Genomic DNA, 121,896 nt, shown 5'->3' on the forward strand with positions numbered 1-121,896 from the left:
TACATTGAAAGTAACAAATTGATACTTCATACGAAGCGTAGGTGACATTCTGATGTTATGTTAAGTACGGACTCTTGTCTCTACTTGCAGTTTGAGGACAGATTCTCATAGACAAAATCTACAGGGTTTGTCACCGGAACTTACGACCCGGTGGTAGATTCTGCGAAGCACTGTTCTTGCTAGGGCCAATGTAAGCATGCTCTCTCTGGTTGAACCCGTGAACACACGTAACAGCCAGAGCTTAGCTGGAATAGCCCTTTAGGCTACCCCCAAATAGGTAGAGAAAAAAAGAAGGCTGGTAAAACGTCACTTGGTCATTTGAGAAATTTCGTATTTAATACTGCTCTCTACTACTCCACACCTCGCAAACCTTGCAAAAACATCATATATTTTTCAAATTCAGTTGCCAAGTATGACGCAAAGTATGTTGATAATATATTTAGTTAATACAAATTTAAATGCATGTAGAGAACACGAAGTAAGATAATGATTTGATTAACTGAACGTTCGTGTTATTCTAGAGATATCTTTTTTATTTCCAAATTTCGAACAATCACTTTAAAGTATTGTATTTTTTATTAAGTTTAAATTAAAGTTCATAAAATGAAGATCGGGTCAACAGCTTCGGTAGTTTAACTGACAGATATAATAAAAAGATTTTTTGACTAGTCTTTACATATTTAAAAACATTTATAGAGTTTAATCTCTTGTTTATTATTTTTATGTTTTGTGTGATGCTTGGAATATATTGCAGTTCTCTTTAAGATATTTATATTAGATAGATCTTTAAGACATTTATATAAGATATTATTAAAATTTGTCTATGGTGGAAATGGCCCTCAGAGTTGTTTTTTTTTTATTACTTAGATGTGTGGACGAGCTCACAGCCCACCTGGTGTTAAGTGGTTACTGGAGCCCATAGACGTCTTTTTTTTATTATTGCTTAGATGGGTGGACGAGCTCACAGTTCACCTGGTGTTAAGTGGTTACCGGAGCCCATAGATATCTACAACGTAAATGCGCCACACACCTTGAGATATAAGTTTTAAGGGCTCAGTATAGTTACAACGGCTGCCCCACTCTTCAAACCGAAACGCATTACCGCTTCACGGTAGAAATAGGCAGGGTGGTGGTACCTACCCGTGCGGACTCACGAGAGGTCCTACTACCATTAACCACTGTATAGATAGACTATAAATATATCCTATAAATAATAGACTTTTTTTTCTATAATTAATTTGAAATTAAGCCGTAAAAGTTAAAACTTAATTAAAAAAATATTTTTATGACTACCGAAAACCGTATAAAATAAAATATTTTTTACATTTTTATTTTGATGTAAAAGGTGTTAATAACGCTATTTTTTTATCTATATCTCGTACGTCTCTTTAATACATTTGTATCCAAAAGCCGTTGTTACTTGATATAAATCTAATTACAATTCAATGTATACTGTATTGAACGAATGATAAGGTTACACTCTCATTGCGTGAATGCGTGCACATGTCCTTCATTACTTTGTATAAAGAGTGAGGCGGGCTTCCACAGAACATCATTCAACTCTGAACTAGTCCACTGACAATCAACAAAATGTTCAAACTGGTGAGCCTTAATCAGTTTCATAATTATTTTATCTACTTCTATCAATATGAAATCGCTTCGATTTTTGAAGTTGAACTACATGTGAACGATATGGACCCATTGCACGTCTACTAGGAGAGTTTTTGTGGATCTACATATTTACTAGTGGTAGGACCTCTTGTGAGTCCGCACGGGTAGGTACCACCGCCCTGCCTATTTCTGCTGTGAAGCAGTAATGCGTTTCGGTTTGAAGGGTGGAGCAGTCGTTGTAACTATACTGAGACCTTAGAACTTATATCTCAAGGTGGGTGGCGCATTTACGTTGTAGATGTCTATGGGCTCCAGTAACCACTTAACACCAGGTGGGCTTTGAGCTCGACCACCCATCAAAGCAATAAAAAAAATATTATAATATTATATAGTTCTTGTGAAACAATGCGTGTATAACGATGTCTTAATTCAGTTCTAAACAATATTTCTATATATGAAAATTATCAAATCATTTCCAGTTCATCTTCGCTTGCTTCCTGGCCTTCGCGGCGGCTAAGCCCAGCGTCCTTCTCAGCTCGTACACGGCTCCCGTCGCATACACCGCGCCCGTCGCGGCTGCCTACACCGCTCCGCTGGCCTACTCAGCCTACACCGCGCCAGTAGCAGCCTACTCCGCCTACACATACGCCTCACCCTACGCCGCTTACTACCTCCGACGTTAAATAATTTTATGTAGAACTATGTATCCACTCTATCTGCCGAAATAAATAAACCGATATACTTGCTACCTGAATAATGGAAACTCTCATTTCTTAATGTTCCTATCTATTATGTGTCATGTCATTTTTTTTAATGCCATTTATAGAGATTCAGAAAATAAGACCACATTTTTTAAATTATCGTGATAATTGAACGAATGAAAAAATGGACATATAATAGTTTAATAAATTAACTATTGTACCCATATATTATGTGAACTACTCTCTCTCTCTCCTACAAGCATACGGTACAAACTTCACATGGAACCAGAGTCCCTTGTCCCAGAGATTCCAAACAACCGTCCAAGAAGTACATGTAGAAGATGCTTAGCTTTAGCTTAATCGTGGACGTGCATACAACACATTTCTAATTCATCTATAGCTATAACTTATTTCTCTTAGCTTAATATGAACGTAGCTTAGCTCTGTATGTGTAACAGTCTTTGCTGCAAAAGGAATTTTAATTAGCTAAAACGCTATAATTTTCAAGTTCAGGATTTTGTGGTACATACATAAATTGTATTGATTACATAGTAATTAACTATATAATTGTGCTAGATGGATTAACGAACTCGTGGTCCTTCCTGTGTGAAGTAGTCACAGGAGTTCACTGACACAACCACCTATCTTCGGACACCAGTTCGAAGTCTTAATTACGAAAAACAAAGAAAATTCAAATATTGCAATATGCACAATACGCTAATTGAAATAGAATTCTGCCACTTGAATACAATCGTCACTTTAAAACATGAAGCGTCAATCAAAGTCTCAGTCCCGTGTATTTCTGACATATAGCTGACCTACCTATCAGACTATCACTTGCAAAAGTTTTTATACAGTTTTAAAGTATTATTTAAAATAACATCTTAATATATTACTCTCTACGAGTAGATAAACCGTGAATAAAGAAATTATCGCTCAAAGTGATGAATTTATTTTAAAGATTTATTCATTTTAACGGCTAAAATTCAAACACTCTTGTAAATAATCTGTGACAATAACTGATTTCATTTTCACTATTAAACTTACACACCTGACTCGGACGACACGACGGGGCAGCCGCCGCCGCGCCGTCGTCCTAAACGAGTTATTTCGAATCCTTCCATCTCGGAGTTTTTAGGTATTACCAGCATAACCTTTACACCTTTCTTCTCGAATTCATCGAATAAAGAGATCGAAGCGCAATTTTATCCACAAACACAACCCATTGAGTTTCTCGCCGGGTTTTAGCCAGATTCGGATCCGTTGGTAGATCCAGCGTAGGACTGCTCTTGATAGGACATATTCTAATAAATCCTATCGGGCCGAGTCCTGTGAACTTATCTACTACCCAAGGCGAATAACCCTTTGAGGCTACCGGCAGCTAAGTAGCAAAAAATGATTTCAGAAAGAAATATTACGATGTTTTTATTAAAACGTTGAATCGAAATTAACAAAAAAAAACGCTCTTAATAAATAAATTATTCTTCTTGCAAATAAAAGAAGCATTTATGAAATTTCGGAGCCATCATAGGCTCCACAGTTCCTTCATTTACGAAATAAATTATAACAAAAACTTATTGAAAACTTAGTAAAAAAATCCATAAAAGTCACACACAAATACTTCCACTCTCTAATAACATTGTCTTTAGACGCGTGCAGCTCTAGCATCACCACCCAAACTCAGCGCGCTAATATTTGGGACATTAGCCCGCTGAGCTTCTTGCCGGACCTTCTCGGAGGGTCGCGATTCCGATCCAGTAGTAGATGCGGTCGCCCAACAACTGCCTACGGCTGTTAGGTTTCCTTCAAATGTTCTCAAGCAACTGTTAGCAAATTCCATCTCTCTTGGCTTAGCCAATCTGTCCTGGTGAAACAAGAAAGGACTCCGCGCAAGTCAAACTAACCAGGTTAAAGAAACATTTAAAACGATTACTTCCAGATGAACTTAATATAACTTATTGACGTAGATAGGCCGATCATGTATTTTGTGATGTCTTATATCAAGTAAAATGTTGCCGATCCCATAGTGACCACAACGTCAGTGTAACTTAATACATAAAAAAGGCTTAGTAGCTGAGCTTAAAAATTAAAAAAGTAAGCGATAGCTCTACAGATTTCGCCATCTTATCTCAAGAGATGTTAGATCGATCGTTAACTTCATGATGGTCAGCTCACTCGATCGACGGGCTATACGGAACCTGGACGGTACCTGACATACAAATTGATTAATAATAAATATTAACTAATCTATACTAATATTATAAAGAGGAAAGATTTGTTTGTTTGTTTGTTTCGAATAGGCTCCGAAACTACTGGACCGATTTGAAACATTCTTTTTCCATTAGAAGCCGACATTGTCCCTGATGAACATAGGCTACTTTTTTTAAACTTTTTTTTATTTTATTTTTTCGGTTTCATGTGTGTTTTAATGTTTCCGAAGCGAAGCGAGGGCGGGTCGCTAGTTTATCTATACTTCACTCGTAGCTTTCTTACACTTTTACACAAAGTCGCTTTCTCTGTCCCTATATCCATATGTATAATAATATACTTAAATCTTTAAAACTACGCAACGAAATTTGATGCAATTTTTTTAATAGATAAAGTGATTGAAGAGGAAGGTTTATATGTATAATAACATTAATTAAATAGTGGAGAAATCAGTAATAAATTACAGTTTCCCAAGGCGAAGCGAGGGCGGGTCGCTAGTAATATTATAAAGCTGAAGAGTTTGTTTGTTGGAACGCGCTAATCTCAGAAACTACTGATCCGATTTCAAAAAAAATATTTTAGTGTTAGATAGCCCATTTATCGAGGAACGCTATAAGGCCATATAATATCACGCTAAGACCAATACAAGCGGAATACCAATAAAGAATGTTTCAAAATCGGGGTTATTTTTACCTTTTGAGAGCTTCCGCTTCGTGCGTTGCAGAAACGGTTAAAGTTTCGCTAAAATAATGAATAACAGAATTGTTCTCCTTTAAAAGATCCAAAAAAAAGTCCGCGACACTATTGACTCACTATAGAATGCTATAAATGTTTTATGTTAACCAAATTTGCTCTAACATAAAGCATTATTTGTGAACTACTCGTATTCCACACGGACGAAGTCGCGGGCAAAAGCTAGTATTAAATAAATCTACATATTCCACGATCTGTAACCTAGTTGCTATACAGCCAAAATATGTCGGTGGTACCAAGCCGTGCGGGTACTCAACTATTATTCTCCTCCTCCTCCTCCTCCTGCTTGCGTCGATAATCCTCAATGCTGAGGGTATTGGCTTTAATAACTTTCTCCTGCATTATCCTGTTTTTTTTAATAACTTTCTCCTGCATTATCCTGTTTTTTTATTGCTTTGATAGGTGGACGAGCTCACGGCCCACCTGATATTAAGTGGTTACTGGAGCCCATAGACATCTACAAAGTAAATACGCCACCCACCTTGAGATCTAAGTTCTAAGGTCTCAGTATAGCTACAACGGCTGCCCCACCCTTCAAACCGAAACGCATTACTGCTTCACGGCAGAAATAGGCGGGGTGGTGGTGCCTATCCGTGCGGACTCACAAGAGGTCCTACCACCAGTAAATTATTATTAAAATTATTATTGAAGTGAAACTTCCTTATCGGCTTTGGAAAAAAATTTACCGTCACGTTTTTCGGTTACGCGTCACATTTTTCCGTTACGCGCCATCTGTTTTGTATTCATGTCTATGATAATAAAATCCTTTTGTTTAAACTTTATCTAATTTAACTTTTTTGTATTCATGTCTATGATAATAAAATCCTTTTGTTTAAACTTTATCTAATTTAACTTTATTTAACCAATTTCTAGAAAGTTGCATGTAGATCATTTTTCGAAAAATAAGGCCATAAATAAGTTTCACTTCTTACGTGTGTACACTAATACACGCACACATTTTTTTGTATGTAAAAAAACATTTTGAATGCATTCAAATAAGTCGAGACGTTTTTTTTATATTTAATTCTGATTTAAATGGTAACTGCTCTGCTTATTATTCAACGCATGGAAGCAAGCAACGAATCCGTGAATTCTCGCGTTGCGTGAATGCGTGCACTTGTCCTTCATTACTTTGTATAAAGAGTGAGGCAGGCTTCCACAGAACATCATTCAACTCTGAAGTAGTCCACTGACAATCAACAAAATGTTCAAACTGGTGAGCCTTATTTTGACTCTCACTTTTTTTCTTCTACATTCAATTCACAATAATTCAAACAGCTCGATTGATGAAAATTAACTGTTTTAACGATTGTTTAAAATATGTTTTTTCGACATTCTCAATAATATATAATAGCATTTAATAATAATATTTATATTTTAACCCCGAGACGTTAGCTGATCATTTTAGTGATGAAATTTGTACATCACTTTCCATCAATTTGATCGCATTTACGTGTGCAATTACGTGTATAGAAATGGCATTTATAATTTCAAATTTCAAAAAACTTTGAACCATTGCCTTTTAATGTGCCATCAATATAGTAATAGTGATGTACTCATATCAACATGATATAATGATTAAAATAGCAACAGTCACAACCAAGCTTATGACAGTTTAAAGGTTCAGAGTTAGGACAAAAAATCTCAAATATGTCAAAATTACAATTGTTGGGATAACGTTTTAAAGTTTATTTTGTTTTTATTTTTAGTTCATCTTCGCTTGCTTCCTGGCCTTCGCGGCGGCTAAGCCCAGCGTCCTTCTCAGCTCGTACACGGCTCCCGTCGCATACACCGCGCCCGTCGCGGCTGCCTACACCGCTCCGCTGGCCTACTCAGCGTACACCGCACCAGTAGCAGCTTACTCCGCCTACACATACGCCTCACCCTACGCCGCTTACTACCTCCGACGTTAAATACTCCAGATGCAACAGTTACCCAAACATGATACAAAAATAAAAATTGATGTTATTGGAATTTATTATTTTTATTTTTATGTGGGATATTTATGTGGGATTCTCTATTCGGTTTGAGCCAATGAAAAAGTTAATAGCTGCTCCCAAACTCGATTTTAATTCCGTCTATCTTATTATAAGTAAATAAAATATAAACGTCTTCCGTCTTCCGAGTTACACTGCGTCTATTCACTGCTGTGTCCGGTATTCCTCCTCTCGCTTAAAAATAAAACTTTGCTTCCAACATTGATTCGCCGTCTTTCTTAAATTCTAACGCGACATATCTCTCTCACTCAGTCATGCTCCATATCTGTTATTCATTCACAAATTTCGTTCCCACATGTATATATTTTCTTTTTGAAGTGAAACAAACTTCTTTAAGCGAGCTGTGAGTAAAATTTAACTCGCGACAGATTCGTTACGGCTAAAGAGAAAAGATACAATTTAGGAAGAGTGCGAGTGAGAAAATAGACAGAGCGTCTTGCGAATCACTCGACCGCGGAGAAAGGGAAAGGACAAAATGAGCTAGATTGTTTCTCTTATACCAAGAAATTATACTTAAGAAAACCAAAATACTACATACCGCAAACGAAGTTTTACTATTATTTTTTTCACGTGCACCAAGTTGCACGCGCACCATTTTTTATCTAAATTTCTGCTGCGGTGTATATATATAGACTGTAGCAATAAGGTACTACTCTAAATTAAGTTAAAAATAATGGCTTAGGGCGAATTGTTTTGAACATTTGCGACTATTTATGTTACACCCAATTTTGTTGAAAACATACACTACAGTCTACCCCTGATCGCGTGATTGTTGCAACAATGCCGAAATATTGGGAAGTAATTAAATGTCAAAATCGTAGTGAGAAGCCGTTTAATAGTGTGTGAAATTACTTATTAGTTTTTGGCGGACTTCCTCCCTTTCACTTAATGATTCTCGTGGTATTTAATTATAGTACACTTTCTTCGCTTGTGTGAACTTTACTATAACATCCCATGTTCGAAGACCCATGCTCAATAGTGGTATGAAAGGGAGCCGATACCTTAGAATTCATACTAATTTTGTACTGAATTTCATTAAAATCGATTCAGTGGTTTAGGCATTCAAACGCAATAATCAGATAGATAGGGTCACATTCAGATTAAGCTTATTATTTGTACTAAAATTTCTAATTGCAAACAGCATAAAAGTCTATAAATAAAGCAAGATAATACTCTTAATCTAATTTTAATGTAACAAATCCTTTTCATTCTGTTCCATATTAATAGTTCTCTACCTGTTCTCAAACTGTTCTCTACATATCTCTACATTACTGGTAACTATTCCGGAATCGTAAAAAAATTCCATAATTATATAAAACTAGCGACCCGCCCTCGCTTCGCTTCGGAAACATTAAAATACACATGAAACAAACAAAAAAATTAAAAAAAAATTAAAAAATGTAGCCTATGTTCATCAGGGACAATGTCGGCTTCTAATGGAAAAAGATTTTTTCAAATCGGTCCAGTAGTTTCGGAGCCTATTCGAAACAAACAAACAAACAAATCTTTCCTCTTTATAATATTATTATAGTATTATATATATTATAGTAATATTATAGTATAGATAATTTAAAAAACCCTATGGTTGATTTTTAATACTGTGGCTTATTTAATAAAACCGTTTTCAATCTAGGCACAACGGATTCTACTATTTTATTATATTTATTGATTGATGATGATTTCAAATAAAATAATATTTTGGAATCCTGAGGTTTATAAATTACCATGTCGTGTGTATTGAGTAATACATCCCGTCTCTCTCGTTTCGAGAATATATGAGTTGCTTGTTGTTAAACTATATAATTATAAAGTAAGTAACGCTGTAAAGCCGAACGTTATCATGATTTGTCTTAAGTTCAGAACAGTTTATTACAATACTTGCCGTTGTTAGATTTAAGTTATAGGGTATTTGCAAAAAAAAAACCCTTACAAAAGGGTAATCTTTAACCCGAGGGACCTGGGCGGGCCCCCCGGCGCGCACTCTGCGTGGCCGGGGGCTCCGTCTGTGGGGGAGTTTTGCTGGACTTCCACCGGGCGCGTCCGTAGGTGGCGGATAACGGGATCCTCTGGGAACAGTCCCACTCCCAGGGGTATCGTCCGATCTTTTTCGTTGCAAGGATTCTTAGGTGTTAGGGAGGTAGGTTAGATGTAGGAGTAGGGTAGCCTAGTTAGGCCTTGCAACGAAAGAGATCGGATGACGCGGACCAAAACCAGCAGGGGGAGTTGCGGGCTCTCCACGCCCTTCACTCGCTGAAGGGTGTTCCTCCTGGAGACGCTCGGGCTCCCTCTCTTTTCCCCTTTCTTCCCCCTTTTTTGTTTTTCTTCGGGTCACGTCCGACCCGTTTCGGACGTAACCCATGGGAGATGGTGGGCCACTTTTGGCCTGCCTTTTCGATGGAGAAGTGAGCCGGCGTTGCTTACGCATCTTCCGGCCGCTGGTCGCCATGTCCCCGGCTTCGGCTACAGGGGCACGCCCTCCAGAGGGGGGTACCGGTATACCGGCGTGGCTTCGTCGTTGCTGCTCTTTTGAGCGTCGGGCGGTGGTCTGCCGTGTTGCTCGTTGCACTCGGCGGGCCGCCGGCCAACCCGTAATCCTCACCGCGTGGGGGACGGGGGCCGCTGCCGCGAGGCACGGGGCCGCGAGGACGTAAACCTCTTTAAAAAATGCCCCAATCCTAAGCTCTGGTGCCCGGCGATGGGATGAATGGCTGGAGGGAGTCCAGTCCCAAGGGTACCAACCAGACCCCAGGGGACCGACCCCTGGTTAATAAAAAAGGAAAAAATGTATAATGGCATCTGTTGAAAAGTTATTACCCCAGGAGGGTACCTCCCGCTCCGCGGGGGGAGAATCCCTCCGTGCGGTCGAGCGATCGGCCGCACGCTGCCCCACCGTTTCTGGGGGGGGCAAACACTGCCACGAGGATGGGGGCGACAATACGGGTCGCGTAAGGGACAGAGTCCCAACCGTAGTAATTGAGCGCTGCGAGAGCTTAATCTCGCTGTACTCGGCGCGGAGCTCCGCAAGGGGCGACGCGTCTAGTGGGCGGGAGACGCCAGCGCTGTTTGCCGATTGCGATCGGCAGCGGACTCGGCGGAAGCGGAAGTCGGCTCGTCGGCCGGCGTCCTCCGCTCCGTCCGATTCATCGGAAGGAGAGCCTGCCAGCGCCAAGTACATGGCGTTGGCGGAAGGGCCGGCGGCTGCTGCGGCGCCGCCCGCCACTGATTTTGAGAAGCCGTCGTCTTGCGGACTGGACGCTGCCTCCTCGGCGCAGTTCAGAGCCGCCTGCCGTGAGGCGAAAAATAAAAATAGGAAAATAGAAGAGGTTGAGCGCCTACAGCGATCCCTGACGGAGGTGGGTCCCTCTGACCCCCTCCGAGCTTGTAAAATAGTCGGGAAGATAGTCGCGACCATTGCGGCTAAATCCACTGGAGGCCTCAAGGGCTCAGAAGTGTCGGCCATGAAATCGGCGGCCGCCACACTCGAGGAACGGCTGCAGGACGTTGTGGACCGCACCACAACCACGGAAACGGCAGGCCTGCGGCAGGAAATAGCCCTGCAGCACGCCCGCCTTGAGCAACTGGCGGAGGAAAATGGCCGACTTCGGGCGGAGAACGGACAGTTCCGCGTCGACATGGCCGAGCTGCGAACAATGGTTGCCGATCTCATCGAGCGGCAACGCAGCTCGGCCCCTGTCCTTCCTCCGCCCGAAGCAGAAGGCCTCACTGAGGTCGAGGAGCTGAGGCGGCAGCTCCTCATACAGGAAGCACGCAGCTCCAGGGTGGAGCGTGCGAGGCCGCCCCTCGCCCATGAGGCGAAAGGCAGTGCGCCCTTGCCAGCGCCCCGGAAAATAGTGGCCGTCAGAACTTATGGCGGCCCTACAAAGGGCGCGACACCTGCGGCACGCCCGGTCGCCTCGGCTGCTGTTCCGGCCAAGCCTGGACCAACGGACCCGCGGAACCAACAAAATACGGGGGCACCAAAACCCGCCCCCTCAGGAGCACCAGTCACCGGCCAGCGGAAGACTAAGAAGAATGCTCCTGCCCCGTCCCAGCCTGCGAAGGCGGGGCCCGGCAGGAGCCGAAATAAGAAGAAGGGGGGCGTCAACGCCGCCAAACCGGCCCCGACCCCCCAGCCCCGCCCACTGCCCCCTGCCCCGGCCAATATGGAAGAGGCCTGGACGACGGTAGTGCGGCGTGGGCCTAGGAAAGTGGCGGCGCCTGCTGCGCCGCGTCCCAAGCCCGCCCCTGCGGCCACCGCTCCCCGCCAAGAGGGTCGAGCGGAGCCGAGGGGCCAAAAAGGAAGGAGAGGAGCACGCAGAAAGCCGCGGGCCCCGCGGTCGGCTGCAGTGGTATTGGAGCTGCTGCCGGCCGCCAAAGAAAAGGGCATCACATACCACGACGTGATGACCCAGGCGCGCGGCGGCGTAAATGTGGACGCCCTCGGCGTGGAGGGTGGCGTCAAGGTCCGGCAGACGGCCAACGGGGCTCGTCTTTTGGAGTGCCCCGGCGAAAACACGAACGCCGCGGCCGAAAAACTGGCGGCCCGGCTTCGAGAAATTCTGCCGGACCCCGAGATGGTGCGCATCGCGCGGCCCTTGAAGATGGGAGAAGTTAAAATCACGGGCCTCGACGAGTGCGCCACAAAGGAGGAGGTCGCCGCAGCCATTGCGTCGCAGGGCAACTGCGCCCTCGCCGACGTCAAAGTCGGAGAGCTCCGGGTGACATATTCCGGAACCCGGACGGCGTGGGCGCGTTGCCCGATTGCAACGGCGACCCTCCTGGCCACCCCTCCACAGGGGCGGCCTTCCGACAGCCCCGGAAGGCTGCGCGTGGGCTGGGTAGTGGCCCACGTGCAGCTGCAGGATGCCAGGCCGTGGCGTTGTCTTCGGTGCTTCGGCACCGGCCACGGCCTCGCCAAGTGCCCCTCGACCGTGGACCGCAGCGGCTTGTGTTTCCGCTGCGGCCAACCGGGGCACAAGGCAGCCTCCTGCACCACAGCCGCGCCGCACTGCGTCTTGTGCGACGCGGCCAAAAGGAAGGCCGACCACCGGGCCGGGGGCCCGGCGTGTAAATCCGCCCCCTCCTCTACAAAAACGAGGAGGGGCGGAAAGAAAAAGAAGCCGGCTGCAAAAAGGGCAGCCGGTGAGTCAGCTCCCGCCGCGGCACCAGAGCAGCCGCAGGGCGGGACAGACGAGGGAGCGATGGACGTAGCCCCGTAATGGGTTGCGTCCACCGCTTCCTCCAGTGCAATTTGAACCACTCCGCCAGGGCACAGGATCTCCTCGTCCACACCATGGCGGAGTGGTCAATCGACGTCGCTGTCGCTGCGGAGCCGTACTTCGTCCCCACCGACCAGGACTGCTGGATCGGGGACGTCGACGGCTCCGTGGCCATCGTACTGAGACAGTCCGCGGCGTTACCCCCCTTGGATATGGTGGCCAGGGGACCCGGGTACGTCGCGGCTAGGATCGACGGGACCGTCGTGATCGGGGCGTACTTTTCTCCGAACAGGAGCCTCGCCGAATTCGAACGGTTTCTGGGCGGGCTCGAGGCGCTTTTACACCGCCTCGGGTCCCGCCCTGTCATCGTCGCGGGGGACTTCAATGCCAAGTGCACGGCTTGGGGTTCCCCCCGCACGGATGCGCGAGGCGAGGCCCTTTCGGAGTGGGCGATCGCGACCGGCCTCTGTCTCCTAAACAGAGGCACGGTCGCGACTTGCGTGCGGTGGAACGGGCAATCTCACGTGGACGTGACGTTCGCGTCCCCGTCCGCCGTGCGCCGCACCCGCGGCTGGCGCGTACTCGAGGGGGCGGAGACGCTCTCGGACCACAGATACGTCCGATTCGAGCTCTCCGCCTCCTCCTTGTCTTCGTCGTCAGCCGCGGGCGCCCGCGGTGAGGAGGAGCTCCCGCAAGGTGCGCCCCGTTCGTTCCCCAGGTGGGCCTTGAAAAGGATGAACAAGGAGTTGCTGATGGAGGCGGCCGCTGTTGCTGCGTGGGCGCCAAAACCCGCGCGGCTCGCGGACGTGGATGCGGAGGTCGACTGGTTCCGGGGCACCATGGCAAACATTTGTGATGCCGCCATGCCCCGGGTCGGCCCCCGAGCACCACGTGGGGGTGCATTCTGGTGGTCGCCCGAGATCGCAAGACTCCGAGAGGAGTGCGTGAGGGCGCGCCGCCGGAGCGCACGCCACCGCCGCCGCCGTAGTCGCGACGCAACGTTCGCGGAGACGGCGGCCCGGCTGCACGCTGACTGTCGTCAAAAGCAGACGGCGTTGCAGCTGGCCATCGGCGAGGCCAAGAAGCAGAGCATGAAGACTCTCCTGGAGTCGCTCGACGAAGATCCCTGGGGGCGCCCATACAAGATGGTTCGCAGGAAACTGCAGCCGTGGGCGCTCCCGGTGACCGAGCGGCTCCAGCCTCGGCAGCTGCGGGAAATAGTTTCTGCGCTTTTCCCGCCAGCAGCGGGGGGAGACTTTGAGCCCCCCCAGATGGACGCCACGTGGGGCACGCCTCCGCGTCGCCCCAGCGTTCCCACTGCCGAGGAGCCCCCTCCCCCTATCACGGGGGCGGAGATCCATGCGGCCGTGTCCAAAATGAGAGCGAAGGACACGGCCCCCGGCCCTGACGGCGTTCACGGCCGGGTCTGGAGCTTGGCCTTCGAGGCCCTAGGGGACCGGCTCGGGGGGCTTTTCGAAGCGTGCCTCGAGTCGGGACGGTTCCCGTCGAAATGGAAGACGGGCAGACTGGTCCTTCTGCGGAAGGACGGGCGCCCCGCGGACTCACCCGCGGGCTATCGCCCCATCGTGTTGCTGGACGAAGCGGGCAAGATGCTCGAGAGGATCGTCGCGGCCCGCATCGTCCGGCACCTGACCGAGACGGGTCCCGATCTTTCGGCGGAGCAATACGGCTTCAGAGAGGGCCGCTCGACTATCGACGCAATTCTGCGCGTGCGGGCCCTCTCCGATGAAGCCGTATCCCGGGGCGGGGTGGCGATGGCGTTATCCTTAGATGTAAGGAACGCCTTCAACACCCTGCCCTGGTCGGTGATCGCGGGGGCGCTGGAGTATCACGGCGTCCCCGCATACCTCCGCCGACTGATCGGCTCCTACCTCGAGGGCAGGTCGATCCAGTGCATCGGACACGGTGGGGCGATGTACCGCTTCCCCGTCGAGCGCGGTGTTCCGCAGGGGTCCGTCCTGGGCCCCCTGCTGTGGAACATCGGCTACGACTGGGTCCTGCGGGGCGTCATACGGGGTCCCCTCCCCGGGCTGAGCGTCATTTGCTACGCTGACGACACTCTGGTCGTGGCTCCGGGGAGGGACTACCGGGAGTCTGCTCGTCTGGCGTGCGCAGGCGTGGCACACGTCGTCACAAGGATCCGACGGCTGGGACTCGAGGTGGCGCTCGACAAAACCCAGGCCCTGTTGTTTCACGGGCCGGGACGAGCGCCGCCTCTGGGTGCCCACCTCGTGATCGGAGGCGTCCGCGTCGGGGTCGGGGTGACCGGTCTTCGGTACCTCGGCCTTGAACTGGATGGTCGGTGGAACTTCCGCGCTCACTTCGCGAAGTTGGGCCCTCGACTGATGGCGACGGCCGGCTCTTTGAGCCGGCTGCTTCCAAACGTCGGGGGTCCCGATCAGGTGGCGCGCCGCCTCTACATGGGGGTGGTGCGGTCGATGGCACTATACGGCGCGCCCGTATGGTGCCACGCCCTGACCCGCCAGAACGTCGCCGCGCTGCGACGTCCGCAGCGCGCGATCGCGGTCAGGGCGATCCGAGGATACCGCACCGTCTCCTTCGAGGCGGCGTGCTTGCTCGCTGGGGCGCCACCCTGGGACCTGGAGGCGGAGGCGCTCGCTGCCGATTACCGGTGGCGTAGCGACCTCCGCTCTAGGGGGGAAGGGCGCCCCGGCGAAGGAGTAGTTCGAGCGCGGAGGCTCCAATCTCGGCGGTCCGTGCTGGAGGCGTGGTCTCGCCGCTTGGCGGACCCGTCGGCCGGCCTCCGTACCGTCGAGGCGGTCCGCCCGGTTCTCGCGGACTGGGTGGGCCGCGACCGCGGATGCCTCACCTTCCGGCTGACGCAAATGTTGACCGGCCATGGTTGTTTTGGCCGGTACTTGCACAAGATAGCCGGAAGGGAACCGACGGCGCAGTGCCATCACTGCGCGGACCGCGACGAGGATGACACAGCGGAACACACGCTGGCGCGTTGCTCTGGATTCGACGAGCAGCGCGCCGCCCTCGTCGCGGTCATTGGAGAGGACCTCTCGCTGCCGCGCGTCGTGGCTACGATGCTCGGCAGCGATGCGTCCTGGAAGGCGATGCTCGACTTCTGCGAGTCCACCATCTCGCAGAAGGAGGCGGCGGAGCGAGAGAGGGAGAGCTCTTCCCTTTCCGCACCGATCCGTCGCCGTCGAGCCGGGGGCCGGAGGCGGGAATACGCCCGTACGTCCCGGCCCCTGTAGGTGGCGGTCTCCCCCCGGTGAAGGTCAAGGGGCGACCTGAGGGGGTGAGGCCGCGCGGCGCGCTACCAGCACTCTAGCGCGCTGCCGTGGAGTGAATAGAGCGACCGGTCGACGGTGTATCGCGTCCCGACCCGGCAGGCTGGTTCTGGTCCAGCGGGGTATTCCGGGACACCAGCGGCACCGTCTGGGCGGCCCGACGGGCTGCCGTACCGAGACGGCCGACGTTTCAGAGCCTCGATTCGCCTCGAAGGCTCCGTCGGCTGGGCGTCCTTGGGGTGAGCCGCGCCGTCTGGTTGTAGTGTTGACCGCGGTAGCCCCCCTACCTCATCCGGGTTCTGACCTCGGAGGGGATCGGACGTCGGGTGTAAGAGTGCAGAGGAGTCGTTTAGTGGGTGGGCTCTAAAATCCTTGGGCCCGCGGTCTGCTCACAACACCATGCAGATCGTTGAGTCTCACATACCCCGCGCGCCCCTTTTGCGCGGGGACCTCGTAGGAGGTTCGGCCCTCTACCCGAAAAAAAAAAAAAAAAAAAAAAAGGGTAATCTTTAAGCAAAATCAATTGACGAGACTATTTATGTCACAGAGATGCCATCTATTAAACGTCATTACGAAGTCACCCAAAATAAATTGTGCAGGAGGAGAATTTAGACGTAAAATTTTTTTACGGCTACACGAGCATTTTTTGTATTTATTGCTTAGATGGGTGGACGAGCTCACAGCCCACCTGGTGTCTAATGGTTACTGGAGCCCATAAACATCTACAATGTAAATGCCACCACCCACCTTGAGATATGAGTCTTAAGATCTCAGTATAATTAGAACGGCTGCCCCAGCCTTCAAACTGAAACACTTTACTGCTTCACGGCAGAAATAGGCGGAAAAGACTATGACCATGGGGTATTAGCTCCTTATTAGGTCTTGGTGAAAAACTTTTACTTTGAATTTTTATGATGTAACTTACACGTTTTCTTAATTGCCTTGCAGGCAAAAGAGCATACAATCCGCCTAATTGTAAGTGGTTATCGTTGCTCCTGGACGACAGCAATGCGATGGGCGTAGACAAGCTGCTGCTTACTTAAGACCTCTCCAGAAGTCGCGTTTGAAAAAACGCATGTCATAACGCTCAGTGTAGCGTAGTAGCTTACTACAGTGTACAGGAGTTCATTCTAGAGCCGGATGGTAAATGGCAAAATAGATCTATGATAGAAACGTACGATACGATCTATGATAGATGTATACAGCATTACATTAATTTGTCACCATTTAAGCTTCTTAGTCATAATCGGTTTATGTAACCAGCTTTTTCCCGCGACTTCGTCCGCGTGGAATAGTTACTTGAGCATAACGCTAAATTTTATCTGCTACTTCATTTACGTAGAAAGAAAAAAAAATCCAATTCTGAAACATTCTTTATTGGTGCTCCGTTTATATTAGTCTTAGCGTGACGTTATATAGTTTATAGCCTTTCTAAATAAATAGGCTATCTAACACTGAAAGAATTTTTCAAATCGGACTAGTAGTTACCGAGATTAGCTCGTTCAAACAAACAAACTCTTCAGCTTTATAATATTAGTATAGATATTTAAAAACAAAATTTTAATAATCACCACAGAAATTTGTAATTTAATACAATAATATTACTATAGGTTATATGAACAGACTAAGCTTTTCATTTCGTGTAGTTACATAATTATTAGTTTCATTTTAAATTTTTACAAACGAAAACCTGGGTTCGAAATAGTCACCAGTATGCTATATAATTATGGATTGAAAAGAATGAAAGAACATAAATCGTTGATGAAAATTTGGCATTCAATGAAATTGTTAATAAAAAAACGAGTGTTTTGATCAGGTAGCAACAAAATCCATTTATTTGGTCAGCCGAACATAGTTCTGAATCGAAAAAAATTTACAGATAGCGTTAACGTCGAAGGTAGTAAGCGGCGTAGGGTGATGCGTATGTGTAGGCGGAGTAGGCTGCTACTGGTGCGGTGTAGGCTGAGTAGGCCAGCGGAGCGGTGTAGGCAGCCGCGACGGGCGCGGTGTATGCGACGGGAGCCGTGTACGAGCTGAGAAGGACGCTGGGCTTAGCCGCGGCGAAGGCCAGGAAGCAAGCGAAGATGAACTGTAATAAAAATACATTTGATTAGCGATGAATTGAATTCTTATTATAATTAAGAGGTTAACGACAAAAGGAAGATCTTACAACGAGCGAGTGAAATTGCTTGATTAGACCTATAGTTCTTATTTGATTCTTTTGAACTTGTTTATATGCAAACTTGTCTTGATAAAATCGTTAGCGCGATTCAGGAATTTATTAAATTTCTTCTTTTCAATGATTTAACGCTACAATACTCGTAATTTCGGATGGAATTTAACTATTCGTTACAGAAAAAGTGTCGAGGTTACAATTAATTTATAAGACAAATAAATAAATTCTTAACTCACCAATTTGAACATTTTGACTGGAGTCGTACACTGAGCTACTGCTGAGCTGAATGATGTTCAATTACCGTGTAGCCCGAACTTTATACTAAACATTGAAGGACAAGCGCACGTACTGTGTCAGAACTGGGGCCGATGGTAACGTTCTTCGCATAAAGATGAGGTCGGCGTGTTGATGACACGTTCAATTCTTATTAACACAATAAGCGGTATATCTGATACTAGGCGGCAAGTGGAGCTTGAAGACAGCACAACCTTCGGTTCAGTCGAGCCTCATTCAACACTAGAATAAGACGTCATTGCCCGGTCACCGTCCTCGCCGAACCCGTCGCTTGCGACTAAGGGCTCGACCAGTAAATTAACCCATAGACACAGCCCACTGTGTTTCTCGCCGTATCTTCTCAGTGAGTCGCGTTTTCGATCCGTTGGTAGTTTTTTTTTATTGCTTAGATCATTAGCATTATAATATCGAAGGGTGAAAGGCTATTTTGGTTTTAGCGACATTTCGCTTATTACGCGAAATTTATCTTTGTAACTTAAGATGCGTTTTATTCGGTACTAGCGACCCGCCCTCGGTTCGCTTCAGAAACTGTAATTTATTATTGATTTCTCCACTATTTAATGGATGTTATTATACATATAAACCTTCCTCTTCAATCACTCTATCTATTAAAAAAAAACCGCATCAAAATCCGTTGCGTAGTTTTAAAGATTTAAGCATACATAGGGACAGACAGATATAGGGACAGAGAAAGCGACTTTGTTTTATACTATGTAGTGATTAGCGTGAGAACAGTTCGATGTTTTTAATTGACCTTCAATTAAGTTTAATTTATTTAAATAACTAAAAAAAATATTTGTTACGAGATTTTTCCAAATTTTTTACTTTAAATAGCTCTCCTGTAAAGTTACAGAAATGTCGCTTAAACCAAATAGCCTTTCACTCCTCGATATGTAACCCGGTCTTCGTTGGTTTCAGAAAGTAATAGATATCACCAAGTGAATGCTGTAATGTAAGGTCGAAATCGATATATATACTTAGTCTGGCCATAAATACTGTTACAATTAAAAATAAACAACATATTACATTTGAAGTTGGAATCTGTCATTTTTATATGATTGCTCATTGAGTTTTCTCATTTTGGCGCCAATACATTGTACAATATTTTGCGATATTAAAATGGAGTGGGGTGATAAAGAGAACCGAATCGCTGTGATTGCATTACACATAGTAGGTATGGAGCAATTTTTAAAACTCTCCATACGCTTGGTATTAGTAAAATGCTTGTGTACCGGGCTATTAAAACTATTAATTGCACCTAGCAATGAGACCTCCTCTGTTTGTGACAGAAAAAGATCTGGCCGTCCACGTAGTGTTCGTACGAAAAAGGTGGTCAAAGCAGTAAGGGAAGGAATTCGAAGAAATCCTGTCCGAAAGCAAAAAAATTTATCTCGGGAGATGAAGATAGCACCTAGAACCATGTCGCGTATTTTAATAGATTACTTAGGACTTGCAGCCTGTAAGAGACGTACTGGTCATTTCTTAACTGATAATTTAAAAGAGAATAGGGTGGTAAAATCGAAACAACTACTGAAGCGGTACGTACGCAAAGGGAACAAACTTTTGTTTACGGATGAGAAAATTTTTACAATTGAGCAACATTTTAACAAACAAAATGACCGTATTTATGCTCAAAGCTCCAAGGAAGCTTACCAATTAGTCGATAAAGTGCAACGTGGGCACTATCTGGATTATGATTTATGGTCAGTTTTAGAGAGTACGGCTTGCTCTAAACGCCATGATAATTTGAGAGTCCCTAAAACAATCCGTACGATTGGCAGTGAAAATTTTTCCCATGGAAAGAGTGCGTGCGTCTATTGATAACTGGCCTCAACGTTTAAAGGACTGTATTGCAGCCAATGGAAAACACTTGGAATAAGCTTTTTATAATTTAAATTGTTTTATATTTATGTATTAAACTAACACACGGTAAAATAATAAATGTTATTTGCAATAGAATTTTTTTTTCTTTTGCCTCAGTATTTATGGCAAGACTAGGTATATATACGATTGAAATATACATACATATCGACGCTTGAAAGGCAAACGTAACTAAGCGACAATGACTGCTTTGTACATAAATGATAGGCAATAACCATATTCGATGCGCAAAAAAATATATTTCTAGGTCTATTAAAATCATTTCAATCTTACAACTAGATTCTTTAAAATATAATTTTTTTCAGGTATTTCAACTTTAAATTAGTCTACTGTAAAGTTCACGCATTGTCGCTTAGTCACGTTTGCCTTTCAAGCGTCGATATATATATACAATATGTATGTACGTAGGACAATTGTTATATTTCAATGTTATTAAATTTTATAATTTAAATTCTGTTCCTGACAACACCGTATTACGAAACAACAACATCACGGTATTGTAAAAAACAATATTATTAAATAAAAGACTTAAGCGCAAAAATCGTATAATTCCTGCTTAATGATAAAAAAAATACTAGAACAATGAAAAGACAAATTCGAACTGATCTGTTCTAATTTGTTGGCCCGATCCTACAAATGTGTAGTTCTATGACCCAAACCCAATCACAAAGTACAAGATGACCTACAAACAGCTATAGACTTTGGCAATAACTTGGACAAGATTAATTCGGATCAGATCAAGTAAATTCGAACATCGTTAACATAAGAAAACGGAAGTGGTACAAAATCAAATAATAAATAATAATAAATATTTTACTAACAATCACGCCACGTTAACAGGTCCCGTGGTAAGTTCGTAAAGAACTTGTGTTACAGGTACCAGATAACGGAAATAAATGTAATATTTTTATTATACACATACATATATTTAATATACATCCATAACCCTGGAAAATACATTTATATTTATCATACAAATATCTCTTCCCTTGGCGGGATTCGAAGCCGCGACCCCCTTGTGTAGTGACCATGTCACTTACCACTACACCAGACGGCCGTTTAATCAAAAGTTCAAATCTATGGATTAAATTGAAAAGAGTTGTAAATACAGATCCCTCTCGTCACGTTTATCGAAAAAGTTTTAATGAAACGTTAATTAATAAAGAGTACGTCAAGTCAGAGCACGCGACTCAATTTAAAAAATAATATCCAAAGATTGTTTTACGTTTTGCGTAAATAGTATTACGTAACGTCTTATTTTTATTTTGAATCGTAAGCTCTAAATGATAGCAGCTCACGAAAATGATGAAGATATAAGTGCATTGAAATTAGTAGGACCACTTGTAAGTCCACACTGGTAGGTACCACCACCCTGCCTATTTCTGCCGTGAAGCAGTAATGCGTTTCGGTTTGAAATGTATATTGTAACTATACCGAAACCTTAGAACTGATATCTGAAGTTGGGTGGTGGTATTCACGTTGTAGATGTCTATGGGCTTCGGTAACCACTTAACACCAGGTGGGCTGTGAGCTCGTCCATCCCTCTACGCAATAACAAAAAATTTAAAAAAGAGTTAAAAAGAACGGGTAACGTTCTTAACTACGTATCATGCATTTCGTGAAAAGTTTATTTTGTCTATGACTTTTTATTCCCACATCAAGGCGACTTTAGGAAATACGGCCCAAAGCGTATTCAGTAGGTACCGGAGCCTATAACGTGAATGTCATCACACATTTTACGACATTGCGTTGAACCCTCCAAAACATTGCATAAAGGTTGTGCCATCCATCAAACTGGATCTAATGAATGCTTCGCCGTAGAAATGGGCAAGATGGTTCGCTTGGGGGCTCCAAGCGAGCATCTGCACTTTAAGGTTAATAAAATAAAATTAGTATTATACGCCATTAATATCTGATTCACGTTTTTGTGGTATGATCCATGAATGAGAAAGCTCACAACATTATACACTAATGCGACACAGTCACCCCTTTGCATAGGCGCTGACTACAACTCAGATAATCACCGTCGCCGCAAGTGTAGTCACGTTGTGATCGATCCACTCGATCCCCTCTCGATGCCGTAGGACGTTACTAGTTCTAAATCCAGCTACAGTCGAAGCTTAGGGCAGAGTATTCGTCAAACTCGACCTGCGAACCCCGCTGAGATAGTCACTGAATTTTCTTGTAAATTGCAAAAAAATATCGTTCATCTCCAATACGCGTAAACATTGTGACTGTCAGTCTATTATAATTAATGTTTATTTTTGTATTTCATTCCCTGATTTTATCATAAATAATTCAGTGTAGGTCGTAGAAGGAGCGTATCTGAATCGCCTACGATAACAAACAGACGTATAAACACAAATCATAGAGCGCTTTTGAACTATGTGAATTATAAATAGAACCTGAAATTTGATGTTAAAATTTCTGTTCAATCTCAATTCGTTAAATCTCATTTGAAATTGACTTAGAAATCCTTTATATATAAACTACGGTATTACGAAGGGATGCTTACATTAAGTGGTGGCAGAACGTCTTGAGAGATGGGCAGACTTTTCATGATGCGCATGCAGTGTGACATCACGCCACGCGCTTATTCACAAACACTACACAAGCGCAACGTGTGAATGTGTTAAACGCGAGCTACATGGTAGGCGGAGTGAGGGGTGTAAGGTTTTTTTCGTTACGGAATTTCATGAATTCGGTCGCCACGCTCAAGGCCTGCGATAAAGGCTATGCAATACCTTAAAAGAAGTTGTAAATGTATCTGGGCTCCAGTAACCACTTAAGATCAGGTGGGCCGTGAGCTCGTTCACCCATCTATGCAATAAAACAAACAAAAAAAAGAAGTTGTAAATGTATCTGGGCTCCAGTAACCACTTAACATCAGGTGGGCCGTGAGCTCGTCCACCCATCTATGCAATAAAACAAACAAAATGCAGTTTTTTTTATGATTGAAGGATTACTGGTGGCCCGGAGGCTTTTCCAGTTTCACCAGGACAGGTGGGCGAGCAAAGGCTCAGCCAGGAGGGGTGGGATTTGCTAACAGCTACCCGAGCGCCTCCGAAGGAGACCTAACAGCTCAAGAGTAGCTGCTTCGCGAATGAATCTACTACCGGATCGGAATCGCGACCTGCTGAGAAGATCCGGCAAGAAACTCAGCGAACTGATACATGGGTTAGATTGCACGTCGTACTCTTTCTTGAGTTCGGCGAGTACGGTTACCGGGGTCCCTAAGCCTGCTCCTAGTGTTAGAGCTGAAGGCGTATAAGGCAAAGGTTGTTGGATCTGAGGGATCCGTAAGGACGTGTCTAGGGTAGAAATTTGCCTCTGGATGTATTTGAACGCCCGTGACCTATCATAATCAACTAAGCTAATAAAACTAATTTCAGGCACACATTTTCAAAAAACATTTTTTGAAGGGTGGGGTAGCCGTCGTTACTATACTTGAGACCTTAGAACTTGTATCTCAAAGTGGGTGGCGCATTTACGTTGTGGATGTCTATGGGCTCCAGTAACCACTTAACACCAGGTGGGGTGTGAGCTCGTCCACCCATCTAAGCAATAAAAAATAAATAAATAAAAGTGAAACATTTGTTGATTAAGCCAAATTGGTGAACACCTGGACTCCTGAACAGTGAACACCTAGCACCAGGTGGCACAACTGGCCATATATCGTTTCAGAAATGACTATATCAAATGAAGTAATGTATTAGTATTGTGTTATTTATATCATTCAAAATTAATATAGTTTGATAATTGAATTTTTAGATAACGATTTGCGCTTCAAAGAACTTTTTGATTTATCTTCAATTTTATAAAACCACAGTGGTAGCTCAGCTGCTGGTAGTACCAAAAATTCTAGACACCGTCCACAAATCCTCTCCAGTGTTACTAACGATGTTTAAGGGTTCCTTTAGAATTAGCGGAGTAGCTTTTCCAGGCTCTTGCAACCACCGATATAAAATATCCAGCCAGCATTCACGCTGAATTCACTTCGTATCGCTGTAAACGCCATTCCTCCCAATCCACTAACGGTGCTTCTAGGTACTTCAAGCACCGGTCACCGTTCTCGTCGAACCCGTCGCTTGCGACGAAGGGCTCGACGAGTAAATTAACTCTCAGACACAGCCCACTGAGTTTCTCGCCGGATTTTCTCAGTGGATCGCGTTTCCGATCCGGTGGTAGATTCTGCGAAGCACGGCTCTTGCTAGGGTTCGTGTTAGCATCGTCGTCAGGTTTGAGCCCCGTGAGCTCACCTACTAATTACGGTTACGCTGGAATAACCTCTCTAGGCTACCAGCTTAGGTAGGTAATTAAAAAAAAAAGCTGTAAACGAAAAATTACTGAAGTAGTGGTAATTTCTATGTAAATAACCTACAAATCGTCCTAATAGTTTTTTTCCAAAAACACTATATATCCCATGAAAATACACAGGGATATAAATATTTTTGGGTGTATTTAATAATTTATAATTTTGCAATAAGCCATTACATGTTTTTATGCTACTACATCAAGTCATACAAATATCAGTTGGTTCAATGTTCAAATTTCGATCGTTTTGAACAAAAGTATGAATCTTATTACAATTTAAAAAATATATTTTTACTTTATATTCTTACATCGCGCACGTGAAGTGAGCAATCTATAAGGCTTTATTCGTTGAACTGATTAATTTACGATAAAAATGTGACGCAGTAGGTATGACACGATTTTGTGGAGGCGGAAAAAATATTCTCTGAAGCGTAGTGTTTATCGGAGGGTTGTTTTGATCCTGTTTCGTTTGACGTTCGGTCGAAAATATTATTGTTACTACAAAATATTTACTTACACATCTTTGACACACACTCGATACTTGAAGGACAAGGGAATTTTCGAAGGACCAGGTTAATAGAAAAGGCTCTTTGTTGAAGAATACATGAATTCTTTAGAGATTAGCGAATATTTTGATACGCATGTGTTTAATGTTCATAAGATTTACAAGATTAACATGATTTTCGGCTTTTTGTTTAATATTAACGACGGAGGTAGTAAGCTGCGTAGGGCGAGGCGTACGGGTAGGCTGAGTAGGCAGCTACTGGTGCAGTATACGCGGAATAGGCTGAATAGGCAAGAGGAGCAGTGTATGCCGCAGCTATAGGAGCGGTATAGGCAGCGGCTACCGGTGCGACGTCACTGACCAAATAACCTGGCTTGGCTGCAGCGAAGGCAAGGACACAGGTGAAGATAAACTGTAAAAATGATACGGTTATAGCTCTTTCTTTGTAAGAAAAATCTAAATGTCCACAAATTTTACTGGTGGTAGGACCTCTTCTGAGTCCGCACGGGTAGGTACCACCACCCCGCCTATTTCTGTCGTGAAGCAATAATGCGTTTCGGTTTGAAGGGTGGGGCAGCCGTTGTAACTATACTGAGACCTTGGAACTGATATCTCAAGGTGGGTGGCGCATTTACGTCGTAGATGTCTATGGGCTCCAGTAACCACTTAACACCAGGTAGGCTGTGATCTCGTTCACTCATCTAAACAATAAATAAAAAAATTATATACAATTAAACGGTAGTCGTAGAAGTGATCACGAAAACTGTAAAGTATTCTTAAAGTCGGAAATAAAATAAAAACACTAAACGCGTGATTGTTCCAGAAAATTCGGTTTATTTATATCTGCAATTCGACTGAAGGAAATTAAATTGATTTCGCAAAAATTGATTTCGAAAAAAAATTTGATTTCGCATATCAATTACTAGTGGCAGATGAAAGTGTAAAATTAGGATGCCTACATTGAAGTCTACGTTGGGTCACCGAGCCAGAGGAGTTAGCTGACTCCGAATTACTTAAGGTTCTAATTTAAAATTCTTTAAACTTTAAAAAAATCGTGCCATTGAATGTTGTTAATTTCGCCCACAGAACCTGATAAGCTTAATTAAATGAACAAATAAAGATATATTAATCCATTAAATACGTCACTTACCAGCTTAAACATTTTGTTTATGTTTTAATTTATGGGAGCTAAAGTTAATAGTGGAACAGAATTCTGACGTCTGATGCCCTTTAGTAAAATTCAATTCGTTTTATACGTTTGCTTTTGTTTCAAGATACTAGTGATGAAACAACCTTCCCGTGCCTGGTTAGAATACTAAGCCATTTGGGCGTTGAAATTCAAATATTTGTCACACTGCACTAGAACAGAGAATAAGGTATTGGCCAGCAGCGGACATCAAGGGCGTATCGATAACCTAATCGATATAATCTAACTCGATAATCTAATATGCAAATGAATTTATTAAATTTAATAACCTGATTGACATAGTACACATATATTAAGCTACAAAATTGTTTTGAGGTCGAAATTTAGCATAGAATCTAACCCTAGTGAACACTAAAAACTGTATTTATTTATGTGTAGTAGTTATGGGAATAGTGGCGAGTAAGAGTAGTTATGGTAAATAATAGCTAAACAATAGCTTCTAATATTAAGTAAATGGATGAGGTTCCGCCTTCTAATCAATAAAACTAGTTAATTAATAAATATAATAGTATATTAGTTTATTCGTAATTTTTCCGTCACCCAATTCCAGTATTTGGCGGAAATCCTATATCAACGTTAGTTGACACATAAATTATGTGACAAAACGCAAACAGAGCAATCAAACATCCATAATTAATTAATACCAAACATCAAATTCGCGAGAAATCTTGTTAATGAACATGTCCATTTAATAACCAAAAAACTGGTACTATTGAGACCCTTATCGGAAAATAGCTGTTTTTCATATTGAGTTGCTTTGGAAATTATTTAAATGTTTTCATAATTATTATATGTTTAGTTATTATCTATCTATAACTTTTATAATACTGTTAATTGTGATCTAGTTCATAAAATGTGTAAATAATATTTTTACTACCATATGTGAGTAGACACAATCTGGGCCCAAATAGGCCGGTCAGAACTAGCGGTGAGACTACCAGCATTATGCCCACATCCAAAACTTAACATAGGTGATGGTGGGGTCCAGGATTACGGAATAGGGAATCTAACTATCGAATGATAATTTAATGGAATTATTGGTAAACCTCATGTTAGGTACATATTTACGAAGAACAATACACCAGCGCTAGAGTCCGAACCAATGCACAATCGAAATACCTTATAAAATACACCGGATGTCTTACCTTTCCAACTACAGACGGTTTTGTAACTATCATTGACTTTGACATTCACACGTTGAACTGCTACTTATTTATTTTATACTTGTACACATAAGGAATGAAAGACAATTATAACAATGCCAATAGTCCAATACCAATATCCGATATAGGCATAACAAGGTCGGATCTGCTTTTTTTTAAATAACGTTTAAGCGATGGGTATAATTTTTAAGCTTATAATATCTCTTTAGACCTTTATTTTAGAGACGAGTCGTATAGGTACAATCTGGATGTTGTTTACCATCTCTTTTATATAGGCGACTCAAACATGAACCTTCAAAAATAAAACAACAGGCGAACAGAAAATACTTCATAAGTTTTTCTAAACACGTTACTGGTTTTTTGAGTGACATAATGTAAATTTTATTTTTAGTAAAAAATGCAAAAGAACCGGATACGAATCCTTGATCTAGTAAGTAATATTTTTAGTAGTGTGCCCTGAATGAGAAGGCCGCGCGTGACTATAATGCTAAACAGGCTAGAGGAGGATATCGGACTGCTTATCCGGGTGAGTAACCTTATTCTATCCAGAGATATACAACAGATGCTTGAATATATAAACAGGCGCGAGTCAATTGTTGATCATTGTGCATCGGCATTTTGAGAATAATACTTGGTCATACGAGTCCACTTTAATCAACATGTTCAAATATGTGAGTACCTTTATGGTTTCTACTATTATTAAATATTGAAAACGATTTCAATTCGACTCCTTGGATAGCTCGTAGACAATTAATTAATACTAATTTTCCCTAACACACGAATAATATTCATTATTTGGACTCTAATTTATTTGTTGCCACTGCAAATAGACAAGCGTAGAGTCCTTATATGCTTACGCCAGGTTCATAGCCAAGTCGCTGCCTACTGACTAATATATTTTATTGTATTGATGAGTGGACGAGCTCACGGCCAACTTGGTGTTTAGTGGTTAGCGGAGCCCATTAACATCTACAACGCAAATGCCGCCACCCACCTTGAGATATGAGTTTTAAGGTGTCAGTATAGTTACAACGACTACCCCGCCCTTCAAGCCGAAACGCATTATTGCTTCACGGCAGAAATAGGCAGGGTGGTGGTACCAGTAGGAATATAATACATTCTGTTTTTTTCAGCTGTTGTTCGCTGCTATTCTTGCGTTTGCTGCCGCAAAGCCTTTGGTGTATGAGTACCCAGTTGCCTACACCGCCCCAGTTGCCGCTGCGTATACTTCACCTGTTGCGTACTCTGCATATTCCGCCTACTCACCTCTTGGCTATTCTGCCTACACCTACTCGGCCCCATACACTTACTACGTTCGCTGATTGACAACCAAAAGGCTATTTTGAATGCGATTGAATTTCGATTATGTGATACAGTTACTAATTATATACAATTAAAATGTGATAGTAATTGTTGTTTTCATTTACTAACGTCTCGTGGTGTTCATTTTTATTAAAGATCGTATCTTAAAAAATATATTTTTACTAGTGGTCCCCGATTGTCAATATTCGACTATAATTAATTGAAATTATAAGTTTATTACACTATTATGATTCTGTTGTCAAAAATTATTATACTTGTTTAATCTCAGCTTCTTCTTTATAAAAATAATTATGGTTCTATTGTCAAACACTATTAGACTTCTTTAATATAATCACAGATTTCGCCTACACCATAGATAAATAGTATTAAAGACAAACAATATTAATTTATTCTCAATTTGACCACAGACTTTCAACAATAACAAAAGTTTGACAATAAACGCAGAGTATATGTGTGTGTATATGTGTTGTGTCAAATACATGGTAGTGTGTGTAATGTTTTTTTTATTGATTTAATGTATTTTTTATGCATAATTTAAAAGCATATTAGCATTCTGCACTCCTTCTCTATATTCTCTAAGTGCGGAAAATTTCATACTCCTCCGTCCGCGCAATTTTCGTAAAAAGGGGTACAAAGTTTTTGGTTTACGTATTAATAGTAACTAGAGGTCCCGCAGTAGTCGAAATTCGACTATAATTAATTGAAATTGTAAGTTTGTACACTATTATGATTGTATTTTATACTTCCATAATCACAAATTTCGCCAAGGCTACACTATAAAAAAATATCAATAAAGACAAACAATGTTTAATCTATTCTCAATTTGACCACAGACGCCAAGAACAAAAGTTTGACAATAAATAGTATGCATGCGTGTGTGCGTCAAATACATGGTATGTAGTGTGTGTAATGTTTTCTTTATTGATTTAATGTATCTTTTATGCATTATTTTAAAAAAATATTAGCATTGTGCACTCCTTCTCTATATTCTCTAAGTGCGGAAAATTTCATACTCCTCCGTCCGCGCAATTTTCGTAAAAAGGGGTACGCGAGTTTTTGGTTTATGTATTAATATATAGATATGTAGATTATAATTTATTCACGTCTTCGCTTCACAGTTTTGAGTCGAATATTATTTCTCTTGATATGAGAAAAAGTCGACAATTTCATTTCAATACAATGCCCCCGTCGTCGGGTCAATGTAGGTATTATCACAAAATAATATGTAATTGTTTGCACTCCGGTAACTTTTCAGCTACATAATAGCATAATATGGTGTAACACAATATAATTATTGTAATAATTCACGTTGTGACTTCATTTAACCTTTTGTAGAGTCAATAGTCCGTTTGTAAGTACAACAATAGTGAGCCTAATAGTGGATTTAAATTTCGAGAAAACGAAAACGGACCACTGTGGGTTGCGACCATTGGGTTAAAGGGTAAATGAATTCTCGTAAAACGTACGTTGCCAGTCATACAATTTGTAAAGTACGATGTATTTATAAGATGTCTTTGAAATTTTCGTATTATGCCATTATTATAAACGTTCGCATAATAATGCCTACTAGAGTTCAATGGAGCTTTAATCGATATGCGTAATTATTATTCCTATATTAAGCGTCATAGTCGAAGCTGCGAGAAGTCCGTGTTTATAGAGGCTATTCTCAAATCTAGTCACCCTCGATTGGCTTTTTCACATTGATTGAAATTAATGTTCAGTCTTTCAAAATTATTTATTTATTAATAATAATAATAAAGCAGTTATCCTCGATACTGCACGCATTGTGAGGAGGTTTCTCACTCTGGAGTCCTAACCACTGGTGGCTTGTGTCGTAAACACCGCCATCAGCGGCAATCTATTTTTATATAGAGTTTTTTAAGAATTCTACTTTTAATATCTTTTTAAAAAAAAAATTGTGTAAATAATAAAATTTTAAATAAATATAAATAAATAACAATAATAATAAATGAATAAAGTTTTCATGTCATAAAACATATTTATGTTTGTTGCATGTTATGTTATGCATGTTATAAAACACGAAAACTTATACAACAATGCATAGTGATAACAAAGAATATCAAGTCTAAATGATTTTTTTTTTTTTTTTTTTATGATTGAAAGTTTACTGGTGGCCCGAAGGCCTTTCCAGTTTCACCAGGACAGGTGGGCGAGCAAAGGCTCAGCCAAAAGGGGTGGGATTTGCTAACAACTGCCCGAGCGCCTCCGAAGGAGACCTAACAACTGAAGAGCAATTGTTTCGCGAATGAATCTACTACCGGATCGGAATCGCGACCCGCTGAGAAGATCCGGCGAGAAACTCAGCGGGCTGATGCATGGGTTAGGTTGCACGTCGACCTCTTTGTCGAGTTCGACGAGTACGGTTACCGGGGTCCCTAAGCCTGCCCCTAGTATTAGAGCTGAAGGCATCTAATGCAAAGGTTATTGGATCTGATGGATCCGTAAGGACGTGTCTAGGGCGTCGACGGTGACTGGCTCCTGCATGATCAGGATTCGGGGAGTAGTCAGCGGCGGCAACGATAAGGCGATTATCATGACGCATAGCCTTATCGAAGTATCGTTCCGACGCTGACTTCATGTATTTCCGAATTGATTCGAGGCCCAGGTCGTCGTGTAGGTCAACGTTCCTCACGAACCACGGAGCCCTGACAGCTAACCTGCAAAAGCGGGATTGTAGGGATTGGAGGGTGTCTATGTGTGTGCGGGCCGCGTGAGCGAACACCACACTCGCGTAAGTCATGACGGGCCTTATGCAAGTTTTGTAAAGTGTCACCTTGTTCCGAAGGGACATTTTACTCCGCTTACAGATCATGGGGTAGAGTCTACCGAGAATAAACGCGGCACGGTCACGGACTGATTTTATATGTGGGCGGAATGTCATCGATGCATCCAGGGTAACGCCCAGGTACTTGACCTTCCTGGCCCAGGGTATGGGTTGTCTAAAGAGAGTAATCGGGGGTGTGAGATTCCTCCTCCTAATCCGGGAGGAAATCCGTGTGGAGCTTCCCCTCTGAAATAGCACCGCAGTACTTTTCGCTGGGTTGATGTCTATGCGCCATTTTCGGAACCACTGTCCTAGGGCTAGGGCTGCGCTCTGAAGCTTCTTCGCGATTAGGGACTTATTTCTACTAGAATAGTAAACAGTCGTGTCGTCGGCGAATAAAGCTAAATGGGTCGGCGGCGACCGGGGAATATCGTTGACGAATAAGCTAAATAGGAGGGGTGAGAGGACAGAGCCTTGCGGGACTCCAGCTGTGAGAGGTCGTGGGGAGGAGCGGGTTCCCTCGACTCGATATCGAAAAGAGCGGTTCGACAAGAAGTCCCGTATGATGAGCACGAGACTATCCGGCACGCCCATGTTGAATAGTTTGAAAATCAAACCATTGTGCCAGACTTTGTCGAACGCTTTTGCGACGTCGAAGAAGAGAGCTCCCGTGTATAACGGTTTTGGTCGATTAAGCCCCACAAGAATGTGCTCCGTGAGGCGGTGCACCTGTTGAACGCATGAGTGATTTGTACGGAATCCGAATTGTTCATCGATAAGAATGCCCTTGGATGAGACGAAGTCTCTGAGGCGTTTGTAGAGCAGACGCTCATACAGTTTGCCTAGAGACATGAGGAGGCTAATCGGGCGGTAGCTCGTCGGATGATTTTTTGGTTTACCGGGTTTATGTATGCCGATAACGTCCGCTTCTTTCCACACCGCGGGAAAGATACAGTTCGCCATAGCGGCATTGAAAATAGATGCCAACATCACGATGAGTTGGACGGGTAGAAGTTTAATAACGCGGTTGGATATACCGTCGGAACCGGGAGCCTTGCGAGGACGTAGGTCTTTGATCAAGTCTTTAACTTCCATCGGGGTGACGGGTGGTAACGCATCAGAGGGTGGCAAGGAGGCTCTGCGTTCTACCTCACTGTCTACTAATTCTACATGAACAGGGTCCACGGATTGAGTGCTGGGCGTGCACTGGGTTTGCAATGTATCGGCCAGCAGCTCTGCTTTTTCGTCATCATCGAACGCCGCGAGTCGGCCTGAGGAGCCTACGAGGGGGGGCATAGTTACTACCGTATCCGATTTGAGAGTACGAGCTAAGCGGTAGTAAGACCTTTGAGAGGGCGCGAGTCCTTCTAAGAAATCAGACCATCTGGCATCTCGGACTTCGGTGATGCGAGACTTTACGTCGCGTTGTAGGGCACGCATTCGAATACGATTTTCCGCGGTAGGATACCTATCGTACGCACGGATCGAGGCGTTCTTAGCTCTAAGGAGTTCCCTAATATCGTCGGGCAATTTGAAGCGGTGAAGGAAGTCCTCCGCTACAACTTGCTTCGATGACCTATCTAATGTCGAGGTGATGTGTGACGTTACGATGTCTATGGCTTCAGCGGTATCCTGAGGAGACGGGATAGACTAAACGGAAGCGATGGTGGATCAGATTCAGCCAGGCTGATGCCCAGCGTGTGCCAATCCACCACAGTCCTCGTGACGGGAACGGAATCGGGAGCGCGACCGAGCTTCATAACGACGGGACGGTGGTCTGAATCTAACTCTGAAACTACTTCGATCGAGTGTAAGCGCAGAGTTACGTTTTTTAATAACGCTATGTCGAGTATATCCGGGCGATGCGCGATATTTAGCGGGTAGTGAGTCGGGGTTAGCGGAGCGACGATATCGAAGGCGAGATCATCGACTAACGCGTCAAGCCGCCTGCCATTCGGGGTTGTGGTGTGTGAGTTCCACCTGATGTGTTTACAATTTAGGTCGCCCGCCAGAATGACAGAGCTCCCCATACCGAGCAGCGCCTCGATATCACTGCTTAGAACGATCTTATCCGGTGGAAGATAAACGGACGCGATAACGATCGGCGCGTGTCCCGTCAGTGAGATTCGGCACACTGATGCTTCGATATTAGCGAGCGCGGGAGGATCGAGCGGGACGCAATGCAGGGCTCTTCTATAGTAAATGACGGTACCACCACCACGGGCAGAGAGCCTGTCGTTCCTGACCATGTTATAGTTCGCGATTTTAGGGTCACGGCGCGCGGGCTTAAGTAGGGTCTCCTGCACTAAAAAGATATCAATTTGGTGGTCACGCAAAAAGTCAGAAACCTGATCACGTTGATTTGCGAGACCGTAAGCGTTAAAAAATCCTATCGTTACGGATAGGGGCTTTATTCTACTTATATACGCCATTGATTACCGGCCGAGTGAGGGGAGGACGTACGTATTTAATGACGCGTATACGTCGGCGTATTCCTGCACAACGGCGATAAAGTGTTGTGCAGTGGAGGCAGCGCGAATGGCGTCGCCCAAAGCGTTAACGCGCTCAAAGTTGATCGACTGAAAGAAGTCGATCGCTAAAGCGAGATTGTCGGACGCGGTCGGAGGGCAAGTCGCGGGAGGGGGACGAGTCGCAGGGGCGGGACGAATCGCGGAGGAGGGAGTTGTAGCCGTGTTCGTGTACGGCAGCGGTTTTGCCCAGGCCGAGACACTGGGCACCGCCGCCGGAACGAACGCTGGCTTAGCCTGCGACGCAGAGGGTGCCGAGGCTTTGATGTCTGGGCCGGAAGCTCGGAGGCGGTTTTGGCGGGCGACGCGGCGATTTATTTTAGGGGCTCGGGGGCAACCACGGTAATTCGCGGGGTGACCCTGTGTTCGACACAGGACGCAGCTAGGCGGTTCCGTCGCGGTTTTTTGGTCGCGAGCGCAGAGGGCCGTGGCGTGATCGCCCAAACACTTAACACATCGGGGGCGCGCGTGACAGTTACGGGAAGAGTGCCCGTACAATTGACAGTTATGGCACTGGCTAGGAGTGCCTTTTTTATGGGGGGCTTCGACAGCGATACCAGAGAGCCTACAGACGGTCTGTGTGTTAAAGATTTTCTTACCCTCGGGGGTAGGCTGGAGAGCGACTAGAACCATATTATATGGCTCCCTACCGCGACCGGTGTGCATACGGTGCACAGAATTCACTGGTAGGCCTTGTTCTAACAGGTCGGCTTTTACGAGCTCTACATCTAACTCTTTAGGGATTCCGCGTATTACAACGCGGAGTTCGCGCTCCTCCTGGAGCGTATACGTATGGAAACTTATACGCTCCTTACGGAGGTAAGAAGAGAGGGCCCTATGGTCGTCGGGTGTTTGAACCTTAATTTGAATGCCGTTCGCGAGGTTACGGGCATTCGTGAAATTTATATTTTTGGCCTTAAGGGCCAGGCAAACTCGATCCCAAGCTGCCTTCTCCTGAAGGATAACCGGGGGAGGGGTCTGGGTTTTATTTTGTGCCACCGGACGCGGCGACGGAGTGGCACGGGCTGGGGGCGCAACGGGAGTCTGAGGGCGGGGGCGCGACGCGTTCACGGCTTTGCTAATTTTAGCGGCCGCGGGAGCTCGAGACTCCGCGGCACGCTTCTTACCCTTCTGTACCAGGGTGAATCCATCCGTCGATGAGGCGGGGGCGAGGTCGACCTCCATGTCCGAGTCAGAGTCGGAGCACGAGGAGGTGGGTGCAGGCGACCTACGAGCAAGTGTAGGTGTTTTAGAGGGCGCGACGGAGGCCGCGGATGATCGCTCAGCTGAAACGATGGTCACGGCGGACGACGCAGCAGCTTTTCTCGCCAGTATAGGCGACACGGGAGCGGCAGGCACGACAGAGGCTGCGGTGCTCAATGCAGAAGCTCTGCACGCAGGTACAGGCGACGCAGGAGCAGCGAGCGCGGCGGAGTCCTCGAGAGGGCTCGCAGTGTGATTGGCCTTGAAGGCCAAAAACTCCGAGGCGAGCTGTGGGTGGCGAAGTCGGAGGAATTCCGCGAATACAGCGTCCATGATCGCTGAGTACCCAGGTGGGGCGGCCCCGGGTCTTGAAAACACTCGCCTTGCGGCGAGGCCCCAACTTCTCGGACCTGAGCGGTTCTATTGAACACAGGTGGCAATGCGGCGCGATTACTACAGGACAAAGAAAAAGCACAACAAAACAGAAATTACGAAAAGAAACAAAACAAATAAATACTTGCAGGAAACCACTTTGTCGGCAGATGTACCACGAACACAGAAACAACAAAAGGAAACAAAACAAATAAAAACTTCCAGAAAGAGCACTTAGTCGGCAGATGTACCACAAACACAGGCCGCGCGAACAATGGCCGGGCTAACAAAAGCCGGGCGAACAAAGACCGGGCGATCGAGTGGACGATGAGCACGTCCGCACGTGACGGGTGCCTCTATCGGAATGTGTCTAAATGATTTAAGAACTACTCAATTGTAAGTGTGTAACAATAATTTTGCAGAAACGTAGATTTAAATATAATAGGTATTAAAAATTTAAATTACCATCATCTACAAAATATCAAATATGTATTAGACATTTAAAAGCTTATTGCACATAGTATAAATCGAAATACAAAATCGTTCGATGTTCGAATAACCCCCTCCTGATATAATAGAGTGTTTACGTTGCCAATGAGAAAGGTTACCAGCACGTGACGGCACGTTTTGTGCATTGTCTCAAATCGCTAATCAATTTGTTTGAGTCACGGGAACGCGTATAAAGAGGTTTGCAACGCAACGAAATTTGCGTCAGATAACATATTGTGAGACATGAGTGATATATCTGAATACCTTATATTTCGGCTTAGCTACATTTTTTTACAATTCCTGCATATTTAAATTAAATTTTCTTGCGGTAGAAATTACAGTTTCACATGCTTATGATATAAAATATAAATTAAAAAAATAATATATAAAAATATTAATAAAAGTATTCGCAAAAATAAAAGGGGGGCAGATTATGAATATGTATGAGACAAAGTCTAAATTCGTTAAATACTCTTAAATTAATTTTATCTAAAACTAAAATATGTATACCTTCATAATTTAATATAAATAAACATAAACATAACATCGTCATAAAAAATATGCAATATTACTGCTCGCTATGTATATTAACAATTATTAATTAAAATAACATATTCGTCGTGTCAAATGACATGATCAGATTTGCTCTGTTAATGTGAAAGTGTTTGAATTTGATTTTTTTATGATATTTTGCTTCAATTTTATGGTTGGCTCTTAATTAGAAGAATACCTTTACATGTTTATTTCTAAAAAAAATCGACTTTCTTTACAAGCCTCATAAATAGTCGAAAAAAGAGAAGGGATTTTTATTTATTTTAAATATAGGGTCTACTATTCGATTCATTTTTAAATCGATTATGATTGGAATAATTATTAAAAAACATTATCACATTGTTTCAGTCATCGGAGAAAATAAAGGACGTATTTATTTTGACTATTTTCAAAATAGTAAACAATAGTAAACAAAATAGTAATTATTTTATTTAAATGTACACAAAATTCTCGATTGATTTAATTGGTAAATTCCTTAGATCGAGCGACCACTAAGTATCGGTCACCAATATTTATTTTTGACTTACAAGAATTGTGTGCTTCGACTTAAAGACCGTCAATGCAAAAAAAGCTTCCGTGATGCATGTGTCGTTATTTTCTTCATCATCGACAAACACGTATATCATCGTTCCTCTCCTTCGAGGCGGCGTGTGTACTGGCTGGGACGCTACCTTGGGTCCTGGAGGCGGAGGCGCTTGCCGCTGACTATCAGTGGCGTGCTGACCTTCGTGCCCAGGCGTAACGCGTCCCAGCCTCAGCGTGGCCAGAGCTCGGAGGACCCGATTTCGAAAGACGTGCTCTGCATTAAACGCTTCACTTTCCCCCTTTGACTTTTCATGAGTTCTGTCTCATGCGAGGATCGGACGTGAGTTGCTGAGCGACAGGAGGTTTTTAGTCGGTTCAACTCCGACATCCCCCGCTCGCTATCCCTAGTGGAGAGCGGAAGCCCGAATTCCTAATAACAAAAAAAAGTCATTGTTACAACATGCCTAGTTAAGGTAAACTTCGAATTTCGTTTTGACCATATAAATAATTTACGCCTGTATTCTTTGAACAATGACACCAGATTAAACATTCCTATTTCGTTATGTTTCTTTCATAAATGATTACGCATTATAAGTATTAATATTGAAAATTTTTCGCCGTTCTCAAATATCCGAAACATTATATCATCTTCTCGCATTAAAACTGTATAAACTCAAAACTTACTAATTTTACAGGAGAGTGATTTAAAGGCTTAATATGTATTATTTTTAAAATCAATCTTAATTGCAACATTTATTTTTGATTTTTTACCAGTTACATTATCTGTCTTTTAAAGTAAGATAAAATTATGTATTAATCATAGGTAAACTAAAGAAACTAAATAACGTCTTTTGACAGTATTGATGAGAAAAATACCGGTGATACCAAATGTTTACGCATATTAACTCAATTTCGAACATTTTTGGAAACTGTACACTTTTAATGCGAAAAGACGATACATGCTTTTATTTTATTTGTCATAATTAGTTCTGTTTCAGTTAAGAAAACGATAGAACACAAAACGTTGAGCTTCAATCACTATATTAGATGAGGAGTGAGCCAGCAGACAGCATCAGCACTCTTTAGCCACACTGAGATTTGAACCTCAATGAAACGGTAATTACATTAAAAAGAGACAAATAATGAATAAAGGATTTCGTCTTCGAAAGAATGATATGGAATACTTCTAAAGATTTTATTTGTACCACGTGTGAATTGTCGAAAATTTAAATAAACTAGAGGTCCCGCAGTAGTCAAAATTCGACTATAATTAATTGGAATTGTAAATTTGTACACTATTATGATTGTATTTTATACTTCTATAATCACAAATTTCGCCATGACTACACTATAAAAAATATTAACAAAGACAAACAATATATAATCTATTTTCAATTTGACAACAGACGTCAAAAACAAAAGTTTGACAATAAATAGTATGCATGCGTGTGTGCGTCAAATACATGGTATGTAGTGTGTGTAATGTTTTCTTTATTGATTTAATGTATCTATTATGCATTATTTAAAAAAAATATTAGCATTGTGCACTTCTTCTCTATATTCTCTATAAGTGTGGAAAATTTCATACACCTCCGTCCGCGCAATTTTCGAAAAAGGGATACAAAGTTTTTGCTTCACGTGTTAATATATAGATAAGTATTTACTAAAAATTACCAAAACCACGTTTAGCAGAAATAAAATGATGATACCTGTGTAAGCTTATAATACACTGATCACCAGTAAAATATGTATAATTTCAATATAATCGGATAAGCAGTACGAGAATGCATAAAAGATAATTCAGTTTTATATGCATGGATAAAATCTAATTTCCAACACGCGTTTGACGACCAACTTTCGATCACGTGAGATCAAAACAAATTAGATGCGGGATTTCCTATTGTGCCGCCCGATACAATAGGAAATTATTAAGGCTCTACATGTTTATCCTAAAATTCGGAAAAAACAACGAAACACCTTGTGTTACTAAACATAGAAAAGCAAAGAGGATGTAACCTTTTTTATATTAAAGAAAATATCTGAAATACTAATACAAGCCTTTTTTTATTAAATAAAATAGCTGCAATACTATAGTACTCCTGTTATTAGTCTAGTCGCATTTGAAACTACTTTAATAATTTCATTTAAAATAAAAATATATGCACATGACGTCATTGAACCCTTTTAAAAAGTTTAATTAGTACGCTAGAACAGAAATTTCGGTGGTTTTTTGAAGTGAAACTTCTTTATCGGCGTTGGAAAAAAATTTACCGTCACATTTTTCGGTTACGCGTCACATTTTTCCGTTACGCGCCATCTTTTTCTTCACCATTCATTGTTGCCGTACACAAGTGAAGGTGCCTCTTTACTCGGTAACAATAATTATAAAATACCGATGATTTTAAGTGGAGATTTTAATGTAAATTTTGCATCGGAAAATTCTTTGAAGCTAGTTGAATTTCTGAAAGATAAATTGAATTTATCCATGAAAAACAGTCCTCAAACGTCAACAACAAGATCTGGCACTACAATTGATGGAGTTTTTACTCGGTCACTAAATTTCGTGGAATGTAAACCATATATTTCATATTTCAGTTACCATAAGCCATTAATTACAAAAATATATAATGACAATGACAATGATAGTAATAATTCTATTACAATTAATGAAATGCTGTAATAATCTTAGTAGCAAAAAGGTAAAGTGAAATAATTGTATTATTTGTATTCATGTCTATGATAATAAAATCCTTTTGTTTAAACTTTATCTAATTTAACTTTATTTAACCAATTTCTAGAAAGTTGCATGTAGATCATTTTTCGAAAAATAAGGCCATAAACAAGTTTCACTTCTTACGTGTGTACACTAGTACACGCACACATTTTTTTTTTTCAAAGAAGTTCATTCGCAGTGGTATTTACTGTTAGGTATACTATAGTGGAATCAACATATAGACACCTCAAGTGTAACAGCAATTGGGATTTTTAAATATTATGTTAATGACGTACACATTTATTATGTGAGAGACATTCCGTATGTGATTATTGTCTCAGTAAAATTAATTTATGAGACCGAGATACAGTAGTAATTTAATATTTCAATCGCAATTATAAAAATAGGAATGTAAATAGGGAAACGCTCCAAATCAAATTTATACCAATCATTAGCATACAAATTTGAAAGTCAAATAAATTGAAAAGTAATAGTGTAGTGAATCATTATTATTGTTAATAGAATTAGTTTATGTGTAACTATTTATACGTAGTACTGAAATTGTAGAATAATTCTGAAATTATTAATGACTCGGTACAAGTTAATGTTTTGTTTAACGAATAGGCTCATGAAAGTTTTGTTAGCACGCGTCTCCTTGGGGTTACTGAGGCCTACTGCGTCAATGTTTTGTTAAAATGGCCCCAATAACATATACCGCGTAGAACTTTCTAGCGATAGAAAAGCTATTGAAGGTTAAAGCGTTAATAATGAATACGTGAAATTTACAGATAATTTGATAATATGTTCAACGAAATTTCACAGAGCGAAGTACTAAAAGGCAGAAAAAAATTTTTGTGACGTCATCCGTGCTACGTCACCAATATCGTCGACAAGGTGGATTAGAAAAAAAACTCCATACTGAAAAGTAAACTAGTCTATCTTGTTACGGAGTCACTATAATAAGAGTGAAAATACAGTCCAATTTGTGATATTTGCCTCCATTCCATTAGAGGCAATAACCGTATATTTGTATTGCATCATATTTGAAGGATATCGTTGACAACACCTTTTTTTGTTTTTTGATTTTGGTCAGTAGGAAATCACCGGACTTCCGCCCTTCCACTGGGGATGGAGGGCGGGGCATGTCAGAGTCGAACTGACTAAAACCTCCTGTCGCTCAACAACCTACGTTCGGACCTAGCAAGAAACAGAACTCATGAAAACGCAAAGGGGGGAAGTGAAGCGCTTAGTGCGGAGCTCATCTCTCCCATCACCCTCCCCCTCGGAGCGTCGGACCGGCAGTCGTCGGCGCCACGACCACCAGCCCTCTCCGTCGGCAGGCTATCCGAAGCCCGCCTAGATGGCGCCGATTACAATGGTCTATCCGACGGAATACCCAGGGTCAGAACCAGCGTGGGTCGAGGATAACCGGCCTTAGGTCACCCGGATGTTCTTGCGTAAAACGCGTGCAGAGCAGCTTGCACGTCGTCTTCTTAGGACCCCCTCACCGGTCCCCAGACCGACGTGTGAGACACACCATCCTGTCTATGTTTGCACCGAAACAGTAATGCGTTCCGATGTGAAATATGAAACAGCTGTTATAGAATGCAATTGAGATTCTACCCTCAAAATGTGTGACTATATTCACTTAATGATATCTAGGGCGTCCGAAAAATTTTTCAAAACAGCTACACTCACATACGCAAAATAAAATATAATATTAATAGTGTAGTAGCTCTAAACCCAATAATTTATATTTGATGTGCGCGATTTATCTGAATATTAAGCTTATACGTAACATGAAACATGTGAGTCATTGCGAAAACTATCCACGTGGCACGTTTAATTTGAAAGTAATTTAGGCAGGTGAGGAACAGTGTGAAACTTTCTGAATGTTGTCCCTTTTTAGAGAGGAAGCAAACAAATGAAGCACTTAACAAAATAAAAGTCATTAAACTAATTTCTTGATATTAACTTCTTTTATAAGTTGATAATGTCTCAAACTACTATAAAATATTATATTATAACGTTACTTTGATAAACGCAATGCGTCATAATAATCACCTTATCGTTGCCGCCGGTGACTACTTCCCGAATCCTAATCACGCAGGAGCCAGTCACCGTTCAGCTCTAACACTAGGAGCAGGCTTAGGGACCCCGGTAACCGTATTCGTCGAACTCGGCAAAAAGTTTGACGTGCAACGTAACCTATGCATCAGCCCGCTGAGTTTCTCGCCGGATCTTCTTAGTGGGTCGGGATTCCGATCCGGTAGCAGATTCATTCGCGAAGCAGCTGCCCTTGAGTTGTTAGGTCTACTTTTGAGGCGCTCGAGCAGCTGTTAGCAAATCCCACCCCTCCTGGCTGAGCCTTAGTTCTGTCCTGGTGACACTGGAGAGGCCTCCGAGCTACCAATATCTATATATAAAAACGAATTCCTGTTCGTTAGTCTCGCTAAAACTCGAGAACGGCTGGACCGATTTGGCTAATTTTGGTCTTGAATTATTTTTGAAAGTCCAGAGAAGGTTTAAAAGGTAAATATGAAAATGCGGGGAATTAAAAATTCTGGATTCCTTTTGTTTGTTTTAAGTTTATTTTATACAAAAGCTTAGGTCTTTTATTTATCGATCGAGGCACTACAAAGTCTACCGGGTCAGCTAGTCCCTCATAAAAAAAAAGAAAAGATCTCTTTATATTCGTCAAATTTCCGAAAATGACACTTTCAGTTACTACAAAGCCTACGATTTGTACGTGGGAGCTCTTTGTTGTGTAATTGTGTAACGAGTATCGCAGTATACAGACGCAGAGAAACGGTCGTCATCGTGTGCCTGACAACTTCAATTGTCGCCTGCTTATCCAGTCTGGACGTCGAATAAACACGTTCTAAAATTATATAACAATGCACATCTACTGTTAAAGCGCTCACTTGAAATTGACAGATTCGAATTCGAACAACCTAACTCAAACTAGCTTTGATTAGATTAAAACTGAAAGTAGATTGTTCGAAATTATCATAAAACTTCTGTTATATTCTTATAACTGTATCTAATGTCATCAAATGCGAGTTTTGAGCGTAGTAATTAAAAACCGATATTTTACTAAATTTCCTAGAAGATAGCTTTTACGATAAATATATATTTTAGTCTATTACTACAAATAAAAATACGTACCTATTGTATTGCCACTGGATAGGTCTCTCTACTTTGGGGAATCACAAGTAATTTCATATTAGTTTGAAACTTAATTCTCAATAAAAAAAAATATGACTATGTAGCATTTCAAGAATTCCTTCCTAATTATCTATCTTGTAAATACTATGAGTACTGCGAAGCAAGCTAAGCCAAGAACGCTATTCGTAGCAGTAAATTAAATTCAAAGTATACTCTTTGATCGAGCTCTCTACCGCATTCCTGTAAAATATTTTAGTTCATCAGAATGCGGAACGTTCTTAATTAATTATTATCAACAAATTATCAAATATTCCATTCAGTTAGTAGCAAAATAACATACACAAAATCACGGTGTGGATATCCTATTCCTGTTCTATAAATATAAAAACTATGTAGTCTTAACAAGATAATAATCTATCTATATATTAATACGTGTAGCAAAAACTTTTAAACCCTTTTTACTAAAATTGCGCGGACGGAGGAGTATGAAATTTTCCACACTTATAGAGAATATAGAGAAGAAGTGCACAATGCTAATATTATTTTTAAAATAATGCATAAAAGATACATTAAATCAATAAAGAAAACATTACACACACTACATACCATGTATTTGACGCACACACGCATGCATACTATTTATTGTCAAACTTTTGTTCTTCACGTCTGTTGTCAACTTGAAAATAGATTAAATATTATTTGTTTTTATTCATATTTTTTTATAGTGTAGCCTTGGCGAAATTTGTGATTATAGAAGTATAAAATACAATCATAATAGTGTACAAACTTACAATACCAATTAATTATAGTCGAATTTCGACTACTGCGGGACCTCTAGTATATATAAAAATGAATTGCTGTTCGTTAGTCTCGCTAAAACAAGAGAACCGCTGGACCGATTTGGCTAATTTTGGTCTTGAATTATTTGTAGAAGTCCAGGGAAGGTTTAAAAGGTTTAAAAAAATATGAAAATGCTTGGAATAAAAAAAAAAAACCATTTTGTTTTTCCTGTGATGTGTCCTCCGTCGGACGGATTCCATTTGTTTGTTTTAAGATTATTTTATACAAAAGTTTAGGTCTCTTATTTATCGATTCAGGCACTACTAAGTCTGCCAGGTCAGCTAGTTTTTAATAAAAAAATAACAAAACTGCTTAAAATGGCCTTGAAGCAGTGAGTTTATTGCGTCCGTCAATAACAAACACATCATATGTCATTTTATAACTACAAATTTTACATCTTCATTCTAGACTTACATTAACTGTTTTGAGTTCTAGTTACTCTAATGATTTTTCTCGAACTGTTGGTTTCGGTACAGAGTAAGGGTAGCCCGCTCTCTCCCATGTCAAATTTCACCTGGAGTCTCACAAGACTTCGCTTATTACTATTTAGTTTGCATTTTAATGATTTACCCCGGTCGCCGGCGTAGCCCTGTATACCGATGATACAGCTAACTACTACTCGAATAGGAAAACGTCATTTATCCATCGGAAACTTCAGACCACAGGGACCAACACGGGATAATGGTACCGGAAGTGGAGTATCGACATCAACCACACAAAAAATCCTGCCATACTCTTCAAAATGGGTCACCCTCCCGATATCACTTGGAGTATCCTACACCATTTTAGGTGCGGTAATGACATTCGCCGTCATCCCCTTTGGCCAGGCTATACCTTGAAGGCGCGAAAGCTAAATATCTAGAGGTCAACATCAACAGAGGGATAACATACCGTCCCCTCATTAAAATAATCCATATCCCTTGATCTGTAAGCGAAGTAACTTGTTCCTTCGCACTAAGATGACTCTACAAAACTTGCAGCGGCCGACGCCCTAAGCGACTCATTTTGAATCCATTCGATCCACTCTCGGTGCTTTTAAGCATTCAAGCATCGGCCACGATTGGGTCGTAGATTCTGTGAAGCACTGCTCTTGCTAGGGTAGATGTTATCAAACTCTCAAAAGGCTGAGCCCCGCGAGCTCATCTACATACCGAGTGAAGCTAAAATAATTCCTCGAAGGTACTGGCTGGCTAAATAGATAGCTGAAGAATAAAAGAAAATACTGCAATGGCGGTCAACATAATATTATTACTTGGTCACTGGAATCCTTACCGAGACATATAATATATACCTTCGTACTTATTATTTTGTTATTCAGATCAGAGAAAAACCATAAAACTTAACATTTTACTTCTGTATTTTTGCTTAATTATCTTAACTCAGCTTATACTTAGCTTAACTCATAACTAACACGTAGTTTTTATCTATTTATTGCTTAGATGGGCGAACGAGCTCACGGCCCACCTTGTGTAAAGTGGTTACCGGTGCCCATAGAGATCAGCCTCGTAAATCTCGCTATTGTTATCGAGCAACACTTCCGGCCTCTCCTGAGGATCCGTTTATACTATACACCTTGAGAAGAGTTCTAAGGCTCTGCACAACGGCCGCCCCGCCCTTTAAACTAAAACTTATTACTGCTTCACGGTAGGAATTGGCAGAGGTGTGCTGGTACCTATCCGTGCGGGCATTCAAGATGCCTGATCATCAGTAATATATAATTTATTTAGTCGACTATTTTAAGCTTATATTGCAACAGCCGCTTTATTACAATAAACTTTGTTTACGTCATTCCTTATTCAATAGTCTACTTATAGATTTCCGAATTAATAGTACCGTAATATGAATCAGCTTACACCATTGCTTCACTGGTTCTTATGAATTCGTTGTATGACCAATTTTAGGAAATTTGTGATATGAATACTCGTTTTAGGTTCAATAATTCGACCTTTCGAATATTCCGCTGCTTTCTTGAGCGCGCTAAGTGTTCAATGATTGGTCTATTCCTTGAAAATCGTAATTTAATTATAGAAAAACGCTAACAAAAGTCCATGTTGCTAGAGTACATTAATTTCATGTTACTAATACGCAAACTTTAAAAGTTTAGGGTTTTTTTTTTAAATAATAGGTTACGATATCCAAGTTCAATAGTATATTTTTCAAGGTAGCATATTTAAAAACTATAATTAAATATATTAAAATGAATGCCACAGTGGAGCACATGGCCTACCACGTTTCCGAAAATGTAATCGCTTACCAAACCCATTGTCCCTTTGGATTGACCATTGTGTCTCATTGAAATATTTACCGCCACAATTGTACCTCAATAAGCAAAGGCTTTTATTCTATTGTTATCATAAGGATTGAAACTTTACAGATCGTTCAGACTAAAGAACATGTGGGTGAGTACATTATTGTGTTTCGAATTACAATTAAATATAATAATGTAATTGCGTAAGATTACTAACATTAATAAAGACCCCAAAATTTCGCAAGTATTCCTATTAAATCTTTGTTTACGAAATTACTCAATCGTCTATTTTATTATAAAACCCTATATATAATTTTCAAAAAATAATTATAAAATAATATAATAAAATAATAATTAAAAAATAATGTAAGAAAACAGGGCTCAGAATTAAGCCATTTATAAGTAAGGATTTATTAAAAAAAAATACAAAAGTACGTGATATCTTAAATTAAAATATATCAGGAAACTAATTAAATTTTTAAATGAATCTTTGTATTTTCGCGTGCCGTTGAGATAAATTTCGTAAAGATCATACTTACATCGTTTCAGTCGCGTGAAAATATTAATTTATATATTAAATATAATTTAGTTAATATACCAATTTTTTTAAAGTTGAAAATCGCTAAGTATTGCATTCTTTGCACACTATACCTTCTCAATATTTTGATTGTCTCAATAAGAATATTAATATTATATATATACTAGGTGTCACGGCAAACATTGTTTTGCCATATATAAGATTTCTAGGGAATTTCTAGTGTAGAAACAAAAACTAACTTATTGTAAGTGTGTAAGGATGTGGTAAATGAGTGAAAGAGGCATGTAGCGCTGTGAACGTTGAGGGAATATATAATAAAAATAACAAAACCTCATTCAACCACATAATACCTCATTATAACAAAAAAAAAAGTCCAAATAAAAAAAAATGTTAGGGGGGACAACCCTAATCACTTAGGAGTATGAAAAATAGATAGTAGCCGATTCTCAGGCTTACTGAATATGCATAAAAAATTTCATGAGAATCGGTCAAGCGGTTTCGGAGGAGTATGGGAACGAACATTGTGACACGAGAATTTTATATATTAGATATATCTCATCTAATCGAAATTTGTTGAAGTAATAATAATAGCAGACCATGATAATATAGTCATTGGAATAATAAACGAATTGATCCAAATTCTTAAAAAAATATATTTTTATTATTCTTGAAGTAAACAGCGAAATAACTGTAAGGAGTTAAAGACGTTCACGTGCACGATCACGTTAATTTTTTTCCTTTTTTTCTGAAACTCGCATCTCACGTAATGGAATATGAATTCACGTGGCTGAACTACGTGACATTTTCTTTTTCTTATTGTTTTCTAGTTTTCAATTAAATTACTTATGTATAGTAAGGTTCTTGGCGTTTATTAAACATTAAAAGTGAATCAGTTATATCGCAATCGTGATATTAAGCTATTTTAGATTTTAATGATATCTAAGTATATATTAATACGTGAAGCAAAAACTTTGTATCCCTTTTTACGAAAATTGCGCGGACGGAGGAGTATGAAATTTTCTACACTTATAAAGAATATAGAGAAGAAGTGCACAAAGTTAATATTTTTTTTAAATAATGCCTAAAAGATACATTAAATCAATAAAGAAAACATTATACACACACTACATACCATGTATTTGACGCACACACGCATGCATACTATTTATTATCAAACTTTGGTTCTTGACGTCTGTTGTCAAATTGAGAATAGATTAAATATTATTTGTCTTTATGAATATTTTTATAGTGTAGCCTTGGCGAAATTTGTAATTATAGAAGTATAAAATGCAATCATAATAGTGTACAAACTTACAATTCCAATTAATTATAGTCGAATTTCGACTACTGCGGGACCTCTAGTTAATAATTAATTGATTGAATTGGAAGAGGCCGAAGGTGAAGTGTATTTCGGTACGCATAGCCGGATCAAGGAGTTACACGGTAGGTTCTACCGGGCTCTCAGAGGGCCTGATGTAGACCAATTAGCTCACGTGGCCTGGTTACGATTCAGTTACCTCTTTAGGGAAACTGAAGGTTTTATTTTTGCAATTATAGACGAAGTTATCATGACGAATAACTACTGGAAATATATACTAAAGGACGGGACAGTCGACATTTGTCGGGCATGTCACCGTCCGGGAGAGTCTGTTAGACATATTTTTTTTGGCTGTCCTCGTTTTGCTAACGGCGAGTACTTGCATAGACATAACCAATTGACTAGGATTATCGATCAACAACTTGCTCTGAAATATGGTTTTCTTGATTCTGCTATTCCTTGTTACAAATACCAACCTCAACCAGTTCTTGGTCATGTTACGCTCTACTGAGACCGATCTATTATCACGGTTAGATACATTGTTGCTAATAAGCCTAATATTGTGATAATAATCTGGTCTGCGCGTCAAGCAGTGTTGGTTGATGTCACAAGTTCTCACGACTAAAACCTCGTGAAGGCAGAAAAGTATAAATAAAAAATATATTTAGATCTGCCTCTCGAGACTACCGCCATGTGGCATGTTGATTCAACCAGCATTGTTCCTATAGTTATATCGATACATGGTTTGATAGCAAAAAGTTTCGATCAACACCTTAAGAAACTTTCGTTATCCAGCTGGGTTAGGGGCCTGATACCATGACCTGATAATATTACCATCTAACGTAGTGATCCGTTTTCGTATCGAGGACTCCATACATTTACATTACGAATTCGATAGATTTTCGTGCTTGAGGTACTGTATACACTGTATATTGTGTTGGAACTGGAATGTCCCAAAATTGAAAAGATACTTAGCATAGTATAGCATAGTAGCATAGCTTAGCATAGCATTATACTTAGATACGCAAACGGATTCGTTTTATCGACCGGTAATTTGTTTCACATACCCGACCAATATTGGTCATTTGCCAATCAAGTCTAATTACGAATTCGTAGGAGAGAGCTCACGAAATATGGTTGCATGCTTAAAAGGTACCAATTGATTCAAGTCACGTGTAAACCAATGCCAGAGACGCGCCGCGAGGGCTGCTATTGCGCCACGGACGTTTGTCTTCTCCTATATAATGCTCACAACAGCCGACCAAAAGCATTCCTGATTCATCACAATCAGCTCTAACAAAATGATGAAAATTGTGAGTACTTTTATAAAAGTTTCTTGTACTTTTTTCTAGAACAATTAATGTTAAAACATCTTCATCGTGTTTCACGTTATGTGCAACTTTGGCAATATAAAATCGATTACGGTACATATGACTGACAGTGCCACTGGGCTATAAGCACTTCTGAATTTAATTTAAGTTTTATTATATTTTTCGAATCATTGATCCAAATTATTGCTCTTTTATTATAGGCAAAATATTAAAAAGTTAAGTACCAGTTAAGTATCAGTTAAGTACCAATTAAGTACCAGTTAAGGACCAGTTAATCAGTTTTCCGTTATTTTCTCTCTCAGATCTTAGTCATCTCTGCGCTGGTCGCCATCGCCGCGGCCAAGCCGACACTTTTAAGCGCACCATTGGTGGCGGCACCTGCAGTGGTAACCGCAACAAGCTCTCAGTACTACCATCGCATCAACAACGGATTAGCTGCATACGTTGCTGCCCCTGCCGCTTATGTCGCACCGGCGGTCGCTTCAGCTGCCTATGTCGCTCCATCTGCCCCTTTGGTAGCTTCGGCCCCCTATCTCGCTGCCCCTGCCGGCTATGTTGCCGTTTAATACCAGACCGCAAAATCCTGTTTAAGTGACAACCTGAATAAAATGTTTCTTACCGATTGATATACTTAACGACTTTTATTGCGGACTTGTTCTTTATGGTTATTGAGAGTTGTTCTATGTAAATACCAGTAATAAAACAAAACAACTCTATTAATAGTTGAACCGGTTCAAATATGTAGTCCATCAACATTGCAATGGAAATGGTACTTAGCAATTATTTTTTATTATTTATAAACGATCTAAGGAATAAAAAAAAATGTGTGCGTGTACTAGTGTACACACGTAAGAAGTGAAACTTATTTATGGCCTTATTTTTCGAAAAATGATCTACATGCAACTTTCTAGAAATTGGTTAAATAAAGTTAAATTAGATAAAGTTTAAACAAAAGGATTTTATTATCATAGACATGAATACAAAAAAGTTAAATTAGATAAAGTTTAAACAAAAGGATTTTATTATCATAGACATGAATACAAAACAGATGGCGCGTAACGGAAAAAAGTGACGCGTAACCGAAAAATGTGACGGTAAATTTTTTTCCAACGCCGATAAGGAAGTTTCACTTCAAAAATTACAACTTAGCAACATATACTTATGTAATCGTAATCAAATCGAGCAGACTCAATCAGTAGCTGAAGACAGCATCGAAACGCTTCTTCGTGTCCTTAACGTGATAAGCCCCTTATTTTAGCTGCCGCTGACTAAAAGTCAGAACGCCCCGACCTAACTCTAACCAACCACTATTGTCGCCTTAGACCCATCTCAACGGATCCATCAAATCTGATCTCGGTTCTATTGGTCGTTAGTGATTGATAGGTTGCAGGTTTGGGCGGCTAATCCTAAAATTATCAAATACAGATCACCGTACTCAATCGAACTCGTTGAAGAGTCCGACCTAACACTTAACCCATAACATCAGAATGTTGAGTTTCCCGCCAGATCTTAGCGGTTCAAGATTCCGATAGATTAGTCAATGCACTTGCGAAACATTTACTCTTGAGCAGTAAAGTTTGCCCCAAATGCGCTCGACTAGCAAACTTCTCTCTAGTGGGTGCCCTCAAGCTCGAGCTCAGCCTCTTACCAAGGAAAGGAAGCGGCCCTTACAGCAACCCCACCTTCAAAAAAAGCTCAAATTCCCACACATAAGGAAAATGGTAAACATGTACGCCTGCTTAGAATATTAAAGGGCTATAAATGCGTAATACACATGGCGTTAGAACATATTAAAGGTCATGGTTTCGTCATAAAATGTTATAGTTCACATTTACTGTGAATAGCTTAAATGAGCACTTAATATGAACCGACTTACCGGGAGGTTCCTTGAAAGCGTAATGTAGGTAGCGGTATACGGCTACCAAAATTATTAATGTACTTCGTATTCTTTTAATGGCATAGATTGGTGCACTAGCTTACGGACTACCTAGCGCTATGGGGCTGTAAGGGTCCATAGATATCACAATGTGAATGTCGCCGTCGACTTTGGCACGTGAAGTCTGTATCGAAGTTTCAATGGTTTTTTTGGAACGAACGTTCCTTATGGGACGATGTGGAGGGATACCGTAACCGGGAAAAAACGTCCATATCGTAAGATTTTTATTTGTAATGCACACAGTGTACGACTTAACTTTGTAATAACGAACAAATTAGTAATGCACACAGTGTACGACTTAGCTTTGTAATAACGTACAAAAAATGACATATTTTTTTATCATTAATTGACCACGATCTCAGAGCGTACGTTTGCGCAATACACTAATTTTTATGCGAACAACCGTAAATGAAGTGTACCACAATAAGTTCGCACTTCACCGAATGACCGTGGGTTGTTGCGAAACCTCCAGTTTTATTTTCTTTATACCTCGAATAGAACTTAAGTTCTATTCGAGGTATAAAGTTCTATTCTAATTAATATTTTTATAATAAGGAACTTCGTTCCTATCCGGTGTCCCATGACACCACACATCTTTTTATTGCTTAGATGGGTAGATGATCTCAGAGCCCACCTGTTGTTAAGGTTACCGGAGCCTACATTAACAACGTAAATGATGCCACCCACCCTTCGAATTGAAACGCATCACTGCAAATGCCATGGAAGTCAATCGTAAACATTTGTTAATTACGCAGTTTAATAGATAATTTCATACTTGCCTGCGGGATTTCAATACCGACACAGTTGCATCGCTTGATACGAATGCATCGGACGTCCTTTAGGCCATAATCACTACATTATATGGTATAGGTAATACCACCCAAACCACGCCGGTTATACTATAATGTAACATGACTACTTCACGGCAATAATGCGAAGTATAGTGTTACATATCCGTGCAAGCTTATAGTATGCCGTGCGATAAGTAATAAAGCAATTATAAGTTTTTATTAAACCATATTATATCATCGCCTCTATAGACTATATATATTATCCAGATTCATGAAGCTAAATGTTACTCTATGAAAAGTGAATGATTCTGTTAGTTCCTTTTCGTTATTTGTTAATTGTTACATTAATTAAAGGATATTACATTTTCTTCGCCCTAAAAACGTCAATACGGATCCTCCCGATCCATTAACGGTGCTTTTAGGTACCTCAAGCACCGGTCACCGTCCTCGCCGAACCCGCCGCTTGCGACGAAGGGCTCGGCGAGTAAATTAATCCATAGACACAGCCCACTGAGTTTCTCACCGGATCTTCTCAGTGGGTCGCGTTTCTGATCCGGTGGTAGATTTTGCGAAGCACTGCTCTTGCTAGGGCCAGTGCTAGCGACACTTCCGGCTCGAGCCCGGAGAGCTCACCTACACGCTAGGGTAAAGCTGAAATAGCCTCTCAAGGCTATCAGCATCGGTAGGAAAAAAAGAAAAAGGTTTTCTCTACTATTAATTATTTGATTAATGATCCAGCCTACGTTCCTAAAGTCTAATATCAACACTATGCGGTTGTGCTTGAGATATTCTATTTTGTTGGCGTTGTAGAAAGACGATGCATAAGCAGCCGCTGTCTATATTATGAAGTGAATTAAAATCAGCCTTAATGTAATTTACTTTAATGTAGTGGTTACTTTAGGTGGATGTAATTCGTCTTGGTTTTTTATCAACTTTTCATTTCATTTTACTAATAAATGCTTAAAGACGTGCAATGAAAAAAAATGAGCTTTATTAATTGCATTGCATGTAACTATACTTGAGACCTTAGAACTCATATCTCAATTTACAGCGCATTTACGTTGTAGATGTCTATGGGCTCCGGTAACCACTTAACACCAGGTGGGCTGTGAGTTAGTTCATCCATCTAAGTAATAAAAAATAAAAAAGTATTTTTTATTTAAATACCTTATTGAATTTAATAGCAAAACGTTATTATAACAAATAGTCGTCAGTGGTATCTCAAAGCAACATGTTAAACGTAAATATATCTTATTTTAGTTATCAGCAAAATAAAATAAAAAGGAAAACCTTTAAAGCATTTTAATTCAATTGAGAAGTGCTCTGAGGAATTGTTCGAGATGATACCGGCATCTCGTTTTTACCATCGCACCGCCCGCCACCGGAGTAGAGTTCATCCATACTACCTGGAGCCACTGCGGTCATCCACAGTGCGTTTCCAGAGGTCTTTTTTGCCACGTACCATCCAGCTATGGAATGAGCTTCCCCTCCACGGTGTTTCCCGAGCGCTATGACATGTCCTTCTTCAAACGAGGCTTGTGGAGAGTATTAAACGGTAGGAAGCGGCTTGGCTCTGCCCCTGGCATTGCTGAAGTCCATGGGCGACGGTAACCACTCACCATCAGGAGGGCCGTATACTCGTCTGCCTACAAGGGCAATAAAAAAAAAAAAAAGAAGATTAACAGATAATGTTTTTTTACACAAAGTACTTTTTTATTTAAAAAGTCTTAAATATTTATGTATTGGTATTTCGAGGGATAAAAGGAGAGCCTTATAAAATTTTAAATTTAGAAAAAATATCGTTACACAAAAGCATTCTTCAGTTATTTGCATGAAGTTAAACTTAATTGAAATTCAATAAAAAACATGCAACTGGTGATGATAATATCAAATAAATTAATTACAAAGATGAGGATATTAAGCGAAATTTCACATAAACTAACTACTAGTAGTAGGACCTCTTGTGAGCCCGCACGGGTAGGTACCACCACCCCGCTTATTTCTGACGTGAAGCAGTAATGCGTTTCGGTTTGAAGGGTGGGGCAGCCGTTGTAACTATACTGAAACCTTAGAGCTTATATCTCAAGGTGGGTGGCGCATTTACGTCGTAGATGCCTATAGGCTCCAGTAACCACTTAAAATCAGGTGGGCTGTGAACTCGTCCACCCATCTAAGGAATAAAAAAAATAATCTAAATAGCATTTCACCCTTCGATATGTATTTATTTTAAATTGTACTTAATTATCTAACCGTCTACCCTTACCCGTTTCTGCGGTGAAGTATTCTGAAGAACACGAGAACCGTATTACAAATCTTTTTTTTTACGATTGAAGGCTTACTGGCGGCCCGGAGGCCTTTCCAGTTTCACCAGGACAGGAGGGCGAGCAAAGGCTCAGCCAGAAGGGGTGGGATTTGCTAACAGCGCCCGAGCGCCTCCGAAGGAGACCTAAGAACTCAAGAGCAGCTGCTTCACGAATGAATTACAAATCTGTTGAGATTTCTCCTTCACGTTTTCCGAGGACGGTGTCAATGCCGTTGTCCTTCTGGTTATGTTCATGGGCACTTATTACCGGGTGCTTTTCTGATACAAAAACAGACTGCTGTACTGTAAACATATATTTAATCCAAACGACGAAATTTCGAAAAACCAGAAAACAAAACGGGTTACTTTCTTTTTAAATACTACTTAGACAAGTTTGTTGAAAACTCGCGCTGGTTGCAACGATCGTATTACCTGTTGCCGCAAACCAATATTGCATTGTGTTTTTAAGTAGGCGAATAGATAATTGGTATGAATCGCAGTCTATCCGCCTGCTTAGTTTCTCGCCAGATCTTCTCAGCGGGTCGCGATTCCGATCCGGTATTAAATACATTCGCGAAGCAGCTACTCTTGAGTTCTTAGGCCTCCTTTGGAGGCGCTCGGGTAGCTGTTAGCAAATTCCACCCCTCCTGGCTGAGCCTTTGCTCACCCACCTGCCCTGGTAAAACTGGAAAGTCCTCAAGTAATCTCTCAAACATAAAAAAGTATATCCGCTTATTACCTTCGCGAAGCAGACATGCATTCTGGTTTGAATGAACGATTGGATAGGCCGTGAGCTCGTTCGTACTCGTACATCAAAGCAATAAAAAATAGAGAGGTAATGAAAATCTAATAATAAACCTGTTGTTCAAATTCCGACCTTGTGCAACGATGTTGGCTGTGCCGTTCAAAATATGGGGTCTATAGATTTGGATCACTGCTAGGCTTGGGCACATCTGCTTATTAGAGCAAAAATAATTGCTTAATAAGTAAATAACCAAAATTTCTTGTTTACCAATTTAAAATTTCATTCCGGAATCTGTTTACCAATTTCCATTTATTTATTTGTCTACCAAACCAATCTTATAATACCGGCGCAAAAACGCGCTTAAAACGCATAGCATTGATCGCGTAAAGCTTTTGAACGACAATTCCATTAGGCGCTTAAAAATTTATGCTTTCCTGTATTATTTATTATCTTTGTTTATCGGCATTGGTACCGGCTATACAAAAAAAAAACTTTTTGTTGATACTACTCATACGTCACGCGTTGAGTTTATAATATAGTTAGTCAACCAAGTTCAAATCAATCGAATAAGCAACGTTCGAACGTAGGTATAAATAACATACACAAAAAACACAATTATACTATTTTTCATTCATCTGCCTCTAATATAGTGCATAATAAATAATACTTAAAGGAATAAAAAAATATAAATTCGTACAAATTTTAACCCACCTAACTTTTTTTTAAAACTATCTGAGAATTAATTTAAAATCCTCAGCCACATTTCACTTTACTAGTGACCAACCTCTTATTCGCATGTATGTTTTAATTAAAGGAATTAGATTCTAGCTTCCTAATGTTTTTAAATAGTTTTTGGCTAACGCTTGTAAAGAAGAATGGGATAAAATACAGTAGTTATACCAAGAGCACAGTTAATACATCTCTTACAAACTCTAATGGTGAGCACACACTTCACATTACGTACATAATATGAACTGAAGAAAACGAACTGAACTGAAAAGGGCGCCATTTGTCGAATTTCGAATTTAGTAAATCCCGCAAACAATTTTAAACATGCATTTCGACTCACAATTTAAATATAAACCAAAATACGCATTAATTTTTATTTAAACTCGCAATTCGAAACAACATAATATTACATACTTAAATACCTTGCAACATTACAAAGGATATAATTACCAATATATAAATACTATGAACAACAGATCTTTAAAAGTCGTTAATTACATTAATTAGCTTATCCAGCTTATTAAAACTAATTTATACTAAAGTACACGAAAATTTCACTGTCTATTCTATTACCGACTATTAAGTGCTATGGGCGTACCTTATTGTAACAATCTGAGCACGTACAGTGTTTCAAGAGCAGCCAATGTTTGCGTCTTCAAGCATTAGTTAGTCAGACACGAGGAAGATTAGACCAATACGCTTGAGAGATGCTCTTTTTCGTCGATTTATCTGATAGGAAATAATATTGCAATTAACAAAATCGTTATAGCCATTGCCAACACATACAACGGTACTTTCCCAATGGGCTACCGAGTATTATTATTCGTTGGGCGTTTTCAATACGATTTTTGTAGCCATCAAGGTTCGCGTCCTTACATATTGTACCATTAAGTATTCCGCGACACCCGCCACGTTGCCACACCACGATGCAAAATTTGTTACACCTATATATAAACGAGGAGTCCATTTTCTAGCACCGGCATTATAATTTTCATAGTGGTCATGCGAGGCGACCTCACGATGCTGCACCAGGTAATGACGATATTTAATAATTTACCGTAAATCATCAGCGTAATTTTGACAAAAACGAGTCAAGTAATGAATTTACATTAAACTTATTTTAATAACTGTTTATTTTTCAGGTAATAATAGCCCTAGCTGTCTTTACATACGTGGACGGTTCTGGTATCGGTCATGCTCCGGCAACGGGACCGGTCGTAACGTCTGCAAGCTCACAGTACTTTGAGAGGACGTTTAATCGCTTAGTAGCAGCACCTCCTCAGGTACTGGTCCCCGCTCCTGCACCACCACCTCCAGCTGTCGTCCCGGTGCCACAACCAAACCAAGTCTTTATTCCAGCGCCTGCGCCACCTCCTGTAGTATTACAAGCTCAACCACCACCCGTGTTAGCATCGCCACCACAACAATTTATACATGTGCCACCACAGCAACCTGTTTTTACACCACAACATGCTGTTTTTGTGTCTCCAGTACCGAATAATACTCCAGCACCAGCAAATCCCGTTCAACCAACACCTGATGCCACGCAACAACCTAACGTTGCTATAGCAGTTGCGACAGCTCATGCTGCTGCACCAGTGGCAACGATTTTATTACCTCCTTATCCGTTCGGATTCCCACCTGGTTTTGGGTACATACAACCAGAGCAACCTGTTAATGTTCCTGAAGAGAAACCGAAAGAAACGACAACTCCTGTACCAACAACACGAATAACGGAAGCCACCACGACTGTGAGGGATTCGGAAACGACGCCTGTTCCGTCGAACAGTGACAATAGTTTTGTACAAGCTTTACCTTCGAACGAAAATGTCAATTTTAAGCAATACGGACTGCCTTTACCACAACCTCAACTTCCGCAGTTCCAAGGATGTAAGCGTTGTAACGGAGTTTTACCACAACGACAACCTTTGCCACAAGCAGAAGCAACAGGACAATCGTCGAGTACTACTACCCCTGTACGACCCTGGCCACAACAACCAAAGACACAAGGCTGGTCGCAACACGTGCATTACCCTATCAAGGATGCACCCCAGAAACTTAAGACGTCAGTCGAAGTGGTACCCATCCCTCTGGCATACATAGCGCCACCACCGGCTACAAGACAACAGCCACACCGTCACATTAAAATAATAAAACACATATACGGCTTCGCAGCGGAGCCTAGTTCGAAAGTCATAATAAGAGAAGTTCCAACGTCTTTGAGGATACGTCAAGTCAAGAGACCGGCACACACGTACGGGCACAAAGCTGCCATCGCCACGAGAAGTGTTCTTTCACAAAACCAAAAACCTTTGAACAAGAATGCCGAACCGACTACTTTTAGACCGCTATCGGGAACACATCAAAAACCACCAAAGGTTTAGTCCATTTTACTTTTAGAGCAATTGTTATCACCTGTTAACTATAAGCACAATGTACATAATAGTTCAGCTAAGTTTAAGTAATGTATTAGAATAAAAAAAAGAAAACATGATAATTGTTTGTGTTTATGTAAATAAATTACTTAACAAAAATCTAAATCTGTATCGTGTGGGTTTTGCTTTTGCGTCAAGACTAATTTATTGTTAAGCAGAAACGAGACAAAATCTGGGTAGCTAATAGGTATAATGTATAGGTACTGTGTCGTAACCCACGCCTTTATTATACAATGCCTACGAGCTGAGTCAATTGCGCGTTATAGGACACATTATCTAAAACGGAACGTATAAGCACTGCTTAAATATTTTCGTTGTGGTAAATATCACGGAGTGGTGCCTTTAAGGCTAGAACTACATGAAGAGAAACAATTTTAAATGTGAAATCAGTGAAAAGTACTTAAAGATTTCAGATAAAAATCATAAAATTACAAACGTACTTAAAAATGATTCATTTCAATAGTCCGTGTTAGTATTTCACTAATTAGCAGCTAATTGTAATTTGAGGGTACTCACCCCATCTTAAATGTTTCATGATAGGTTTGTTTGTATTAATTTGTTCCGACTTGAAGAGTTCTCACTTATGTAATTGAGACTTTGACATCAAGATGAGCGAGGAAATTCATGTTATTATTTCAATGAGTTCGCCTAACTACTCAAAACTAATTTGGTTGTGAGCTCTTACACCCATTTAATGTGATTTTTTTCTTCTAATAGTACCTTTAGTACTTATTTCTGCTTCGAGTGAAACTTGTCATGTATAAACACGATGACGTGTGGTCATTTTTGGGCGGAAAGAAATCTCTGATGAGCATTGTAGCCAAGTTGCTCTGCTATTTTTTGGGACGACTTTGCCGGCTCCGTACATGCAGACGCCACCGCAGTGAGGGTATGTTCCGTACCCACGTCGAATACACAGAAAATGTTTTATAGTGTGAAACTTGATTTTAGGAATCGTTATATTTTAGATTACATTAAAATACTGGTGGTAGAAGGTCTTGTGAGTCCGAAAGGCTAGGTACCTAGGCCTAATTCCACCCTGCCTAATTCTAAAATCTTCAATTGTATTTACCTTTGTACTAAAATATCGAACTTTACATTTCTGAAACGTTATTCAAGCTGAATTTGACACATACTACTCGTAGTATAATCTCAGTTAGGTGTCATTTAAATGTATTATTAAACTAGCGACCCGCCTTCGCTTCGCTTCGGAAACATTAAATTTTATTATTAATAGCTGAGTCCCGCGATGTTCACCCGCGGTTATTGTCGTACCGCGGGTGAAGCCGCGGGGCGAAGCTAATCTAAAAAAAGTAGCCTAAGGTACTCCTTATATAATCAACTACCTATCAGTGAAAGTCCCGTCAAAATCCCAGCCGTTCCAGAGATTAGCCGGAACAAACAGACAGACAAAAATTGTAAAAAATGTTATTTTGGTGTATGTACCGTCTATATATTCATAATGCATGTAGTAAAAAGAGGCTATTTCAATATTACAAACAGACACTCCAATCTTATTTATATGTATAGATGAAACCTTCACAGCGATTACAACGGTCAGTCTGCAAAATAAGACACGTTTCACGTAGATTTTGTGTCCGCCGGCATAAATGATGGAGCATTGTAATGCTAATATAACAATATACCCACTGGCATTCTTGCTGAATAAAATTTGAATTTTTTATTTCTACCGGTTTCAGTTTTTGCAAAAAGTCTCTAAAGCTATAAATTGAAAAATAAAGCAAGAGAAGTGCTTCGCAGAATCTACCACCGGATCGGAATCGCGACCCACTAAAAATATCCAGCGAGAAACTCAGTGGGTGTTTCGTCTCTGTACTGTTGACAAGAATTCGTTATCTGAAGGAAATCCTTCGATTCGATCGATTCAGGTCATGCTTACCATAAAAATACATTTTCATAAAAACTGAGCTTACAAGTAAAAATTTATGTCTGTTAGATAAGGGAACGTGGTTCTAATCTATATATATAAAAATGAATTGCTGTTCGTTAGTTAGAACGGCTGGACCGATTTGGCTAATTTTGGTCTTGAATTATTTGTAGAAATCCAGAGAAGGTTTAAAAGGTAGATAAATATGAAATTGCTCGGAATTAAATATAAATAACAATTTTGTTTTTCATTTTTTTGTTTTAAGTTTATTTTATGCAAAAGTTTAGGTCTTTTATTTATCGATTGAGGCATTACGAAGTCTGCCGGGTCAGCTAGGTTATAATAAAAGAAATGCTTGCAAAAGAAAAAATCTAAAAGAAAAAGAAAAGGAAAGGAGAAAAGCTTTGTAAAAGGAAAACAAAAATACGAATTGAAACCAATAGATGTGCGTTGCATTTATTGCTTCGTCTACATGGGCTGATCAGGTAACCGTCCTTCCTATAGCTTTTAGTGTAGCCCATAAACATCAGGTCAGATTTTTAGTTAAATTGCTCCTTTCTTCATTTGAATCCATTAAATTTAACTAATTGTAATTGAGCCCATTATTGCTGTTGTAAAGTGTTGTAAGCGTAATGTTTCACCATGCTTATTAGAAGCAGAAGGAAGCAAACCAAATAATATTTGAGGGGTGACATAGTGGTTTTTTTTTATACAATCGAGACATATGTATAATGTATATAGGTCTTATGAGTCGACTATTATCAAAGCCGGCAATGTAACTTTTGGACAATTATTGGTAAATCAGAAAAACGAATTATTGACTTTATATTCCATTGGCAATCACAAAACTCTTCTGAACATCTTAGATAAATAACAGGTTAAGTACCTATTAACCATTATTTAATGCAGGTTTTGAACCGTATTCTTTGAAGGAGACGATTATATTCAAATCAATCTGTATTGACATATCAATAATTTTTTTTGTCCAAATGCACAGATTGCCACCTTTGTTAATAGACGACTCTTATATCTCATGTCTGTGGCTCCAGTATCCATTTAACACTATGCCACGAATTCATTCTCTAGTCAATGCAATAAAAAACTAGAAAAAAGATCATGTTATGAAAAGAAAACTCCACCAGTAATACCAGGGGGACCAAACTCCTTGATACTCAGATCCATTTTTTTAAATTTGAAATTATTCTGCAGCCGCAATTAAATACGTAATAAAAAGTATGCAAAAATTAATTTTTTTACAAATTTATATATGTTGCAAACATATACATAAAAGTACAAATTATGTGTTTAAAAAATTTAAATATTAATAATTAAACAAACTTATTTTACTTGTTTTGATAATTCTTTAAAATTCGGTGACTGATTGGTAATAATTGGTGACATCACTTCTCAGTAATTCTTTCAGGTTTTGTATTGAATTATTGATTTTGAAACACATATGGAACGCTAATATTTTTTTTAAATATAATAACACAAAAATTAAAACGGAAACTCGAATACATTTATCGAGAGTCACAAATAATATTTCAAAGAGCCGCAGGTAGTCCTTCCTGCTCTGTACATTACTGCTTTTTTTCTTTGACACTTTGACCTGATGTCATACCGTGACGGCATCCGCGTTTTAATATTGATAAGCTCCGGTAGCAGCTTTAAAACTATGTGGGAAATGGTTTAAAATTGTAAATTGCTAAATAAAGCCGGAATAATAGATTTACTTATCTTAATATTATTATTATGATCACTTTTCAAACGAGGCTTGTGGAGAGTACATAACGATGGGCAGCGGCTTGGCTCTGCCATTGCTGTAGTCATTTACATAATTTATGTGAATTACAGAAATGAACTAAACACAAAACTAAAATATACCATAACTAGCTGACCCAGCAGACTACATAATGCCTTAATCGACAAATAAAAGACCCAAACTTTTGTATAAAATAAACTTAAAACAAACAAAAGGAACCCTCTGACGGGGGACACATCAAAGGGAAAACAAAATTGTTATTTTTATTTAATTCCGAGCATTTTCATATTTATCTACCTTTTAAACCTTCTCTGGACTTGCCCAAATAATTCAAGACCAAAATTAGCCAAATCGGTCCAGCCGTTCTCGAGTTTTAGCGAGCAATACATTTTTATGTATATAGATATATTGATGATTAATAATGATTTAGCGTATCAAAAAATTTAATCAAAACCTTTTTATAATACACTAGCGACCCGCCCTCGCTTCGCTTCGGAAACATTAAAACACACATGAAACAAAAAAAAATAATATTAAAAAAAAATTAAAAAAACATTAAAAAAAGTAGCCTATGTTCATCAGGGACAATGTCGGCTACTAATGGAAAAAGAATTTTTCAAATCGGTCCAGTAGTTTCGGAGCCTATTCGAAACAAACAAACAACAAATCTTTCCTCTTTATAATATTAGTATAGATTTGAACACTTGAACAATGAATATAATTATTTCGATCGCAATGTGATAGCTGTTTATTGCCAAAAAACTAGCCGAGCTAACCATTTGCGTGTGTCCAGTACATTGGATGTTACGTGCGCCCCCGTTCGTGATCGGAGTCTCGAGACGTTGCATGCCTCTGACGAAACTCAATACAAGGTGAATCTTACACCGCCAGAGTATAAAAGGTAATGTCACCAAACATTGGACATCACTCGCATCTTCTGTTCACTCAGAACGAACAACACAAACTTACAAAAATGTACAAAATCGTAAGTAATTTTTTTATTTAGCATTATTTTCCTCTAAAATATCTATTACTTAAATTTGTTGATCGAATACAATACTCATTGAGTTTTCCTATACTTAAACATAATTTAAATCAAGTTTTCTTTACGGATACAGGTATTTTTCCTCGCCACCGTCGCATTGGCGTCAGCCAAACCCAGCGCCATCGTGGCAGCTCCAGCACCTCTGGTGGCAGCTTCAGCGCCTCTGTTAGCGGCCCCAGCACCCCTTGTAGCAGCCCCCGCTCCGGTCGTCACTGCCACAAGCTCCCAGTACGTTTCTAGAAACTTCAACGGTCTAGTTGCTGCCGCTGCTCCTTTGGTAGCTGCCCCTGCTTCATACAGCTTCGCTCCAGCTGCCAGACTAGTAGCCCCAGCGGCAGCACCGTACGTAGCTGCAGCTGCTCCGGTTGTTCCTACATACGCTCGCTACGCAGCTCCTTATGCAGCATCGCCGTATATTGCGGCTTCTGCTCCTTACATCGCAGCACCCTATGCTTCTGCTCCTTACATCGCAGCACCCTATGCTTCTGCTCCATTCGTCGCCCTCAAGTGAAAGAACTGAACAAACCTAGACCATATCTAATCCAATAAAACAATTTTGTACTGATTAATTATTATTTTTTATTTATCCATCATAATTTAATTATATTTTTGAAAAGTAGAAAAATAAGGGTGTGTGTGTGTGTGCAAGTCACACACGGTAGAAGTGAAACTTATAAATAAGATATAGATATATTGACTATCCTGCTACACAGGAGCATACATATGGACAATGTTTAGTAGACGATAGTGGGGATGCTACGAAGTCGCACAAAGAGGAGACCGAGAACGTCTAATGTGTTCTATCTCATTCTCTCTCCGGCTGAATCCTACACATTTATGTGTTTGTATCTCTTTGGACTTATTTTTTCGTTACATCAAGTTTGAAATCACAACGATTGTAAAGAAGTTTCACTTCAAAAAATCGAAACACCAATGACGCATGAAATTATTTGTTTACAATTAGTTACAAACCACATTTCAAGGAAGTTTTCAAGTGGACCTTGGCAGAAGTAATTCGTCATGCGAACAAACAAGCGTTTTACATAAAGAAGCCGTATTACTCGAAATGGACACAATGAAAATTAGGCTGGTCTATTTCTGTCTTCAATACCCATCTACACAAAGATCGCTGCCGAATCAATGTGTGACGCGTAATCCAGGACAATTAAAACATGTACTCTATTAATGAAATTTACGTAACGTTATTGCTTATACGAAACAATAAATGAATTATACTCACTTAACATAATCGTTGAAATATGCACAATTAAACTGTTATACCTTGAGTTAACCTGCGTTCTATGTTTTCATTTCAATGTAATTACATCGACAAATACGTATTTACTTTATAAAGTAGATGTAAATAGTTACTTGCAAACTATTTAAATTGAATTCGAAACGTCAAATCAATATAAAATATGATAAAATGAAAAATAAATTTAAGAGAGAACTGATTTGGATTGCAATACAGTGCGAGCTTCTCTTGAATATGGCTTGAAACAAACTTTCGACCTTTAATATCTGAAAAACTTCCCAGTGTCACTCACACTGAATTTAACTTAATTCAATCCATTGAAGAGATTTTTGTAAGTTTGTTCCGTGCTCTGAGGGTTAAAGAGATTCCCCTCATCTCTATCCTACCATCACAGCCACTATCTGACCTAGAAATTGCCACACTTCCTCAATAGTATGACTCGAGAGATGAATAATTATTTATGGGAGACTAAAAGGGTATTGTTTGAACCTACCGATGTTTTTCTCCAAAAAGGACCGAGCGCACGTATTACAGCTCAACAAATATTCAAGAGTTACGAGAGACAGAAATGCTATCGCCCACTGAGAGACGAAACCGCATTTTAATTCGCTAATTAGTTATAAAAGTTCGCTCTGTGATCGTCGTATTCTTTTTTTATTCTTTTATTGGTTAGATGGGTGGACGAACTCACAGCCCACCTGATGTTAAGTGGTTACTGGAGCCCATGGACATCTACGACGTAAATGCGCCACCCACCTTGAGATATAAGTTCTAAGATCTCAGTATAGTTACAACGGCTGCCCCACCCTTCAAACCGAAACGCATTACTGCTTCACGGCAGAAATAGGCAGGGCGGTGGTACCTACCCGCGCGGACTCACAAGAGGTCCTACCACCAGTAATCACGGCAGAAATAGACAGGGCGGTGGTACCTACCCGCGCGGACTCACAAGAGGTCCTACCACCAGTAAAAACAATAATATTATTCCTGAACAGCTAAAATAGAATCCGCATATCTCTTTTGAAATTGGGTTCAAAATAACACCAATCCCCTTATTATGGGTATTGAAAATGGCTGAACAAATTTCCATCAATCATACTTGAAAGAAAAACATTTTTTTCGACTAAAAGTGATATTGAAACGGGTCTAAGCGTTTTGAACACGCTCTGTCGTACAATAGAATCACATCTGTGAGTTTTTTTATTCGAAAACAAACTTTTTTATAGCGAAATCGTGAAATAAACATGCCGAAAATAGTATCTTACTCGGATAGCATGACTTAAAAACTCATAAATATATACAATATCGTTTAAAAAGGTGACACCGTTTCGAACTATAACAAGGTAGCATCATTATTTGTTACAACGAATCGTTTAAAAATTTCAAAAAACATTGAAAGTGAAAATGTTTTTAGTAACTTGAAGTTTTGATTTATTTAATGCTTAGTCGAGTAAACCAGTTCACAGGCTACCAGACGTGAAGTTATTACTGGAGCACATAGACATCAATAACGGAAATGTCGGCGCCCACCTTGCGACAAAAGTTCTAAGTCTCAGTTCGGTAGTAAAACAGGTGGTTGTCCCAGGCGACAAGCCTGAACATATTAGGGTTTGGCGGCAGAAATAGGCAGGATAGTGACACTTAGCCATGAGAGCTCACAAGATACTGTACTACTAGCCCTACGACGTAAAATGCACCTTCTTATACCTAAAATGCACAAAGACAAAGTTAAACAATGAAACAACGTTAATTCCTCAATATGTCTCCAATGTAGTCATTTTTTGCAAGAAAACATTGTTTTTTTCTACTACACAAAACATTTATAATTTCAGTATGCTTCAGTTTGTACTGTTACGCGCTGAGCTTCGGGATAAATAAATGTTCCACCAAAGTACAACTTAAAACTGTATTTATCAGTTACAACACTTAAAACACTCAACAGACACTTTAACATTCTCAATTCACTTCTTCCGCTTCGTTTCAGGTGATCCGTTCGCTGTTTTGCTTCGAGTAGCTCCGATTACTAACTGACTGGTGCCATCTCTGCAACGCTTTTATAGTCGATACGACATCCCTAGAATTATCGAGAATATTCCACAAAAGTCGAGTATTGTGTATTTCCGGTACCTGACAATAGATGGCATTGTACTTATCGAGCGTTCTAGATGCTTCGATATTTGTTCGGCTATTCCGCGATAGATGGCGTAACAGTACTTTGATATACGCATTTTAAAAATATTAAGCTAATTCAAAATTATCGACTATTGCCTTCATAAAATCGTTTAAACTTTGTGCTCAGTTATCGATTGCAGCAGGTATTTCTTCAAAATGCGCTACTGCCAATCTTATTTAATGTTCTAGGAACTCCAATTCATCAAGGTTAGAAGCGAAGAAGGAATCATAAAGCACACAAGTTAAACAGCGACTTCGCTTAAATCCAATCTTTTTATTATCGGTTAAATAACAACTAGTGCATCTCTCTTTTACCTCATAAGGTAAAAGGTAAAAGTCATATTGTAAAATGGGCGATATGGCTCCGGCTGCTATATCTACTTAATTGATAAATACTTTGTTTTCGAACAGGATTCTTTAATTGTTTTCTTCTCTACTATGTTGGCCATTCAGCACGAAAACTATGTGGACCGTCAGTCTTTTACTGACACAGATAGTCTCATTATATTGATAAGACGTCCGGTGCATTCTTGTTGAGCGATGCACCGGTGTTCGAAACTCAGGCGGGTATCATTTTTTCTAATGAAATACGTACTCACAAATATTCATGATTGACTTTCACGGTGAAGGAATAGCATCGCTTAATAAAAATCAAACCCGCAAATTTTTATTTGCGTAATTACTGGTGGTAGGACGTCTTGTGAGTCCGCGCGGGTAGGTACCACCACTCTACCTATTTCTGCCGTGAAGCAATAATGCGTTTCGGTTTGAAGGAAGGGGCAGCCGATGTAACTATACTGAGACCTTAGCACTGATATCTCAAGGTGGGTGGCGCATTTACGTCGTAGATGTTTATGGGCTCCAGTAACCACTTAACACTAGGTGCGCTGTGAGCTCGTCCACCCATCTAAGCAATAAAAGAAAATAAAAAAACATAAATTCAATCATATCATTTCATTGTAAAAAAATATGAAAATCATTAAGAGCAATAATAAAAGATATTTAGTAAAATATTGGAAGATATTAGACAACATTTTTCGACTGATAGCACTCCGCCCATATGCTGCCTTCGCTGTTGAAGTAATTTGTTCGCGATCCAAACGTTTACTGCATACGTAATTTAATCGTGACGTCCCCAAGTAATTACGAGTCGATTCAAATACGGTTATATTTTGCTTACTATAATAGAATGAGGACATCCTTCATGCATGAACTGATTTGAGTCATGTATTTAGGTCATTTACATAATACGATCAAAGTAAAATAACTAATGTGATATTTAATTTTATCCTGGATCATGTTTTCGAATACGTAGATGTCTGATGTAATGATTCTATAATAAAAATAAATCCATTTATCCTTTACACTCTTTAAAGAAACCTAGATTGCTATAAATAATAGCATAAAATTGATACGACCCAAGAATATACCAAATGTAGTGTCTGCGTAAAAATTACGATCCTTTACCACCTTTAGTCTTCTTTATTTGAAAATGTAATAGAGAGGTATATTTGTGATATATGATAAATTTACATACAGAAAAATTGGCAATGAAACTGACATAGGTAATCAAAACAATTGCAAATCGATGTTGAAACTTTGGTTACCTGGTTATGACAACATTTAATAACAACGCATATGGACGTGCGTAACCATAATATTTTGATGAAAATCACGTATTACCAAAGGCCCTGAACAAGTTACTTGTAGTTTATTTTACTTCAAGGATATGCGAATTTCGCGACTTGGCCGTAGACATAAAAATGGCTTTGATTGAAAGCGCCTTGAAACGAAACTTGATTAGTTTTAACTTGTATGGCTATTGGATTATGTAGAAAGCGTCATGTGGATAATTTTCGCGGCCTTGGCGTTTGATTTCGAATTAGGAAATGATCCCTCTGTTAGGTAACTAAGATTATATAATATGTTCTTTAGCTGTGGATTTTAATTGTTTTAATTAATGTATATATAGTAAAGGCTCAATAAGGACCACAATATTTGGTCACTATTAAATAATAATAAAAACAACTATATCAGTTTTTATTGTAACAGTTGTAGGATCAGACTCGTAATAGTTTTGGTTTTTCAAGTGCTTAGCTACAATTCCAGGCAACTTAGACGGAAATAGTAAATATCAATTTTACTTCACTAAGAAATGGGTTTTTAAACACATTTAAAGTTAATCATAATGTAGAAAAACTTTTTAAATAATATTTAAAGAAATAAACTAAATTTATTTGAATTCCAAGAAGGCTGGACCACCACTGCAAACACTCTTGGATTTTTTAATTGATACTTATATTGTATAACACTTCTATGAACGGGCAGTCGTATGACAAATTCGGCAATCGGCAGCGTCCGTGTTGACAGCTAATTTAGCATGCGCATGTCCTGCCGAAGGAAAGTGAAACTAAGTACGACTTACATAGACGTAATGCTTGCAACAGTATGAACTATATAACCTGTGTGACACACTGATCCTAGCACTTCGACTTTGATAACCGACTAATCAAGTCGCAAAAAATAAATCACAATGACTGTACTAAGACTAGTAAGTTTCCTGAATTTAACGGTATTGCAAATTGATGTAACTAATTTCTCGTCGCTTAAGGATAACACATAATTATTTGACGTAAATTAATTTTCAGATCGTTTCCACCATCCTCATCATAGAGGGTTGTAAAGCAAGCGGCATAGGACACATAGTGCCGGCAGTCAGATCGTACCCTATTGTACGATATGCTCCATTCTACAATTTTCCTGGAGCGCGTTCTATTCATGCAGTAGCACCTGCCATAGCTCCAGCGCCATTTGTTCCAGCACCATTGCCAGCTCCGCTGTTTCCAGCGCCGTTGCCGGCTCCTGTATTACCAGCCCCATTACCGGCTCGCCTGTTGCCTGCTCCCGTATTCCCCGCACCAACCTTACCTGCAGGAATTCCAGCACCAATTTTCCCTGCTCCTGCACCAGCTTTGGCTCCAGCTTATGCTCCAGCTCCATTTTATAACTCCGTATTACCTAAATTCGCACCCGCAGTACCTGCCTTACCCGCCCCTGTTTTTACTAGAGCATTACCAGCACTACCCGCAGTGCCATTTGCGCCTATTGTGAGACCTGTGGCATTGCCAGCTCCTGCTGTACCCGCCCCTCTTTTTGCACCAGCTCCTGCTCCTATAGCAGTAGCAAAGGCACTTCCATATGGATTCCACCAGTATGCCCATTTAGCGCCTGTTATAAAACAAGCGTGGAAATGATTTAGTATTATAGAAACTTAGTCAATCATTGTTATAGTAGTTGTTAAATGTGTGTTAGTGTTAAGATTATTTTATACATTTTGTAAATAAAATACAATAATTTAGAGGCTATGTATTATTTAAATCACAATACATGCTAACGAAATGAATCCACCATAATAAGTGCAAAACCAAATTGAAAGACCAAAATTTTAAGACTATTTTTCTAACACAGAGGATATATAAAGCAGATGTTCCTAACACTCACCTCAACTTGCAATGATCATAACCGTTCATGAATGAACAATACTTGACGAACTGTGGATTAATGTAATTTATAATAGTAATTGTTACTTAGTTGACAAAACTGATTTTCTGCTATGTCTCCAAGTAAATCCATGTTAATGCGATCCGCGTGTAAACTTCAATATGAATCGAATAACAAAGATACACCTTTAAGGTACAACAGTTTAAAAGAAGTAGCTTTACAGAAAAACATTTAGCGTAAAGAAAAAGTTGATTAACGATGAAACGCTAAAGACCCAATTTTAGATAAATTTAGGTTATAGGTCTCTGAGTGTGGCCGTTATTCTGTATATATAATAACATTAAGTTTCATTTACAGTACAAGCAGATTCAAATAACATAGGACCCTGATTGAAATGATCTTACGTCAAACTTTGTTGACACTAATTTGTGTTGTTTGTTTGTGTTGTGGTACTCTAAAAATTTGTAAGAGTTGGTCACTTGGGTAAACTGTTAGGATTCAGCAACGGACCTCTTCAGATCCGATATTATATCCCACACTATATTAATGAACACAAGACGAACTCATATTCATTTTCCATTCATGAGTGTTAACAAAAGTAACAAATTAACAAAATAACCATAATCCAATGTGAAAAACATGCTTTTTGTAATTTATGTGCATTGAATTTTAATTGGTTTACCAATGAATGAGTGAGTTAAATCTACTAGAAAGTTCGACCTCACATCTCTAGCTCTATGTTTTGGTGCTTAGATTGTTGAAAAGGATGACTGCTTCGCAGCTGAAATATGGAGCATGATGGTGCTTGCCTATCTGTGCTCACACCAGGAACTACGTAAATTATGAAAGTTATCATATGAACTTTGTAGTGATCGATTTTTAATACACGACATCGGTATTTGTTCTTCGTGGATTTCGTTCGTAAATAGCTATTAAAAACGCATTTCCGCAGAAAATTTTATATCTGCCACCAGAATTTGAACATCGACACAGTTGTATTTCCTAATATGAGAAAAGCAATGAAAAGGGTAATACATAAGTACATTTGAACAAAACTTTATTTCATCAACAATACAAACTATATCAACTAATAAGTCTTTGTTTTAAGTCTTTGTAGAAAGGCCTTGTGTTCTTTTTCAATCTATCGAACAAACGCTGGTGCAAATCCATACGGGGAACGTACTAGAGGTGCTGGACCATATAGGTAGCCGGCAGCGTATGCAGCAGGAGCAGGGAGAGTGTAGGGAGCCGCTGGCAGGATTGGAGCAGCACCAGCATAGTATGGCGAAGCAGCATAGGATGCCGCTACTGGAGCAGCAAGAGGTGCCGCACCTATTGGAGCAGCAAAAGGTGCAGCGTAGGGTGCAGCTATAGGAGCAGCAAATGGAGTTGCAACAGGAGCTACGGCAGGAGCGAAGGCCGGTGCTGCTATCAAAGGACTCAATGCCCTGCTGGCGATATTAACTTGTGCAGCGTATGGAGGAATGTTCTGAGGTATAGCCTGAGCGTATCCCACGTGGGCTGGAGCAACCAGAGGAGCAGCGGCTACTGCTGGAACAGCTGCGACTGCACTCGATTCAGCTCCAATTATAAAGGCAGCAGCGATGAGTACGATCTGAAAAAACACAAAATATTGTATCACTAATAATGGCTGCAATTATAAAACCTTTTACAAACAAAAATTTACGATTCGTGTTAATTAACTTACAGATTTGAGAGAGAACATCTTGCTTGATTTGGCAGTGGACCTTTCTAAACGAAAAGAGGATGTATTGTGTGGCACCCGAAGAAAAATTTCGCCTTTTATACCTGGTTTATTGTGATTCAAATGTCGTTCGACAAAATACACTTTGACGTATTGCGGTCGTGCATTTCGGATTCTCAAAGGCGCGCGAGGTGAAATGGATCAGATTGGGAAATTTTTTTCGTGGCAGTAATCGAAATCATTTCGGCAACCACTAATTATGCAGAATGCATTTCAAACAACCACGACAACATTTTGTACAAACAATGAAAATTTTGATTCTGGGGAATTAAAATCTTTATCGTTCTAACCGAAATATGTTCATTATAAGCGTTGATTACGCTTATAATGAACATAATACCAAGCTAAAATTCATAATGAAATAGTTTACTGAAAGCTACGATCAACTTGATGATGGAAACTCTTTTTCCAAATTCAGTCAGTAATATTTCAATACTTAAGAACCCGGGTTAGTTTAGACAAATATCATTTCTCAAGTAATTTCTTATATAAAACCAGCCATCGTAATCAGAAATACATTAAAAATAGATAATAATATAATTAAACACAGAAATAAACGGTATTTATTATGGTAGAATAACAATTAGATTCATATTCTTTTACGTAAGGATTATTTTGAATCTAATATTACAATAGCGTTGTAACGTCCAGCCGCTTTTCTTTTTGTATCTATATTACATAATGTGCTGTGAAATTAGTGTGCACCAAGTCTAAATTAGAATGCTTCGTTCGTCTGTCGAGTCTAGGTCAAAAACTTCGGTGCCAACTACGGCGTCCTGTGCATTACTCGGAATCGTGTATGCGTTGCGTTGCCCAACGAATCGGCAGTCAGTATAAAACGTGACGATGCCCGGAGGACGACACAGTCCATTTGACACTACCAACAACTCACTTGTAAGCAGTCAGATAACAAGCACAATGTTCGCCAAATTTGTTGTAAGTTAGATTTTTGATTACAATACGAAGAATTTCGATCACGGATGCCTAGATTCGTTGTTAAAGGATATTTTAATTTACAGATCATTCTAACTCTTGCCGTCGCTGCCGCCAACGCGAGTGCTCCTGCTGCACTGGTCGCTCCAGCAGTAGCTCCTGCTGCGTATGTAGCGCCGTACGCCAGTTCCTACTCAGCCCACGCGGTTAACCATGCCGTTGCCACACCAGTCATAGCTCCAGCTCCTTATGTAGCAGCCCCTGCGGCTCCAGTGTTGGCTTCAGCTCCATATGTGGCCGCACCTGCTGCTCCTTTAGTCGCCCCAGCGTCTCCTTTCTTCGGCAGATACGTTTCTTCCCCTTACATCTTCTAAACAAATTTGGTGATAACATTAAATAGTGACTTGCTCAGATTATCAGGAGTTTTGGTATAAACATTTTTATATTGTCTTATTTTCATGAAAAGTTGAACCGTCATTAAATAATTTAATGCGATTTTGTCTTGTTTTATTTTATTTTATTTTTAGAACCCCTTAGCGTTAGAATAAATTAATTCGATATTCCGATAAATTGATTAATATTTTATTAAGATATTAAAAATTATTTCATTAATTTCATTCTTATACTATATCTAACTGCCAAATTCCTAAACCCCAATTCGCATTTAAATTCCACTGGTGTCAAAGATACCATAGGTCAGTCTATCATTCCCTATTGCTTTAATTATTTTTGTAATTCCAAACCCCCAAACAAGCAGTGGTGGTGAGTAAATTTCAATGCCAGCACGAGTGAGTACCTTCACTGTACTCATTTCTACCACGAAGCAATACTGTGTTCTAATTTGAAGAGTAGATAGGATAGCTGATGTAGTAATGTAAATTTCAATCCATGCTATGAATTCAGCCCAACTCCAAGGGTACCAGGATGAATATACATACATACATCCAGAAAGTCAAAAATATTTCGCCCAATTTTTTTTAATTATATTTGATTATGAAATTATATTTAGCATTCTTATCACATGTAACACATCGAGACTCCTGTTGAAACTCGAATGTACTTTTAGAGCAACTTTACATATTTTTATGGTGACAGCAAACGTTTTGAATAGGTTCAGTCTAATGGTGTTCTTTAGTAATAAAATGTAAACGGTGCAAGGTTGTGACACAGATTTGCGGTAAATATAATGAAATTGTAGACAGGTCTAGGTCGGATAATGTTAAGTTGACATACATAGCTCGTAAGAAAAACATCTTTACTCATTGTTATAGAGTGCATTTTAATTTGACGTGGTTCTAAACAATGCCTGCGTTTTGTGTACAAATTTAAGCGGCACTTTCTTAAACGTGAAATATTTAAAGATGAGTTCGTCTGTAAATGCGAATTACTTGTATGTATGCGCAGCACATCTGCATTTCCAACTAAATATCCGTCGAAAATAAAAAGATTAAGCGACGTATACAGTTACCAGAAACCCATAGACAAACACCTTGAAAACCGGCACTTATCTTAAGATACGAAATGGTACTGGTGGTCGGACCTCTTATGAGTCCGCATGGGTGGGTACCACCACCCTGCCTATTTCTGCCGTGAAGCAGTAATTCGTTTCGGTTTGGAGGGTGGGGCAGCCGTTGTAACTATCCTTGAGACCTTAGAACTTATATCTCAAGGTGGATGGCGCATTTACGTTGTAGATGCATATCGGCTCCAGTAACCACATAACACCAGGTGGGCTGTGAGCTCGTCCACCCATCTAAACAATAAAAAAAATATGGAAGTTTCCGTGGCATTTGTACAAAAACTACCCTACCTATGACTGTTGCATGGGAGGTTTAGGCATGGCAAAACGGATTGTGGAACCCACCCATGCAAGCTTGCAATCTGATGTAGCACAAATTCTTTGATCGGAACTGAAATGAAACGAGAAATGAAGGAAAAGAGATCGTTTTACCACCACCCCGCCTATTTCTGCCGTGAAGCAGTAATGCGTTTCGGTTTGAAGGGTGGGGCAGCCGTTGTAACTATACTGAGACCTTAGAACTTATATCTCAAGGTGGATGGCGCATTTACGTTTTAGATGCATATCGGCTCCAGTAACCACCTAACACCAGGTGGGCTGTGAGCTCGTCCACCCATCTAAACAATAAAAAAAAATATGGAAGTTTCCGTGGCATTTGTACAAAAACTACCCTACCTATGACTGTTGCATGGGAGGTTTAGGCATGGCAAAACGGATTGTGGAACCCACCCATGCAAGCTTGCAATCTGATGTAGCACAAATTCTTTGATCGGCACTGAAATGAAACGAGAAATGAAGGAAAAGAGATCGTTTTACCACCGCCCCGCCTATTTCTGCCATGAAGCAGTAATGCGTTTCGGTTTGAAGGGTGGGGCAGCCGTTGTAACTATACTGAGACCTTAGAACTTATATCTCAAGGTGCGTGGCGCATTAACGTTGTAGATGTCTCCAGTAACCACTTAAAATCAGGTGGGCTGTGAGCTCGTCCACCCACCTAAGCAATAAAAAAAATAATTAATAAGATTTTAACCCAGTGTCTCACGGTTTTTTTTATTGCTTAGATGGGTGAAGGAGCTCACAGCCCATCTGGTGTTAAGTGGTTGCTGGAGCCCATACACATCTACGACGTAAACGCGCCACCTACCTTGAGATATAAGTTCTAAGGTCTCAAGTACAGTTACAACGGCTCCCCACCCTTCAAACCGAAACGCATTACTGCTTCACGGCAGAAATAGGCAGGGTGGTGGTACTGTTACATATGCCCCTCAGTAATAACGTAATATAAATAATAATGCCGACTAAGGCATTCTTGAATGCATTGTCTCTATATAAAGACGATATATTGCTTAAGCGCGGCAGAACAGATTTGGCTTGAGTAGCGGAAACACACATCATTTGTACTACTTCTTTAATAAAATAAACTCCGTGCCAGTCGCCGTGTCCTTTTTTAAAAAGAGCTCCTGGACCCACCCCGTAACAGTGGTGTCAGAAGTGGGATAGTCAGTACGTTACACTGGCTATCCGGATTGTCTTGAGCTCTTGATTCTACGTTGCGCTCATTGCCGCTGCTCTCATCATCAATATCGTAAAGGAAGAAAACCTGCAAAATATCTTCAACGCCATATTCAACATCGTGAGAAAGAAAAACTTACAAAAATCTGCCACATCATACCCGCTCGTGCCGGTCAGTATTGATCGGCTGGTGTCAACCTGACAAAACACGCAAAAACCAATAAGCCTGATATCGACGTCCTGCTGGTTCCTGTGAAACAAGCCCGAAGATTCGCCCGAAGCTCCAGTACCCGTGAAAATTCAAGCCGCTGATTCGTCCCTACTGCACCAGTTCCTGCTGACTCGTTCCTGCTAAGCCGTTTGCAACGTTCCTGCTGACTCGTTCCTGCTAAGCCGTTTGCAACGTTCCTGCTGACTCGTTCCTGCTAAGCCGTTTGCAACGTTCCTGCTGACTCGTTCCTGCTAAGCCGGTTCCTGCCGTTTGCGACATTAAGACTTCCAGTATAAGCCTGCCAAACGCCTTGCTGCCATCCCATCATCCGTGCGTTCTCCGATGAAGTTAACAGCTCTGATATTCTTGCGGTGAGTGAATCATTCGTCTCGTATAACTACTACATTTTTTTAGTTGACCTTCTTTCTGCTAGTGTCTGTTTTGTTACTGTCAAAAGCGAATACTCGTAATAATGTCTACTAAAAGTGAAATAGTCTTGAGCGAACAATATCCTATTCAAGTACTATGTAATTTTATCAACCCATATAATGGAAGTCGGGAGACCCTTACGGCCTTCTTGACTAACTGCCAGGATGCGTTAGATCTTGCATCAGACAGTCAAAAAAGACTATTACTGAAATTTATAATTTCAAAGCTAGAAGGAAAAGCCAGAATAGCATGCTCAAATAAAATATTCGATAACTTCGAATCGTTGAGAGAATTTCTTCGTCAAAATTTTGGAGAAACTAAACACTACAGTCATCTATTTTTCGATTTGCAATCATGTAAACAACGTGCTGGCGAATCTGTGTCTGAATTTTCATTACGAATCGATACGTGCCTAACCGAGATGCAGACCGAAATCCATAATTCTAATACATCAAAAAAAGACCTATCAGGTCGTATTGCCATGACAGAGGACCTGGCGATACACTCTTTTATGTTCGGACTGACTCCTCGTATTGGTAACATGGTGCGATGTCATAACCCCAAAAATCTTAACGAAGCAATTAATATCGCCATTGAAGAGGAAAAAATCCAGAACTTCGTTGCTAAGTCTCATTCAACTCATCATCAACAGCCAAAATTATCATCACAAGCTAGTTCATTTAATTCAACAAAAATAGACACAAAACAAAAAATTCCACCTCAAATCGTTTGCAGTTACTGTAAAAACCCAGGTCATCACATTGCGAAATGTAAGAAACGCGAATACAATAACAACTTACGTAATAATTCGTATAATAAATATCGCCCGCTTAATCATATTCCACCTGACTCGGAATCTTCGCCTTTTAAATGTTGCGAAATCGAGAAAACCGACAGTAATTTAAACTAACGTGTCAGGTATCGCAAATGTGCCGGCGATTGCCTGCAAACCAAACAGGCACAAAATTACGTAACTCTACTAAATCGCAACAATGCAAAGAAATTATTAGGTCGTATGCACAAGCGTGCAAAACTACTTCTAGTTCGTTCACTAATTCGCCAATTAATTCGTCTTCTAATTCGTTTACTAATTCGTCTACTAATTCGTCTACTAATTCGTCTCCTAATTCGTCTACTAATTCGTCTCCTAATTCGTTCACTAATTCGTTTACTAATTCGTTTACTAATTCGTTTACTAATTCGTTTACTAATTCGTCTACTAATTCGTCTCCTAATTCGTCTACTAATCCGGTTACCAAGCCTTCTACTAAATCGTTTACAAAGTCACATGATAAGTCAACCCCGGTATCCGCTAAGCCGGATACTACTCGTAAATCAATCAGTCAACTTACCCCTCAAACGATGCCATCGGCGATATCTCAAGAATATTTGCCGACAGTGTACGATATTTCTCAGCATAAAAACACACCGTTACCTTACATACTTGTTCATACATCCCATACCACGAATCCTATTTCGTTATTAGTTGATACGGGAAGTTCAATATCTCTTATAAAAAGTACCAGTATTCCTTGTTAACCAGTTCTTGAAAATCACAAAATAAAATTCAAAGGCATCAATGACGTAAATTCACACTGTGAATCACTGGGCAAATTCCTTTTGTCAATAAAAACTAACCAATCGAATCTATCACCTTTTTATTTTCACGTAGTTAAAGATGTTAACCTGGATTACGATGGTATTATAGGATCAGATTTTTTAGACAAAAATAGTGCATTTATTAATTATTCAGAGAAATACCTGGGCATACTTAGCCCCTCTACGCAGCGTTTCAAGTTACATATGTCACAACCCTACTATATCGTTCCGCCAAGAAGCGAAATGTTTATTGAATGCGCTGTTACTAACCCGGAGTTAAAGGAAGGTTTAATTTTAAAAAACACGCATGTAGACTATCCTAGTGTGTATTTTTCTAAATGTCTAGTTAGTGTTAAACCAAATAACAAAATTAATTTGTCTGTCCTGAATACCTCTGAGTCGGAAGTAAGGTTACATGACCTATCTTTCACCCTCGAACCCGTGTCTCTGATTCTAGAAAATGACCCTCCGTCTAATACTTCCGACAGTACTCACGAGTCATGCTGTTACCAAATTAGTTTTAACTCAGTCCGGGAAAAACGAGTTCAAGATGCCATTCGTTGCGAACACTTAAATAAGGAGGAAGAAACATGTTTACGCAGTATCTGTTCCGAATTCTCAGACGTGTTTTTTCTTGAAGGCGACAGCCTCACGTGTACAAAAACTCTTGAACACGAAATACGCACTACATCTGACACACCGATCGCTGTTAAAAGTTACCGTTTCCCTGAGTGTCATAAAGAGGAAGTACATAGACAAATAAATGATATGCTACGTCAAAAAATCATTCAACCCTCTATCTCACCATGGTCAGCACCTATATGGGTAGTACCAAAAAAACAAGACTCCTCCGGTAAACCTAAGTGGCGTATTGTTATCGACTATAGGAAGTTAAATCAAGTAACAATTGGTGATGCCTATCCTATTCCGAACATCACGGATATCCTGGACCAGCTAGGCCACAGTAAATACTTTACCACTCTTGACCTCGCGTCTTCGTTTCATCAAGTCAAGGTGAAAGATACCGAAAAAACAGCATTTAGTGTGCCCTCGGGCCATTACGAGTTCACGCGTATGCCTTTTGGTCTTCGAAATGCTCCTTCCACATTTCAAAGACTCATGAATATAGTACTAAGCGGCCTTCAAGGCACTCATTGCTATACATATTTAGATGATATAGTCGCTTTCAACCACGATCTCTTGTCTCATTGTCAAAACCTCAGAAACATATTTCATAAGCTCCGTGAACACAACCTAAAATTACAACCGGACAAATGTGAGTTCTTTCGTCGAGAAGCACAGTATCTTGGACATATTATTTCAGATAAAGGAGTAATGCCTGACCCCAAGAAGGTTCTCTGTGTTACTAACTTCCCAGTTCCGAAGTCTCCACGTGATATAAAATCATTTCTAGGTTTAGTTGGTTATTATCGTCGCTTCATTGAAAATTTCTCCCATATTACTAAAGCTTTAACTAGCCTTCTAAAAAAGGACGCTACGTTTCAATGGGGTTGTGAACAACAAAAAGCCTTCGACGAACTGAAAAACAAAATAACCTCGGCTCCTATCCTTCAGTACCCTGATTTTACTAAACCCTTCGTACTAACAACAGACGCATCCAATTACGCTGTTTCTGCTATTCTTTCTCAAGGCGAAGTAGGTCAAGATCTCCCAATAGCCTTCGCATCTCGAACCCTGAACAAATCAGAAGGAAATTATTCTACAACCGAAAAAGAATGTTTAGCTATCATTTTCGGCACAAAAGTTTTCAGACCTTATCTGTATGGACACAAGTTTAAAATCGTGACCGATCATAAACCTTTGCAGTGGCTATTTAACTGCAAAGACCCCGGTTCTAAGTTAGTTAGATGGAGGTTAAAATTAGAAGAATTCGACTACGAGATTGAATACAAAAAGGGGAAGTTAAATTGTAACGCAGATTCCTTATCTCGCAACCTCGTTCATACTCTCGATGAACCAACCGTTTTACAACCACCCCCATACCTTGATGAACAGTCTCGAGTAGATGAGCCCCTTACGTTCGATGACTTGTCTCCGTTACCACCCCCCATAGACTTCAACGCCCCAGGTTCCGTCCCTTCAGAAACCCCTCTTGGACAAGAAATGCCTAGCCACCCTACTCAACCTCCTACAAAAGTCCCTTCTCCATCACTGCCCTCGCAACCGTCACCGTCAACTCCTGAAACCTATGAACAATATCTAAAAGTGTCCCGACAATCGAAAGATCCGTTTAACACAAATATTCAGGAATTTAACGACTCTCTACTTAAAGCTAAATGTAAGCTGATAGCCTACCCTACCTCAATTGACCTTGATGAGTCTGTACCATATTGTTCAGAAATCATAGAAATGTCCACAACTATGCCTGACATACGTGAAGTGGAGAGAGAACTGTACTCATTTTATTCTACCGGTAACGCCAGTCATTTATTTACACATTTGTTTGTCCGTGTTCATTTTTACGATGAGTTTACGTATAAAGATATTTTTAATGTTTTACGTTGTTACCGTGACATGATAACTACATGGTATAGCGAGGAAAAAGAATGTGCTATATCAGATTTCTCAGACCCTTACACGAAATTGTCATTTACAAAAATTTACAATATCGTTGCGTTTCTATTTCATGACACTCAAATCAAAGTAAATATTTACCATAACAATATCCAATATCCTACGCCTTCCGAAATCAAAAAAATATTAAGAGATCACCATGATTCCACGACTGCAGGTCACCCCGGAGTCGCTCGTATGTTAGGACGAATAAAAGAACTATATTGGTGGAAAAATATGCGACAAGACATAGAAAACTATGTCAAAAATTGCAAATCGTGCCAAATAAACAAACCGCTGCGCCAAGTTAATCGCTCCCCAATGATAATCACGTCTACCGCCACTAGAGCTAATGAAAAGTTATTCCTAGATTTAGTGGGGCCATTACCCGAAACACACCATAACAAATTCAAATTCATTCTTACGTTACAAGACGATCTCACTAAATATTCTCAAGCATATCCCATGGTCACATGCTCCGCCGAAGAAACAGCTCGTTCATTAGTAAAGTATATCTCCCATATCGGTATCCCTAAGATCATTATTACAGATCAAGGTGCTAACTTCTCTTCCGAAGTAATGAAGCAGTTAGAGCGTTTATTCGGAATAAAACACATTTTTGCTTCTCCATATCACCCGCAGACTTGTGGCGCCCTAGAAAGAAGTCATTCGACTCTGAAAGAATATCTTAGGTCGTATATAGTTGAAAACCAACATACATGGGACTTATATCTTAGAACAGCAATGCTAGCGTACAATTCCAATATCCACTCTACCACAGGCTTTTCACCATTAGAACTGTTATTCGGGTTTAAACCCTACATCCCTAAAAGTATAGACTCTCTCGACCTTAATACATACAGCGATTATATAAGAGCACTTAATCACCGGTTATATTACAGCCGTCAAAAAGCTTTACAAAATATAGAGTCGTCAAAAGAAAGATCAAAAAAATACTACGACTCTCACTCGAAACCGATTACCTATAATATTGGTGACATGGTCTACGTCCGTTGCCATCATAAGCAAAACAAAGCCTTATCTCCTGTATGGAAGGGTCCATACAAAATCATAAAAATAAACGGCAACCACACGGTCACCTTATTAATGAACCGTAAACACGTGCGTCACCATTATGATGAAATAAAATTAGCAAATGACGACGCACTATAGTCTTATTAAAGCTAACTCGTTTAAATAATCCCTTTATTTTCGAACATACTTAATTCTTTTACTCAAAAAGAAAAAAATTATATTATAATTATAATAATAATCTTACACTGAATAACTATTTGAAACTTTTACTATTTTATATGTTTACTATTTTACAATATTTGATTTATTGGTGATAATAAACGAATGCTTACTTATTACTATTTCTGTTCCCTTTCAGGCCCATCTTAGTGCTATGTACAAGTCATCAAATCATAACCCAGATAACAGATAGTCCCGGTCTATACTACGATAGACTATCTGACGTCAAATTTACTAATGATAACTGGAATGTTGTAACTTATTTAAATACTAATAACATACAGTCTCATCTTGATAAAGTAGATCAATTATTTGAAAAAGTAAACTCTTTCTGTAAGGACTTCGAGTCCTCCAAAATACAGTTCGATTGCATGAACGCCATTTCGTCATTACAAAGTCAACACGATAATAACATCAAAAAGTTTGCATCTGTATCCTATCTTACTAGTAGTCGACAAAGTAGATCAAAACGTGGGCTACTCGACTTTGGTGGCTCTGTTCTTAAAACATTCTTTGGCACTCTAGATTCCAACGACGGTGTCAAGTTCTCTGATGCTATCGACCAAGTACAGTCAGACGAAAAAGCTTTAGCGCATCTTATGCGTGATAATATACATGTGATAAAATCTACAATTTCCACATTTAATAATTCAATGTTAAAATTCAGTGAAAACGAGAAACGTCTAAATAAAAATCTAGAAATCATAAATTCGGCATTCGAATATATTATAAATTCTAACGATAAATTACAAATAAAAACAAAATTTAATTCTTTATTCCAGTCCTTAGAAAGTATAATCATTGCATTGTCTTTCGATATCGAAGACATAAACAACGCTATTTTATTTAGTAAAATGAATATTTTGCACCCGACTGTACTCAGCCCATATCAATTATATGTCGAGTTGGAGAAACATATAAATGACTTACCTAAGCATTGCGAACTTCCTATATCAATATCTTTACAGAACATTCACGAAGTTATCGATATTTCTAAACTAGTATGCTACTATCATAATAATCGTATTATCACTATAATTAAGATACCCCTCGTGTTACCTCAAGTCTATAACCTTTACCATATTGTTCCTATGCCAGTTCCTTATGACTTAACAAAACCAGACACTTATGCACTTATAGCACCAAACAAGCCATACATGGCATTAACAACAGATCGTATGCTTTACTCACTGTTAGAAGACTTAGACAAGTGCAAATTCGTGAGTGAAAAGTGTTATATTTGTGAATTGGGTAATGTGTATTCGACGCTTGCGAACCCAACGTGTGAGACAGTTATCTTAACCGAAGTTGTCAATAAAGTTCCAAGTTCATGTTCGGTAAAACTCTTAAGGGGTCACGTAGATTCCTTCTTTAAACTTAATAAAAATAGATGGATATTTGTTCAATCTGAGCCTGGAAAATTACATGTAACTTGTTCTAGTAATAGTCTCAACTATGATTATGTTTTGTTAGGAACAGGAATAATGTCCCTGTTTAAAGACTGTAAAGCTTTCTTCAAAACATTACAATTTTCGTCTAGTGAAACATTTATTTCTAATGTAACAACTCAAGTAGCTAACTTCAACATTTTGGAAGATGATTGTTGCGAACGTACAAAACTAAATAAAACTTTAGCTAGACTTCCCTTGTTAAAATTAAATAATCTTAATAATTTAGACTCATTGTTACATTTTTTTTTTTTTTTTTTTTTTTTTTTTTTTTTTTTTATTGCCCTTGTAGGCAGACGAGCATACGGCCCACCTGATGGTGAGTGGTTACCGTCGCCCATGGACTTCAGCAATGCCAGGGGCAGAGCCAAGCCGCTGCCTACCGCTTAAATGCAGTATTCATCTAGATACTCTAGAAAAAGAATTAAATCATTTGGAAAGTCCTTCGCACTTTCAAAAATATGCTGTTCATTATATGTCTATAAGTTATTCTCTTACTGTTCTGTTTTTCTTGTACCTTATATTTAGATTTCGTAGATGGTTTTGTTCAAGTAAACATAATTCTCATTGTTGTATACAAATCTTTAATCAATGCAACAAAGATCGTAAAAACGATCATAATAATGTTACACAAACTGTGCAAATAAATAGTGAAAAAGATTATTCATGTCCTAGGCCTTTTAGGAGAAATCTTATGTTGTCAAATTCGTCTAATAATGTCGTCGTCGAGTAATGTTATAATAAATTATATTATTTTAAATAAATAAATTGTATAAGTTTAATTAATAATTATAATTAAGACCTTTAATAATTATAGATTTACTTACTATATCCTGTTTTCGTATTTTACTTAATAATTACTTAAGTGTTTTTGATATTGTACTTAACGTTTATTTCTTTAAGATATAGTTACTATTTTATTTTGAGTACTTACTTGTTTTATCCTGTATCGTATGTTTTAGTTTTCCTATTTTGTTATCCAAAACAAAAGCCAAATTCTATACTTACCGCTCTATTTCAACGTCAACGTCCGTGACCATTCATCGGTGACGATGAATCTTAAGGAGGGGGATGTTACATAAATAATAATAATATAAATAATAATGCCGACTAAGGCATTCTTGAATGCATTGTCTCTATATAAAGACGATATATTGCTTAAGCGCGGCAGAACAGATTTGGCTTGAGTAGCGGAAACACACATCATTTGTACTACTTCTTTAATAAAATAAACTCCGTGCCAGTCGCCGTGTCCTTTTTTAAAAAGAGCTCCTGGACCCACCCCGTAACAGTACCTACCCGCCCGGACTCACAAGAGATCCTACTACCAGTAATTCTGCAAATTATAATTTTACGGGTTTGATTTTTATTACACGATGTTATTCCTTCACCGTGGAAGTCAATCGTGAACATTTGTCGAGTACGTATTTCATTAGAAAAATTGGTACCCGCCTGAGATTCGAACACAATTCGATACAAAATTAACTCACAAATCTTTCTTTTAATCAAACAAATCAAAGTACTATTTATAGGGCTATTACAGACCGGACTTGTGCTACGAGTATATGATTTATCTAATAGTTACACTAGCTAGTTATCTGGTAGTCTAGATCTCGTAATTAACTGTCTCTATACCTATACGAAATGATAACGAGTCCGTTCATTATGCGAGGCACAATAGTGTCATTGAAAACGCCCAGACAAGCTTCACGTCAACCTTAATATGTACAAACGACTGATTTTCGTGTACATATAAATGAGTACTAGAGGTCCGCAGTAGTCGAAATTCGACTATAATTAATTGGAATTGTGAGTTTGTACACTATTATGATTGTATTTTTATACTTCTATAATCACAAATTTCGCCATTGCTACACTATAAAAAAATATTAATAAAGACAAACAATATTTAAATCTATTCTCAATTTGACAACAGACGTCAAGAACAAAAGTTTGACAATAAATAGTATGCATGCGTGTGTGCGTCAAATACATGGTATGTAGTGTGTGTAATGTTTTCTTTATTGATTTAATTTATCTTTTATGCATTATTTAAAAAAAAAATTAGCATTGTGCACTTCTTCTCTATATTCTCTATAAGTGTGGAAAATTTCATACTCCTCCGTCCTGGAAATTTTCGTAAAAAGGGATACAAAGTATTCGCTTCACGTATTAATATATAGATGAAACAGCTGGCGAGTAATAATTCAGTCGATGATATTAGCAACAAACAAATTTGATCCGGGAACAACTTTTTGCACGATTTATGTAAATTTATTCAAATGCAGAACATGTTAGAATAACGAATATAGCTACAACACTTTCGTAAATTAAGCGGAGGTTTCAATAAAAAATGGTTCCTTAACGCCGTTTTTATCGTGACGAATAATGTTGTATATAGTAGCAATTTTTATAGTTTGCAAAAACCAAAATTGACATTTTGAAATCATAAACTAGCAACGATTAATTTAAAAAATACAAAATTAGACTGTTATAATAAAGGTCCCTTTGTATGTTATCGACCGATATACAAGGTGTCTATCGTCACAATCGAATACAATGGAATATAAATTAATATCAAGAGATGAGCGGTACCATGGTATCTTGTCTTAAGGTAGAAAACTAGATAGGCTTTGAGCTCGTCCATCAAAAACCCTTCATCTCCTTTTTAGAATCGGGCTGCTCCCCACGAGCAGAATTCATCCATACTATCTGGAATTACTACGTGCATCCACAGTTTGTTTCCGAAGATCTTCTTTGGCACGTATTGTTTAGCTTTAGAGTCCGCTTTACCACCTATCTTAAACATCAGCCCACTGAATTTCTCGCTGGATCTTCTCAGCGGATCGCGATTCCGATCCGGTAGTAGATCCATTCGCGAAGCAGCTGCCCTTGAGTTGTTACGTCTCTTTTGGAGGTGCTCGCGCAGCTGTTAGCAAATTCCTTCCCCCTCCTGGCTGAGCCTTTTCTCGCCCACCTGCTCTGGTGGAACTGAAGAGGCCTCCGGGCCACTATTACTCCCTCAAACATAAAAAAACCGATTACCACATTGTTCCGAGTTGTCCCCCTGCATTGCTGATTTTCATGAGCGATGATGACTACTTACTATCACGTGAATGGTGGGCCGTACAAAGTAAAAAAGTATTCTCTCACAAACTTCGAATTATTCCAATTCAATTTATACAGAATTTGAAAATTTGTATAGGAAAAAAATTATACAGCAGAATACGATCAAAGAATACAGTTTAGTCATATAGTATAATATTAACCTTATTTAATTTTCTAGAACACACTAGTAGCATTGAAATAGATATAATTGTAACCGGTTGCAGTCGACCAAATTTCTGAGTGACTATAGTACGGTTACTCACATAATCACTATAATAATGATTCAAATTGAAAGAAAAAATGCATTTTCGCGATAGTCGGTAAATTCAGCAAAAGTCACTTTTTAAATATTAAAAGTGGTACTTAAAATTCAATCACATCAGTTGCAGCAAAAAGTAAATTAAAATTCACAATATCTATCTTTAACTATGCTTGGCTTTAATGTCTCGAATTTATTTAAATTATTCAAATTACTTACATGATTACTAACTCACTTAAACATTGTATTTTTTGCAGTCGTAACAATATTAGATCAAATACGTTACTTAAGTTAATTGCTTTAAAATACCAATAAACTATAAACTGGTCTTTAAAAATATTTGTATGTAGTATAGTTTTACTAATCGCAGTACTTATTGCACCGTACCATACAATTAAAAGATTTAAAGCGATAAGTTCTAATGGCAATGATGTAATTGTAAATAACATTTGCTTCATAACGTTATTGTACTACATTGAACCTATCTAACATTAGATCCTGACTATCTCGCCTACGCGTATTTAGCAAGAACTAGCCGAATGTCCAAAATGTACTTTCGTAAGATTTCGTTGCTAATACGTTTATTATTCCAGACGGTACTTAGCTGTTATTGCGGTTTCTAGGCAACGAAAACCGGTGACGGGTGTCTCGCCAGGACGAAAACTGTATCCGTTTTGCTGTCACTCCTCTTAAAATTTGCTGTTAAATATAAATAATTTTATTGATGGCCCACTATTAGCTCACAAATTTAGAACCATAACTCAATCTAATTCTGCCACAAAGAAATGACACCTTTCACTCCACAAGCAGATTTTTTTCCACAGGAGAAAATCACCGGATCCCCACCCGCACGGCAGGTGGGGTATGTGGGAGTCGAACCTCACTAAAAACTCCTGCCGCTCACAGCCGGCGCCCTACCCCGACCTATCGGGAACCCAGTCGGAGCTATTGAGACGGCGGGACAGGATTCACTCAAAGCATATTACATCGGTTCTACAAGCAGATAAGCTGTTTTTGTAAATTCAACACTAAAACTTGAACTTTTGCCTGAAGTTGGATGACGCATACACATCGCTGTGTCTATAGGATCCGAAACCGCTTAAGATCAGATAGGCCGTGAGCAGTTCTACCCCATTTTTATTAGCCTAGAATGGCCTAGATGGACAAACAAGTTCACTGTTCACTTGCTGTTAATTGGTAATTGGAACTTTGAAGCGAAAAGCATGACGGTATAAAGCATAAGTAGGATGATGAGCGCGGGCTCATACACGATTCTTTTTCTATACTAATATATAAATCTACAGTGGTTTTCACGGATGTTCCATTACAACTACTGAACCATGCATCCGATTGACTAGAAACTTGTTATCCATGTAGAAAATACATGTACTTAATGGATAGACTAATATTTATATGTGTGTTGGACTCCCTACATCAGTTGTGGGGACGTTAATGAGAATCTTTGTGGGGGTGAGAAATAATAATCTTAACTTTAAATGGCCAGCGAAGCGGACGGGTACAGCTAGTATATTTATATATTTGTTTAGAAAATTTTATATCTGACAATTGGAATTTGAATACTCGACGCAGTGCCTCGATACAAATATACCAAATGTCATTTCCTTGTGGGCAGCATCTGTATACTATTTTATACTAAACAAAATTTTAATAAGTAACACTAACAAGGAACTACTGCCCATTGTACATAATGTGTGTTACTAAATGTCGTCTATCGTTTATACACGATGCCCTTTTTTGTACGTACAATGTACATATTAATTTAAGTTTGCTTCCTACTCTTATTACGAATACATTAACTATTAGCAATGATATTAATTATAAAATTTGTACGTCATGTTTTTCCTTGATATTTTACAAGCTTATTTGATGCTGAATGATGCTGAATAAGTTAAATGCCTCAGAAATCTATCATGCCAATTTGTGTGAAAAACTAGTATGAAATTTTCTTTTATGCATTACTGTCACTACTATTATAAACTCGGCAATTTTTTTTTCAAATTACTTTCGGCTTTTTTCGTGCCATTAGTTTTTTAGTTTTTTTTAGGTAAATTTTTCTTATTAGCTTTCAAGATCAAATAACGTGCCCAAGATATATTGTAATACAAATATTGATTGCCTGTTTTACATTGTCAATAACACATCCGTGAAGATCTTATTCTATAGTTGTTTTACAGTAAATTTAAGGAATACGCTCACCTAATTCTTCTACTAAATCGGTTGTATTGTTAGAAATAAGCATTTAAAAATTATCTATCTAATTTTGTATCCAACAGTACAGCCCACATACTGAGACCTATTACTAATGACCTAGGCTTGCTAGGTCCGAGATACAGATTTGGTCCACCATGTGTCTCAGCACTATATAAGGCTAGATTAACAAGCCCTTAGCACATTCGTTCACAGATCTCTCTTGAAACCTACGAGTCAACTCTGACCCGCCTACCAACATGTATAAGCTGGTGAGTTGAAGTATCGCATTTCAACTTTATTCATACGAACCAAACTAAAAAACATTTTGATTTCCAATATTTGTGTGGCCAGTATCAACCAAATATATATCACTTGGAGTACTCTGAAAATTTTATATAGTTCAGAGCACTTTGAGAAATATACTTAATCTAAATCCTGAATTTGGACGTACGTATCTTTCTCACTCTGTTTTTTTTAATGCAGACTATATTTAGGGTATGTACACTTGCAAAGCGCCCTTCGAGGTATCCATGAAGATCACCACGAAATCATAAATTAATGGCTATTTTCTTTTTTCAATTTCTCTGCTATCGAACTTTTTTACATTAATATAATATAAAATAAAAAATTTAAGCAATGCTAATACCGTCGATGCTTAAAAGTTTATTTAAAACCAAAACTTATCAAAGAAAGATTTAGCTTTAAAAAAAAAAATTGTGCTCCGCGATCTATTTTTATAACTGTTCAACTACATTATTGAAAGATAAATATCAAACGCACTGTGACTCGTTCGGAACTAGACTTGTCCCTGTTTTTACTTTTCTGTTAGTGACATCATAAAAAAAACCTGCTAATTTCCATCTATATAATGTAGTTGTGAGTTGCACTGCGTATATCATATCTATATTTGTTATGTACAATGAAATAAAAATAAATCAATTTGATAGATACTTTTGCTTACGACGTAAACAAATCAAATATCAACCACATTTCAAATAATTATTCTGCCATATTATTAAGATAATTTCGCTACTTACAAGGCAATTCAATGGCTCGTAAACAAATCTATATTTAAGAAGGTACTTAATGAATCACTGCGACCATTTTAGGGTTCCATAACAAAATGATAATAATCGAGCCCTTATTTTCTTTCCTTATTTTCTTCAATTCTGTCGGTCTGTCCGCTTATCTTTCATTTATTCGCATACTAAGTGCATTAGATAGGTTTAAATGCTACATAGATCCTATCTATGAAATTTGTATCAGTTTTCAAAGAGTTTCACGTAGCTAAAAGATTAAAAATCCACTGTGTTTGAGTCTATGAGGTGTCTTCAAGGCTTTTTTTACTGAAATCAATAGCTATCACTGACTAGATGCTAATTTTTTTCAATGTCGCTATAGATCATTACGGCCTACAGAGAAATGTCAGGGAAACAGCCACGCCTATCTATAGACTAATTATTAAACAGGGAAGAAAATTATTAAAAAAAAGATGTGGTGTTGTGGGACACCAGATAGGAACGAAGTACCTTCGACTAATGTAGAATCGATACAATTTGCAAAAAAAATCGTGCTCAATTTTATGTAGGTTTTCTTGATTTTTCTCTTAAATTTTGCTGATTAGTTTTTATTTAAGTACAGGAAAGTATTTAGGAAATTCAGTATTTTAGGAAATAATAAATAAATTACGTAAAATAAAAAAAAATCGTAATTCAAATTATCAATTAAAATAACAAAATATGTGTCTTTATTTTTGTTTGACAACATAAAATTACATAGAAATAGAAATAATTACGAAATAGAGAGAGAAGGGATGAGAGAACGAAAAGAAAGAAGGAGAAAGAGAAAGGTATTATACACTACTCGCTTGTGTATACGACTGTCGCACCTGCGCACGTCTCATTTAACGGTTTTATTCCACGGTCTTTTTCTTACGGTTTTACTATCACATTTTTTTCAGTTCGGTCGCGGAGCAAAATCCCTATCTCCTCCAAGCCTGCCGTAAGGAACTTCGTTCCAAAAATGCTATTGAATGTTCAAGCAAAAGATTTTTGTAACTAAGCAAACTACGTTCTCGGTTATAAATTTTAGCATTAACTTTTAACACTGAGCGTTTATGCCGTATACGAAACCCTTTATTGAACGTAGCCAAAACACTCGTAGCCATTTTTTTTAGATTCAGTTACATTTTTTTTGTTTTGCGATTGACATTCTCCTTTGTGGCAACGACCCTTCGAGGCTGGGCACTAGTTACCATCCGGTATACGATAAGTTACGCTTTTTTATTGCTCACTGTTAAACGCTCGCTGTTTTGTTAACGACAAAAAATGAATAACGCGCGCAAAACGAATAACATTAATGCATAAAGAAACCCGAAACTTAACCAGTGGAACTTACATTGTAGTAGTATATGAGTCGTCTATTATCAAAGGTGGCAATCTGTGCATTTGGACAAAAAAATGTTATTGATATGTCAATACAGATTGATTTGAATAAAAATCGTCTCCTTCAAAGAATACGGTTCAAAACCTGCATTAAATAAAGGTTATTATACCTGTTATTTATCTAAGATGTCGTTCAGAAGAGTTTTGTGACTGCCAATGGAATACAAAGTCAATAATTCGTTTTTCTGATTTACCAATAATTGTCCAAAAGTCACATTGCCGGCTTTGATAATAGTCGACTCATATCTAGTCACTGTACTTTTACCGGTGGTAGAGCATCTTGTGAGTTTCGATTTGAAGAGTGGGGCAGCCGTTGTAATGTCAAAACTGAGACTTAGAACTCATGTTTCAAGGAGGATGTCGGCTTTAACTTGGTTGATAGTGTCATGCAATTACCGGGTTCCAGTGACCACTCAAAAACAGGTGGGCCGTGAGCAATAAAAAAGATAATATTGAGATGATACAAGTGCGAATCTAACCTCCTCACGCTACTATGGCAGGATCTCCAGCAAACGCCCAGCAGCGGTAGTAAGGTAAAAGGTGATAGGTAGCGCCTGTTTTTCGCGAGAAAACTTATTACGTTCCGATTTTGGAGAACGCGATACGCGTCTTAGTTTTAATGTATCCATCATGTGAATTAAAAAAAATAATACTGAAGTTGTTCTTACAGCCTAATAAGTAAAAGATGCAACTATGTAAGTCTTCAAATGCTGAAGTAGACTTTCCTTGGACTAATATATATAAATACTTTATATATTCACGAACTTTTTCCACGTTCAGTTCTAGGTGCATCGTCGTGTAATAAAGACTAGAGGCCCCGCAGTAGTCGAAATTCGACTATAATTAATTGGTATTGAAGTTTGTACACTATTATGATTGTATTTTATACTTCTATAATCACAATTTCGCCAAGGCTACACTATAAAAATATATTAATAAAGACAAACAATATTTAATACAATATTTAATCTATTCTCAATTTGACCACAGACGTCAAGAACAAAAGTTTCACAATAAAAAGTATGCATGCGCGTGTGTGAAATACATGGTATGTAGTGTGTGTAATGTTTTCTTTATTGAATTAATGTATCTTTTATGCATTATTTAAAAAAAATATTAGCATTGTGCACTTCTTCCCTATATTCTCTATAAGTGTGGAAAATTTCATACTCCTCCGTCCGCGCAATTTTCGTATAAAGGGATACAAAGTTTTTGCTTCACGTATTAATATATAGATACACATCTGCATAGTTTTCGGGTAAATGACTGTCATGCCTATGGACATCGGTAACTGTTTAATAATAGGGGATCATAAGTTAGCCTATCGCCTTTAAAAAAAGTATGTAAGTACTAAAAAAAGGCAATGTAAATTGTTTATTATCATTTCAAAATAACTAAGAATCTTGTTACTATTGCTGTTTCCAAGTTCACAATACCCGACCATTTCTGGTAAGTTTATTTATTACGAAAATTACAAGCAATTTCGCCTTTAAGCTGTTGGAATAAAGTTTAGTATCGCTTTACGATCTACAATATCAGTGGGTTGAGCCATTGAAAGACTTATATTTGTATAAGACATAAAATACAATGTTGAGAGTTTTATGTAGGGTTGTTGAACGCTTGCTATTTTAAAAATACGTAAAGGCTTCGTCAAACAGAGCGCGTAATTAGCGCGCGTCAGAGCGCTAAACTGACGCCGCGCTATGACGCCGAGATGTGTTGTACTACTATGGTAACATACCGTCAAACAGAGCCCCAGCGCTATAAGTACGCAGCGCTCTGTCGCGGCGTTAGCACGCTTTGACGTCAAGCGTTGTAATCTTTTACAAATTTTATTTTAGCGTCCGAGTGAATGTGTATTAAAATACTAGATAATGCCCGAAAAAATGATATAAATAGTTAGAAAATACCCATGCTTATACAATGCCACATCTGAATCACTCGATTTCTTAATACTTTTAAATTTTCACACTGCTATCGAAAGGCACTATGACTTGGCGAATGCGTTGCGTCAAGGAGCGTTAGACTCATCTAGTCAATTTGAAGACCGCGACGTTAAGTACGCGGCGCTAAGTACGCGTTCTGTTTGACGGAGGCTTAATTGTGTCAAGCTCTCGTCTCTATTCTCTCTCGTCTCAATTTCATTATTTGAAGTACGACATAAAGTATATTTATAACGGTGGTAGGACGTCTTATGAACCAGCACAGGTAGGTACCACCACCCTGTCTAACTTTGTACTTTAAAATGTGTACTTCAAAAGAAAAACTGAGATTTAGAACTCATGTCTCAAGGTGGGCGGCGGCATTTGCGTTGTTGATGTGTATGAGCTCCGATGACCACTTATCACCAGGTGGGCCGTGAGCTGCTCCACTCATATAACCAATTAAAGAAAACTTTGACATTTCTGATATTAAGGATCGTACAACAATTTTATATACATAATCGACGCTTGAAAGGCAAACATGACTAACGACAACGCAAACACGACAATAACTGCTTTGTACATAAATGAAAGGCAATAACCATATTCGATGCGCAAAAAAAATATATTTCTAGGTCTATTAAAATCATTTCAATCCTACAGCTACTAGCTAGATTCTACTACAACTAGATTCGTTAAAATATTTTTTTTGTTTTCAGGTATTTCAACTTTAAATTAGTCTACTGTAAAGTTCACGCATTGTCGCTTAGTCACGTTTGCCTTTCAAGCGTCGAATTATTCATACTTCCACTGTCCCTATGTGTGCTGTTAGGCGGACCCTAAACTCATATTCTCAAATACAGCACTAAATAAATATATTTACAACTAGTCGCACTTTAATACTAAGACCGGTCTTTCAGAAACTGCGTTGGTGTTAAGTACTTGACATAGATTTTAAATGGAGCGCAGATACCCTAACGATTTGCGATTTGCTTATCATAGTAAGTTCCCTACAGCAAAAAGGCGAACATACTTTATTGAAAAATATCTTTCACACGGGTTCGTCTGTAATTATTTTGTCTTTTTCTTAGGGTCTCTCGATCTTTAGACATTAATAAAATTGTTACTAGTATTCGCTGAACGATCGAAATTCGACCTTAATCACTTATGCCTGAACATTCAAATTGACTTTAGGTACATATTACATTTTTAAATTGTACTAAAGTCCCTCTATTGTTACCACGGAATAGATAAATATTGTTACTAAACGAACAACCAAAAAAAATGTTTGAAAAGGATAATTTTGTGTGTATATTTGTTTTGTCTTCGTCTATTTTTATATACATAATAAAGCGAACGTTAATCTATATTGTTATGTAATAATGTGAGATTTGTTCTATGACAATTATTAATTCATTTATCTTTGAAATTTAATTAATTATAATTTTATTCGCGGTAAAGACAATTTTATACAGGTTCATGTTCTATTAATTACAGTATTTAAATTCGTCGATATTTTATTCATAACCTTATAATAATGTGAATACTACTTATTTTCTCTTGTATATATACACTGTCTATACTACATTCATATACAATGAAGTGATGTGGTAAAATACTTTGTTTAATACTAAATTAAATTATGCTACATTAAAATATGCCAAAGTAGAGAAGTAAAATCCCCCAATGAAAGTAAAGGGGCGACCTGAGAGAGTTGAGGCCGCGCGGCGAGCTACCAGCACTCTAGCGCGCTTCCAAGGAGAAATAAAGGACAATCGGTTGGCAGTGCATCGCACCCCGACCTGATAGGCTGGTTCTCGTCCGGCGGGGTATCCGGGACACCAGTGGCACCGTCTGGGTGGCCTGACAGGTTGAGGTACTGAGACGACCGACGTTTCAGAACCTTCGTTCTTCGACTCGAAATTTCCGTCGAGCCGGGCGTCCTTGGGGTGAGCTGGCCGTCTGGTTGTAGTGTTGACCGCGGTAGCTCCCTTACTTCATCGAGGTTCTGACCACGTAGGGGATCGGACGCTTGGGCGAAGAGTACAGGGGAGTCATTTAGTCGGTAGGGTCCTAAAACATCCTTGGGCCCGCAGTTTGCGGTCGGGGACCAGTCCTACATACCCCGCGAGCCTACGCCAACCCGTACACAAAAAAAAGGAAGAATATAGGTAACTAAAATTGACTCGTATTGATTATGACCATCATAATACTTTTTAAGGTTGTATTCGCCGCTTTCCTGGCCGTCGCCTCGGCTGCTCCAGGACCATATGGTGTGCCTATTGCAGCGCCCATCGCCGCACCTTGGGGCCATGGTATCGTCAGCGCCCCACTGGTGAGCGCTGGAGTAGTAAAAACTGCTGTGCCGGTCGCCACTTCTTACGCAAACACCGTTAGGGTAAGACGTAACTCGTTTATTAATGACACAAATTGTTTATTAACAATTGAAATAAACATATATTATTATTAAAAAAATAAACAAATGTCATTTATAGCTAAGATAAAAAAGTACAGGATACTACTGTCAGTTACGCCTAATTACCTACTATATTTTTCGGTTTTTGTCAAACAATCTTGTGTTCTTTTGGTTCTCATGAAAATACTGCTAGATACTACTAATACTGGGCTGGCGCTATGGCCCTGAAGTGGGTCTTGGCCTCCGACTGTAAGCTTTGCCATTCATAATTCATAATTCAATATCATCATACTAAAATATTTCAAACTAGCTGACCCAGCAGACTTCGTAGTGCCTCAATCGATAAATAAAACAGCAACCTTTGTGTAAAATAAACTTAAAACAAACAAAAGGAATCCTTTCGACGTGGGACAAAAGAAAAACAATATTGTTATTTTCATTTAATTCCGAGCATTTTCATATTTATCTACCTTTTAAACCTTCTCTGGACTTCCACAATTAATTCAAGACCAAAATTAGCCAAATCGGTCCAGCCATTCTCGAGTTTTAGCGAGACTAACGAACAGCAATTCATTTTTATATATAGAGATTACATATTGTGTGATGTAAAGTGCAATAAGACGTATGTATTTACAAACTTTCAAATGGAAACACACGACTGCATCGTGGCAGGATAGGCGGGACCTTTGTACCAATGCACTGTGATTTCAACGTGCCCTATCATTCTTTTATTAACAGATCGCATCCCCCGCTGTGGTAGCTGCTCACGCACCGATTGTCGCCGCACACGCTCCCATCGTGGCTGCACACGCTCCCATCGTGGCTGCACCCGCCTATGCCCACGGCTGGTAAACCAGTAACAATCCGAACAACAACTAAACTTGTTATAAAACGCATCAAACCATTAAAGTGCAACAGCCAACTTACTATTTATTTAGGCCTAAGAAAATTTGGAATGTCATATTGGAAAAACTTAGCTTGTAACAAGTTAGATTGTTGTGCCATTGTGTTTGTGTAATAAAACATACTTCGATAATTATGTTTTATTTTCTTGTTTAGTTGACTTTATTTTCTTTACTCAACATACATACCATAGAAAACTATAACCCATAAAAACGCAATAGATTGTTTTTAAATGATTATCATTCGTTTTTTGTCTATATTTAATCGCCAGTATATAGTTTTGTAGATGCAAAAACTCTGACCACATTCTTCACATCATTCATCATCATTATCCTGCCCTTCTCCCAGTCACCTGGGGTCGGCGCAACATGTTTTCTCCTTCCATACTCTTCTATCATATACCATTTCTTCGCTCACTCCCCTCATACCCATATCGTCTTTCACACAATCCATCCATTTCTTCTTAGGTCTACATCTTCCTCTATATCCTTCCACATTCATAGTTAACACTCTCTTAACAACCTCATTTTCATTTCGTCTCATCACATGTCCATACCATCCCAAACGATCATGATCACATTCTTCACGTCAAGGCAAATTAACTTTTTTAATGTCAAACGTTTATTTAAGCAAATTACAATCACACGCACTATCTACTGCCCTCTAATACATAGAACATAACTCTCTACAAAATCACTACATAGTATAAAACAAAGTCGCTTTCTCTGTCCCTATATCTGTCCCCATGTATGCTTAAATCTTTAAAACTACGCAACGGATTTTGATGCGGTTTAATAGATAGAGTGATTGAAGGGGAAGGTTATATGTATAATAACATCCATTAAATAGTGGAGAAATCAATAATAAATTACAGTTTCCGAAGCGAAGTGAGGGCGGGTTGCTAGTTTTATATAAAGACACACATTTCTTAAAGTTATTTTTTGCTTTTTTTTAATTCCTTAGAAGGGTGGAGATGCTCACGGCTCACATAGTGCTAAGTGTATATATGTACCGGAGCTCATAGACATCCACCAAGTAAATTGGCGGTGTTTACGCCGCCCTGATACATAAGTTCTAAGTTCTTAGTTTTTACAATACAACGGCTGCCCACCCTTCAAACCGCAACGCAATGCTGCTTCACGGTACAAATACACACGGTGTTGGTACTTATCCGTGCGGACTCATAAGACTTCCTACCACCAGTAATTACGCAAGTTATTATTTTGCGGGTTTGATTTTATTTCACGATATGATTCCTTAACTGTGGAAGTCAATCGTGAACATTTGCTAACTATGTATTTCATTAGAACAATTAGTAGTAGGATTCGAACGTCGTTGCAACGCCTCTTACGAATGCACCGGGCGTCCTATCTTTTAGCCACGACAACTTAATGATGAAAATTTTGAAAATAATAATAATAATAATAACACTTTATTTAACACCATATGTACATAGTGAGCAAATAAAACAAATAATAGTCGGTGACATAAACTGGCGGCCTTATCGCTGAAAGCGATCTCTTCCAGGCAACCTTGCAGGGAGAGGAATAAGTGGACTGGACGGTGCTATATCATAATAAACTTACATAAAAATATATACATAAATACACATGTGAAAAATAAATACAATATAAGATAGACTTACATACGATTAAATACAAATAAATACAAAAAATATGCAATTAAATACAAAATAAGTAGCAACTTGTACAGTTATATTGTAAGAGCCATATTATTGTGCAAGGTAGTGCGATTTTAATCTGAATTTGAAAATTTCCAGCGAGGTCGATTGTTTGATGCTTATGGGTAGTGCATTCCATAAACGGACTGCTTCAACCGTAAAGGAATGGTCATAGAATGACGTCCCGTGAGCCGGAAACTTCAGCATTAAGTTCTCCGATGACCTAAGTGAATGGGAGTTTGCAGTATGTAGGAAACCAAAACGTTCCTGAAGGTAGCGAAAATTTAACTTTAATAAAATTTTATCGGGTGGGTACCACACCTTGCCTATTTCTGCCGTGAAGCAGTAATGCATTCCGGTTTGAAGGGCGGGGCAGCCGTTTTAACTATACTTGAGACCTTAGAACTTATATCTCAAGGTGGGTGGCGCATTTACGTTGTGGATGTCTATGGGCTCCAGTAACCACTTAACACCAGGTGGACTGTGAGGTCGTCCACCCATCTAAGCAATAAAAAATAAATAAATAAAAAAAACTCACGAAATTCGAAACGGTGACAATGCAATAATCATTATCAATATCATTACATTCCACTTACGTCACGAAATTTCATACAAAAAAGTTTTTTACAAACTGATTTTAACATAAAAACGAATATATTTTTTTTAAATCATACATTTACTTGTTTATACCTGGTACAAAGCACAAACTAGTCTATCGTAGCAAGTAAATCTCTTTCTTTGTGTTGTGGAATAATAAACGCGCTTTTGAAAGGTCAGTATTATGCCGAAGGTAAGAGGAACCAGTCTGGTTTTACTAAATCATACAATCACAAAGCTCCCTGCGATTAATATTTAATAATTGTTATCTTTAATACCAACGAAAAAAATATTCAATTATACAGTTTCATCTTTATGAGATCATACGTAAACAGAGTTTTCGTTAGTTTATTTACATAGAATTTCTAAACTAATTAATTTTATTCCTAAATAATAATGATTTGATTTAGATAATTCAATTCACTAAAAGAGTCCAATCCGATTTTCAGTGATGGCTTCAATGACCAAACAAATGTTTGTTCAATGTAATATTAAAAATATCATTTTAAATAGTTATCACAGAATATCAACGATACAGATGCATCGACCAAAGATAACATTATAATATGCATGTCGATAACGGATCCAGGAACTTATCATTGAATGAAACAAGATCGTTTGAATTTCAGACCCTAAGCCCACTCGGGTGGGTGTTTCTTACCAACATACTCGTATTTCAACCACAACATCCATTCCAACCAGAAGGTATAGTGTACAAACAAAGTGACAATTTTAGTTCAAATGCTTAGTACGAGTATAGGTAATATAAAACAAATATTAGGTACTTTACTAGTATCAAGATCTAATTAAACTGGGTTGATCGTAGCATTTACTCCGTAAAAAACTAAACGACTTAATTCATTCATAACTAGATATGTATCTATAATCCCTAATCTTCAATACTCACAAAGATAATGAAAACAAGTGTTCTTGTTCAATTCTTCATCTCATCATTCGATAAATTACGCTTGACTAGCGAAATAGATTTCACTGAACCAAAAATAGAATTGTTTAATATTTTGTAACTTGAACACATTTTGAATTTTTAAATCAGCGCATACTTAAACTCTTTTTTTTTTTCGACGACTATGTACCCGTTGAACTTGACTTTCAGATGTGTTGCCGATGCGAACGTATAAATACATTCGAATAAACGAAGAAAGCATCAGTTTATTTTGTCTCCTCGTCATCAACTGAACTAACACAGACCACGATGAACTCGCTGGTGGTGTTATTATCTTTGGCAGCGTTAGCCGCCGCCAAGCCCTCAGGCCTTCTTACGGGTCCCGCAATCACCTACTCTGCCCCGCTGATCGCAGCTGTCCCGGCAGCCGTATCTCACCAATCTCGATTGGACATCAAATCATCTCCAGCCATCGTATCAACTGCAGCCGTAGCTCCGATCGCCGTCCGCACCGCCTTAGCTCAACCGACTGTCTTCGCTGCACCAGCAGCTGTCGTTGCCCCCGCAGCCGTCTCCAGCCAGTCGCGTCTTGACATCAAGTCTACTCCGGCCGTTACCAGTACGTTAGTTTCTGGTGCTCCTCTGGCGTACAGTGCAATCAGTGCCCCAATCACCACTGCTGCAATTACACCTCTTGCTGCAACGGCCATCGCACCTGCTCTTCTGAATACATTTACACCTGCTATTGCGGCACCCTCTTTTGTTAAGACCGCTCAGCTAGTACCGGCCGCAATCGAAGCACCAGCAGTCCCTCTTGACACTCCAGAAGTGGTCGCTGCTCGCGCCGCTCACCTGGAAGCTAAAGCTCAGGCTCTCGCTGACGCTCATGTAGTCCACAAGCGTTCAGTTGTTGCTTCAGTGTACTCCACTTCTTTGGGTGCTCCAGTGGTATCGACATACTCAGCAGCTCCTGTTGTCTCCACCCACCTCACATACTCTGCTCCTATCGTCACTCCCCTTGTAACGAAGACTTATGGAATTCATACTTGGTAAGCGGCACCGCTATATCGAGGAGCATTATTCTCCCTGGTTTCGTAGACATTCAAAAACATTATCTTGAATTGTAAATAAAATAAATGAAATTACGAACAGTTTTTTTTTTACTATGTTTATTGGTGAAATTATAGTTAAAGGAATAAGTAAGAACATACAAAGACGTCATCAAACTTTTTAATGATAACAAAATTTTAACAGTTATTTAATTAAGAAGTAAAAATATGTAATTACGAGAACTGCGACTCAGTACAAAAGGAATTGAAAACCAATTCCTTAGTAACTAAAATTGATATAAAGTTTGAAACTTGCAAGCTTTCTTGAAAACCAATTGACGTAGTTTTGCATTGGACTAACCTAATTTCTCAGTTGGGAATACTTAGAAATTGAGTAAGACCAAACCTCAACAATTACTTCAAAGGAAATTCCATTGGCAAACAAATGTTTATCGATGACTTATGAACACAGCTAATTTATAATGAGAAGGTGTAACTTCTAAACACAATAAATTTTATAATGATGGTCAACAGTTTTTTTTTTTGTAAAACTGAACTACACAGTATACTTTGATTCTTGTATAAATCAACTGAATAGTTCACAGACCATTTCTCTTGCTTTGTGATGTTCCCTCGCTTATTTCTGTATTACTGTAAAAGAAATGAACTGTGTGAACCACCCGATCGAAAGTGGTCACACACAAACTATGGTTATTGCAATAACAATCAATTTGTGCGCGGCTTTGCATTTCTTCACATTTAAAAAAATATTTATTTAAATTCTCTTTTATATTCTACTTAATTATAAACTAGTATCTTAAGATTCTATTTATTTGCAATGGGGAAATGTCTATGTGCTCGTCAAGACAGGTTGTTAGGAACGGCTTATTTGGTAAATATAATAATCAACAAAATAAAACAGAAGAATAATCAATAAGTAAAGTTTTTAATCGAAACATCTATTTTGTATTACACTTGTTGACGGATGAGTCACTTGTCAAAAGGTCAAAAGTAGTTCACTGATATAATAGGTTGGGGAAAAAGTTTCTTCGCATTTTTTAAGAAAATTCACAGCATTTTTTAATATAGTTTATTTACATTTAACTAAAGTAATAGGTTGGGGAAAAAGTCTTTTCGCATTATAGTATGTATGAACTTGTAATAAAGTCTCTTTGACTATACTATTTGTATCTGGCTGATTTTGATATCATTAAAGGTTTAAATTTTAAAGAAGATAATTCCACATTCAAATTAGGAAAATGTGTGAATTTTATTTGTTTTTCGTACTGTCAAGACGAGTAAATCTAATGAAGAAATTCGATACACTTTAAATTTTTAATACAAAAAAGGTAAAAACGCAACGCAAGCCGCGAAAAAAATTTGCAATGTTTAAGGACCTAGTGCAGCGTCTGTGAGAGTAGCACAAATTTGGTTTAAGCGTTTCAATCCGGAATTTTTTATGTTAAAGATGCACATCGCTCTGGGCGCCCTATTACGGATAAAATGGATGCCATTTTTGAAAAAGTGGAGCAAGATCGATATATCAGTAGTTACGACTCAGCTGAAGAAATAGGAATTGACCACAAAACAGTTTTGGCGCATTTGAAGAAAACTGGGTACACAAAAAAGCTCGATATTTGGGTCCCTCACGAGCTCACTGAAAGGAACCTAATGAACCGTGTACTCATTTATGATTCTATATTACGACGTAATGAAACCTAGTCATTTTTGAAGAAGCTGATAACTGGTGATGAAAAGTGGATCGCTTACAACAATAACGTGTGAAAAAGGTCGTGGTCAAAGGCAGGTCAGGCTTCACAGACTGTGGCGAATATATATTATAATATAATATATTTAAAATGATAATATGGAGTGAAATGAAATGAGATGATATGGGATGAAATATAATCTGAGTAAAATGGTTGTTATTTAATGAGATTTTTTTCAGTGGACTTTTTTGGAGTTTTTTTCAGTGACAATTAAACCTGAAGAAATACTACATAGACAAAATAAAACAAACCACATAACTTCACTCCTCGCGTTCCCGCCAACAAGACCACCGATATATATCAGTGAACTAATTCACAGGTCAACATGCACAAAAAATAAAACAACGCAAACTCACAAAGTGCTTTTGTTTAGTTGTACAATATTATAATTATTATTATTGTCTGTAGTGGATATTTTACACAATGAAACACAGGTAATCCTCAATAAATCAGAAAATATAGTAAGCTTTCACAAAATATTTTGAATAAATCCTAATTTTGAATCCTAAAAAAAATTAAGGAAATGATTTATGTGGGCTCCGATAACCGCTTAACGCCAAATGGACTAATCGTTTATCCATTAACGCAAGAAAAAAATTAAAAGGTAAAAATTTGAAACTGTAATTTTTGGCAAATATAGTTTCTCCATCCATACAGTAAGTAATCCTTACCGGATTGCTTTAATATTTAGAAATATATGATCTCGTGTCTTCTGACTCCTCTTGTATTTAGTATACCATAATTTAATATGAAAGTGTGATAATAGGTCTTTACCTACGAAGTTGCCGTTTAACAATATTGGCCGATTGAAACATTTTTTTTTTGTTGCTTAGATGGTTGGACGATCTCACAGCCCACCTGGTGGTAAGTGATTACTGGAGCCCATAGACATCTGCAACGTAAATGCGCCATCCACCTTGAGATATTAGTTCTAAAGTGTCAGTATAGTTACAACGGCTGCCCCACCCTTCAAACCAAAACGCATTACTGCTTCACGGCAGAAATAGGCAGGGCGGTGGTACCTACCCGCGCGGACTCCCAACAAGTCCTACGACCACTAATTACGCAAATTATAATTTTGCGGGTTTCACGTTTATTACACGATGTTATTCCTTCACCGTGGAATTCAATCGTGAACATTTGTTGAGAACGTATTTCATTAGCAAAATTGGTACCCGCCTGCGGTATTCGAACACCGGTGCATCGCTTCAACACGAATGCTCCGGACGTCTTATCTTTTAGGCCACGACGACTTACAAAATTTTATATTTGGGCTGGCAATTCTAAATTCAAACGAATTTTATTTTAAAAACATGGGTATCTATTATCAAATCCTGTCATTTCTTTATTTTTTAGTGTTTTGTTTTCACTACATTACTAGGCTGCACTAAAAGTATCGGGAATGGAATATTTCCACTGTTCCTGTCATATTAAAATCTTTTTAATTGAAAACTCCTTGGTTTTAAAAATCGAATACCATTTATTTATTTAAAAGAAGATTCTCGGTCTTGTCACGAGGTTTTGTCAAACTTGTTTAGTCATTGAGAAAATGGAATTGACTCGAGAAAATTCAAGAGCGATGATTTATTATGACTTTCGAAGTGGTTTAACACAAAAACAGTGTGTTGACCGGATGATTTCTGCATTTGGTGATGAAGCCCCATCCAAAACCACAATTTATCGCTGGTTTAATGAGTTTCAACGTGGACGTGTCAAGCTCAGTGATGATCCCCGTCAAGGTCGTCCAAAAACTGCAGTCACCCAAGAAAACGTTGATGCTGTGCGTAAGCTGATTGAGGAAGATCGACATGTGACATACCGCGAAATTCAGGCAACTTTAGACATTGGCATGAGTCAAATACAAATAATCTTGCATGAACAATTAGGTGTAAAAAAGTTGTTTTCCCGATGGATACCGCATTCGCCCTGTGAAGAGCAAAAAGCGGCTCGCGTTACTTGGTGCGTCAGAACTCTCGAAAGATTCCACGCAGGATCCTCAAATGCTGTATACAACATTGTATCAGGTGACGAATCCTGGATATACGCGTACGAACCCGAAACAAAAAACCAGTCACGAGTTTGGGTGTTCGAAAATGAGTTAAAGCTAACAAAAATTGTTCGTTCACGGAGTGTTGCAAAAAAAATGGTGATCACGTTTGTCTCCAAAACCGGCCATGTTACGACTATTCCTCTTGAGGGACAAAGAACGGTTAATGCAGAATGGTATGCTAGCATTTGTTTGCCACAGGTCGTTTCTGAACTCCGTTAAATAAATAAATAAATAAAAATAAAATTCATTTAATTCAGACCCTCTTGAGTCCATATGTTGTAAGTAGAATAATACTTAGAACTATGTTAGTAAAATTAAAATTAAAATTAAAATTAGCAATTAAAACATTTAAACATTTAATTCATAAATCTGCGCTGCTTTCAGGCACCTGGTATATGGGTATGTATATGAACCCAGTGTTTCAAAACAGCACATTCGGGTTTATTACCTATAACCATCAGAATATTATTAGTACTCGCACGAATCCCACGCATCAGTGAGGCCGTTCGTTTGCGGATGATTGATGAAAAGTCATCCACGTGAGCATCCGCAAACATACCTGATGCGCTACAGTACCGCGGGAGCCCCAACAACATCCTGAAAGCATTATTATATTGCACTCGGAGAGCATTGTATGCCCGCCGCGCATATCGAACCCACAGGGTACAGGTATATAAGGACTGGCAAAACGCCTTGAACAAGGTTACCTTAACCTGTGCGGTACAACGGTAGAACCTGCGGGCCAGCATACTGCAGCGGACAGCCAACGCTCTCCGTTCCCTTTCAATATCTGCATCATCTTTAAGGTGCTCAGTTACAATATGGCCAAGGTATTTGAACTCAGTAACCCTCTTCAGTGGAGTACCTCCGAGCGAGTAAAGAGAACTCACAGACAATGCGAGTTCTCACACCGCGCACAGAACAAAAGAGTTTTTAGAGCAAGAAAACAGAATTATTAGACCATCCGCCGTACAGCCCCGACCTAAGCCCTAATGATTTCTATACTTTCCCTAAAATAAAGAATAAATTGCGTGGACAGAGATTTTCATCACCTGAAGAAGCTGTGGACGCCTACAAAACGGCCATTTTGGAAACCCCAACTTCCGAATGGAATGGTTGCTTCAATGATTGGTTCCATCGTATGGAAAAATGTGTTAAATTTCGCGGAGAATACTTCGAAAAGCAATAAATACATTTTTAAATAGTAATGTTGTGTCACTTCGTTAATTCCCGAAATTTTCAGTGCCGCCCTCGTAGTATCTGATTCAACAATATGGACACGATAATGGTATTATATGTTATTCGAATCCGTCTCTCTGTAGTAATGCGGCATAAACGGCTTAAAACACTAATGACGTGCACTAACTACAAACGAACGCTACTCGATATAGGATTGACTGACATGGAAATGTTAATCTACAAAATGAACCCCGTGGTAGCTCGAAAACTAAAATCCACAATGACGAATTAAAGGTGAAAATGAGAACTCACAATATTCGATCTACCGCTTAGCTAGCAGCAGCTTTCAACGTTAAACAATCAAAACAACGTTTTATGAACAGATATGAGTAGAAGGACTATTTTGATAATATCCTGAAAAGCACCCCACGCTTTTTTTTACAATAAAATTATTTTTCTTACACTATTTTTAATTCAAATTGATTAAAAATTATTTTCTATTTTTAGTTGGATTTTCTACAAAAGCGTATTTTGTTAGTTTTTTTAAACTATTATTTATCACACGATGTTAAATTGGGATCCAGAGAGATGGCTATGCTTCATTTATTTTATATATAGCCAGTCTATATATAGTATATGACCTATAAGCGATTTTTCCATACCTATGCTGGAAGCCTCGACGAGCTAGGCAAGCTTCACCGAGGGAGTAGGTGAGCTCACGGGGCTCTAACTTGACGAATTTGCTAGCACTAGCCCCAGAAAGAGCAGTGTTTCGTAGAATCTACCACCGAATCAGAAACGCGACCCACTGAGAAAATCTGGCGAGAAACTCAGTGGGTTGTGTCTGAGGGTGCGAATTTATAAGGTACCACACAAAAGCATTTTTTGTGTCTATTGAAGTTTGGAAACTAAACTTACTCGTGACCGATAATTTTAACAGTAAACAATCTACAATTCTATTAAGCTTTTCGATTAAGTATTTCTTCTACTTTAATCTATTTTCTTGTCCTGCCCATTCTCATTTTGACTTCTTTCTATTCATGTTAATATCGTATAACATAAACATACACCGTAAACTTGTCTGCCAAACTATGCAAACAAAAAATTACTTGATTGCAATTATAACTCCTTGCTACCCGAGGATATATAATACCAGCAAAAAATGGTATACGCCCAATGTTCATTTTATAATTTTTTCCAACCTAAGCTCAGTTTAGTATTTGCGGAAGCCCACGGGCAAAACTAAACTCTCATTAAGATATTCAACGTACGCCGTACGTAAATATCAGCGCGTAATCTGAAGGCCGTTTCATAACATTTGCTCAGAAGACCGTGAACACAACCAGCGTTATACGACTATATAAACATCAGTCAACACGGATTCTGCATCAGTTTCTCAAAGCCAGTAGATCAACACAGACCACAATGAACAAGCTGGTGGTGTTGTTTTCAATTTTCGCGGCCGCCGTCGCCAAGCCCAGTGTGGTGGCTCCTTTGGCCTACAGCGCTATCGTGCCTGGAGTTAGTTCGCTGTCCCAGTACAGCACCAGTGTGGTCCATGGATCGCCTCTGGTAGCTCCTGCTGTGTACAACGCTGCACTCATCGCTCCCGGTGTGGTTCCTGCAGTCGCCGCCCTCTCTCAAGCCCCGCACTCTCCTGCTGTCGTCTTGGATGCTGTTAACGGTGTCCCCCTCGACACTCCTGAGGTCGTCGCTGCCCGCGCCGCTCACTTCCAGGCAAAAGCTCTGTCTGGCTACCACCACCTCCGCAAGCGGTCTGTTGTCGCTCCCGTGGCCTACAGCTCTGTCGTCTCTCCCCTCGCCTACTCTTCCCCTGTAGTCTCCGCCTATTCAGCTCCCTTTGTATCGGCATATTCTACTCCTGTAGTTTCTCCTTTTTCCCTATACCCTAAAGCCCTTAGCGTCCACCCATGGTAAAAAGCTCTTAATATATTTAAAAGTAAATCATGTGGATTCACTGCCAATAAATGATCAATAAATGTATATGTTGTTTTTTATATATTTTTACCACACTGATTATGAAATTGGTTCATGCATGTAAATCAAAAGCCTTTTTTATGTTATTTGGTAAACACCCATATTATCCTATTAGGCAGGAAAATTTATGGCTCGCTTGATGATCAGTGTAGTCGTAAGTATGTATGGTTTGTATTGTATAAAAATTATACTCCTCTACTTATCTCTATGAAGTTTCTAAGCAAAACATTATCTATATCAAGTGGTTGGACTTAAAGAATCAGACGCCTGGTGTACGCGAACCTCTCTCTCTCTTCAATCGGTCCCTCATTGCTAAGGATCGTGACTCCGTTTGATTCCGTCAACTAGCTAGTCTTCATCGATCCCGTTCTGTAGTTTGGTGGAGTGCGTCGCTGACAGGTATTTTTAGTTCCTCCGCTATTTGGTTCGACCATCGTTTGGGACCTCTACCTCTAGGCCTTTTCCCCTCGATTTTACAGGTCACAAAGTGTTCCAAATTGCTGGTATCCCTGCATATCAAACAATGCTAATTTCCTTACCTAATCGTCGGTAGCCGTCGGGCTATTCCAGCTACGCCCGGTTTGGTAGGTGGGCTCACCTGGCAGGGATTGCTGACACTGGTCCTAGTAAGAGCAGTGCTTCGCTAAATTTATCACCGAAATGGAATAACGCCCCACTAAGAAGATCTAACGAGAAACTTACTGGGTTGTATCTTTGGGCTAGTTTGTATATTGAATCGACGAGTTCCACGAGAATGGTGACCGGTGCCGATGCTATTATGCCCGTCTTCAAACCCCGCAAGAAATTATGTTTCTAGAGAAATATGTTTCCAGAGAATTTCTAGAGAAATATGTTCACGCGAGAGACTTTTATCGTGAAATATTCTTGAATTAAAAAAAAAATATAGCAAAATTTATGAGTTTGCCTATTTAGGTAAGAAATGTAAATGTATTTACATAATACATATAAATATATAAATACACATAAAATTTAAAAAAAAACTCGTGGAAAAGCTTATTGTATACCTGCGTATATATCACACTCCTACATATTGCTACCACGAAGCAATCACACGTTTTTTTCTATTTGAAATGCGTGAAACCTAAAATTAGTACATTTTATAAAGTCTATTTGTCCTTTAATTTATAAATCATACGATCTTACGACGTTCTTTTCTGCGTCATCCTTGGTTGACTCATAGAGAGAGAATTTCTTAGACATTAAGTCCGCCGATATACATTAATGAGCATAAAGTGTAAAATAAATAGATAAAAACAAAAATACACAATTCAAATGATACATTGGTGTCATGTCTCAAAGCGGTTACCTCTTAACAACAGGTAGGCCGTGAGCTTGTTCACAAGCTGTAAAAAAGCCTGCAAGCCTTAAAATATGTCCACTATCAATAAGGATATAATTTGCGTCCCGTGTAACTAAAAACTTTTGGGGCTAACTTCCTCACAATTTTTATTTAAAGCTGTTTATTCGCTGTTTAATTAGCCTGGCATGAGCATGCCATTATTTTAACAGTAACTATAGAAGCCCATAGCTTACACAATAAATGGTGCATCTCGTCATGATATAGCTATATTTATGGAACCTACCCGGCGAACTCTCAATATCAGTAGTTTCTCTGTTTCTGCTAGAAACACTCAAAAACTAGTAAATCCATTTCGATTTTTAAACATTAAGCTGAAGAATGAATGAAATGAGTAATAATGTAATAACAATAATAGTAATAATGAAATCAAATGATCGCGTCACTTCTACGATAGATAAATATTAAAGATCCGTCTCCTTTATTTAACGAACAAGTACCAAATTCACTTACTTCTCTTTGCGTGTGTGAAACAAAATGTACCTTGAAACATAAAGTTCTAAGGTCTCAGTTTCAATAGTACAACGGCCCCATCCTTCAAACCGAAAGACATTACTGCTTGCGGAAAGAGGCCGGGTGGTGGTACCTACACGTGCGGACTCACACGATGTCCTACCACCAGTTTAAATTTTAATATTCTCAGTATAAACTTAGTATATTGTATGCGCACTGATTGAAATAATTAAAGTTAAACAAATAACTAATCTAAGCCCAACAAAATGTCACGGTACACCAGATCATATTGGCCATGTTATTCAAACACATTGATCGATTTAACGGAAGCTCTTTAACAATAGCAAAAAAATTGTCGTGCAACAAGTTTCAGTGTCCACGACAGCTAAATGTCAGAGCCTAGTCGAAGATCTGAAGGTTTTGTTCGTTTGCTTTATGAATATTTCAAATTAAACAACACTGACTTAGTATATAAGCAATAGTCACTTCGAATCAGGTATCAGTTTCTTGTATTCTCTTGATCATCAGACACAGACCAAAATGAACAAATTGGTGGTGTTGTTTTCAATCTTCGCGGCCGCCGTCGCCAAGCCAAGCTTGGTGGCTCCTTTGGCCTACAGCGCTGTCGTGCCTGGAGTTAGTTCGCTGTCCCAGTACAGCACCAGTGTGGTCCACGGATCGCCTCTGGTAGCTCCTGCTTTGTACAACGCTGCACTCGTCGCTCCCGGTGTGGTTCCTGCAGTCGCCGCCCTCTCTCAAGCCCCGCACTCTCCTGCTGTCGTCCTGGATGCTGTTAACGGTGTCCCTCTCGACACTCCTGAGGTCGTCGCTGCCCGCGCCGCTCACTTCCAGGCAAAAGCTTTGTCTGGCTACCACCACCTCCGCAAGCGGTCTGTCGTCGCTCCCGTGGCCTACAGCTCCGTCGTCTCTCCCGTCGCCTACCCTTCGCCTGTAGTCTCCGCCTATTCAGCTCCCTTTGTATCGGCATATTCTACTCCTGTAGTTTCTCCTCTTTCTCTATACCCCAAAACCGTTGGCCTCCGAGCATGGTGATTACCTCATAGAAAATGAACTGATTTAAAACGACTACTGTATTACTGTGAAACACTGCCGAATAAATTCTGTATTATTTTGGAAACTTCTCATTTATCATTATCGTTCCACTTACTAACCTTTTAAAATAAGTCTTGCTTTTTAACTTAACTCATTTGTATGTACAATACAAAAGTAAACTCACTTGTATTCAAAGAGTAATCTCACGAGTAATCTTTGACATTTATCGGTTACATTATATGCTATTTGGAGTAAATGTGTAAAGACTGGTCGTTAATACAAAATTGTAGATTCTTAATAATACGTTTGTATAATACATTAGGGAAAGACCTTCCACTGAGCGGTTCATCATCATCATCATCATCAGCCCACAGTCGTCCACAGCTGGACATAAGCCTCTCCTAATCTACACCACTGAGCCCGAACTTTGGCCCTCCTCATCCAACTGAGCGGGTGTTTTTACTCACTGGACCGACAATCCGAATGTTGTAATTCGGAAACTATTCGTATCATACATTCAAGCTTGGTTTGAAAATTTCGTTAGCACGACTCAAGCTTTAGTCAATATCTTCTATCCTATCATACACCGTCATTCACCGCCGTTCATGCTAGGGTATATCCAAGCTGTTTCCTACGTTACTACCTAACTTACACACTTGGGTACTGGTGGTACGGTATATTGTGGAAACCCATAACTTTGATCAACCATCTGCCATGTTTCTGGCATAATGATATGGGTTATAATGATAGGCTCTTATTCTTCGACAAGACAGCAAGATTATTTAATAGCTCTTTATAAGTATTTACGTTTTGATGTTGTAAAATCAAACACTGTAATAGACAAATTCAAATTTTAATATAAAAAAATGAAACAGTTGTAGCAATCAATCGAAGACTCGGCGCGAACGTTGTACATGCGTTGGTCTTGAATAATACAATGTATATTCAAATTAAATTTTAATTATTATACGATCTCTCAAAATACTGTTAACAAACTAAATTGATTTTTATAGCGTATTATACAAAAACATTACTCTAGTGGTGTCCTCAATAGGGATGTAACGATGCATAATGACCGTGATTTCCAGCCCCAAGATATCCACCGCCAAGATGTCCACCACCAAGATGTCCGCCAACAAGATGTCCGCTACCAAGATAGCCGCCACCAAGATGTCCGCCACCAAGATGCCCGCCGCCAAGATGTCCAGCTCCAAAATATCCACCGCCAAGATATCCACCACCAAGGCTTCCAACACCAAGATGTCCAGCGCCGAGGAGTACGGGACTGGCGACGAAAGATTTGCCTAGAAGAGGAGCAGCCTGTATAACAGGCGCAACAATCGGTTTCACAACGGGCAGTATAGGGGCAGCAACCACAGCAGGAGACGTATGGACGTCCAAGCGTGACTGATGAGACACAGCTACTGGGGCTACATGGGCTATGGGAGCCACGTGAGCAGCATGCGCCAATGGAGCAACCAGGTGTGGCGATCGCTTCAGAACGTGATGTCCAAAGGGCTTAGCCGGCAGTCCGTGTCCCAGCGATCCGTGTCCCAACCATCCATGTCCGCCATACCCGTGCACCGGATAAGGAGCCACAAACGCCGTTGAATGAATCGCGGCCGGTGCTACTAATGGTAGCACAGCATGACTGCTGCAAGCTGCAACGCAAGCCAAAAACGAAATGAGACCAAACATGTCAAATGCTTGAAGTTTCGAATAGACTACTCGACTAATTTCCAGACATCGACTGACACCTTCTTATACTACGTGTGATTCATAGTGACAGGATCAATAAAATAACAAATTTGCCATGGTATTGAACGCTGTGATTGTGGCGACAAAAAATTACGGAATTCGCTTTTTGTCGATACAGATTCAATGATTGCACGGCAATAGAACTCGGAAATCAAAACGAAATTTAATAACGATTATAAATATAACACTGATTTTTAATTTGTAATGCACATTATAATAAACAAACATAATAAACATTAACATACACCATGAAGTTAATATGCATAATCGGGTTCATCTCGATTCGGCCAGTGCCCTGAAGGCATGCGCTGTGACGCAACAACTCGTCCAATAAGAATCGACCGAGAACTTGACCTGTTGCGTCGTTGCTACGTATCAACAACCGTTACATGGCTATAAAAACTACGTTACATCTGCCGCACGTAGCATTACGTCAAATAAACTTGCTCAAGATGATTAGTCCGGTTTTTGTTGTGTGTCTCGTGTGTTCTATACAAGGTCGTCTTGCCCAGCTAATCTTCGCGGCTCCGAGTGCCTTTTCTCATCAATCACGTATCGATATTCAGCATTCTCCAGGATTTATATCAGCGCCGTTATCTTATGCTCCAGTGACGTCTATATTTTCGGGAAAAGCCGGGTCTAAAGAAACGATACTCTCGCCAGTGATTACTGAGACATACCTGACACCGATAGCTTTTGGATATTTTCACAATTTACCGTTGTCAAGGGCGTTAGAACATCCAGTCTCCCTACAAAAAGTTCAAAGCCGAACCTTTGACAGAATGAAAGATGTTGATGATACAGGAGAAGGCGTGAAACAAGATAAACATGCAAATTAAAAATATAACAAGCTCCCGGACCAGGAAGAGTCGCCAATATTTTTATTTATTTAGTCTTCATATTTCGTAGAATGAGGTGTAATTTAGATTTATCTGGTGTAGAAAAATGTATTTTATTGATTATTGATATTTAATTATTGGAACCTTTAAAATTACTTTCCCACTGCCATGAATCTGAATTAACAATACTTTTTTTTTGTTTACGATCAAATGTGGGCTTAAAGCTATCTGATGATTAATGTTTACCACCGTCGCCGTTAGCATTGTCACTTTTCGAATTGTTCAAGTTCAATAACAAAAAATATATTAAAGTGTGCTTTTATTCAATAAAAAAATTCAATGATTTTTCAATTTTTTTTATTAATGTGTAGTTTTATTCCATATATATATATTTTTTTATTCCATTGTTTTTATTAAGTAAGTCATTTAGTAGTTACTTAAAATCTTGTATGTACTTGTAAAATATTTATTTTGTATAATAAAAATACCCGTAATGTTGAATATTAAAATTTATTTATTGTTTTAACTTTTACATGTAAATAATTCGATCGTGTTGGTAATGATAATTTGTGTCCATACCTTAATTTAACTTTCTTACATTTTTTGTGATTGTCACTTAAATCATGTATTAATGCTTTATCGAAATTATAGCTCTTGGCCCTTATCGATGACTTCTTTTGTTGAAAAGTTAAGAATAACTAGCTTATTTTTATTTCCACTTAAACGACGTGAGTTGAAATAGGAGCAGAGTACACCAGAGGTGTCGTGTAAGATGTAACAAGAGGAGCGCCGTGCAAATTGTAGCTGGACTGATGAGAGAAAACTCCTGGGAGAGCAGCGGTGTAAGTAGTAGGTACGGTGTAAGTTGTCGCCAGCACGGGGGCAGACCTCTTCTTGATCAGATGAGCTGCGACGGGAAGTGATGCAGTCGATGCGATCGGCACGGTCTGCACGAAGGGTGTCGTGTAGGTAGTGGCTCCAAGAGGGCCACTTGCGATGTAGGTGTTGGGAGTGATGTAGGAGCTAGGAGCGATGTAGCTCACGGGCCATTGTGGAGAGCGCTTCTTGATAAAATGAGCAGAATACGCAATAGGTTGCGAGATTAAAGGAATCGAAGAAACGTAGGAGGTCGAAGCCAGGAGAGGAGTTTTACCGTGGTAGGTGGTTGCTACGACGGGAGAAATAGCAGAGTATGATGCAGGAGCGATATACGCAGCATGTGCAGCAGACCTCTTCTTGATGAAATGAGTGTAGCCATACGGTGTAGAGTAGACCAAGGGTGAGGGATGCACGACGCTGCTGGCCAGCTTACTGATAGTTGTAGATCCCGGAGAAACCACAGTTGTTAGGGACGTCACGGGAGGCGTCAAGAAGACTCCAGGCTCAGCAGCCGCGACAGCTAATAAAGCACACACTATCAACTTGAACATTGTGGTCTACTAGAATCGACTGATGACTTGTACTGTGCGACACTTCGTATTTATAGAATATTATAAAAAAAAGTTAAGGGCGACATTATTTGCAAACCGGTGCGAGGCACCAGGAAGTTGATATTTACAATGGACGAGGCCGATCAGTAGATTTTCAGGTCAGTTCATCAACTTAGCTATGAACGCAATTACATTACGAAAATAAAACTATGAAAATTTAAGTGCATCATGTTAGTGATCGGAACTTATAAATTTCTTGGTTTCGCATATATTTCTTTTGTACTTTTCTCACTATATTTTCGCTTTAAACGTTTTTCATTAGGAATATTATAGTTTATATTTGAGAACTCTTTTTTTTTTTATTGCTTAGGTGGGTGGACGAGCTCACAGCCCACCTGGTGTTAAGTGGTTACTGGAGCCCATAGACATCTACAACGTAAATGCGCCACCCACCTTGAGATATAAGTTCTAAGGTCTCAGTATAGTTACAAGGGCTGTCCTACCCCTTAAACCAAAACGCATTACTGCTTCACGACAGAAATAGACGGGGTGGTGGTACCTACCCGTGCTGACTCAGAAGAGGTCCTACCACCAGTAATTACGCAAATTAGAATTTTGTGGGTTGCATTTTTATTACACTAAGTCAATACTGTTTCCTGAAAAGAATTAAAAATATGGTTGACGTACGTAAGTATCTGTGTTTCTTATAAAATATTATACATGTACATTGACATATAGGTGACTGTGTGAAATACCAATTAACTTAACCTTTTATTTGCTTTAATCCTTTATTAAGATACGTGTAAATATCACTGGACTTATTGGAAGCGCTCATAGCCCGCACCGGTTTGCAAAACGAGATCGTGTTTAACTTTTGTAACATGTACCTTTGATATAAATACGAAGTGTTGCATATATTAAGGTATCAGTTGATTAAACAAACAACTTAGACCACAATGTTCAAGTTGATAGTGTGTGCTTTATTAGCTGTCGCGGCTGCTGAGCCTGGAGTCTTCCTGACGCCTCCCGTGACGTCCCTAACAACTGTGGTTTCTCCGGGATCTACAACCATCAGTAAGCTGGCCAGCAGCGTCGTGCATCCCTCACCCTTGGTCTACTCTACACCGTATGGCTACACTCATTTCATCAAGAAGCGGTCTGCTCCCTTAGCGCATGCTGCGTATATCGCTCCTGTAGCATACTCTGCTATTTCTCCCGTCGTAGCAACCACCTACCACGGTAAAACTCCTCTCCTGGCTTCGACCTCCTACGTTTCTTCGACTCCTTTAATCTCGCAACCTATTGCGTATTCCGCTCACTTTATCAAGAAGCGCTCTCCACAATGGCCCGTGAGCTACATCGCTCCTAGCTCCTACATCACTCCCAACACCTACATCGCAAGTGGCCCTCTTGGAGCCACTACCTACACGACACCCTTCGTGCAGACCGTGCCGATCGCATCGACTGCATCACTTCCCGTCGCAACTCATCTGATCAAGAAGAGGTCTGCACCCGTTCTGGCCACAACTTACACCGCACCTACTACTTACACCGCTGCTCTGCCAGGAGTTTTTTCTCATCAATCCAACTACAATTTGCACGGCGCTCCTCTTGTTACATCTTACACACCTCTGGTGTACTCTGCTCCAATTTCAACTCATGTTATTTAAGTGGAAATGAAGAATAACAAACACAGTGATTCCGACAAAGCGGTTTTACGTAATACTACAACGATGACACTACTGCGACCATCTTCATTTGTTAATCTAATTAATTAAAACGAAATAAAATCTGAATAAATCTTTAAAATGTGTTTTATTATATGAATCTCATATCACATGCGTAGCACTCAACTCAATGACACTACATAAATTTTACAGCATCTCCACATTGTACGATATTTCGAGTAAACTACGTCTTCGTTCCATAATTGCACGAAAGAGAAATTTTGTTACACCAAATAGACCTCAACCAATTGAATAAAAACATAAAGATTGGTTCAGGATTAACTAAAAAAAAAACCGAACAGATTTCTCGAAATATTCTCCTTCTTTTTTTGAAAATGATCACCACCCATGACGTCTGGGTTCGATTTATCGACCGAAATCTGTATTTGGGCTTTTTCGTAACCGAAATCTCAGTTTAACTTAAAATTTTGTGCACTTTTTTCGGCATTTTTTCACATACCCCCGGCTCTAAAATCAATTTCCCTCCAGGTGTTTCCTGTTGGATTTTACACACAACTGTCACTAAAGGCATAAACATAGAGGTCTCTCTTAAAATAAATGAAAAACTTGTTTTACTGAATAAATTAGCACAGTAGGTATAGTCAGTTATTAAAGAGATTTTTGCTCTATAAATACAATGCGGTGCTTTTGTACAGACTACAGGAAATTATTATTGGAAATGGACAATATTTGGCATTTGTTATAATATAAAAATACAGTAGAATTGAGAACGTCCTCCTTCGTTGAAGTCGGTTAAAGGAAAGTATGTCAATGAAAACAAATTCTAAGAACGAATAATTAACACCACTTTGAAAGTCGTTGTGGCCTAAAGGATAAGAAGTATTAAGTGTGGTGTATTTCCTGACTTAATGAAACGTAGTAAAGTGATTCCTCTTTTTAAATCTGGTAGTACTGATGACCCCTTTAACTATAGACCTATTTCAGTACTCCCTACGTTGAGTAAAATCTTTGAAAAAATTATTTTGACACAACTTTTAAACATTTTAATTCAAATAACCTGCTTCATAATAAACAATTCGGGTTTATAAGGGGTCGCTCTACAACTGATGCAGGTGCTTATCTAATCAAAAATATCTTTCAATCTTGGGAGGAATCGCATGATTGTCTTGGAATTTTCTGTGACTTATCCAAAGCATTTGACTGTGTTGAACATGAAACATTGGTGAGGAAACTACATCACTATGGTATTAGGGATGGTGCATTGGAACTTATTACTTCCTATTTATCAGGAAGGATACAAACAGTAGATGTGAAAGGTAATAGATCTTCAGGCATCACGTTGAAAATGGGTGTACCTCAGGGTTCCATTTTGGGTCCTTTTTTATTTCTAAGATATATAAACGATTTGCCTAGTTTTATTGAGTTCCGACACGAGGTCATATTATTCGCAGATGATACATCTTTATTATTTAAAATTAAACGACAATTACAAGTCTATGACGAAGTGAATGATGCGATTTCGTGTGTGGTTCATTGGTTCCGTATCAATAACCTATTATTGAATAGTAAGAAAACTAAATGTATTAAATTTACTTTAAAATGTATTAAATCATCTTTAAATGTGAGACAAGTAGATAGTAATGTAATTGTTTCTGAGGAATCATTGGAGCTTGTTGAGTCAACCTTATTTCTTGGTATAACAGTGGACTCCAAACTGCAGTGGGGACCTCATATTCATAAATTGGCGAGTAAGCTCAGCTCTGCAGCATACGCAGTAAAAAAAATTTGGATGTTAACAAATGCGGACAAGGCTCGTTTAGTTTACTTTAGTTACTTCCACAGTGTCATGTCCTATGGCATTTTGCTATGGGGCAATGCGGCCGATGTAGAAATGATATTTATTCTGCAGGAAAAAGCTATACGTGCTATTTATAACATGCACTGAAGGGAATCCCTGAGGGAAAAATTTAAAGAAATTAAAGTTCTCACTATGCCATCCCAGTATATCTTTGAAAATTTGATGTATGTTCGTAAACATATTGAGAAGTTTCCTAAAATGTCGGACATACATAATAGAAATACTAGGAACAAACACAAGCTTGTTGTGCGGATGAGTAGGTTACATAAGATACGAAATTCATTCGGGTGTTTGTCTGTGCGCCTGTACAACAAAATCCCACAAGATGTTCAGAACCTACATACCTATATACATAGGTTTAAGAAAACTATTAAAGAACATCTGTGCAATAAAGCTTACTATAAAGTCAATGATTATCTAGAAGATTGCACAAAGTGGGAATGAGTTGCTCGCTCCGGACATTTCAGTATTGTAATAATTGTTATGTTATAAAATCTAATATTTCAAAAAAAAAGACATGCCCGCTGAGTTTCTTGCCAATTCTTCTCAGGACGGAGGCTAATTCTTTTGAATTGGCGGTAGTTCTTTTTACGTTCAACAAGTATGTACTTTCATTTATGTTGAATAAAACTTTTTTGATTTGATTTGATTTGATTACTACTTGTAGACGCCCGGTGCAATCGTATCTAGCGATGCAACGGTGTTAGGGTCCCACAGCCAGCCACAGCAGTCCAGCCATAAGTTCTGTTACAAATGAAAATGCATTTTTTTTAATGAAATAAAGTAATGATATTATAAAAATTTATACCTACATACTTATTACACTTTCAGCAATAAAAAAATAAAAAATTATACTTGAAATGGCCACCTTTGGCTTTTATACAGACTTTTAATCTGTTTGGCCACGAATCTATGGAATAACGCACTGTTTCCAAGGGAAATTTCGCCACTGCTTGCTCCAAATATTTTTTTAAGAGACTCAATATCGCCGTGTCGTTTAGAGCAGGCCATGTAAAACTGACCATAATTTGAAGTCTAAAGGGTTGAGATCTGGGCTAGATGAGGGCCTGTCTTCAGCTCTTATAAAGCCCGGAACGTTGGTTTCAAGCCAGGCTGGGTAGTTTGTGCCTTGTGACCAGGTGCAGAGCCCTGCTGGAAAGTCCACGGTATATTTTTAAAAAGTGTATTGCTGAGAGGTTTCACTACATGATCCAAGACTGTATCTTGATACACTTTGGATGAAGTTTTCACTCCTTTTCACAAAAATGTAGTTTTGTGACTCCTTGATAAGACACGCCCCACCAAACCATCACTGACGCAGGATGATAACCACGTTGTAACTTTCCGACCACTTGAGCAGGTTCTTTACATACACTTTATCATTTTTCTTATTGTAGTGTTCTTCAATCGTGAAATTTTTTCATCAGGGTCAGAGTCTTAGCGGGAATCTTCATTTCTCGCAATAAGATTTTTGCTTCCTAATGGGGTTTCGACGAATTCTGGCTTTAACAGAAGAAATTTAAGAGAATTTATCATTTTATCTCTTCTACACACACAAACTTACAAATCACTTTTTATTATTCTCTCATACTCTCATATAATATTTCTTTCGTTATTCTGTTTTTATTTCTGAATGATATTTAAACAATGACATTGTACTTGATATTTCGAAAACGATGTGTTGGTATTTCTTAGAATACATTGTTTATTATATCTTTCTTTTTTACCTGCGCTAAAATTTTCGGAACACTTTGACAGTTAAAACGTAATAAGAATCCGTTAAATAATAGTGTTTATAGAATTTATGCATAATCACAAAATAATGAACTCGCACCGACGACCCTCGTGTTCATTTCTACGGCGTAGAAGGTAGAAGTCAAGCGATTTGGATAAAAAGATGGAAAAACCGTCATTATTATTATTATTATTTGAAGTAATCGGGGCCTAATGAATAGGACGCCTGGTGCATTAATATCGAGCGCTACCTATGCTCGTCAAGGGTAATAAAAAATTAAATAATAATAATATAATTTATATACATAACAATTGTAAGTGTATTACACGATAGTCACAAGGAAATGTGGCCTGGTTACAATAACATGAAATAAAGTGATACTATCAACAACAAAAGCACTGGTGAGTGCAAAATAAGCTCCGTAAATGTCGCACGCTTCAAGCGAACGAAATGAACTTCAATTACTTATGTAGATTTAAAACAAAAGTAGTCACTTCATGGTCAACGATGTTTTCCTACAGACTATCTGTGTGTCGCAAATCTAAATACGACTATATAAACCTGTAGTGGCGAAGAAAATGCATCAGTTGTTGAGAATTACACACGCAACACAGACCACTTACAGAATGATGAAGCTGGTGGTGTTGTCCTGCATGTTGGCGGCCGTATATGGCGGACTCGTGGCGCCCATCGCCTACACCGCACCGCTTGCATACACCGCACCGTTGATCGCGCCCTTGGGCAACTACAGAGGGCCGCTGTCCCTTGCCCCCGGCCAGCCCGCCAACGTCCTCGGCGCTGACGGCAGGCCCCTCGACACTCTCGAAGTTAACTTGGACCGCGCGGCGCACTACACCAGCAAAGCTCTCGGCGTCCACCTGTTGAAGAAGCGCTCTGCCGTCATCGCACCCATCAGCACCGTCGCCGTCGCACACTCACCACTGATCACCCCGGCCGCTCACATCGCCTACAGCGCTCCCCTCGCTACTGCCCACTATGCGCCTCTAACCTACGCCGCTGGCCCCATTGTGCACTGGTAGATTAATCGAATTGTTAGTAAGTTGACAAAATGTAAATATCCGAAACAAAATAAACGACAAATTCATTTTCAATTTATGTACTTAATCATTTTTAAAACATTTAATCTGTGTGCTTAGTGCGAGTTTTTCAAAGTTCTCGATAGCGTAATAGTTAACCCAATTTTGTATGCAGTTGGAACTGCGCCCCTAACGGCAAACGTAGGCAAACGATCCCATTCCATACAAATATGAGTTAACTTTTACGCTATCGAGATCGTTAAAAAACTCGCACTAAGCACACTGGTATGTTTTATATAGTCATATTTAACGTTAAATTAAAATCTACTCCGCTATAATACTCCTACTAAATCGTTACTATACTTGAGACCTTGGAACTTGTATCTCAAGGTGGATGGCGTATTTACGTTGTGGATGTCTATGGGCTCTAGTAACCACTTAACGCCAGGTGGGCTGTGAGCTCGTCCACCCATCTAAGCAATAAAAAAAAATGCTATTGTGTTGTATGAATGAATGAATGTCGATAATGAAATCACATAAATTATCATACGTATGACCCTTATGGATCCTGCATACATTTAAATCAAAAGGTCCCAGCATTTCGGCGATAGTCAAAGTTATGATTATTTAAAAATTTTAATAACTGTTTTTAGAGTGGCATCTTGCACCTCCGTTGTTCTTTGGAGGGATCTACGTAATCTGTGAATAAACCTAGAAGTCCGATGCTCGGCTGCAATCCTGGCATTCATTGCTCATGCCCATGAGCGACCATGATTACTTATCGTCAGTGGACCTTATGCCTAAAACACACAAAAAAAAACTCTAGCAATCAAACATACATATTATTATGTGATTTGTTTAAAAAATTAAAATGTATAAGGCATTTTGTCTCTTAAGTGATGATTACGAAAACCTAAAATTGAAACGTCACTCGTACAAAAAAGAAATTCAATCACTTGCCAAAAGACGATTTTTTATTGCCTCTATAGTCAGCTAAGCATCATCGTCACTCACAGACGTCAGCATTGCCATGGGCATAACGAACTCCCTGCCTACCACAAAATTGCGCTACATTTTCTTTGCTTTATCAAAGCAGTTTAGTGTGGTATAATTTAATGTAATTTTC

The 121,896-nt window shown here is 39.3% G+C and overlaps 16 protein-coding genes across 17 annotated transcripts; 12 read left to right on the top strand and 4 right to left on the bottom strand.

The window, feature by feature from the left end:
- Positions 1 to 25,047: 25,047 nt before the first annotated feature.
- On the bottom strand, positions 25,048 to 26,515 carry LOC101735346 (pupal cuticle protein C1B). Its single transcript, XM_004931403.5, has 2 exons — positions 26,094 to 26,515; positions 25,048 to 25,355 (listed from the first exon to the last, which is right to left on the bottom strand). The coding sequence occupies exons 1-2, from the start codon at positions 26,103 to 26,105 to the stop codon at positions 25,140 to 25,142; spliced, it is 228 nt and encodes a 75-aa protein (XP_004931460.1). The 5' UTR covers positions 26,106 to 26,515; the 3' UTR covers positions 25,048 to 25,139.
- A 22,695-nt stretch (positions 26,516 to 49,210) lies between these two features.
- Positions 49,211 to 49,876, top strand: CPH23 (cuticular protein hypothetical 23). The gene is made up of 2 exons (NM_001173283.1): positions 49,211 to 49,228; positions 49,549 to 49,876. Exons 1-2 carry the CDS (start codon positions 49,217 to 49,219, stop codon positions 49,810 to 49,812), a joined length of 276 nt encoding a protein of 91 aa, NP_001166754.1. The 5' UTR covers positions 49,211 to 49,216; the 3' UTR covers positions 49,813 to 49,876.
- A 6,877-nt stretch (positions 49,877 to 56,753) lies between these two features.
- CPH22 (cuticular protein hypothetical 22) lies at positions 56,754 to 58,133 on the top strand. Its single transcript, NM_001173284.1, has 2 exons — positions 56,754 to 56,781; positions 56,892 to 58,133. Exons 1-2 carry the CDS (start codon positions 56,770 to 56,772, stop codon positions 58,131 to 58,133), a joined length of 1,254 nt encoding a protein of 417 aa, NP_001166755.1. The 5' UTR covers positions 56,754 to 56,769.
- Positions 58,134 to 62,764: 4,631 nt separating this feature from the next.
- Positions 62,765 to 63,448, top strand: CPH21 (cuticular protein hypothetical 21). Its single transcript, NM_001173285.1, has 2 exons — positions 62,765 to 62,819; positions 62,953 to 63,448. The coding sequence occupies exons 1-2, from the start codon at positions 62,808 to 62,810 to the stop codon at positions 63,388 to 63,390; spliced, it is 450 nt and encodes a 149-aa protein (NP_001166756.1). The 5' UTR covers positions 62,765 to 62,807; the 3' UTR covers positions 63,391 to 63,448.
- Positions 63,449 to 68,790: 5,342 nt separating this feature from the next.
- CPH20 (cuticular protein hypothetical 20) lies at positions 68,791 to 69,560 on the top strand. The gene is made up of 2 exons (NM_001173286.1): positions 68,791 to 68,857; positions 68,955 to 69,560. Exons 1-2 carry the CDS (start codon positions 68,840 to 68,842, stop codon positions 69,558 to 69,560), a joined length of 624 nt encoding a protein of 207 aa, NP_001166757.1. The 5' UTR covers positions 68,791 to 68,839.
- A 1,287-nt stretch (positions 69,561 to 70,847) lies between these two features.
- Positions 70,848 to 71,579, bottom strand: CPH19 (cuticular protein hypothetical 19). The gene is made up of 2 exons (NM_001173287.1): positions 71,516 to 71,579; positions 70,848 to 71,422 (listed from the first exon to the last, which is right to left on the bottom strand). Exons 1-2 carry the CDS (start codon positions 71,531 to 71,533, stop codon positions 70,949 to 70,951), a joined length of 492 nt encoding a protein of 163 aa, NP_001166758.1. The 5' UTR covers positions 71,534 to 71,579; the 3' UTR covers positions 70,848 to 70,948.
- Positions 71,580 to 72,434: 855 nt separating this feature from the next.
- On the top strand, positions 72,435 to 72,996 carry CPH18 (cuticular protein hypothetical 18). The gene is made up of 2 exons (NM_001173288.1): positions 72,435 to 72,508; positions 72,592 to 72,996. The coding sequence occupies exons 1-2, from the start codon at positions 72,491 to 72,493 to the stop codon at positions 72,877 to 72,879; spliced, it is 306 nt and encodes a 101-aa protein (NP_001166759.1). The 5' UTR covers positions 72,435 to 72,490; the 3' UTR covers positions 72,880 to 72,996.
- A 3,121-nt stretch (positions 72,997 to 76,117) lies between these two features.
- Positions 76,118 to 81,564, top strand: LOC119629166 (uncharacterized). Its single transcript, XM_038014173.2, has one exon. It carries the CDS (start codon positions 77,980 to 77,982, stop codon positions 81,520 to 81,522), a length of 3,543 nt encoding a protein of 1,180 aa, XP_037870101.1. The 5' UTR covers positions 76,118 to 77,979; the 3' UTR covers positions 81,523 to 81,564.
- A 4,817-nt stretch (positions 81,565 to 86,381) lies between these two features.
- Positions 86,382 to 96,450, top strand: CPH17 (cuticular protein hypothetical 17). Of its 2 annotated transcripts, XM_062670811.1 has the most exons (5): positions 86,382 to 86,554; positions 87,243 to 87,434; positions 88,843 to 88,898; positions 95,217 to 95,393; positions 96,150 to 96,447. In XM_062670811.1, the coding sequence occupies exons 3-5, from the start codon at positions 88,887 to 88,889 to the stop codon at positions 96,261 to 96,263; spliced, it is 303 nt and encodes a 100-aa protein (XP_062526795.1). In that variant the 5' UTR covers positions 86,382 to 86,554; positions 87,243 to 87,434; positions 88,843 to 88,886; the 3' UTR covers positions 96,264 to 96,447. The 2 variants fall into 2 exon arrangements, with proteins under 2 accessions (XP_062526795.1, NP_001166760.1); NM_001173289.1 differs by lacking the exons at positions 86,382 to 86,554; positions 87,243 to 87,434 and having other exon boundaries at positions 88,840 to 88,898; positions 96,150 to 96,450.
- Positions 96,451 to 99,756: 3,306 nt separating this feature from the next.
- CPH16 (cuticular protein hypothetical 16) lies at positions 99,757 to 100,643 on the top strand. Its single transcript, NM_001173290.1, has one exon. The coding sequence runs from the start codon at positions 99,806 to 99,808 to the stop codon at positions 100,547 to 100,549; it is 744 nt and encodes a 247-aa protein (NP_001166761.1). The 5' UTR covers positions 99,757 to 99,805; the 3' UTR covers positions 100,550 to 100,643.
- A 6,287-nt stretch (positions 100,644 to 106,930) lies between these two features.
- On the top strand, positions 106,931 to 107,547 carry CPH15 (cuticular protein hypothetical 15). Its single transcript, NM_001173291.1, has one exon. It carries the CDS (start codon positions 106,969 to 106,971, stop codon positions 107,479 to 107,481), a length of 513 nt encoding a protein of 170 aa, NP_001166762.1. The 5' UTR covers positions 106,931 to 106,968; the 3' UTR covers positions 107,482 to 107,547.
- A 2,323-nt stretch (positions 107,548 to 109,870) lies between these two features.
- Positions 109,871 to 110,510, top strand: CPH14 (cuticular protein hypothetical 14). The gene has a single exon (NM_001173292.1). It carries the CDS (start codon positions 109,913 to 109,915, stop codon positions 110,423 to 110,425), a length of 513 nt encoding a protein of 170 aa, NP_001166763.1. The 5' UTR covers positions 109,871 to 109,912; the 3' UTR covers positions 110,426 to 110,510.
- A 752-nt stretch (positions 110,511 to 111,262) lies between these two features.
- LOC134199705 (cuticle protein 64-like) lies at positions 111,263 to 112,123 on the bottom strand. Its single transcript, XM_062671197.1, has one exon. The coding sequence runs from the start codon at positions 112,121 to 112,123 to the stop codon at positions 111,473 to 111,475; it is 651 nt and encodes a 216-aa protein (XP_062527181.1). The 3' UTR covers positions 111,263 to 111,472.
- Positions 112,124 to 113,547: 1,424 nt separating this feature from the next.
- Positions 113,548 to 114,457, bottom strand: CPH13 (cuticular protein hypothetical 13). The gene is given in 1 exon segment (NM_001173293.1): positions 113,548 to 114,457. A coding segment is annotated over 1 exon segment (711 nt). The 5' UTR covers positions 114,453 to 114,457; the 3' UTR covers positions 113,548 to 113,741.
- Positions 114,458 to 115,403: 946 nt separating this feature from the next.
- CPH12 (cuticular protein hypothetical 12) lies at positions 115,404 to 116,260 on the top strand. The gene has a single exon (NM_001173294.1). It carries the CDS (start codon positions 115,409 to 115,411, stop codon positions 116,120 to 116,122), a length of 714 nt encoding a protein of 237 aa, NP_001166765.1. The 5' UTR covers positions 115,404 to 115,408; the 3' UTR covers positions 116,123 to 116,260.
- Positions 116,261 to 120,315: 4,055 nt separating this feature from the next.
- On the top strand, positions 120,316 to 120,845 carry CPH11 (cuticular protein hypothetical 11). The gene has a single exon (NM_001173295.1). It carries the CDS (start codon positions 120,360 to 120,362, stop codon positions 120,771 to 120,773), a length of 414 nt encoding a protein of 137 aa, NP_001166766.1. The 5' UTR covers positions 120,316 to 120,359; the 3' UTR covers positions 120,774 to 120,845.
- Positions 120,846 to 121,896: the final 1,051 nt, after the last annotated feature.

This window comes from Bombyx mori, chromosome 11 (assembly GCF_030269925.1).
Source record: "Bombyx mori chromosome 11, ASM3026992v2".
NCBI lineage: Eukaryota > Metazoa > Arthropoda > Insecta > Lepidoptera > Bombycidae > Bombyx > Bombyx mori.

What these genes read in the sequence shown, in the direction of transcription:
- CPH12 (NM_001173294.1), top strand. Translation starts at nt 115,409, where the DNA reads ATGTTCAAGTTGATAGTGTGTGCTTTATTAGCTGTCGCGGCTGCTGAG.
- CPH15 (NM_001173291.1), top strand. Translation starts at nt 106,969, where the DNA reads ATGAACAAGCTGGTGGTGTTGTTTTCAATTTTCGCGGCCGCCGTCGCC.
- LOC119629166 (XM_038014173.2), top strand. Translation starts at nt 77,980, where the DNA reads ATGTCACAACCCTACTATATCGTTCCGCCAAGAAGCGAAATGTTTATT.
- CPH11 (NM_001173295.1), top strand. Translation starts at nt 120,360, where the DNA reads ATGATGAAGCTGGTGGTGTTGTCCTGCATGTTGGCGGCCGTATATGGC.
- CPH17 (XM_062670811.1), top strand. An exon ending in CTTACGCAAACACCGTTAGG is followed by an intron (nt 95,394 to 96,149) that starts GTAAGACGTAAC and finishes TTTTATTAACAG; the next exon opens with ATCGCATCCCCCGCTGTGGT.
- LOC134199705 (XM_062671197.1), bottom strand. Translation starts at nt 112,123, where the DNA reads ATGTTTGGTCTCATTTCGTTTTTGGCTTGCGTTGCAGCTTGCAGCAGT.
- CPH14 (NM_001173292.1), top strand. Translation starts at nt 109,913, where the DNA reads ATGAACAAATTGGTGGTGTTGTTTTCAATCTTCGCGGCCGCCGTCGCC.
- CPH16 (NM_001173290.1), top strand. Translation starts at nt 99,806, where the DNA reads ATGAACTCGCTGGTGGTGTTATTATCTTTGGCAGCGTTAGCCGCCGCC.